The sequence below is a fragment of the Pseudophryne corroboree genome, unplaced genomic scaffold (assembly GCF_028390025.1).
Source record: "Pseudophryne corroboree isolate aPseCor3 unplaced genomic scaffold, aPseCor3.hap2 scaffold_149, whole genome shotgun sequence".
Lineage (NCBI taxonomy): Eukaryota > Metazoa > Chordata > Amphibia > Anura > Myobatrachidae > Pseudophryne > Pseudophryne corroboree.
The window spans coordinates 1,269,730-1,406,075 of NW_026968120.1; the positions used below are offsets into that span (position 1 = coordinate 1,269,730).

At 43.1% G+C, this 136,346-nt stretch overlaps 60 non-coding genes and 8 pseudogenes across 60 annotated transcripts; 23 read left to right on the forward strand and 45 right to left on the reverse strand.

Moving 5' to 3' along the window:
- The first annotated feature begins 7,663 nt into the window (after positions 1-7,663).
- On the forward strand, positions 7,664-7,827 carry LOC134998823 (U1 spliceosomal RNA). The gene has a single exon (XR_010200991.1). It is a non-coding gene; the product is annotated as a U1 spliceosomal RNA (small nuclear RNA).
- Positions 7,828-7,979: 152 nt separating this feature from the next.
- On the forward strand, positions 7,980-8,142 carry LOC134999155 (U1 spliceosomal RNA). The gene has a single exon (XR_010201316.1). It is a non-coding gene; the product is annotated as a U1 spliceosomal RNA (small nuclear RNA).
- Positions 8,143-8,816: 674 nt separating this feature from the next.
- On the forward strand, positions 8,817-8,980 carry LOC134998925 (U1 spliceosomal RNA). Its single transcript, XR_010201088.1, has one exon. It is a non-coding gene; the product is annotated as a U1 spliceosomal RNA (small nuclear RNA).
- A 152-nt stretch (positions 8,981-9,132) lies between these two features.
- On the forward strand, positions 9,133-9,295 carry LOC134999177 (U1 spliceosomal RNA). The gene has a single exon (XR_010201338.1). It is a non-coding gene; the product is annotated as a U1 spliceosomal RNA (small nuclear RNA).
- A 674-nt stretch (positions 9,296-9,969) lies between these two features.
- On the forward strand, positions 9,970-10,133 carry LOC134998590 (U1 spliceosomal RNA). The gene has a single exon (XR_010200784.1). It is a non-coding gene; the product is annotated as a U1 spliceosomal RNA (small nuclear RNA).
- A 152-nt stretch (positions 10,134-10,285) lies between these two features.
- Positions 10,286-10,421, forward strand: LOC134998553 (U1 spliceosomal RNA; annotated as a pseudogene).
- Positions 10,422-11,256: 835 nt separating this feature from the next.
- LOC134998431 (U1 spliceosomal RNA) lies at positions 11,257-11,420 on the forward strand. The gene has a single exon (XR_010200694.1). It is a non-coding gene; the product is annotated as a U1 spliceosomal RNA (small nuclear RNA).
- A 670-nt stretch (positions 11,421-12,090) lies between these two features.
- Positions 12,091-12,254, forward strand: LOC134999167 (U1 spliceosomal RNA). Its single transcript, XR_010201328.1, has one exon. It is a non-coding gene; the product is annotated as a U1 spliceosomal RNA (small nuclear RNA).
- Positions 12,255-12,406: 152 nt separating this feature from the next.
- Positions 12,407-12,570, forward strand: LOC134998560 (U1 spliceosomal RNA). The gene has a single exon (XR_010200763.1). It is a non-coding gene; the product is annotated as a U1 spliceosomal RNA (small nuclear RNA).
- Positions 12,571-14,994: 2,424 nt separating this feature from the next.
- LOC134998601 (U1 spliceosomal RNA) lies at positions 14,995-15,158 on the forward strand. The gene has a single exon (XR_010200788.1). It is a non-coding gene; the product is annotated as a U1 spliceosomal RNA (small nuclear RNA).
- A 152-nt stretch (positions 15,159-15,310) lies between these two features.
- On the forward strand, positions 15,311-15,473 carry LOC134999157 (U1 spliceosomal RNA). Its single transcript, XR_010201318.1, has one exon. It is a non-coding gene; the product is annotated as a U1 spliceosomal RNA (small nuclear RNA).
- A 674-nt stretch (positions 15,474-16,147) lies between these two features.
- Positions 16,148-16,311, forward strand: LOC134998854 (U1 spliceosomal RNA). Its single transcript, XR_010201020.1, has one exon. It is a non-coding gene; the product is annotated as a U1 spliceosomal RNA (small nuclear RNA).
- Positions 16,312-16,463: 152 nt separating this feature from the next.
- Positions 16,464-16,626, forward strand: LOC134999158 (U1 spliceosomal RNA). The gene has a single exon (XR_010201319.1). It is a non-coding gene; the product is annotated as a U1 spliceosomal RNA (small nuclear RNA).
- A 674-nt stretch (positions 16,627-17,300) lies between these two features.
- LOC134998915 (U1 spliceosomal RNA) lies at positions 17,301-17,464 on the forward strand. The gene has a single exon (XR_010201078.1). It is a non-coding gene; the product is annotated as a U1 spliceosomal RNA (small nuclear RNA).
- A 152-nt stretch (positions 17,465-17,616) lies between these two features.
- On the forward strand, positions 17,617-17,752 carry LOC134998476 (U1 spliceosomal RNA; annotated as a pseudogene).
- An 855-nt stretch (positions 17,753-18,607) lies between these two features.
- On the reverse strand, positions 18,608-18,770 carry LOC134999080 (U1 spliceosomal RNA). The gene has a single exon (XR_010201244.1). It is a non-coding gene; the product is annotated as a U1 spliceosomal RNA (small nuclear RNA).
- Positions 18,771-19,238: 468 nt separating this feature from the next.
- Positions 19,239-19,401, forward strand: LOC134998310 (U1 spliceosomal RNA). The gene has a single exon (XR_010200594.1). It is a non-coding gene; the product is annotated as a U1 spliceosomal RNA (small nuclear RNA).
- An 828-nt stretch (positions 19,402-20,229) lies between these two features.
- On the reverse strand, positions 20,230-20,392 carry LOC134999200 (U1 spliceosomal RNA). Its single transcript, XR_010201360.1, has one exon. It is a non-coding gene; the product is annotated as a U1 spliceosomal RNA (small nuclear RNA).
- Positions 20,393-20,544: 152 nt separating this feature from the next.
- On the reverse strand, positions 20,545-20,708 carry LOC134998927 (U1 spliceosomal RNA). Its single transcript, XR_010201089.1, has one exon. It is a non-coding gene; the product is annotated as a U1 spliceosomal RNA (small nuclear RNA).
- A 674-nt stretch (positions 20,709-21,382) lies between these two features.
- On the reverse strand, positions 21,383-21,545 carry LOC134999159 (U1 spliceosomal RNA). The gene has a single exon (XR_010201320.1). It is a non-coding gene; the product is annotated as a U1 spliceosomal RNA (small nuclear RNA).
- A 142-nt stretch (positions 21,546-21,687) lies between these two features.
- Positions 21,688-21,851, reverse strand: LOC134998985 (U1 spliceosomal RNA). The gene has a single exon (XR_010201146.1). It is a non-coding gene; the product is annotated as a U1 spliceosomal RNA (small nuclear RNA).
- Positions 21,852-22,525: 674 nt separating this feature from the next.
- LOC134998327 (U1 spliceosomal RNA) lies at positions 22,526-22,688 on the reverse strand. The gene has a single exon (XR_010200612.1). It is a non-coding gene; the product is annotated as a U1 spliceosomal RNA (small nuclear RNA).
- A 152-nt stretch (positions 22,689-22,840) lies between these two features.
- LOC134999039 (U1 spliceosomal RNA) lies at positions 22,841-23,004 on the reverse strand. The gene has a single exon (XR_010201198.1). It is a non-coding gene; the product is annotated as a U1 spliceosomal RNA (small nuclear RNA).
- Positions 23,005-23,678: 674 nt separating this feature from the next.
- LOC134999160 (U1 spliceosomal RNA) lies at positions 23,679-23,841 on the reverse strand. Its single transcript, XR_010201321.1, has one exon. It is a non-coding gene; the product is annotated as a U1 spliceosomal RNA (small nuclear RNA).
- Positions 23,842-23,993: 152 nt separating this feature from the next.
- Positions 23,994-24,157, reverse strand: LOC134998997 (U1 spliceosomal RNA). Its single transcript, XR_010201158.1, has one exon. It is a non-coding gene; the product is annotated as a U1 spliceosomal RNA (small nuclear RNA).
- Positions 24,158-24,855: 698 nt separating this feature from the next.
- LOC134998550 (U1 spliceosomal RNA) lies at positions 24,856-24,991 on the reverse strand (annotated as a pseudogene).
- Positions 24,992-25,143: 152 nt separating this feature from the next.
- LOC134999040 (U1 spliceosomal RNA) lies at positions 25,144-25,307 on the reverse strand. The gene has a single exon (XR_010201199.1). It is a non-coding gene; the product is annotated as a U1 spliceosomal RNA (small nuclear RNA).
- Positions 25,308-25,981: 674 nt separating this feature from the next.
- Positions 25,982-26,144, reverse strand: LOC134998415 (U1 spliceosomal RNA). The gene has a single exon (XR_010200679.1). It is a non-coding gene; the product is annotated as a U1 spliceosomal RNA (small nuclear RNA).
- A 152-nt stretch (positions 26,145-26,296) lies between these two features.
- Positions 26,297-26,460, reverse strand: LOC134998760 (U1 spliceosomal RNA). The gene has a single exon (XR_010200929.1). It is a non-coding gene; the product is annotated as a U1 spliceosomal RNA (small nuclear RNA).
- A 674-nt stretch (positions 26,461-27,134) lies between these two features.
- LOC134999217 (U1 spliceosomal RNA) lies at positions 27,135-27,297 on the reverse strand. The gene has a single exon (XR_010201376.1). It is a non-coding gene; the product is annotated as a U1 spliceosomal RNA (small nuclear RNA).
- Positions 27,298-27,449: 152 nt separating this feature from the next.
- On the reverse strand, positions 27,450-27,613 carry LOC134998901 (U1 spliceosomal RNA). The gene has a single exon (XR_010201065.1). It is a non-coding gene; the product is annotated as a U1 spliceosomal RNA (small nuclear RNA).
- A 698-nt stretch (positions 27,614-28,311) lies between these two features.
- LOC134998458 (U1 spliceosomal RNA) lies at positions 28,312-28,447 on the reverse strand (annotated as a pseudogene).
- Positions 28,448-28,599: 152 nt separating this feature from the next.
- On the reverse strand, positions 28,600-28,763 carry LOC134998864 (U1 spliceosomal RNA). The gene has a single exon (XR_010201029.1). It is a non-coding gene; the product is annotated as a U1 spliceosomal RNA (small nuclear RNA).
- Positions 28,764-32,002: 3,239 nt separating this feature from the next.
- Positions 32,003-32,166, reverse strand: LOC134998775 (U1 spliceosomal RNA). The gene has a single exon (XR_010200944.1). It is a non-coding gene; the product is annotated as a U1 spliceosomal RNA (small nuclear RNA).
- Positions 32,167-32,836: 670 nt separating this feature from the next.
- On the reverse strand, positions 32,837-32,999 carry LOC134999161 (U1 spliceosomal RNA). Its single transcript, XR_010201322.1, has one exon. It is a non-coding gene; the product is annotated as a U1 spliceosomal RNA (small nuclear RNA).
- A 142-nt stretch (positions 33,000-33,141) lies between these two features.
- On the reverse strand, positions 33,142-33,305 carry LOC134998986 (U1 spliceosomal RNA). The gene has a single exon (XR_010201147.1). It is a non-coding gene; the product is annotated as a U1 spliceosomal RNA (small nuclear RNA).
- Positions 33,306-33,979: 674 nt separating this feature from the next.
- On the reverse strand, positions 33,980-34,142 carry LOC134998328 (U1 spliceosomal RNA). The gene has a single exon (XR_010200613.1). It is a non-coding gene; the product is annotated as a U1 spliceosomal RNA (small nuclear RNA).
- A 152-nt stretch (positions 34,143-34,294) lies between these two features.
- LOC134999042 (U1 spliceosomal RNA) lies at positions 34,295-34,458 on the reverse strand. Its single transcript, XR_010201201.1, has one exon. It is a non-coding gene; the product is annotated as a U1 spliceosomal RNA (small nuclear RNA).
- Positions 34,459-35,132: 674 nt separating this feature from the next.
- Positions 35,133-35,295, reverse strand: LOC134998358 (U1 spliceosomal RNA). The gene has a single exon (XR_010200640.1). It is a non-coding gene; the product is annotated as a U1 spliceosomal RNA (small nuclear RNA).
- A 152-nt stretch (positions 35,296-35,447) lies between these two features.
- On the reverse strand, positions 35,448-35,611 carry LOC134999063 (U1 spliceosomal RNA). The gene has a single exon (XR_010201223.1). It is a non-coding gene; the product is annotated as a U1 spliceosomal RNA (small nuclear RNA).
- A 698-nt stretch (positions 35,612-36,309) lies between these two features.
- LOC134998515 (U1 spliceosomal RNA) lies at positions 36,310-36,446 on the reverse strand (annotated as a pseudogene).
- Positions 36,447-36,598: 152 nt separating this feature from the next.
- Positions 36,599-36,762, reverse strand: LOC134999043 (U1 spliceosomal RNA). Its single transcript, XR_010201202.1, has one exon. It is a non-coding gene; the product is annotated as a U1 spliceosomal RNA (small nuclear RNA).
- A 674-nt stretch (positions 36,763-37,436) lies between these two features.
- Positions 37,437-37,599, reverse strand: LOC134998416 (U1 spliceosomal RNA). Its single transcript, XR_010200680.1, has one exon. It is a non-coding gene; the product is annotated as a U1 spliceosomal RNA (small nuclear RNA).
- A 152-nt stretch (positions 37,600-37,751) lies between these two features.
- LOC134998813 (U1 spliceosomal RNA) lies at positions 37,752-37,915 on the reverse strand. The gene has a single exon (XR_010200981.1). It is a non-coding gene; the product is annotated as a U1 spliceosomal RNA (small nuclear RNA).
- A 674-nt stretch (positions 37,916-38,589) lies between these two features.
- On the reverse strand, positions 38,590-38,752 carry LOC134999218 (U1 spliceosomal RNA). Its single transcript, XR_010201377.1, has one exon. It is a non-coding gene; the product is annotated as a U1 spliceosomal RNA (small nuclear RNA).
- Positions 38,753-38,904: 152 nt separating this feature from the next.
- On the reverse strand, positions 38,905-39,068 carry LOC134998902 (U1 spliceosomal RNA). The gene has a single exon (XR_010201066.1). It is a non-coding gene; the product is annotated as a U1 spliceosomal RNA (small nuclear RNA).
- Positions 39,069-39,767: 699 nt separating this feature from the next.
- On the reverse strand, positions 39,768-39,902 carry LOC134998522 (U1 spliceosomal RNA; annotated as a pseudogene).
- A 152-nt stretch (positions 39,903-40,054) lies between these two features.
- Positions 40,055-40,218, reverse strand: LOC134998612 (U1 spliceosomal RNA). Its single transcript, XR_010200793.1, has one exon. It is a non-coding gene; the product is annotated as a U1 spliceosomal RNA (small nuclear RNA).
- Positions 40,219-43,458: 3,240 nt separating this feature from the next.
- LOC134998786 (U1 spliceosomal RNA) lies at positions 43,459-43,622 on the reverse strand. Its single transcript, XR_010200955.1, has one exon. It is a non-coding gene; the product is annotated as a U1 spliceosomal RNA (small nuclear RNA).
- Positions 43,623-44,293: 671 nt separating this feature from the next.
- Positions 44,294-44,456, reverse strand: LOC134998537 (U1 spliceosomal RNA). The gene has a single exon (XR_010200751.1). It is a non-coding gene; the product is annotated as a U1 spliceosomal RNA (small nuclear RNA).
- A 152-nt stretch (positions 44,457-44,608) lies between these two features.
- On the reverse strand, positions 44,609-44,772 carry LOC134998804 (U1 spliceosomal RNA). Its single transcript, XR_010200973.1, has one exon. It is a non-coding gene; the product is annotated as a U1 spliceosomal RNA (small nuclear RNA).
- A 671-nt stretch (positions 44,773-45,443) lies between these two features.
- LOC134998505 (U1 spliceosomal RNA) lies at positions 45,444-45,606 on the reverse strand. Its single transcript, XR_010200737.1, has one exon. It is a non-coding gene; the product is annotated as a U1 spliceosomal RNA (small nuclear RNA).
- Positions 45,607-45,758: 152 nt separating this feature from the next.
- LOC134998904 (U1 spliceosomal RNA) lies at positions 45,759-45,922 on the reverse strand. Its single transcript, XR_010201068.1, has one exon. It is a non-coding gene; the product is annotated as a U1 spliceosomal RNA (small nuclear RNA).
- Positions 45,923-46,593: 671 nt separating this feature from the next.
- Positions 46,594-46,756, reverse strand: LOC134998348 (U1 spliceosomal RNA). The gene has a single exon (XR_010200631.1). It is a non-coding gene; the product is annotated as a U1 spliceosomal RNA (small nuclear RNA).
- A 144-nt stretch (positions 46,757-46,900) lies between these two features.
- On the forward strand, positions 46,901-47,016 carry LOC134998667 (U5 spliceosomal RNA). The gene has a single exon (XR_010200837.1). It is a non-coding gene; the product is annotated as a U5 spliceosomal RNA (small nuclear RNA).
- Positions 47,017-47,286: 270 nt separating this feature from the next.
- Positions 47,287-47,402, forward strand: LOC134998679 (U5 spliceosomal RNA). The gene has a single exon (XR_010200849.1). It is a non-coding gene; the product is annotated as a U5 spliceosomal RNA (small nuclear RNA).
- A 286-nt stretch (positions 47,403-47,688) lies between these two features.
- Positions 47,689-47,804, forward strand: LOC134998687 (U5 spliceosomal RNA). The gene has a single exon (XR_010200857.1). It is a non-coding gene; the product is annotated as a U5 spliceosomal RNA (small nuclear RNA).
- Positions 47,805-48,078: 274 nt separating this feature from the next.
- Positions 48,079-48,194, forward strand: LOC134998709 (U5 spliceosomal RNA). Its single transcript, XR_010200880.1, has one exon. It is a non-coding gene; the product is annotated as a U5 spliceosomal RNA (small nuclear RNA).
- A 275-nt stretch (positions 48,195-48,469) lies between these two features.
- On the forward strand, positions 48,470-48,585 carry LOC134998735 (U5 spliceosomal RNA). Its single transcript, XR_010200906.1, has one exon. It is a non-coding gene; the product is annotated as a U5 spliceosomal RNA (small nuclear RNA).
- A 4,977-nt stretch (positions 48,586-53,562) lies between these two features.
- Positions 53,563-53,726, reverse strand: LOC134998540 (U1 spliceosomal RNA). The gene has a single exon (XR_010200754.1). It is a non-coding gene; the product is annotated as a U1 spliceosomal RNA (small nuclear RNA).
- Positions 53,727-53,877: 151 nt separating this feature from the next.
- LOC134999179 (U1 spliceosomal RNA) lies at positions 53,878-54,041 on the reverse strand. The gene has a single exon (XR_010201340.1). It is a non-coding gene; the product is annotated as a U1 spliceosomal RNA (small nuclear RNA).
- Positions 54,042-54,705: 664 nt separating this feature from the next.
- LOC134998406 (U1 spliceosomal RNA) lies at positions 54,706-54,869 on the reverse strand. The gene has a single exon (XR_010200670.1). It is a non-coding gene; the product is annotated as a U1 spliceosomal RNA (small nuclear RNA).
- Positions 54,870-55,021: 152 nt separating this feature from the next.
- LOC134998961 (U1 spliceosomal RNA) lies at positions 55,022-55,185 on the reverse strand. Its single transcript, XR_010201122.1, has one exon. It is a non-coding gene; the product is annotated as a U1 spliceosomal RNA (small nuclear RNA).
- A 671-nt stretch (positions 55,186-55,856) lies between these two features.
- LOC134998366 (U1 spliceosomal RNA) lies at positions 55,857-56,019 on the reverse strand. The gene has a single exon (XR_010200647.1). It is a non-coding gene; the product is annotated as a U1 spliceosomal RNA (small nuclear RNA).
- Positions 56,020-56,171: 152 nt separating this feature from the next.
- Positions 56,172-56,335, reverse strand: LOC134998930 (U1 spliceosomal RNA). The gene has a single exon (XR_010201092.1). It is a non-coding gene; the product is annotated as a U1 spliceosomal RNA (small nuclear RNA).
- Positions 56,336-60,096: 3,761 nt separating this feature from the next.
- On the forward strand, positions 60,097-60,275 carry LOC134998602 (U1 spliceosomal RNA; annotated as a pseudogene).
- A 10,566-nt stretch (positions 60,276-70,841) lies between these two features.
- LOC134999201 (U1 spliceosomal RNA) lies at positions 70,842-71,004 on the forward strand. The gene has a single exon (XR_010201361.1). It is a non-coding gene; the product is annotated as a U1 spliceosomal RNA (small nuclear RNA).
- Positions 71,005-73,087: 2,083 nt separating this feature from the next.
- Positions 73,088-73,266, reverse strand: LOC134998589 (U1 spliceosomal RNA; annotated as a pseudogene).
- Positions 73,267-136,346: the final 63,080 nt, after the last annotated feature.

A 136,346-nucleotide genomic window follows, 5' to 3' on the forward strand; every position in this document is an offset into this window, starting at 1 on the left:
TTCTCCCAAACGAAAGACACTAAAATGAAAATTTTAAAGCCTCCTGTTAGTGCTTCATCTACACGTTATAGCCCTGAATTTTCCAATGCCTATCTCTTTGCAAAAGAGAGATATCGGCAAGGAAAAGCTGTATTGTACCTTTGCATTTTTCTCCCAAACGAAAGATACTAGAATGAAAATTTTAAATCCTACTGTTAGTGCTTCATCTGCACGTTATAGCCCTGAATTTTCCAATGCCTAGCTCTTTGCAAAAGAGAGATATCGGCAAGGAAAAGCTGTATTGTACCTTTGCATTTTTCTCCCAAACGAAAGACACTAGAATGAAAATTTTAAAGCCTACTGTTAGTGCTTCATCTACACGTTATAGCCCTGAATTTTCCAATGCCTAGCTCTTTGCAAAAGAGAGATATCGGCAAGGAAAAGCTGTATTGTACCTTTGCATTTTTCTCCCAAACGAAAGACACTAGAATGAAAATTTTAAAGCCTCCTGTTAGTGCTTCATCTACACGTTATAGCCCTGAATTTTCCAATGCCTATCTCTTTTCAAAAGAGAGATATCGGCAAGGAAAAGATGTATTGTACCTTTGCATTTTTCTCCCAAACGAAGGATACTAGAATGAAAATGTTAAAGCCTCCTATTAGTGCTTCATCTACACGTTATAGCCCTGAATTTTCCAATGCCTATCTCTTTGCAAAAGAGAGATATCGGCAAGGAAAAGTGTATTGTACTTTTGCATTTTTCTCCCAAACGAAAGACACTAGAATGATAATTTTAAAGCCTCCTGTTAGTGCTTCATCTACACGTTATAGCCCTGCATTTTCCAATGCCTATCTCTTTGCAAAAGAGAGATATCGGCAAGGAAAAGCTGCATTGTACTTTTGCATTTTTCTCCCAAACGAAAGACACTAGAATGAAAATTTTAAAGCCTCCTGTTAGTGCTTCATCTACACGTTATAGCCCTGAATTTTCCAATGCCTATCTCTTTGCAAAAGAGAGATATCGGCAAGGAAAAGCTGTATTGTGCCTTTGCATTTTTCTCCCAAACGAAAGACACTAGAATGAAAATGTTAAAGCCTACTGTTAGTGCTTCATCTACACGTTATAGCCCTGAATTTTCCAATGCCTAGCTCTTTGCAAAAGAGAGATATCGGCAAGGAAAAGCTGTATTGTACCTTTGCATTTTTCTCCCAAACGAAAGACACTAGAATGAAAATTTTAAAGCCTCCTGTTAGTGCTTCATCTACACGTTATAGCCCTGAATTTTCCAATGCCTATCTCTTTGCAAAAGAGAGATATCGGCAAGGAAAAGCTGTATTGTACCTTTGCATTTTTCTCCCAAACGAAGGACACTAGAATGAAAATGTTAAAGCCTCCTATTAGTGCTTCATCTACACGTTATAGCCCTGAATTTTCCAATGCCTATCTCTTTGCAAAAGAGAGATATCGGCAAGGAAAAACTGTATTGTACCTTTGCATTTTTCTCCCAAACGAAAGACACTAGAATGAAAATTTTAAAGCCTCCTGTTAGTGCTTCATCTACACGTTATAGCCCTGAATTTTCCAATGCCTATCTCTTTGCAAAAGAGAGATATCGGCAAGGAAAAGCTGTATTGTACCTTTGCATTTTTCTCCCAAACGAAAGACACTAGAATGAAAATTTTAAATCCTACTGTTAGTGCTTCATCTACACGTTATAGCCCTGAATTTTCCAATGCCTAGCTCTTTGCAAAAGAGAGATATCGACAAGGAAAAGCTGTATTGTACCTTTGCATTTTTCTCCCAAACGAAAGACACTAGAATGAAAATTTTAAAGCCTCCTGTTAGTGCTTCATCTACACGTTATAGCCCTGAATTTTCCAATGCCTATCTCTTTGCAAAAGAGAGATATCGGCAAGGAAAAGCTGTATTGTACCTTTGCATTTTTCTCCCAAACGAAGGACACTAGAATGAAAATTTTAAAGCCTCCTGTTAGTGCTTCATCTACACGTAATAGCCCTGAATTTTCCAATGCCTATCTCTTTGCAAAAGAGAGATATCGGCAAGGAAATGCTGTATTGTACCTTTGCATTTTTCTCCCAAACGAAAGACACTAGAATGAAAATTTTAAAGCCTCCTGTTAGTGCTTCATCTACACGTTATAGCCCTGCATTTTCCAATGCCTATCTCTTTGCAAAAGAGAGATATCGGCAAGGAAAAGTTGCATTGTACTTTTGCATTTTTCTCCCAAACGAAAGACACTAGAATGAAAATTGTAAAGCCTCCTGTTAGTGCTTCATCTACACGTTATAGCCCTGCATTTTCCAATGCCTATCTCTTTGCAAAAGAGAGATATCGGCAAGGAAAAGCTGTATTGTACCTTTGCATTTTTCTCCCAAACGAAAGACACTAGAATGAAAATGTTAAAGCCTACTGTTAGTGCTTCATCTACACGTTATAGCCCTGAATTTTCCAATGCCTATCTCTTTGCAAAAGAGAGATATCGGCAAGGAAAAGCTGTATTGTACCTTTGCATTTTTCTCCCAAACGAAAGACACTAGAATGAAAATTTTAAAGCCTCCTGTTAGTGCTTCATCTACACGTTATAGCCCTGAATTTTCCAATGCCTAGCTCTTTGCAAAAGAGAGATATCGGCAAGGAAAAGCTGTATTGTACCTTTGCATTTTTCTCCCAAACGAAAGACACTAGAATGAAAATTTTAAAGCCTCCTGTTAGTGCTTCATCTACACGTTATAGCCCTGAATTTTCCAATGCCTATCTCTTTGCAAAAGAGAGATATCGGCACGGAAAAGCTGTATTGTACCTTTGCATTTTTCTCCCAAACGAAGGACACTAGAATGAAAATTTTAAAGCCTCCTATTAGTGCTTCATCTACACGTTATAGCCCTGAATTTTCCAATGCCTATCTCTTTGCAAAAGAGAGATATCGGCAAGGAAAAGCTGTATTGTACCTTTGCATTTTTCTCCCAAACGAAGTACACTAGAATGAAAATTTTAAAGCCTCCTGTTAGTGCTTCATCTACACGTTATAGCCCTGAATTTTCCAATGCCTATCTCTTTGCAAAAGAGAGATATCGGCAAGGAAATGCTGTATTGTACCTTTGCATTTTTCTCCCAAACGAAAGACACTAGAATGAAAATTTTAAAGCCTCCTGTTAGTGCTTCATCTACACGTTATAGCCCTGCATTTTCCAATGCCTATCTCTTTGCAAAAGAGAGATATCGGCAAGGAAAAGCTGCATTGTACTTTTGCATTTTTCTCCCAAACGAAAGACACTAGAATGAAAATTTTAAAGCCTCCTGTTAGTGCTTCATCTACACGTTATAGCCCTGAATTTTCCAATGCCTAGCTCTTTGCAAAAGAGAGATATTGGCAAGGAAAAGCTGTATTGTACCTTTGCATTTTTCTCCCAAACGAAAGACACTAGAATGAAAATTTTAAAGCCTCCTGTTAGTGCTTCATCTACACGATATAGCCCTGAATTTTCCAATGCCTATCTCTTTGCAAAAGAGAGATATCGGCAAGGAAAAGCTGTATTGTACCTTTGCATTTTTCTCCCAAACGAAGGACACTAGAATGAAAATTTTAAAGCCTCCTGTTAGTGCTTCATCTACACGTTATAGCCCTGAATTTTCCAATGCCTATTTCTTTGCAAAAGAGAGATATCGGCAAGGAAAAGCTGTATTGTACCTTTGCATTTTTCTCCCAAACGAAAGACACTAGAATGAAAATTTTAAAGCCTACTGTTAGTGCTTCATCTACACGTTATAGCCCTGAATTTTCCAATGCCTAGCTCTTTGCAAAAGAGAGATATCGGCAAGGAAAAGCTGTATTGTACCTTTGCATTTTTCTCCCAAACGAAAGACACTAGAATGAAAATTTTAAAGCCTCCTGTTAGTGCTTCATCTACACGTTATAGCCCTGAATTTTCCAATGCCTATCTCTTTGCAAAAGAGAGATATCGGCAAGGAAAAGCTGTATTGTACCTTTGCTTTTTTCTCCCAAACGAAAGACACTAGAATGAAAATTTTAAAGCCTCCTATTAGTGCTTCATCTACACGTTATAGCCCTGAATTTTCCAATGCCTATCTCTTTGCAAAAGAGAGATATCGGCAAGGAAAAGCTGCATTGTACTTTTGCATTTTTCTCCCAAACGAAAGACACTAGAATGAAAATTTTAAAGCCTCCTGTTAGTGCTTCATCTACACGTTATAGCCCTGAATTTTCCAATGCCTAGCTCTTTGCAAAAGAGAGATATTGGCAAGGAAAAGCTGTATTGTACCTTTGCATTTTTCTCCCAAACGAAAGACACTAGAATGAAAATTTAAAAGCCTCCTGTTAGTGCTTCATGTACGCGGTATAGCCCTGAATTTTCCAATGCCTAGCTCTTTGCAAAAGAGAGATATCGGCAAGGAAAAGCTGTATTGTACCTTTGCATTTTTCTCCCAAACGAAAGACACTAGAATGAAAATTTTAAAGCCTCCTGTTAGTGCTTCATCTACACGTTATAGCCCTGAATTTTCCAATGCCTATCTCTTTGCAAAAGAGAGATATCGGCAAGGAAATGCTGTATTGTACCTTTGCATTTTTCTCCCAAACGAAAGACACTAGAATGAAAATTTTAAAGCCTCCTGTTAGTGCTTCATCTACACGTTATAGCCCTGCATTTTCCAATGCCTATCTCTTTGCAAAAGAGAGATATCGGCAAGGAAAAGCTGCATTGTACTTTTGCATTTTTCTCCCAAACGAAAGACACTAGAATGAAAATTTTAAAGCCTCCTGTTAGTGCTTCATCTACACGTTATTGCCCTGAATTTTCCAATGCCTAGCTCTTTGCAAAAGAGAGATATTGGCAAGGAAAAGCTGTATTGTACCTTTGCATTTTTCTCCCAAACGAAAGACACTAGAATGAAAATTTTAAAGCCTCCTGTTAGTGCTTCATCTACACGTTATAGCCCTGAATTTTCCAATGCCTATCTCTTTGCAAAAGAGAGATATCGGCACGGAAAAGCTGTATTGTACCTTTGCATTTTTCTCCCAAACGAAGGACACTAGAATGAAAATTTTAAAGCCTCCTATTAGTGCTTCATCTACACGTTATAGCCCTGAATTTTCCAATGCCTATCTCTTTGCAAAAGAGAGATATCGGCAAGGAAAAGCTGTATTGTACCTTTGCATTTTTCTCCCAAACGAAGTACACTAGAATGAAAATTTTAAAGCCTCCTGTTAGTGCTTCATCTACACGTTATAGCCCTGAATTTTCCAATGCCTATCTCTTTGCAAAAGAGAGATATCGGCAAGGAAATGCTGTATTGTACCTTTGCATTTTTCTCCCAAACGAAAGACACTAGAATGAAAATTTTAAAGCCTCCTGTTAGTGCTTCATCTACACGTTATAGCCCTGAATTTTCCAATGCCTATCTCTTTGCAAAAGAGAGATATCGGCAAGGAAAAACTGTATTGTACCTTTGCATTTTTCTCCCAAACGAAAGACACTAGAATGAAAATTTTAAAGCCTCCTGTTAGTGCTTCATCTACACGTTATAGCCCTGAATTTTCCAATGCCTATCTCTTTGCAAAAGAGAGATATCGGCAAGGAAAAGCTGTATTGTACCTTTGCATTTTTCTCCCAAACGAAGGACACTAGAATGAAAATTTTAAAGCCTCCTATTAGTGCTTCATCTACACGTTATAGCCCTGAATTTTCCAATGCCTATCTCTTTGCAAAAGAGAGATATCGGCAAGGAAAAGCTGTATTGTACCTTTGCATTTTTCTCCCAAACGAAGTACACTAGAATGAAAATGTTAAAGCCTCCTGTTAGTGCTTCATCTACACGTTATAGCCCTGAATTTTCCAATGCCTATCTCTTTGCAAAAGAGAGATATCGGCAAGGAAAAGCTGTATTGTACCTTTGCATTTTTCTCCCAAACGAAAGACACTAGAATGAAAATTTTAAAGCCTCCTGTTAGTGCTTCATCTACACGTTATAGCCCTGAATTTTCCAATGCCTATCTCTTTGCAAAAGAGAGATATCGGCAAGGAAATGCTGTATTGTACCTTTGCATTTTTCTCCCAAACGAAAGACACTAGAATGAAAATTTTAAAGCCTCCTGTTAGTGCTTCATCTACACGTTATAGCCCTGCATTTTCCAATGCCTATCTCTTTGCAAAAGAGAGATATCGGCAAGGAAAAGCTGCATTGTACTTTTGCATTTTTCTCCCAAACGAAAGACACTAGAACGAAAATTTTAAAGCCTCCTGTTAGTGCTTCATCTACACGTTATAGCCCTGAATTTTCCAATGCCTAGCTCTTTGCAAAAGAGAGATATTGGCAAGGAAAAGCTGTATTGTACCTTTGCATTTCTCTCCCAAACGAAATACACTAGAATGAAAATTTTAAAGCCTACTGTTAGTGCTTCATCTACACGTTATAGCCCTGAATTTTCCAATGCCTAGCTCTTTGCAAAAGAGAGATATCGGCAAGGAAAAGCTGTATTGTACCTTTGCATTTTTCTTCCAAACGAAAGACACTAGAATGAAAATTTTAAAGCCTCCTGTTAGTGCTTCATCTACACGTTATAGCCCTGAATTTTCCAATGCCTATCTCTTTGCAAAAGAGAGATATCGGCAAGGAAAAGCTGTATTGTACCTTTGCTTTTTTCTCCCAAACGAAAGACACTAGAATGAAAATTTTAAAGCCTCCTATTAGTGCTTCATCTACACGTTATAGCCCTGAATTTTCCAATGCCTATCTCTTTGCAAAAGAGAGATATCGGCAAGGAAAAGCTGCATTGTACTTTTGCATTTTTCTCCCAAACGAAAGACACTAGAATGAAAATTTTAAAGCCTCCTGTTAGTGCTTCATCTACACGTTATAGCCCTGAATTTTCCAATGCCTAGCTCTTTGCAAAAGAGAGATATTGGCAAGGAAAAGCTGTATTGTACCTTTGCATTTTTCTCCCAAACGAAAGACACTAGAATGAAAATTTAAAAGCCTCCTGTTAGTGCTTCATCTACACGGTATAGCCCTGAATTTTCCAATGCCTAGCTCTTTGCAAAAGAGAGATATCGGCAAGGAAAAGCTGTATTGTACCTTTGCATTTTTCTCCCAAACGAAAGACACTAGAATGCAAACTACAGGTAGTGCTGCAGGGCCCACACCCTTTTACTTGCCTTACAGAGCAGCTCTGGAGCTGTTACATTGCCCAGCTGCTGCAAGAAATCAGCTTGAATGCTTCAGGGGATGGGGCATGGCCAACATGAGCCCCACACCAAAGGAGGGGGGAGGTGTTTAATGCGAACTAGGGGTCATCCAAGCACTGCAAAAGGCCGCCATGCCCTGCATGCCCCTTTTCTCTTTTCATATGCAGATGAGGGTTCCAGTCAACTTTGGCCCACTGCTTGGATAACATCACCGTATGCAAATCCGTCTGCTGCAGACCTTCCCCCAGGAGTGCTTGTACTAGTTGTTGCATATGGTTTGATATTTGATGGTGCTTCAGTATTAGGCAGCCTTCCGCCCTCCCATGTTCATCTGAAAAGATGTGGTCTCCCTGCAGTTGTTGTCCCCAGATGAGAGTTCACTTGTGCTGCCTCAGTTGAATCTCCTTTACTTGACAGAGATGTGCCTGAGCAGCTGCCCTCACCAGCCCTATCCCAAATCATACTTATTTTGCATAGGAGATACCATGGTCATGAAGATTGTTCTCCAAGGGTGAGGTTCATTCATTGCATTCTGGGTATGCTGACCCCTGTGATTTTCCCAAATGTGGGAAACTCGACTGCATTATTTGTGGTAGTGGGGGACTGTGTTTGTGCTTTCCTCTGGTCAGCTCTGGTAAAAGTCAGATTTCTTTGTCTCAGATCTTCCTCTAGCCTTGTTCTTCTTTCGAGAGTTCCCTTGTGCTGCCTCAGTTGGATCTCTTTCACTTGACAGGGGGGTGCCCGAACAGCGACCCTCCCCAGCTCTAGCCCAACTCCTACTTACCTGCCAGGTGAGATACTATGATCATGAAGGTGCTTCTCCCAGGGCAAGGCTCACCCATTGCACTCTGGGTGTGCTGCCCCTGCGATTTCCCCAAATGTGGGAAACTTGACTGCATAATTTGTGTTTCCCCTGGTCGGCTCTCGTATAATTCAGATCTCTTTGTCTCAGGTCTCTCTCCAGCCTAGTTTGCTGTCTGTTTCCACTTCTCTTTTCTTCAACCGCTCCCTTCTATACCCTTGTGCACTATCCTGACTTCTCCTCCCGTCTGCTTACTTTGTGCCTTCCAATGCACAATGCAAACTACAGGTAGTGCTGCAGGGCCCACACCCTTTTACTTGCCTTACAGAGCAGCTCTGGAGCTGTTACAGTGCCCAGCTGCTGCAAGAAATCAGCTTGAATGCTTCAGGGGATGGGGCATGGCCAACATGAGCCCCACACCAAAGGAGGGTGGAGGTGTTTAATGCGAACTAGGGGTCATCCAAGCACCGCAAAAGGCCGCCATGCCCTGCACGCCCCTTTTCTCTTTTCATATGCAGATGAGGGTTGAAGCCAACTTTGACCCACTGCTTGGATGACATCACCGTATGCAAATCCGTCTTCTGCAGAACTTCCCCCAGGAATGCTTGCACTAGTTGTTGCATTTGGTTTGTTGTTTGGGGGTGCTTCAGTATTAGGCAGCCTTCTGCCCTCCCATGTTCATCTGAAAATATGTGTTCTCCCTGCAGTTGTTGTCCCCAGATGAGAGTTCCCTTGTGCTGCCTCAGTTGAATCTCCTTTACTTGACAGAGATGTGCATGAGCAGCGGCCCTCCCCAGCCCTATTCCAAATCATACTTATTTTGCATAGGATATACCATGGTCATGAAGATTGTTCTCCCAGGGTGAGGTTCATTCATTGCATTTTGGGTATGCTGACCCCTGTGATTTCCCCAAATGTGGGAAACTTGACTGCATTATTTGTGGTAGTGGGGGACTGTGTTTGTGCTTTCCTCTGGTCAGCTCTGGTAAAAGTCAGATTTCTTTGTCTCAGATTTTCCTCTAGCCTTGTTCTTCTTTCGAGAGTTCCATTGTGCTGCCTCAGTTGGATCTCCTTCACTTGACAGGGGGGTACCCGAGCAGCGACCCTCCCCAGCTCTAGCCCAACTCCTACTTACCTGCCAGGTGAGATACTATGATCATGAAGGTGCTTCTCCCAGGGCAAGGCTCACCCATTGCACTCTGGGTGTGCTGCCCCTGCGATTTCCCCAAATGTGGGAAACTTGACTGCATAATTTGTGTTTCCCCTGGTCGGCTCTCGTATAATTCAGATCTATTTGTCTCAGGTCTCTCTCCAGCCTAGTTAGCTGTCTGTTTCCACTTCTCTTTTCTTCAGCCGCTCCCTTCTATACCCTTGTGCACTATCCTGACTTCTCCTCCCGTCTGCTTACTTTGTGCCTTCCAATGCACAATGCAAACTACAGGTAGTGCTGCAGGGCCCACACCCTTTTACTTGCCTTACAGAGCAGCTCTGGAGCTGTTACAGTGCCCAGCTGCTGCAAGAAATCAGCTTGAATGCTTCAGGGGATGGGGCATGGCCAACATGAGCCCCACACCAAAGGAGGGGGGAGGTGTTTAATGCGAACTAGGGGTCATCCAAGCACTGCAAAAGGCCGCCATGCCCTGCATGCCCCTTTTCTCTTTTCATATGCAGATGAGGGTTCCAGTCAACTTTGGCCCACTGCTTGGATAACATCACCGTATGCAAATCCGTCTGCTGCAGACCTTCCCCCAGGAGTGCTTGTACTAGTTGTTGCATATGGTTTGATATTTGATGGTGCTTCAGTATTAGGCAGCCTTCCGCCCTCCCATGTTCATCTGAAAAGATGTGGTCTCCCTGCAGTTGTTGTCCCCAGATGAGAGTTCACTTGTGCTGCCTCAGTTGAATCTCCTTTACTTGACAGAGATGTGCCTGAGCAGCTGCCCTCACCAGCCCTATCCCAAATCATACTTATTTTGCATAGGAGATACCATGGTCATGAAGATTGTTCTCCCAGGGTGAGGTTCATTCATTGCATTCTGGGTATGCTGACCCCTGTGATTTTCCCAAATGTGGGAAACTCGACTGCATTATTTGTGGTAGTGGGGGACTGTGTTTGTGCTTTCCTCTGGTCAGCTCTGGTAAAAGTCAGATTTCTTTGTCTCAGATCTTCCTCTAGCCTTGTTCTTCTTTCGAGAGTTCCCTGGTGCTGCCTCAGTTGGATCTCCTTCACTTCACAGGGGGGAACCCGAGCAGCGACCCTCCCCAGCTCTAGCCCAACTCCTACTTACCTGCCAGGTGAGATACTATGATCATGAAGGTGCTTCTCCCAGGGCAAGGCTCAACCATTGCACTCTGGGTGTGCTGCTCCTGCGATTTCACCAAATGTGGGAAACTTGACTGCATAATTTGTGTTTCCCCTCGTCGGCTCTCGTATAATTCAGATCTCTTTGTCTCAGGTCTCTCTCCAGCCTAGTTTGCTGTCTGTTTCCACTTCTCTTTTCTTCAGCCGCTCCCTTCTATACCCTTGTGCACTATCCTGACTTCTCCTCCCGTCTGCTTACTTTGTGCCTTCCAATGCACAATGCAAACTACAGGTAGTGCTGCAGGGCCCACACCCTTTTACTTGCCTTACAGAGCAGCTCTGGAGCTGTTACAGTGCCCAGCTGCTGCAAGAAATCAGCTTGAATGCTTCAGGGGCTGGGGCATAGCCAACATGAGCCCCACACCAAAGGAGGGTGGAGGTGTTTAATGCAAACTAGGGGTCAGCCAAGCGCCGCAAAAGGCCACCATGCCCTGCACGCCCCTTTTCTCTTTTCATATGCAGACGAGGGTTGAAGCCAACTTTGACCCACTGCTTGGATGACATCACCATATGCAAATCCATCTGCGGCAGGCCTTCCCCCAGGAATGCTTGCACTAGTTGTTGCATTTGGTTTGTTGTTTGGGGGTGCTTCAGTATTAGGCAGCCTTCTGCCCTCCCATGTTCATCTTCAGGGGATGGGGCATGGCCAACATGAGCCCCACACCAAAGGAGGGTGGAGGTGTTTAATGCGAACTAGGGGTCATCCAAGCACCGCAAAAGGCCGCCATGCCCTGCACGCCCCTTTTCTCTTTTCATATGCAGATGAGGGTTGAAGCCAACTTTGACCCACTGCTTGGATGACATCACCGTATGCAAATCCGTCTTCTGCAGAACTTCACTTGACAGGGGGGTGCCCGAGCAGCGACCCTCCCCATCTCTAGCCCAACTCCTACTTACCTGCCAGGTGAGATACTATGATCAGGAAGGTGCTTCTCCCAGGGCAAGGCTCACCCATTGCACTCTGGGTGTGCTGCTCCTACGATTTCCCCAAATGTGGGACACTTGACTGCATAATTTGTGTTTCCTCTAGTCGGCTACTCGTATAATTCAGATCTCTTTGTCTCAGGTCTCTCTCCAGCCTAGTTTGCTGTCTGTTTCCACTTCTCTTTTCTTGAGCCGCTGCCTTCTATGCCCTTGTGCACTCTCCTGACTTCTCCTGTCTGCTTACTTTGTGCCTTCCAACGCACAATGCAAACTACAGGTAGTGCTGCAGGGCCCACACCCTTTTACTTGCCTTTCAGAGCAGCTCTGGAGCTGTTACAGTGCCCAGCTGCTGCAAGAAATCAGCTTGAATGCTTCAGGGGCTGGGGCATAGCCAACATGAGCCCCACACCGACGGAGGGTGGAGGTGTTTAATGCGAACTAAGGGTCATCCAAGCGCCGCAAAAGGCCGCCATGCCCTGCATACCCCTTTTCTCTTTTCATATGCAGATGAGGGTTCCAGCCAACTTTGGCCCACTGCTTGGATGACATCACCGTATGCAAATCCGTCTTCTGCAGACCTTCCCCCAGGAATGCTTGTACTAGTTGTTGCATTTGGTTTGTTGTTTGGGGTGCTTCAGTATTAGGCAGCCTTCAGCTCTCCCATGTTCATCTGAAAATATGTGTTCTCCCTGCAGTTGTTGTCCCCAGATGAGAGTTCCCTTGTGCTGCCTCAGTTGAATCTCCTTTACTTGAAAGAGATGTGCCTGAGCAGCGGCCCTCCCCAGCCCTATCCCAAATCATACTTATTTTGCATAGGAGATACCATGGTCATGAAGATTGTTCTCCCAGGGTGAGGTTCATTCATTGCATTCTGGGTATGCTGACCCCTGTGATTTCCCCAAATGTGGGAAACTCGACTGCATTATTTGTGGTAGTGGGGGACTGTGTTTGTGCTTTCCTCTGGTCAGCTCTGGTAAAAGTCAGATTTCTTTGTCTCAGATCTTCCTCTAGCCTTGTTCTTTTTTTGAGAGTTTCCTTGTGCTGCCTCAGTTGGATCTCCTTCACTTGACAGGGGGGTGCCCGAGCAGCGACCCTCCCCAGCTCAAGCCCAACTCCTACTTACCTGCCAAGTGAGATACTATGATCAGGAAGGTGCTTCTACCAGGGCAAGGCTCACCCATTGCACTCTGGGTGTGCTGCTCCTACGATTTCCCCAAATGTGGGACACTTGACTGCATAATTTGTGTTTCCTCTGGTCGGCTACTCGTATAATTCAGATCTCTTTGTCTCAGGTCTCTCTCCAGCCTAGTTTGCTGTCTGTTTCCACTTCTCTTTTCTTGAGCCCCTGCCTTCTATGCCCTTGTGCACTCTCCTGACTTCTCCTGTCTGCTTACTTTGTGCCTTCCAACGCACAATGCAAACTACAGGTAGTGCTGCAGGGCCAACACCCTTTTACTTGCCTTACAGAGCAGCTCTGGAGCTGTTACAGTGCCCAGCTGCTGCAAGAAATCAGCTTGAATGCTTCAGGGGCTGGGGCATAGCCAACATGAGCAGCAAGATGCAGCACTGGACTATTAGTAATGTACTGTTGTATGCTGAGCACCACAATGCAGCACAAGACAATGAGCAGTGATACTGAGCACTGATGAGGATACTACTGAGAACTGACACTGAGCAGGAGAGACACACTACTAGTATTACTGAGCAGCAATAAGTAACCACTGATACTGGGCACTGATATTGAGATTTCCACTGAGAGAACATAGCCACGTCCTCTCCGCTCTCTCTTCAATGCACGAGTAAAAATGGCGGCAACGCGCAGCTCTTTATATGGAATCCGAATCTCGCGAGAATCCGACAGCGGGATGATGACATTTTCCCTTGTTCAGGTTTTCCGAGTCAGGCGGGAACAACCGAGCCTGCCACGGACCAGTGTAAACCACGTGGAGTTCGTCGGGAATTCGGTTCTCGGAGAACCGAACCCGCTCCTCTATATATACTATATTACTATGTTACTGTGGTATACAGAACACCACAATGCAATGAGCAGTGATAGTGAGCACTGATGAGGATACTAGAACTGACACTGAGCAGCAAGATGCAGCACTGGACTATTAGTAATGTACTGTAGTATGCTGAGCACCACAATGCAGCACAAGACAATGAGCAGTGATACTGAGCACTGATGAGGATACTACTGAGAACATACACTGAGCAGGAGAGACACACTACTAGTATTACTGAGCAGCAATAAGTAACCACTGATACTGAGCACTGATATTGAGATTTCCACTGAGAGAACATAGCCACGTCCTCTCCGCTCTCTCTTCAATGCACGAGTAAAAATGGCAGCAACGCGCAGCTCTTTATATGGAATCCGAATCTCGCAAGAATCCGACAGCGGGATGATGACATTTTCCCTTGTTCAGGTTTTCCGAGTCAGGCGGGAACAACCGAGCCTGCCTCGGACCAGTGTAAACCACGTGGAGTTCGTGGGGAATTCGGTTCTCGGAGAACCGAACCCGCTCCTCTCTACCTTATACCCATCAATTTTTTTATTTTCAATCTAAGCCCCTGCAGTTTTCTGTAAGCATCTGCTTCGCTATGATGATCAACAAGTCACAAGGGCAAACACTCAGGGCTTGAGGCGTAGATCTTAGGACCAGCTGCTACAAGCATGGCAGAGGTGTCACTATCACTGGTGACACCCAGAAAGGTGGCGAGGGAGATTGTAATGCAGTGCGCGCAGATAAACAGCGCAATGGTAAAAAGGAGGCATGGTTTCATAGGTAGGGGCGTGGCCTGGTGGCCTGAATCTACATTTTGTTGCTCCGGGTGTCCCGGGGGTTGGGGGCTGCACCCGGGGACTAGTGTGTGAGCTGTGCTGGCTCCTGCACAGTGACAGGGCATGGCCACCCAGCATGACGCCTCCCTTCTTGACCATGCTGTAATTGCAGTCGCACTGCAGTTCAGCGTGATCATAAAAAATGGTGTAGGCTCCTGCTGGTGCAGGCTGTAGAGAAAAGCTGCTGTGACCACGCCCCCTGTGTCTCCTCCGTTGCAGACCCCATTTTGAAGCCTTGCCCCCGGACTAAGAGAAAAGTATGCCCTTGCGCACTATCCTGACTTCTCCTCCCGTCTGCTTAATTTGTGCCTTCCAACGCACAATGCGAACAACAGGTGGTGCTGCAGGGCCCACACCCTTTTACTTGCCTTACAGAACAGCTCTGGAGCTGTTACAGTGCCCAGCTGCTGCAAGAAATCAGCTTGAATGCTTCAGGGGATGGGGCATGGCCAACATGAGCCCCACACCAAAGGAGGGTGGAGGTGTTTAATGCGAACTAGGGGTCATCCAAGCACTGCAAAAGGCCGCCATGCCCTGCATGCCCCTTTTCTCTTTTCATATGCAGATGAGGGTTCCAGTCAACTTTGGCCCACTGCTTGGATAACATCACCGTATGCAAATCCGTCTGCTGCAGACCTTCCCCAAGGAGTGCTTGTACTAGTTGTTGCATATGGTTTGATATTTGATGGTGCTTCAGTATTAGGCAGCCTTCCGCCCTCCCATGTTCATCTGAAAAGATGTGGTCTCCCTGCAGTTGTTGTCCCCAGATGAGAGTTCCCTTGTGCTGCCTCAGTTGAATCTCCTTTACTTGACAGAGATGTGCCTGAGCAGCGGCCCTCACCAGCCCTATCCCAAATCATACTTATTTTGCATAGGAGATACCATGGTCATGAAGATTGTTCTCCCAGGGTGAGGTTCATTCATTGCATTCTGGGTATGCTGACCCCTGTGATTTTCCCAAATGTGGGAAACTCGACTGCATTATTTGTGGTAGTGGGGGACTGTGTTTGTGCTTTCCTCTGGTCAGCTCTGGTAAAAGTCAGATTTCTTTGTCTCAGATCTTCCTCTAGCCTTGTTCTTCTTTCGAGAGTTCCCTTGTGCTGCCTCAGTTAGATCTCTTTCACTTGACAGGGGGGTGCCCGAACAGCGACCCTCCCCAGCTCTAGCCCAACTCCTACTTACCTGCCAGGTGAGATACTATGATCATGAAGGTGCTTCTCCCAGGGCAAGGCTCACCCATTGCACTCTGGGTGTGCTGCCCCTGCGATTTCCCCAAATGTGGGAAACTTGACTGCATAATTTGTGTTTCCCCTGGTCGGCTCTCGTATAATTCAGATCTCTTTGTCTCAGGTCTCTCTCCAGCCTAGTTTGCTGTCTGTTTCCACTTCTCTTTTCTTCAACCGCTCCCTTCTATACCCTTGTGCACTATCCTGACTTCTCCTCCCGTCTGCTTACTTTGTGCCTTCCAATGCACAATGCAAACTACAGGTAGTGCTGCAGGGCCCACACCCTTTTACTTGCCTTACAGAGCAGCTCTGGAGCTGTTACAGTGCCCAGCTGCTGCAAGAAATCAGCTTGAATGCTTCAGGGGATGGGGCATGGCCAACATGAGCCCCACACCAAAGGAGGGTGGAGGTGTTTAATGCGAACTAGGGGTCATCCAAGCACCGCAAAAGGCCGCCATGCCCTGCACGCCCCTTTTCTCTTTTCATATGCAGATGAGGGTTGAAGCCAACTTTGACCCACTGCTTGGATGACATCACCGTATGCAAATCCGTCTTCTGCAGAACTTCCCCCAGGAATGCTTGCACTAGTTGTTGCATTTGGTTTGTTGTTTGGGGGTGCTTCAGTATTAGGCAGCCTTCTGCCCTCCCATGTTCATCTGAAAATATGTGTTCTCCCTGCAGTTGTTGTCCCCAGATGAGAGTTCCCTTGTGCTGCCTCAGTTGAATCTCCTTTACTTGACAGAGATGTGCATGAGCAGCGGCCCTCCCCAGCCCTATTCCAAATCATACTTATTTTGCATAGGAGATACCATGGTCATGAAGATTGTTCTCCCAGGGTGAGGTTCATTCATTGCATTTTGGGTATGCTGACCCCTGTGATTTCCCCAAATGTGGGAAACTTGACTGCATTATTTGTGGTAGTGGGGGACTGTGTTTGTGCTTTCCTCTGGTCAGCTCTGGTAAAAGTCAGATTTCTTTGTCTCAGATTTTCCTCTAGCCTTGTTCTTCTTTCGAGAGTTCCATTGTGCTGCCTCAGTTGGATCTCCTTCACTTGACAGGGGGGTACCCGAGCAGCGACCCTCCCCAGCTCTAGCCCAACTCCTACTTACCTGCCAGGTGAGATACTATGATCATGAAGGTGCTTCTCCCAGGGCAAGGCTCACCCATTGCACTCTGGGTGTGCTGCCCCTGCGATTTCCCCAAATGTGGGAAACTTGACTGCATAATTTGTGTTTCCCCTGGTCGGCTCTCGTATAATTCAGATCTCTTTGTCTCAGGTCTCTCTCCAGCCTAGTTTGCTGTCTGTTTCCACTTCTCTTTTCTTCAGCCGCTCCCTTCTATACCCTTGTGCACTATCCTGACTTCTCCTCCCGTCTGCTTACTTTGTGCCTTCCAATGCACAATGCAAACTACAGGTAGTGCTGCAGGGCCCACACCCTTTTACTTGCCTTACAGAGCAGCTCTGGAGCTGTTACAGTGCCCAGCTGCTGCAAGAAATCAGCTTGAATGCTTCAGGGGATGGGGCATGGCCAACATGAGCCCCACACCAAAGGAGGGGGGAGGTGTTTAATGCGAACTAGGGGTCATCCAAGCACTGCAAAAGGCCGCCATGCCCTGCATGCCCCTTTTCTCTTTTCATATGCAGATGAGGGTTCCAGTCAACTTTGGCCCACTGCTTGGATAACATCACCGTATGCAAATCCGTCTGCTGCAGACCTTCCCCCAGGAGTGCTTGTACTAGTTGTTGCATATGGTTTGATATTTGATGGTGCTTCAGTATTAGGCAGCCTTCCGCCCTCCCATGTTCATCTGAAAATATATGTTCTCCCTGCAGTTGTTGTCCCCAGATGAGAGTTCACTTGTGCTGCCTCAGTTGAATCTCCTTTACTTGACAGAGATGTGCCTGAGCAGCTGCCCTCACCAGCCCTATCCCAAATCATACTTATTTTGCATAGGAGATACCATGGTCATGAAGATTGTTCTCCCAGGGTGAGGTTCATTCATTGCATTTTGGGTATGCTGACCCCTGTGATTTCCCCAAATGTGGGAAACTCAACTGCATTATTTGTGGTAGTGGGGGACTGTGTTTGTGCTTTCCTCTGGTCAGCTCTAGTAAAAGTCAGATTTCTTTGTCTCACATTTTCCTCTAGCCTTGTTCTTCTTTCGAGAGTTCCCTTGTGCTGCCTTTGTTGGATCTCCTTCACTTTACAGGGGGGTACCCGAGCAGCGACCCTCCCCAGCTCTAGCCCAACTCCTACTTACCTGCCAGGTGAGATACTATGATCATTAAGGTGCTTCTCCCAGGGCAAGGCTCACCCATTGTACTCTGGGTGTGCTGCTCCTGCGATTTCCCCAAATGTGGGAAACTTGACTGCATAATTTGTGTTTCCCCTCGTCGGCTCTCGTATAATTCAGATCTCTTTGTCTCAGGTCTCTCTCCAGCCTAGTTTGCTGTCTGTTTCCACTTCTCTTTTCTTCAGCCGCTCCCTTCTATACCCTTGTGCACTATCCTGACTTCTCCTCCCGTCTGCTTACTTTGTGCCTTCCAATGCACAATGCAAACTACAGGCAGTGCTGCAGGGCCCACACCCTTTTACTTGCCTTACAGAGCAGCTCTGGAGCTGTTACAGTGCCCAGCTGCTGCAAGAAATCAGCTTGAATGCTTCAGGGGCTGGGGCATAGCCAACATCAGCCCCACACCGAAGGAGGGTGGAGGTGTTTAATGCAAACTAGGGGTCAGTCAAGCGCTGCAAAAGGCCACCATGCCCTGCACGCCCCTTTTCTGTTTTCATATGCAGATGAGGGTTGAAGCCAACTTTGACCCACTGCTTGGATGACATCACCATATGCAAATCCATCTGCGGCAGGCCTTCCCCCAGGAATGCTTGCACTAGTTGTTGCATTTGGTTTGTTGTTTGGGGGTGCTTCAGTATTAGGCAGCCTTCTGCTGCACCCTGCTTTGGTGTGGGGCTCATGTTGGCCATGCCCCATCCCCTGAAGCTTTCAAGCAGATTTCTTGCAGCAGCTGGGCACTGTAACAGCTCAAGAGCTGCTCTGTAAGGCAAGTAAAAGGGTGTGGGCCCTGCAGCACTACCTGTAGTTTGCATTGTGCATTGGAAGGCACAAAGTAAGCAGACGGGAGGAGAAGTCTGGATAGTGCACAAGGGTATAGAAGGGAGCGGCTGAAGAAAAGAGAAGTGGAAACAGACAGCAAACTAGGCTGGAGAGAGATCTGAGACAAAGAGATCTGAATTATACGATAGCCGACCAGGGGAAACACAAATTATGCAGTCAAGTTTCCCACATTTGGGGAAATCGCAGGGGCAGCACACCCAGAGTGCAATGGGTGAGCCTTGCCCTGGGAGAAGCACCTTCATGATCATAGTATCTCACCTGGCAGGTAAGTATGAGTTGGGCTAGAGCTGGGGAGGGTCGCTGCTCGGGCACCCCCCTGTTAAGTGAAGGAGATCCAACTGAGGCAGCACAAGGGAACTCTCAAAAGAAGAACAAGGCTAGAGGAAGATCTGAAACAAAGAAATCTGACTTTTACCAGAGCTGACCAGAAGAAAACACAAACACAGTCCCCCACTACCACAAATAAAGCAGTCGAGGTGAGGTTCATTCATTGCATTTTGGGTATGCTGACCCCTGTGATTTCCCCAAATGTGGGAAACTCGACTGCTTTATTTGTGGTAGTGGGGGACTGTGTTTGTGTTTTCTTCTGGTCAGCTCTGGTAAAAGTCAGATTTCTTTGTTTCAGATCTTCCTCTAGCCTTGTTCTTCTTTTGAGAGTTCCCTTGTGCTGCCTCAGTTGGATCTCCTTCACTTAACAGGGGGGTGCCCGAGCAGCGACCCTCCCCAGCTCTAGCCCAACTCCTACTTACCTGCCAGGTGAGATACTATGATCATGAAGGTGCTTCTCCCAGGGCAAGGCTCACCCATTGCACTCTGGGTGTGCAGCCCCTGCGATTTCCCCAAATGTGGGAAACTTGACTGCATAATTTGTGTTTCCCCTGGTCGGCTCTCGTATAATTCAGATCTCTTTGTCTCAGATCTCTCTCCAGCCTAGTTTGCTGTCTGTTTCCACTTCTCTTTTCTTCAGCCGCTCCCTTCTATACCCTTGTGCACTATCCTGACTTCTCCTCCCGTCTGCTTACTTTGTGCCTTCCAATGCACAATGCAAACTACAGGTAGTGCTGCAGGGCCCACACCCTTTTACTTGCCTTACAGAGCAGCTCTGGAGCTGTTACAGTGCCCAGCTGCTGCAAGAAATCTGCTTGAATGCTTCAGGGGATGGGACATGGCCAACATGAGCCCCACACCAAAGGAGGGTGGAGCAGAAGGCTGACTAATACTGAAGCACCCCCAAACAACAAACCAAATGCAACAACTAGTGCAAGCATTCCTGGGGGAAGGCCTGCCGCAGATGGATTTGCATATGGTGATGTCATCCAAGCAGTGGGTCAAAGTTGGCTTCAACCCTCGTCTGCATATGAAAACAGAAAAGGGGCGTGCAGGGCATGGTGGCCTTTTGCGGCGCTTGACCGACCCCTAGTTTGCATTAAACACCTCCACCCTCCTTCGGTGTGGGGCTCATGTTGGCTATGCCCCAGCCCCTGAAGCATTCAAGCTGATTTCTTGCAGCAGCTGGGCACTTTAACAGCTCCAGAGCTGCTCTGTAAGGCAAGTAAAAGGGTGTGGGCCCTGCAGCACTACCTGTAGTTTGCATTGTGCATTGGAAGGCACAAAGTAAGCAGACGGGAGGAGAAGTCAGGATAGTGCACAAGGGTATAGAAGGGAGCGGCTGAAGAAACGAGAAGTGGAAACAGACAGCAAACTAGGCTGGAGAGAGACCTGAGACAAAGAGATCTGAATTATACGAGAGCCGACCAGGGGAAACACAAATTATGCAGTCAAGTTTCCCACATTTGGGGAAATCGCAGGAGCAGCACACCCAGAGTGCAATGGGTGAGCCTTGCCCTGGGAGAAGCACCTTCATGATCATAGTATCTCACCTGGCAGGTAAGTAGGAGTTGGGCTAGAGCTGGGGAGGGTCGCTGCTCGGGTACCCCCCTGTCAAGTGAAGGAGATCCAACTGAGGCAGCACAAGGGAACTCTCGAAAGAAGAACAAGGCAAGAGGAAAATCTGAGACAAAGAAATCTGACTTTTACCAGAGCTGACCAGAGGAAAGCACAAACACAGTCCCCCACTACCACAAATAATGCAGTTGAGTTTCCCACATTTGGGGAAATCACAGGGGTCAGCATACCCAAAATGCAATGAATGAACCTCACCCTGGGAGAACAATCTTCATGACCATGGTATCTCCTATGCAAAATAAGTATGATTTGGAATAGGGCTGGGGAGGGCCGCTGCTCATGCACATCTCTGTCAAGTAAAGGAGATTCAACTGAGGCAGCACAAGGGAACTCTCATCTGGGGACAACAACTGCAGGGAGAACACATATTTTCAGATGAACATGGGAGGGCAGAAGGCTGCCTAATACTAAAGCACCCCCAAACAACAAACCAAATGCAACAACTAGTGCAAGCATTCCTGGGGGAAGTTCTGCAGAAGACGGATTTGCATACGGTGATGTCATACAAGCAGTGGGTCAAAGTTGGCTTCAACCCTCATCTGCATATGAAAAGAGAAAAGGGGCGTGCAGGGCATGGCGGCCTTTTGCGGTGCTTGGATGACCCCTAGTTCGCATTAAACACCTCCACCCTCCTTTGGTGTGGGGCTCATGTTGGCCATGCCCCATCCCCTGAAGCATTCAAGCAGATTTCTTGCAGCAGCTGGGCACTGTAACAGCTCCAGAGCTGCTCTGTAAGGCAAGTAAAAGGGTGTGGGCCCTGCAGCACTACCTGTAGTTTGCATTGTGCATTGGAAGGCACAAAGTAAGCAGACGGGAGGAGAAGTCAGGATAGTGCACAAGGGTATAGAAGGGAGCGGCTGAAGAAAAGAGAAGTGGAAACAGACAGCAAACTAGGCTGGAGAGAGACCTGAGACAAAGAGATCTGAATTATACGAGAGCCGACCAGGGGAAACACAAATTATGCAGTCAAGTTTCCCACATTTGGGGAAATCGCAGGGGCAGCACACCCAGAGTGCAATGGGTGAGCCTTGCCCTGGGAGAAGCACCTTCATGATCATAGTATCTCACCTGGCAGGTAAGTAGGAGTTGGGCTAGAGCTGGGGAGGGTCTCTGCTCGGGCACCCCCCTGTCAAGTGAAGGAGATCCAACTGAGGCAGCACAAGGGAACTCTCAAAAGAAGAACAAGGCTCTGAAACAAAGAAATCTGACTTTTACCAGAGCTGACCAGAGGAAAACACAAACACAGTCCCCCACTACCACAAATAAAGCAGTCGAGTTTCCCACATTTGGGGAAATCACAGGGGTCAGCATACCCAGAATGCAATGAATGAACCTCACCCTGGGAGAATAATCTTCATGACCATGGTATCTCCTATGCAAAATAAGTATGATTTGGGATAGAGCTGGGGAGGGCCGCTGCTCAGGCACATCTCTGTCAAGTTAAGGAGATTCAACTGAGGCAGCACAAGGGAACTCTCATCTAGGGACAACAACTGCAGGGAGAACACATATTTTCAGATGAACATGGGAGGGCAGACGGCTGCCTAATACTGAAGCACCCCCAAACAACAAACCAAATGCAACAACTAGTGCAAGCATTCCTGGGGGAAGGCCTGCCGCAGATGGATTTGCATATGGTGATGTCATCCAAGCAGTGGGTCAAAGTTGGCTTCAACCCTCGTCTGCATATGAAAACAGAAAAGGGGCGTGCAGGGCATGGTGGCCTTTTGCTGCGCTTGTCTGACCCCTAGTTTGCATTAAACACCTCCACCCTTCTTCGGTGTGGGGCTCATGTTGGCTATTCCCCAGCCCCTGAAGCATTCAAGCTGATTTCTTGCAGCAGCTTGGCACTGCAACAGCTCCAGAGCTGCTCTGTAAGGCAAGTAAAAGGGTGTGGGCCCTGCAGCACTACCTGTAGTTTGCATTGTGCATTGGAAGGCACAAAGTAAGCAGACGGGAGGAGAAGTCAGGATAGTGCACAAGGGTATAGAAGGGAGCGGCTGAAGAAAAGAGAAGTGGAAACAGACAGCAAACTAGGCTGGAGAGAGACCTGAGACAAAGAGATCTGAATTATACGAGAGCCGACCAGGGGAAACACAAATTATGCAGTCAAGTTTCCCACATTTGGGGAAATCGCAGGAGCAGCACACCCAGAGTACAATGGGTGAGCCTTGCCCTGGGAGAAGCACCTTCATGATCATAGTATCTCACCTGGCAGGTAAGTAGGAGTTGGGCTAGAGCTGGGGAGGGTCGCTGCTCGGGTACCCCCCTGTAAAGTGAAGGAGATCCAACTGAGGCAGCACAAGGGAACTCTCGAAAGAAGAACAAGGCTAAAGGAAAATCTGAGACAAAGAAATCTGACTTTTACCAGAGCTGACCAGAGGAAAGCACAAACACAGTCTCCCACTACCACAAATAATGCAGTCAAGTTTCCCACATTTGGGGAAATCACAGGGGTCAGCATACCCAAAATGCAATGAATGAACCTCACCCTGGGAGAAAAATCTTCATGACCATGGTATCTCCTATGCAAAATAAGTATGATTTGGAATAGGGCTGGGGAGGGCCGCTGCTCATGCACATCTCTGTCAAGTAAAGGAGATTCAACTGAGGCAGCACAAGGGAACTCTCATCTTGGGACAACAACTGCAGGGAGAACATATATTTTCAGATGAACATGGGAGGGCAGAAGGCTGCCTAATACTGAAGCACCCCCAAACAACAAACCAAATGCAACAACTAGTGCAAGCATTCCTGGGGGAAGGCCTGCCGCAGATGGATTTGCATATGGTGATGTCATCCAAGCAGTGGGTCAAAGTTGGCTTCAACCCTCGTCTGCATATGAAAAGAGAAAAGGGGCGTGCAGGGCATGGTGGCCTTTTGCGGCGCTTGGCTGACCCCTAGTTTGCATTAAACACCTCCACCCTCCTTTGGTGTGGGGCTCATGTTGGCTATGCCCCAGCCCCTGAAGCATTCAAGCTGATTTCTTGCAGCAGCTGGGCACTGTAACAGCTCCAGAGCTGCTCTGTAAGGCAAGTAAAAGGGTCTGGGCCCTGCAGCACTACCTGTAGATCGCATTGTGCGTTGGAAGGCACAAAGTAAGCAGACAGGAGGAGAAGTCAGGATAGTGCGCAAGGGCATAGAAGGGAGCGGCTCAAGAAAAGAGAAGTGGAAACAGACAGCAAACTAGGCTGGAGAGAGACCTGAGACAAAGAGATCTGAATTATACGAGAGCCGACCAGGGGAAACACAAATTATGCAGTCAAGTTTCCCACATTTGGGGAAATCGCAGGGGCAGCACACCCAGAGTGCAATGGGTGAGCCTTGCCCTGGGAGAAGCACCTTCATGATCATAGTATCTCACCTGGCAGGTAAGTAGGAGTTGGGCTAGAGCTGGGGAGGGTCGCTGTTCGGGCACCCCCCTGTCAAGTGAAAGAGATCCAACTGAGGCAGCACAAGGGAACTCTCGAAAGAAGAACAAGGCTAGAGGAAGATCTGAGACAAAGAAATCTGACTTTTTCCAGAGCTGACCAGAGGAAAGCACAAACACAGTCCCCCACTACCACAAATAATGCAGTCGAGTTTCCCACATTTGGGGAAATCACAGGGGTCAGCATACCCAGAATGCAATGAATGAACCTCACCTTGGGAGAACAATCTTCATGACCATGGTATCGCCTATGCAAAATAAGTATGATTTGGGATAGGGCTGGGGAGGGCCGCTGCTCAGGCACATCTCTGTCAAGTAAAGGAGATTCAACTGAGGCAGCACAAGGGAACTCTCATCTGGGGACAACAACTGCAGGGAGAACACATATTTTCAGATGAACATGTGAGGGCAGAAGGCTGCCTAATACTGAAGCACCCCCAAACAACAAACCAAATGCAACAACTAGTGCAAGCATTCCTGGGGGAAGGCCTGCAGCAGATGGATTTGCATATGGTGATGTCATCCAAGCAGTGGGTCAAAGTTGGCTTCAACCCTCGTCTGCATATGAAAAGAGAAAAGGGGCGTGCAGGGCATGGCGGCCTTTTGCAGCGCTTGGATGACCCCTAGTTCGCATTACACACCTCCACCCTCCTTCGGTGTGGGGCTCATGTTGGCTATGCCCCAGCCCCTGAAGCATTCAAGCTGATTTCTTGCAGCAGCTGGGCACTGTAACTGCTCCAGAGCTACTCTGTAAGGCAAGTAAAAGGGTGTGGGCCCTGCAGCACTACCTGTAGTTCGCATTGTGCGTTGGAAGGCACGAAGTAAGCAGACGGGAGAAGTCAGGATAGTGCGCAAGGGCATAGAAGGGAGCGGCTCAAGAAAAGAGAAGTGGAAACAGACAGCAAACTAGGCTGGAGAGAGACCTGAGACAAAGAGATCTGAATTATACGAGAGCCGACGAGGGGAAACACAAATTATGCAGTCACGTTTCCCACATTTGGGGAAATCGCAGGAGCAGCACACCCAGAGTGCAATGGTTGAGCCTTGCCCTGGGAGAAGCACCTTCATGATCATAGTATCTCACCTGGCAGGTAAGTAGGAGTTGGGCTAGAGCTGGGGAGGGTCGCTGCTCGGGTTCCCCCCTGTGAAGTGAAGGAGATCCAACTGAGGCAGCACCAGGGAACTCTCGAAAGAAGAACAAGGCTAGAGGAAGATCTGAGACAAAGAAATCTGACTTTTACCAGAGCTGACCAGAGGAAAGCACAAACACAGTCTCCCACTACCACAAATAATGCAGTCAAGTTTCCCACATTTGGGGAAATCACAGGGGTCAGCATACCCAAAATGCAATGAATGAACCTCACCCTGGGAGAAAAATCTTCATGACCATGGTATCTCCTATGCAAAATAAGTATGATTTGGAATAGGGCTGGGGAGGGCCGCTGCTCATGCACATCTCTGTCAAGTAAAGGAGATTCAACTGAGGCAGCACAAGGGAACTCTCATCTTGGGACAACAACTGCAGGGAGAACATATATTTTCAGATGAACATGGGAGGGCAGAGGACTGCCTAATACTGAAGCACCCCCAAACAACAAACCAAATGCAACAACTAGTGCAAGCATTCCTGGGGGAAGGCCTGCCGCAGATGGATTTGCATATGGTGATGTCATCCAAGCAGTGGGTCAAAGTTGGCTTCAACCCTCGTCTGCATATGAAAAGAGAAAAGGGGCGTGCAGGGCATGGTGGCCTTTTGCGGCGCTTGGCTGACCCCTAGTTTGCATTAAACACCTCCACCCTCCTTTGGTGTGGGGCTCATGTTGGCTATGCCCCAGCCCCTGAAGCATTCAAGCTGATTTCTTGCAGCAGCTGGGCACTGTAACAGCTCCAGAGCTGCTCTGTAAGGCAAGTAAAAGGGTGTGGTCCCTGCAGCACTACCTGTAGTTCGCATTGTGCGTTGGAAGGCACAAAGTAAGCAGACAGGAGGAGAAGTCAGGATAGTGCGCAAGGGCATAGAAGTAAGCGGCTCAAGAAAAGAGAAGAGGAAACAGACAGCAAACTAGGCTGGAGAGAGACCTGAGACAAAGAGATCTGAATTATACGAGAGCCGACCAGGGGAAACACAAATTATACAGTCAAGTTTCCCACATTTGGGGAAATCGCAGGAGCAGCACACCCAGAGTGCAATGGGTTAGCCTTGCCCTGGGAGAAGCACCTTCATGATCATAGTATCTCACCTGGCAGGTAAGTAGGAGTTGGGCTAGAGCTGGGGAGGGTCGCTGCTAGGGTACCCCCCTGTAAAGTGAAGGAGATCCAATTAAGGCAGCACAAGGGAACTCTCGAAAGAAGAACAAGGCTAGAGGAAAATCTGAGACAAAGAAATCTGACTTTTACCAGAGCTGACCAGAGGAAAGCACAAACACAGTCCCCCACTACCACAAATAATGCAGTTGAGTTTCCCACATTTGGGGAAATCACAGGGGTCAGCATACCCAAAATGCAATGAATGAACCTCACCCTGGGAGAAAAATCTTCATGACCATGGTATCTCCTATGCAAAATAAGTATGATTTGGAATAGGGCTGGGGAGGGCCGCTGCTCATGCACATCTCTGTCAAGTAAAGGAGATTTAACTGAGGCAGCACAAGGGAACTCTCATCTGGGGACAACAACTGCAGGGAGAACACATATTTTCAGATGAACATGGGAGGGCAGAAGGCTGCCTAATACTGAAGCACCCCCAAACAACAAACCAAATGCAACAACTAGTGCAAGCATTCCTGGGGGAAGTTCTGCAGAAGACGGATTTGCATACGGTGATGTCATCCAAGCAGTGGGTCAAAGTTGGCTTCAACCCTCATCTGCATATGAAAAGAGAAAAGGGGCGTGCAGGGCATGGCGGCCTTTTGCGGTGCTTGGATGACCCCTAGTTCGCATTAAACACCTCCACCCTCCTTTGGTGTGGGGCTCATGTTGGCCATGCCCCATCCCCTGGAGCATTCAAGCTGATTTCTTGCAGCAGCTGGGCACTGTAACAGCTCCAGAGCTGCTCTGTAAGGCAAGTAAAAGGGTGTGGGCCCTGCAGCACTACCTGTAGTTTGCATTGTGCATTGGAAGGCACAAAGTAAGCAGACGGGAGGAGAAGTCAGGATAGTGCACAAGGGTATAGAAGGGAGCGGCTGAAGAAAAGAGAAGTGGAAACAGACAGCAAACTAGGCTGGAGAGAGACCTGAGACAAAGAGATCTGAATTATACGAGAGCCGACCAAGGGAAACACAAATTATGCAGTCAAGTTTCCCACATTTGGGGAAATCGCAGGGGCAGCACACCCAGAGTGCAATGGGTGAGCCTTGCCCTGGGAGAAGCACCTTCATGATCATAGTATCTCACCTGGCAGGTAAGTAGGAGTTGGGCTAGAGCTGGGGAGGGTCGCTGTTCGGGCACCCCCCTGTCAAGTGAAAGAGATCCAACTGAGGCAGCACAAGGGAACTCTCGAAAGAAGAACAAGGCTAGAGGAAGATCTGAGACAAAGAAATCTGACTTTTTCCAGAGCTGGCCAGAGGAAAGCACAAACACAGTCCCCCACTACCACAAATAATGCAGTCGAGTTTCCCACATTTGGGGAAATCACAGGGGTCAGCATACCCAGAATGCAATGAATGAACCTCACCCTGGGAGAACAATCTTCATGACCATGGTATCGCCTATGCAAAATAAGTATGATTTGGGATAGGGCTGGGGAGGGCCGCTGCTCAGGCACATCTCTGTCAAGTAAAGGAGATTCAACTGAGGCAGCACAAGGGAACTCTCATCTGGGGACAACAACTGCAGGGAGAACACATATTTTCAGATGAACATGTGAGGGCAGAAGGCTGCCTAATACTGAAGCACCCCCAAACAACAAACCAAATGCAACAACTAGTGCAAGCATTCCTGGGGGAAGGCCTGCAGCAGATGGATTTGCATATGGTGATGTCATCCAAGCAGTGGGTCAAAGTTGGCTTCAACCCTCGTCTGCATATGAAAAGAGAAAAGGGGCGTGCAGGGCATGGCGGCCTTTTGCAGCGCTTGGATGACCCCTAGTTTGCATTACACACCTCCTCCCTCCTTCGGTGTGGGGCTCATGTTGGCTATGCCCCAGCCCCTGAAGCATTAAAGCTGATTTCTTGCAGCAGCTGGGCACTGTAACTGCTCCAGAGCTACTCTGTAAGGCAAGTAAAAGGGTGTGGGCCCTGCAGCACTACCTGTAGTTCGCATTGTGCGTTGGAAGGCACGAAGTAAGCAGACGGGAGAAGTCAGGATAGTGCGCAAGGGCATAGAAGGGAGCGGCTCAAGAAAAGAGAAGTGGAAACAGACAGCAAACTAGGCTGGAGAGAGACCTGAGACAAAGAGATCTGAATTATACGAGAGCCGACGAGGGGAAACACAAATTATGCAGTCAAGTTTCCCACATTTGGGGAAATCGCAGGAGCAGCACACCCAGAGTGCAATGGTTGAGCCTTGCCCTGGGAGAAGCACCTTCATGATCATAGTATCTCACCTGGCAGGTAAGTAGGAGTTGGGCTAGAGCTGGGGAGGGTCGCTGCTCGGGTTCCCCCCTGTGAAGTGAAGGAGATCCAACTGAAGCAGCACCAGGGAACTCTCGAAAGAAGAACAAGGCTAGAGGAAGATCTGAGACAAAGAAATCTGACTTTTACCAGAGCTGACCAGAGGAAAGCACAAACACAGTCCCCCACTACCACAAATAATGCAGTCGAGTTTCCCACATTTGGGAAAATCACAGGGGTCAGCATACCCAGAATGCAATGAATGAACCTAACCCTGGGAGAACAATCTTCATGACCATGGTATCTCCTATGCAAAATAAGTATGATTTGGGATAGGGCTGGTGAGGGCCGCTGCTCAGGCACATCTCTGTCAAGTAAAGGAGATTCAACTGAGGCAGCACAAGGGAACTCTCATCTGGGGACAACAACTGCAGGGAGACCACATCTTTTCAGATGAACATGGGAGGGCGGAAGGCTGCCTAATACTGAAGCACCATCAAATATCAAACCATGGCCCTCATTCCGAGTTGATCGCTCGCAAGGCGATTTTAGCAGAGTTACACACGCTAAGCCGCCGCCTACTGGGAGTGAATCTTAGCTTCTTAAAATTGCGACCGATGTATTCGCAATATTGCGATTACAAACTACTTAGCAGTTTCAGAGTAGCTTCAGACTTACTCTGCATCTGCGATCAGTTCAGTGCTTGTCGTTCCTGGTTTGACGTCACAAACACTCCCAGAGTTCGCCCAGACACTCCCCCGTTTCTCCGGCCACTCCTGCGTTTTTTCCGGAAACTGTAGCGTTTTTTCCCACACGCCCATAAAACGGCCTGTTTCCGCCCAGTAACACCCATTTCCTGTCAATCACATTACGATCGCCGGAGCGAAGAAAAATCCGTGAGTAAAAATACTTTCTTCATTGTAAAATTACTTGGCGCAGTCGCAGTGCGAATATTGCGCATGCGTACTAAGCAGAATTTCACTGCGATGCGATGAAATTTACAGAGCGAACGACTCGGAATGAGGGCCCATATGCAACAACTAGTACAAGCACTCCTGGGGGAAGGTCTGCAGCAGACGGATTTGCATACGGTGATGTAAATCCAAGCAGTGGGCCAAAGTTGACTGGAACCCTCATCTGCATATGAAAAGAGAAAAGGGGCATGCAGGGCATGGCGGCCTTTTGCAGTGCTTGGATGACCCCTAGTTCGCATTAAACACCCCCACCCTCCTTTGGTGTGGGGCTCATGTTGGCCATGCCCCATCCCCTGATGCATTCAAGCTGATTTCTTGCAGCAGCTGGGCACTGTAACAGCTCCAGAGCTGTTCTGTAAGGCAAGTAAAAGTGTGTGGGCCCTGCAGCACCACCTGTTGTTCGCATTGTGCGTTGGAAGGCACAAATTAAGCAGACGGGAGGAGAAGTCAGGATAGTGCGCAAGGGCATTCTTTTCTCTTAGTCCGGGGGCAAGGCTTCAAAATGGGGTCTGCAACGGAGGAGACACAGGGGGCGTGGTCACAGCAGCTTTTCTCTACAGTCTGCACCAGCAGGAGCCTACACCATTTTTTATGATCACGCTGAACTGCAGTGCGACTGCAATTACAGCATGGTCAAGAAGGGAGGCGTCATGCTGGGTGGCCATGCCCTGTCACTGTGCAGGAGCCAGCACCGCTCACACACTAGTCCCCGGGTGCAGCCCCAACCCCCGGGACACCCGGAGCAACAAAATGTAGATTCAGGCCACCAGGCCACGCCCCTACCTATGAAACCATGCCTCCTTTTTACCATTGCGCTGTTTATCTGCGCGCACTGCATTACAATCTCCCTCGCCACCTCTCTGGGTGTCACCAGTGATAGTGACACCTCTGCCATGCTTGTAGCAGCTGGTCCTAAGATCTACGCCTCAAGCCCTGAGTGTTTGCCCTTGTGACTTGTTGATCATCATAGCGAAGCAGATGCTTACAGAAAACTGCAGGGGCTTAGATTGAAAATAAAAACAATTGATGGGTATAAGGTAGAGAGGAGTGGGTTCGGTTCTCCGAGAACCGAATTCCCCACGAACTCCACGTGGTTTACATTGGTCCGAGGCAGGCTCGGTTGTTCCTGCCTGACTCGGAAAACCTGAACAAGGGAAAATGTCATCATCCCGCTGTCAGATTCTCGTGAGATTCGGATTCCATATAAAGAGCTGCGCGTTGCTGCCATTTTTACTCGTGCATTGAAGAGAGAGCGGAGAGGACGTGGCTATGTTCTCTCAGTGGAAATCTCAATATCAGTGCTCAGTATCAGTGGTTACTTATTGCTGCTCAGTAATACTAGTAGTGTGTCTCTCCTGCTCAGTGTCAGTTCTCAGTAGTATCCTCATCAGTGCTCAGTATCACTGCTCATTGTCTTGTGCTGCATTGTGGTGCTCAGCATACTACAGTACATTACTAATAGTCCAGTGCTGCATCTTGCTGCTCAGTGTCAGTTCTAGTATCCTCATCAGTGCTCACTATCACTGCTCATTGCATTGTGGTGTTCTGTATACTACAGTAACATAGTAATATAGTATATATAGAGGAGCGGGTTCGGTTCTCCGAGAACCGAATTCCCGACGAACTCCACGTGGTTTACACTGGTCCGAGGCAGGCTCGGTTGTTCCTGCCTGACTCGGAAAACCTGAACAAGGGAAAATGTCATCATCCCGCTGTCGGATTCTCGCGAGATTCGGATTCCATATAAAGAGCTGCGCGTTGCCGCCATTTTTACTCGTGCATTGAAGAGAGAGCGGAGAGGACGTGGCTATGTTCTCTCAGTGGAAATCTCAATATCAGTGCTCAGTATCAGTGGTTACTTATTGCTGCTCAGTAATACTAGTAGTGTGTCTCTCCTGCTCAGTGTCAGTTCTCAGTAGTATCCTCATCAGTGCTCAGTATCACTGCTCATTGTCTTGTGCTGCATTGTGGTGCTCAGCATACTACAGTACATTACTAATAGTCCAGTGCTGCATCTTGCTGCTCAGTGTCAGTTCTAGTATCCTCATCAGTGCTCACTATCACTGCTCATTACATTGTGGTGTTCTGTATACTACAGTAACATAGTAATATAGTAACATATGGTAACATAGTTTTTGAGGTTGAATAGAGGCAAATTGCCCATCGTGTTCAACCTGTTTTAAGTTGTGATGATTCTACATACTTGCTGAATAATGTTTTATGACTAGTTAGCTACTATAACTCATGTTACCCCCGGATTAACCATGTTGATATTTTAAGTATTATAACCTTGGATAGCTTTTTCATTCAGAAATGTATCCATTCCTTTTTTAAATCCAATTACAGAGTCCGCCATTACCACCTTCCCTGGCAGGGAATTCCACATCCTGATTGCCCTAACAGTGAAGATCATAGTATCTCACCTGGCAGGTAAGTAGGAGTTGGGCTAGAGCTGTGGAGGATTGCTGCTCGGGCACCCCCTGTCAAGTGAAGGAGATCCAACTGAGGCAGCACAAGGGAACTCTCGAAAGAAGAACAAGGCTAGAGGAAGATCTGAGACAAAGAAATCTGACTTTTACCAGAGCTGACCAGAGGAAAGCACAAACACAGTCCCCCACTACCACAAATAATGCAGTCGAGTTTCCCACATTTGGGGAAATCACAGGGGTCAGCATACCCAGAGTGCAATGAATGAACCTCACCCTGGGAGAACAATCTTCATGACCATGGTATCTCCTATGCAAAATAAGTATGATTTGGGATAGGGCTGGGGAGGGCCGCTGCTCAGGCACATCTCTGTCAAGTAAAGGAGATTCAACTGAGGCAGCACAAGGGAACTCTCATCTGGGGACAACAACTGCAGGGAGAACACATATTTTCAGATGAACATGGGAGGGCAGAAGGCTGCCTAATACTGAAGCACCCCCAAACAACAAACCAAATGCAACTACTAGTGCAAGCATTCCTGGGGGAAGGCCTGCAGCAGACGGATTTGCATATGGTGATGTCATCCAAGCAGTGGGTCAAAGTTGGCTTCAACCCTCGTCTGCATATGAAAATAAAAAAGGGGTGTGCAGGGCATGGCTGCCTTTTGCGGCGCTTGGATGACCCCTAGTTCGCATTAAACACCTCCACCCTCCTTCGGTGTGGGGCTCATGTTGGCTATGCCCCAGCCCCTGAAGCATTCAAGCTGATTTCTTGCAGCAGCTGGGCACTGTAACAGCTCCAGAGCTGCTCTGTAAAGCAAGTAAAAGGGTGTGGGCCCTGCAGCACTACCTGTAGTTTGCATTGTGCATTGGAAGGCACAAAGTAAGCAGACGGGGAAGTCAGGATAGTGCACAAGGGCATAGAAGGGAGCGGCTGAAGAAAAGAGAAGTGGAAACAGACAGCAAACTAGGCTGGAGAGAGACCTGAGACAAAGAGATCTGAATTATACGAGAGCCGACCAGGGGAAACACAAATTATGCAGTCAAGTTTCCCACATTTGGGGAAATCGCAGGGGCAGCACACCCAGAGTGCAATGGGTGAGCCTTGCCCTGGGAGAAGCACCTTCATGATCATAGTATCTCACCTGGCAGGTAAGTAGGAGTTGGGCTAGAGCTGGGGAGGGTCTCTGCTCGGGCACCCCCCTGTCAAGTGAAGGAGATCCAACTGAGGCAGCACAAGGGAACTCTCAAAAGAAGAACAAGGCTCTGAAACAAAGAAATCTGACCTTTACCAGAGCTGACCAGAGGAAAACACAAACACAGTCCCCCACTACCACAAATAAAGCAGTCGAGTTTCCCACATTTGGGGAAATCACAGGGGTCAGCATACCCAGAATGCAATGAATGAACCTCACCCTGGGAGAATAATCTTCATGACCATGGTATCTCCTATGCAAAATAAGTATGATTTGGGATAGAGCTGGGGAGGGCCGCTGCTCAGGCACATCTCTGTCAAGTTAAGGAGATTCAACTGAGGCAGCACAAGGGAACTCTCATCTAGGGACAACAACTGCAGGGAGAACACATATTTTCAGATGAACATGGGAGGGCAGAAGGCTGCCTAATACTGAAGCACCCCCAAACAACAAACCAAATGCAACAACTAGTGCAAGCATTCCTGGGGGAAGGCCTGCCGCAGATGGATTTGCATATGGTGATGTCATCCAAGCAGTGGGTCAAAGTTGGCTTCAACCCTCGTCTGCATATGAAAACAGAAAAGGGGCGCGCAGGGCATGGTGGCCTTTTGCTGCGCTTGTCTGACCCCTAGTTTGCATTAAACACCTCCACCCTCCTTCGGTGTGGGGCTCATGTTGGCTATGCCCCAGCCCCTGAAGCATTCAAGCTGATTTCTTGCAGCAGCTTGGCACTGCAACAGCTCCAGAGCTGCTCTGTAAGGCAAGTAAAAGGGTGTGGGCCCTGCAGCACTACCTGTAGTTTGCATTGTGCATTGGAAGGCACAAAGTAAGCAGACGGGAGGAGAAGTCAGGATAGTGCACAAGGGTATAGAAGGGAGCGGCTGAAGAAAAGAGAAGTGGAAACAGACAGCAAACTAGGCTGGAGAGAGACCTGAGACAAAGAGATCTGAATTATACGAGAGCCGACCAGGGGAAACACAAATTATGCAGTCAAGTTTCCCACATTTGGGGAAATCGCAGGAGCAGCACACCCAGAGTACAATGGGTGAGCCTTGCCCTGGGAGAAGCACCTTCATGATCATAGTATCTCACCTGGCAGGTAAGTAGGAGTTGGGCTAGAGCTGGGGAGGGTCGCTGCTCGGGCACCCCCCTGTAAAGTGAAGGAGATCCAACTGAGGCAGCACAAGGGAACTCTCGAAAGAAGAACAAGGCTAAAGGAAAATCTGAGACAAAGAAATCTGACTTTTACCAGAGCTGACCAGAGGAAAGCACAAACACAGTCTCCCACTACCACAAATAATGCAGTCAAGTTTCCCACATTTGGGGAAATCACAGGGGTCAGCATACCCAAAATGCAATGAATGAACCTCACCCTGGGAGAAAAATCTTCATGACCATGGTATCTCCTATGCAAAATAAGTATGATTTGGAATAGGGCTGGGGAGGGCCGCTGCTCATGCACATCTCTGTCAAGTAAAGGAGATTCAACTGAGGCAGCACAAGGGAACTCTCATCTTGGGACAACAACTGCAGGGAGAACATATATTTTCAGATGAACATGGGAGGGCAGAAGGCTGCCTAATACTGAAGCACCCCCAAACAACAAACCAAATGCAACAACTAGTGCAAGCATTCCTGGGGGAAGGCCTGCCGCAGAGGGATTTGCATATGGTGATGTCATCCAAGCAGTGGGTCAAAGTTGGCTTCAACCCTCGTCTGCATATGAAAAGAGAAAAGGGGCGTGCAGGGCATGGTGGCCTTTTGCGGCGCTTGGCTGACCCCTAGTTTGCATTAAACACCTCCACCCTCCTTTGGTGTGGGGCTCATGTTGGCTATGCCCCAGCCCCTGAAGCATTCAAGCTGATTTCTTGCAGCAGCTGGGCACTGTAACAGCTCCAGAGCTGCTCTGTAAGGCAAGTAAAAGGGTCTGGGCCCTGCAGCACTACCTGTAGATCGCATTGTGCGTTGGAAGGCACAAAGTAAGCAGACAGGAGGAGAAGTCAGGATAGTGCGCAAGGGCATAGAAGGGAGCGGCTCAAGAAAAGAGAAGTGGAAACAGACAGCAAACTAGGCTGGAGAGAGACCTGAGACAAAGAGATCTGAATTATACGAGAGCCGACCAGGGGAAACACAAATTATGCAGTCAAGTTTCCCACATTTGGGGAAATCGCAGGGGCAGCACACCCAGAGTGCAATGGGTGAGCCTTGCCCTGGGAGAAGCACCTTCATAATCATAGTATCTCACCTGGCAGGTAAGTAGGAGTTGGGCTAGAGCTGGGGAGGGTCGCTGTTCGGGCACCCCCCTGTCAAGTGAAAGAGATCCAACTGAGGTAGCACAAGGGAACTCTCGAAAGAAGAACAAGGCTAGAGGAAGATCTGAGACAAAGAAATCTGACTTTTTCCAGAGCTGACCAGAGGAAAGCACAAACACAGTCCCCCACTACCACAAATAATGCTGTCGAGTTTCCCACATTTGGGGAAATCACAGGGGTCAGCATACCCAGAATGCAATGAATGAACCTCACCTTGGGAGAACAATCTTCATGACCATGGTATCGCCTATGCAAAATAAGTATGATTTGGGATAGGGCTGGGGAGGGCCGCTGCTCAGGCACATCTCTGTCAAGTAAAGGAGATTCAACTGAGGCAGCACAAGGGAACTCTCATCTGGGGACAACAACTGCAGGGAGAACACATATTTTCTGATGAACATGTGAGGGCAGAAGGCTGCCTAATACTGATGCACCCCCAAACAACAAACCAAATGCAACAACTAGTGCAAGCATTCCTGGGGGAAGGCCTGCAGCAGATGGATTTGCATATGGTGATGTCATCCAAGCAGTGGGTCAAAGTTGGCTTCAACCCTCGTCTGCATATGAAAAGAGAAAAGGGGCGTGCAGGGCATGGCGGCCTTTTGCAGCGCTTGGATGACCCCTAGTTCGCATTACACACCTCCACCCTCCTTCGGTGTGGGGCTCATGTTGGCTATGCCCCAGCCCCTGAAGCATTCAAGCTGATTTCTTGCAGCAGCTGGGCACTGTAACTGCTCCAGAGCTACTCTGTAAGGCAAGTAAAAGGGTGTGGACCCTGCAGCACTACCTGTAGTTCGCATTGTGCGTTGGAAGGCACGAAGTAAGCAGACGGGAGAAGTCAGGATAGTGCGCAAGGGCATAGAAGGGAGCGGCTCAAGAAAAGAGAAGTGGAAACAGACAGCAAACTAGGCTGGAGAGAGACCTGAGACAAAGAGATCTGAATTATACGAGAGCCGACGAGGGGAAACACAAATTATGCAGTCAAGTTTCCCACATTTTGGGGAAATCGCAGGAGCAGCACACCCAGAGTGCAATGGTTGAGCCTTGCCCTGGGAGAAGCACCTTCATGATCATAGTATCTCACCTGGCAGGTAAGTAGGAGTTGGGCTAGAGCTGGGGAGGGTCGCTGCTCGGGTTCCCCCCTGTGAAGTGAAGGAGATCCAACTGAGGCAGCACCAGGGAACTCTTGAAAGAAGAACAAGGCTAGAGGAAGATCTGAGACAAAGAAATCTGACTTTTACCAGAGCTGACCAGAGGAAAGCACAAACACAGTCTCCCACTACCACAAATAATGCAGTCAAGTTTCCCACATTTGGGGAAATCACAGGGGTCAGCATACCCAAAATGCAATGAATGAACCTCACCCTGGGAGAATAATCTTCATGACCATGGTATCTCCTATGCAAAATAAGTATGATTTGGAATAGGGCTGGGGAGGGCCGCTGCTCATGCACATCTCTGTCAAGTAAAGGAGATTCAACTGAGGCAGCACAAGGGAACTCTCATCTTGGGACAACAACTGCAGGGAGAACATATATTTTCAGATGAACATGGGAGGGCAGAAGACTGCCTAATACTGAAGCACCCCCAAACAACAAACCAAATGCAACAACTAGTGCAAGCATTCCTGGGGGAAGGCCTGCCGCAGATGGATTTGCATATGGTGATGTCATCCAAGCAGTGGGTCAAAGTTGGCTTCAACCCTCGTCTGCATATGAAAAGAGAAAAGGGGCGTGCAGGGCATGGTGGCCTTTTGCGGCGCTTGGCTGACCCCTAGTTTGCATTAAACACCTCCACCCTCCTTTGGTGTGGGGCTCATGTTGGCTATGCCCCAGCCCCTGAAGCATTCAAGCTGATTTCTTGCAGCAGCTGGGCACTGTAACAGCTCCAGAGCTGCTCTGTAAGGCAAGTAAAAGGGTGTGGGCCCTGCAGCACTACCTGTAGTTCGCATTGTGCGTTGGAAGGCACAAAGTAAGCAGACAGGAGGAGAAGTCAGGATAGTGCGCAAGGGCATAGAAGGGAGCGGCTCAAGAAAAGAGAAGTGGAAACAGACAGCAAACTAGGCTGGAGAGAGACCTGAGACAAAGAGATCTGAATTATACGAGAGCCGACCAGGGGAAACACAAATTATACAGTCAAGTTTCCCACATTTGGGGAAATCGCAGGAGCAGCACACCCAGAGTGCAATGGGTTAGCCTTGCCCTGGGAGAAGCACCTTCATGATCATAGTATCTCACCTGGCAGGTAAGTAGGAGTTGGGCTAGAGCTGGGGAGGGTCGCTGCTCGGGTACCCCCCTGTAAAGTGAAGGAGATCCAACTAAGGCAGCACAAGGGAACTCTCGAAAGAAGAACAAGGCTAGAGGAAAATCTGAGACAAAGAAATCTGACTTTTACCAGAGCTGACCAGAGGAAAGCACAAACACAGTCCCCCACTACCACAAATAATGCAGCTGAGTTTCCCACATTTGGGGAAATCACAGGGGTCAGCATACCCAAAATGCAATGAATGAACCTCACCCTGGGAGAAAAATCTTCATGACCATGGTATCTCCTATGCAAAATAAGTATGATTTGGAATAGGGCTGGGGAGGGCCGCTGCTCATGCACATCTCTGTCAAGTAAAGGAGATTTAACTGAGGCAGCACAAGGGAACTCTCATCTGGGGACAACAACTGCAGGGAGAACACATATTTTCAGATGAACATGGGAGGGCAGAAGGCTGCCTAATACTGAAGCACCCCCAAACAACAAACCAAATGCAACAACTAGTGCAAGCATTCCTGGGGGAAGTTCTGCAGAAGACGGATTTGCATACGGTGATGTCATCCAAGCAGTGGGTCAAAGTTGGCTTCAACCCTCATCTGCATATGAAAAGAGAAAAGGGGCGTGCAGGGCATGGCGGCCTTTTGCGGTGCTTGGATGACCCCTAGTTCGCATTAAACACCTCCACCCTCCTTTGGTGTGGGGCTCATGTTGGCCATGCCCCATCCCCTGAAGCATTCAAGCTGATTTCTTGCAGCAGCTGGGCACTGTAACAGCTCCAGAGCTGCTCTGTAAGGCAAGTAAAAGGGTGTGGGCCCTGCAGCACTACCTGTAGTTTGCATTGTGCATTGGAAGGCACAAAGTAAGCAGACGGGAGGAGAAGTCAGGATAGTGCACAAGGGTATAGAAGGGAGCGGCTGAAGAAAAGAGAAGTGGAAACAGACAGCAAACTAGGCTGGAGAGAGACCTGAGACAAAGAGATCTGAATTATACGAGAGCCGACCAAGGGAAACACAAATTATGCAGTCAAGTTTCCCACATTTGGGGAAATCGCAGGGGCAGCACACCCAGAGTGCAATGGGTGAGCCTTGCCCTGGGAGAAGCACCTTCATGATCATAGTATCTCACCTGGCAGGTAAGTAGGAGTTGGGCTAGAGCTGGGGAGGGTCGCTGTTCGGGCACCCCCCTGTCAAGTGAAAGAGATCCAACTGAGGCAGCACAAGGGAACTCTCGAAAGAAGAACAAGGCTAGAGGAAGATCTGAGACAAAGAAATCTGACTTTTTCCAGAGCTGGCCAGAGGAAAGCACAAACACAGTCCCCCACTACCACAAATAATGCAGTCGAGTTTCCCACATTTGGGGAAATCACAGGGGTCAGCATACCCAGAATGCAATGAATGAACCTCACCCTGGGAGAACAATCTTCATGACCATGGTATCGCCTATGCAAAATAAGTATGATTTGGGATAGGGCTGGGGAGGGCCGCTTCTCAGGCACATCTCTGTCAAGTAAAGGAGATTCAACTGAGGCAGCACAAGGGAACTCTCATCTGGGGACAACAACTGCAGGGAGAACACATATTTTCAGATGAACATGTGAGGGCAGAAGGCTGCCTAATACTGAAGCACCCCCAAACAACAAACCAAATGCAACAACTAGTGCAAGCATTCCTGGGGGAAGGCCTGCAGCAGATGGATTTGCATATGGTGATGTCATCCAAGCAGTGGGTCAAAGTTGGCTTCAACCCTCGTCTGCATATGAAAAGAGAAAAGGGGCGTGCAGGGCATGGCGGCCTTTTGCAGCGCTTGGATGACCCCTAGTTTGCATTACACACCTCCTCCCTCCTTCGGTGTGGGGCTCATGTTGGCTATGCCCCAGCCCCTGAAGCATTCAAGCTGATTTCTTGCAGCAGCTGGGCACTGTAACTGCTCCAGAGCTACTCTGTAAGGCAAGTAAAAGGGTGTGGGCCCTGCAGCACTACCTGTAGTTCGCATTGTGCGTTGGAAGGCACGAAGTAAGCAGACGGGAGAAGTCAGGATAGTGCGCAAGGGCATAGAAGGGAGCGGCTCAAGAAAAGAGAAGTGGAAACAGACAGCAAACTAGGCTGGAGAGAGACCTGAGACAAAGAGATCTGAATTATACGAGAGCCGATGAGGGGAAACACAAATTATGCAGTCAAGTTTCCCACATTTGGGGAAATCGCAAGAGCAGCACACCCAGAGTGCAATGGTTGAGCCTTGCCCTGGGAGAAGCACCTTCATGATCATAGTATCTCACCTGGCAGGTAAGTAGGAGTTGGGCTAGAGCTGGGGAGGGTCGCTGCTCGGGTTCCCCCCTGTGAAGTGAAGGAGATCCAACTGAAGCAGCACCAGGGAACTCTCGAAAGAAGAACAAGGCTAGAGGAAGATCTGAGACAAAGAAATCTGACTTTTACCAGAGCTGACCAGAGGAAAGCACAAACACAGTCCCCCACTACCACAAATAATGCAGTCGAGTTTCCCACATTTGGGAAAATCACAGGGGTCAGCATACCCAGAATGCAATGAATGAACCTCACCCTGGGAGAACAATCTTCATGACCATGGTATCTCCTATGCAAAATAAGTATGATTTGGGATAGGGCTGGTGAGGGCCGCTGCTCAGGCACATCTCTGTCAAGTAAAGGAGATTCAACTGAGGCAGCACAAGGGAACTCTCATCTTGGGACAACAACTGCAGGGAGACCACATCTTTTCAGATGAACATGGGAGGGCGGAAGGCAGCCTAATACTGAAGCACCATCAAATATCAAACCATGGCCCTCATTCCGAGTTGATCGCTCGCAAGGCGATTTTAGCAGAGTTACACACGCTAAGCCGCCGCCTACTGGGAGTGAATCTTAGCTTCTTAAAATTGCGACCGATGTATTCGCAATATTGCGATTACAAACTACTTAGCAGTTTCAGAGTAGCTTCAGACTTACTCGGCATCTGCGATCAGTTCAGTGCTTGTCGTTCCTGGTTTGACGTCACAAACACTCCCAGAGTTCGCCCAGACACTCCCCCGTTTCTCCGGCCACTCCTGCGTTTTTTCCGGAAACTGTAGCGTTTTTTCCCACACGCCCATAAAACGGCCTGTTTCCGCCCAGTAACACCCATTTCCTGTCAATCACATTACGATCGCCGGAGCGAAGAAAAAGCCGTGAGTAAAAATACTTTCTTCATTGTAAAATTACTTGGCGCAGTCGCAGTGCGAATATTGCGCATGCGTACTAAGCAGAATTTCACTGCGATGCGATGAAATTTACAGAGCGAACGACTCGGAATGAGGGCCCATATGCAACAACTAGTACAAGCACTCCTGGGGGAAGGTCTGCAGCAGACGGATTTGCATACGGTGATGTAAATCCAAGCAGTGGGCCAAAGTTGACTGGAACCCTCATCTGCATATGAAAAGAGAAAAGGGGCATGCAGGGCATGGCGGCCTTTTGCAGTGCTTGGATGACCCCTAGTTCGCATTAAACACCTCCACCCTCCTTTGGTGTGGGGCTCATGTTGGCCATGCCCCATCCCCTGATGCATTCAAGCTGATTTCTTGCAGCAGCTGGGCACTGTAACAGCTCCAGAGCTGTTCTGTAAGGCAAGTAAAAGGGTGTGGGCCCTGCAGCACCACCTCTTGTTCGCATTGTGCGTTGGAAGGCACAAATTAAGCAGACGGGAGGAGAAGTCAGGATAGTGCGCAAGGGCATTCTTTTCTCTTAGTCCGGGGGCAAGGCTTCAAAATGGGGTCTGCAACGGAGGAGACACAGGGGGCGTGGTCACAGCAGCTTTTCTCTACAGTCTGCACCAGCAGGAGCCTACACCATTTTTTATGATCACGCTGAACTGCAGTGCGACTGCAATTACAGCATGGTCAAGAAGGGAGGCGTCATGCTGGGTGGCCATGCCCTGTCACTGTGCAGGAGCCAGCACCGCTCACACACTAGTCCCCGGGTGCAGCCCCCAACCCCCGGGACACCCGGAGCAACAAAATGTAGATTCAGGCCACCAGGCCACGCCCCTACCTATGAAACCATGCCTCCTTTTTACCATTGCGCTGTTTATCTGCGCGCACTGCATTACAATCTCCCTCGCCACCTCTCTGGGTGTCACCAGTGATAGTGACACCTCTGCCATGCTTGTAGCAGCTGGTCCTAAGATCTACGCCTCAAGCCCTGAGTGTTTGCCCTTGTGACTTGTTGATCATCATAGCGAAGCAGATGCTTACAGAAAACTGCAGGGGCTTAGATTGAAAATAAAAACAATTGATGGGTATAAGGTAGAGAGGAGCGGGTTCGGTTCTCCGAGAACCGAATTCCCCACGAACTCCACGTGGTTTACATTGGTCCGAGGCAGGCTCGGTTGTTCCTGCCTGACTCGGAAAACCTGAACAAGGGAAAATGTCATCATCCCGCTGTCAGATTCTCGTGAGATTCGGATTCCATATAAAGAGCTGCGCGTTGCTGCCATTTTTACTCGTGCATTGAAGAGAGAGCGGAGAGGACGTGGCTATGTTCTCTCAGTGGAAATCTCAATATCAGTGCTCAGTATCAGTGGTTACTTATTGCTGCTCAGTAATACTAGTAGTGTGTCTCTCCTGCTCAGTGTCAGTTCTCAGTAGTATCCTCATCAGTGCTCAGTATCACTGCTCATTGTCTTGTGCTGCATTGTGGTGCTCAGCATACTACAGTACATTACTAATAGTCCAGTGCTGCATCTTGCTGCTCAGTGTCAGTTCTAGTATCCTCATCAGTGCTCACTATCACTGCTCATTGCATTGTGGTGTTCTGTATACTACAGTAACATAGTAATATAGTATATATAGAGGAGCGGGTTCGGTTCTCCGAGAACCGAATTCCCGACGAACTCCACGTGGTTTACACTGGTCCGAGGCAGGCTCGGTTGTTCCCGCCTGACTCGGAAAACCTGAACAAGGGAAAATGTCATCATCCCGCTGTCGGATTCTCGCGAGATTCGGATTCCATATAAAGAGCTGCGCGTTGCCGCCATTTTTACTCGTGCATTGAAGAGAGAGCGGAGAGGACGTGGCTATGTTCTCTCAGTGGAAATCTCAATATCAGTGCTCAGTATCAGTGGTTACTTATTGCTGCTCAGTAATACTAGTAGTGTGTCTCTCCTGCTCAGTGTCAGTTCTCAGTAGTATCCTCATCAGTGCTCAGTATCACTGCTCATTGTCTTGTGCTGCATTGTGGTGCTCAGCATACTACAGTACATTACTAATAGTCCAGTGCTGCATCTTGCTGCTCAGTGTCAGTTCTAGTATCCTCATCAGTGCTCACTATCACTGCTCATTACATTGTGGTGTTCTGTATACTACAGTAACATAGTAATATAGTAACATATGGTAACATAGTTTTTGAGGTTGAATAGAGGCAAATTGCCCATCGTGTTCAACCTGTTTTAAGTTGTGATGATTCTACATACTTGCTGAATAATGTTTTATGACTAGTTAGCTACTATAACTCATGTTACCCCCGGATTAACCATGTTGATATTTTAAGTATTATAACCTTGGATAGCTTTTTCATTCAGAAATGTATCCATTCCTTTTTTAAATCCAATTACAGAGTCCGCCATTACCACCTTCCCTGGCAGGGAATTCCACATCCTGATTGCCCTAACAGTGAAGATCATAGTATCTCACCTGGCAGGTAAGTAGGAGTTGGGCTAGAGCTGTGGAGGATTGCTGCTCGGGCACCCCCTGTCAAGTGAAGGAGATCCAACTGAGGCAGCACAAGGGAACTCTCGAAAGAAGAACAAGGCTAGAGGAAGATCTGAGACAAAGAAATCTGACTTTTACCAGAGCTGACCAGAGGAAAGCACAAACACAGTCCCCCACTACCACAAATAATGCAGTCGAGTTTCCCACATTTGGGGAAATCACAGGGGTCAGCATACCCAGAGTGCAATGAATGAACCTCACCCTGGGAGAACAATCTTCATGACCATGGTATCTCCTATGCAAAATAAGTATGATTTGGGATAGGGCTGGGGAGGGCCGCTGCTCAGGCACATCTCTGTCAAGTAAAGGAGATTCAACTGAGGCAGCACAAGGGAACTCTCATCTGGGGACAACAACTGCAGGGAGAACACATATTTTCAGATGAACATGGGAGGGCAGAAGGCTGCCTAATACTGAAGCACCCCCAAACAACAAACCAAATGCAACTACTAGTGCAAGCATTCCTGGGGGAAGGCCTGCAGCAGACGGATTTGCATATGGTGATGTCATCCAAGCAGTGGGTCAAAGTTGGATTCAACCCTCGTCTGCATATGAAAATAAAAAAGGGGTGTGCAGGGCATGGCTGCCTTTTGCGGCGCTTGGATGACCCCTAGTTCGCATTAAACACCTCCACCCTCCTTCGGTGTGGGGCTCATGTTGGCTATGCCCCAGCCCCTGAAGCATTCAAGCTGATTTCTTGCAGCAGCTGGGCACTGTAACAGCTCCAGAGCTGCTCTGTAAAGCAAGTAAAAGGGTGTGGGCCCTGCAGCACTACCTGTAGTTTGCATTGTGCATTGGAAGGCACAAAGTAAGCAGACGGGAGAAGTAAGGATAGTGCGCAAGGCCATAGAATGGAGCGGCTTAAGAAAAGAGAAGTGGAAACAGACAGCAAACTAGGCTGGAGAGAGACCTGAGACAAAGAGATCTGAATTATACGAGAGCCGACCAGGGGAAACACAAATTATGCAGTCAAGTTTCCCACATTTGGGGAAATCGCAGGGGCAGCAAATCCAGAGTGCAATGGGTGAGCCTTGCCCTGGGAGAAGCACCTTCATGATTATAGTATCTCACCTGGCAGGTAAGTAGAAGTTGGGCTAGAGCTGGGGAGGGTCGCTGCTCGGGCACCCCCCTGTCAAGTGAAGGAGATCCAACTGAGGCAGCACAAGGGAACTCTCGAAAGAAGAACAAGGCTAGAGGAAGAACTGAAACAAAGAAATCTGACTTTTACCAGAGCTGACCAGAGGAAAGCACAAACACAGTCCCCCACTACCACAAATAATGCAGTTGAGTTTCCCACATTTGGGGAAATCACAGGGGTCAGCATACCCAGAATGCAATGAATGAACCTCACCCTGGGAGAACAATCTTCAAGACCATGGTCTCTCCTATGCAAAATAAGTATGATTTGGGATAGGGCTGGGGAGGGCCGCTGCTCAGGCACATCTCTGTCAAGTAAAGGAGATTCAACTGAGGCAGCACAAGGGAACTCTCATCTGGGGACAACAACTGCAGGGAGAACACATATTTTCAGATGAACATGGGAGGGCAGAAGGCTGCCTAATACTGAAGCACCCCCAAACAACAAACCAAATGCTACAACTAGTGCAAGCATTCCTGGGGGAAGGCCTGCAGCAGATGGATTTGCATATGGTGATGCCATCCAAGCAGTGGGTCAAAGTTGGCTTCAACCCTCGTCTGCATATGAAAAGAGAAAAGGGGCGTGCAGGGCATGGCGGCCTTTTGCGGCGCTTGGATGACCCCTAGTTAGCATTACACACCTCCACCCTCCTTCGGTGTGGGGCTCATGTTGGCTATGCCCCAGCCCCTGAAGCATTCAAGCTGATTTCTTGCAGCAGCTGGGCACTGTAACTGCTCCAGAGCTGCTCTGTAAGGCAAGTAAAAGGGTGTGGGCCCTGCAGCACTACCTGTAGTTTGCATTGTGCGTTGGAAGGCACGAAGTAAGCAGACGGGAGAAGTCAGGATAGTGCGCAAGGGCATAGAAGGGAGCGGCTCAAGAAAAGAGAAGTGGAAACAGACAGCAAACTAGGCTGGAGATAGACCTGAGACAAAGAGATCTGAATTATACGAGAGCCGACCAAGGGAAACACAAATTATGCAGTCAAGTTTCCCACATTTGGGGAAATCACAGGGGCAGCACAACCAGAGTGCAATGGGTGAGCCTTGCCCTGGGAGAAGCACCTTCATGATCATAGTATCTCACCTGGCAGGTAAGTAGGAGTTGGGCTAGAGCTGGGGAGGGTCGCTGCTCGGGCACCCCCCTGTCAAGTGAAAGAGATCCAACTGAGGCAGCACAAGGGAACTCTCGAAAGAAGAACAAGGCTAGAGGAAGATCTGAGATAAAGAAATCTGATTTTTACCAGAGCTGACCAGAGGAAAGCACAAACACAGTCCCCCACTACCACAAATAATGCAGTCGAGTTTCCCACATTTGGGGAAATCACAGGGGTCAGCATACCCAGAATGCAATGAATGAACCTCACCCTGGGAGAACAATCTTCATGACCATGGTATCGCCTATGCAAAATAAGTATGATTTGGGATAGGGCTGGGGAGGGCCGCTGCTCAGGCACATCTCTGTCAAGTAAAGGAGATTCAACTGAGGCAGCACAAGGGAACTCTCATCTGGGGACAACAACTGCAGGGAGAACATATATTTTCAGATGAACATGGGAGGGCAGAAGGCTGCCTAATACTGAAGCACCCCCAAACAACAAACCAAATGCAACAACTAGTGCAAGCATTCCTGGGGGAAGGCCTGCAGCAGATGGATTTGCATATGGTGATGTCATCCAAACAGTGGGTCAAAGTTGGCTTCAACCCTCGTCTGCATATGAAAAGAGACAAGGGGCGTGCAGGGCATGGCGGCCTTTTGCGGCGCTTGGATGACCCCTAGTTCGCATTACACACCTCCACCCTCCTTCGGTGTGGGGCTCATGTTGGCTATTCCCCAGCCCCTGAAGCATTCAAGCTGATTTCTTGCAGCAGCTGGGCACTGTAACTGCTCCAGAGACGCTCTGTAAGGCAAGTAAAAGGGTGTGGGTCCTGCAGCACTACCTGTAGTTTGCATTGTGCGTTGGAAGGCACAAAGTAAGCAGACGGGAGAAGTCAGGATAGTGCGCAAGGGCATAGAAGGGAGCAGCTCAAGAAAAGAGAAGTAGAAACAGACAGCAAACTAGGCTGGAGAGAGACCTGAGACAAAGAGATCTGAATTATACGAGAGCCGACCAGGGGAAACACAAATTATGCAGTCAAGTTTCCCACATTTGGGGAAATCGCAGAAGCAGCACACCCAGAGTGCAATGGGTGAGCCTTGCCCTGGGAGAAGCACCTTCATGATCATAGTATCTCACCTGGCAGGTAAGTAGGAGTTGGGCTAGAGCTGGGGAGGGTCGCTGCTCGAGCATCCCCCTGTCAAGTAAAGGAGATTCAACTGAGGCAGCACAAGGGAACTCTCATCTGGGGACAACAACTGCAGGGAGAACACATATTTTCAGATAAAAATCTTGGTCATGCTCTGGTTTCTCTTCAGAACGAACAAATCTTTCGCCTTTTACTAAAGATTTCCGTGGAGAGGAGCAAAACCGAGTTTTATCTCAATTTTTGCATGCCCCATCTTTTTGGGGTTTCTTTTATCGGTTTAAAGATAGAATGAGTGTGCTTTAATGTAAGCTCATTTGCATAGAAATGACAGTAAATGTTTGTTTCTTTTCAAACAGAACTTTCTTGACCATGCTACTTGCTTGAAAGATCTGGGAGCACATGGAATACAGTACAAACCATGCTTATAGCAAGGAGAAGACAGGTGAGAAATCTGCTTTCTTTCAAATTGGGCGCTCACTTTGATCTGAATGAGGACTGCTGGCACGGCACTCAGGCGACAGGTGGAATCTTGGTCATGCTCTGGTTTCTCTTCAGAACGAACAAATCTTTCGCCTTTTACTAAAGATTTCCGTGGAGAGGAGCAAAACTGAGTTTTATCTCAATTTTTGCATGTCCCATATTATTGGGGTTTCTTTTATCGGATTAAAGACAGAACGAGTGTGCTTTCTTGTTAGCTTTAATGTAAGTATATTTGCATAACAATGACAATAAATGTCTGTTTCTTTTCAAGCAGAACTTTCTTGACCATACTAATTGCTTGAAAGATCTGGGAGCACATGGAAAAGAGTACAAACCATGCTTATAGCAAGGGGAAGCCTGGTGAGAAATCTGCTTTCTTTCTTTCAAATTGGGTGCTCACTTTGAGCTGAATGAGGACTGCTGGCATGGCACTCAGGCGACAGGTGGAATCTTGGTCATGCTCTGGTTTCTCTTCAGAACGAACAAATCTTTCGCCTTTTACTAAAGATTTCCGTGGAGAGGCGCAAAACTGAGTTTTATCTCAATTTTTGCATGCCCCGTCTTATTGGGGTTTCTTTTATCAGTTTAAAGATAGAACGAGTGTGCTTTAATGTAAGCTCATTTGCGTAGAAATGACAGTAAATGTTTGTTTCTTTTCAAACAGAACTTTCTTGACTATACTAATTGCTTGAAAGATCTGGGAGCACATGGAAAAGAGTACAAACCATGTTTATAGCAAGGGGAAGCCTGGTGAGAAATCTGCTTTCTTTCTTTCAAATTGGGTGCTCACTTTGAGCTGAATGAGGACTGCTGGCATGGCACTCAGGCGACAGGTAGAATCTTGGTCATGCTGTGGTTTCTCTTCAGAATGAACAAATCTTTCGCCTTTTACTAAAGATTTCCGTGGAGAGGAGCAAAACTGAGTTTTATCTCAATTTTTGCATGCCCCATCTTATTGGGGTTTTATTTTATTGGTTTAAAGATAGAACGAGTGTGCTTTAATGTAAGCTCATTTGCATAGAAATTACAGTAAATGTTTGTTTCTTTTCAAACAGAACTTTCTTGACCACACTAATTGTTTGAAAGATCTGGGAGCACATGGAAAAGAGTACAAACCATGTTTATAGCAAGGGGAAGCCTGGTGAGAAATCTGCTTTCTTTCATTCAAATTGGGTGCTCACTTTGAGCTGAATGAGAACTGCTGGCATGGCACTCAGGCGACAGGTGGAATCTTGGTCATGCTCTGGTTTCTCTTCAGAACTAACAAATATTTCGCCTTTTATTAAAGATTTCCGTGGAGAGGAGCAAAACTGAGTTTTATCTCAATTTTTGCATGCCCCATATTATTGGGGTTTCTTTTATCAGTTTAAAGACAGAACGAGTGTGCTTTCTTGTTAGCTTTAATGTAAGTTTATTTGCATAACAATGACAGTAAATGTTTGTTTCTTTTCAAACAGAACTTTCTTGACCATGCTACTTGCTTGAAAGATCTGGGAGCACATGGAAAACAGTACAAACCATGCAGTATCACAAGAGCCTTTATTTGATCTTTCATGAAGATAGAGCAGAATTGAGGACACGTCAACAATTTCTGCCGAAGGTGGTTCATCTTTCCACATGGTGCCTTTGGCCACTGACACCTTCGTTGAGTCAAAGTCTCTGGCTGTGGTCAGAACTTTGAAAATTTATGTCACCAGAACGGTTCAGATTAGGAAAACAGAGGCTCTGTTTGTCCTGTATGCTCCCAACATGATTGGGTGTCCTGCTTCCATGCAGACCATTATGCGCTGGATCTGTGGTAAGATTCAGCATGCTCATTCCACGGCAGGATTGCCGTTACTGAATTAGGTGAAGACCCATTCTACTAGAAAGGTGGGTTCATCCTGGGCAGCTGGTCGGGGAGTCTCGGCATTGCAACTTTGCCGAGCAGCTATTTAGTAAACACTTTTGCTAAGTTTTACAAGTTTGATACCTTGGCTGATGATAACCTCAAGTTGGGTCATTCGGTGCTGCAGAGTCGTACGCACTCTCCCACCCGTTCAAGAGCTTTGGTATAACCCCATGGTTCTTAATGTGACCCCAGCATCCTCTAGGTCGTATGAGAAAATAGGATTTTAATACCTACCGGTAAATCCTTTTCTCTTAGTACGTAGAGGATGCTGGGCACCCGTCCCAGTCCATACTGTGTCTGCAGTTATTACTTGTGGTTATACACATGTTGTGTTACGGTTCTGGTCAGCTTTTTGCTGCAATTGTTCATGCCGTTGGCTTGTGTTCTGTTGAATGCCACGTTCTGCGGCATGCTTAAGGTGTGAGCTGGTAAGATGCTCACCTTAGTTTAACTATAAATCCTTTCCTCGAAATGTCCGTCTCCCTGGGCACAGTTCCTATAACTGGAGTCTGGAGGAGGGGCATAGAGGGAGGAGCCAGTTCACACCCTTTGAAAGTCTTAAAGTGCCCATGTCTCTTGCGGATCCCGTCTATACCCCATGGTTCTTAATGTGACCCCAGCATCCTCTACGGACTAAGAGAAAAGGATGTCCTTGTGTACTATCCTGACTTCTCCTCCCGTCTGCTTACTTTGTGCCTTCTAACGCACAATGCGAACTACAGGTGGTGCTGCAGGGCCCACACCCTTTTACTTGCCTTACAGAGCAGCTCTGGAGCTGTTACAGTGCCCAGCTGCTGCAAGAAATCAGCTTGAATGCTTCAGGGGATGGGGCATGGCCAACATGAGCCCCACACCAAAGGAGGGTGGGGGTGTTTAATGCGAACAAGGGGTCATCCAAGCACTGCAAAAGGCCGCCATGCCCTGCATGCCCCTTTTCTCTATGGAATCCGAATCTCGCAAGAATCCGACAGCGGGATGATGACATTTTCCCTTGTTCAGGTTTTCCGAGTCAGGCGGGAACAACTGAGCCTGCCTCGGACCAGTGTAAACCACGTGGAGTTCGTGGGGAATTCGGTTCTCGGAGAACCGAACCCGCTCCTCTCTACCTTATACCCATCAATTTTTTTTATTTTCAATCTAAGCCCCTGCAGTTTTCTGTAAGCATCTGCTTCGCTATGATGATCAACAAGTCACAAGGGCAAACACTCAGGGTGTGAGGCGTAGATCTTAGGACCAGCTGCTACAAGCATGGCAGAGGTGTCACTATCACTGGTGACACCCAGAGAGGTGGCGAGGGAGATTGTAATGCAGTGCGCGCAGATAAGCAGCGCAATGGTAAAAAGGAGGCATGGTTTCATAGGTAGGGGCGTGGCCTGGTGGCCTGAATCTACATTTTGTTGCTCCGGGTGTCCCGGGGGTTGGGGGCTGCACCCGGGGACTAGTGTGTGAGCGGTGCTGGCTCCTGCATAGTGACAGGGCATGGCCACCCAGCATGACGCCTCCCTTCTTGACCATGCTGTAATTGCAGTCGCACTGCAGTTTAGCGTGATCATAAAAAATGGTGTAGGCTCCTGCTGGTGCAGACTGTATGTGCGCGCAGGAAGCCGCCACCATTTTTGTGATCACAGCGGCTGAATGTGATGTCATACAGCCGCTGTGACCACGCCCCCTGTGTCTCCTCCGTTGCAGACCCCATTTTGAAGCCTTGCCCCCGCACCGCTCCATCCCTGACTTGGAAATGGAGTGTTGCTGACCCACCTCTCCCCCCCTTCCCCGCCCCGATTGACAGGCAGAGGCGATCACATTCTCTGCGGGGTGCCGCAGAAAATGCAGGCACATGCGTATGCTCTTAGCAATTTTTGCAGTTGGATCGCTTATTGTGATTGCAATCCAACCTGAATCAGGCCCTATTACCTATCACAATGCGCTGCGGGCAGTACAAAATTGGGTTAATATAGGAGAAAAACCCCCAGACCTGTGCTCCTTAACTGTACCTGGTGGCTAGTGGAGCGGCTGCCCAGTAATCAGTGTCCACCGCAGTGCGCACACGGCCCACCCCCTACGGCCTCGCTCCCCTTCATCAGCGGCCTCGTGATCCGGAAGGGTGGTGTGTGTGTGACTGACCTTAGGATGAAACCGGAGCCTCCGCTGCAGTGACCCAGCAACCAGGGCACGGGAGTATACAGCGCCGCTGGGAGTGATGAAGCTGCAGTAAAGATGTCTATTAGACCTAGCCTGCTGCAGCCCTTGTAGATTCTCATAAAACAAGTTCTTCTTTTCTTGTCAAAATTAATAGCTAAGAATAGGCTGCCTGAGGCAGGCCCCTGTTAATTGGCCTGCTACTGAAGGCACCAACTACAAACTGAGCTCCCTGTTCATGGAAGCGGGGTTATAGAGGAGAATGCACTGAGCTTCTTGGGAACAGTCAAAAGCTTTGAGCCGGTTGGTGCCTCAGATCAAGATCCTACTCTACACCCCAATGTGAATCCTTGTGGAGTCCAGTGTACCCCACAGAAGAAATGAATGTGTCACACCCATTGGCAGCAACCTTAGAATAGCTGCTGACGGGCACAATTGAGAAAGGAAGGGGGGGGGACATTTGAATCCAGCACATAGATGCAATTCAAATATGTAATTTGTACCTTCCTATTTTAAAATATAATGGATGAACCTCACCCTGTGAGAACAATCTTCATGATCAAGAGATCTAATATGTAAAATAAGTATGAGTTGGGATAGGGCTGGGGAGGGTGGCAGCTCGGGCAGCCCCTCCCCCGTCAAGTTAAGGAGATTCAACTGAGGAAGCACAAGGGAACTCTCGTCTGGGGACAACAACTGCAGGGAGACCACATCTTTTCAGATGAACATGGGAGGGCGGAAGGCTGCCTAATACTGAAGCACCATCAAATATCAAACCATATCCAACAACTAGTACAAGCATTCCTGGGGGAAGGTCTGCAGCAGAAGGATTTGCATACGGTGATGTCATCCAAGCAGTGGGCCAAAGTTGGCTGGAACCCTCATCTGCATATAAAAAGAGAAAAGGGGCATGCAGGGCATGGCGGCCTTTTGCAGTGCTTGGATGACCCCTAGTTCGCATTAAACACCCCCACCCTCCTTTGGTGTGGGGCTCATGTTGGCCATGCCCCATCCCCTGAAGCATTCATGCTGATTCGGATTCCATAGAGAAAAGGGGCATGCAGGGCATGGCGGCCTTTTGCAGTGCTTGGATGACCCCTAGTTTGCATTAAACACCCCCACCCTCCTTTGGTGTGGGGCTCATGTTGGCCATGCCCCATCCCCTGAAGCATTCAAGCTGATTTCTTGCAGCAGCTGGGCACTGTAACATATAAAGAGCTGCGCGTTGCTGCCATTTTTACTCGTGCATTGAAGAGAGAGCGGAGAGGACGTGGCTATGTTCTCTCAGTGGAAATCTCAATATCAGTGCTCAGTATCAGTGGTTACTTATTGCTGCTCAGTAATACTAGTAGTGTGTCTCTCCTGCTCAGTGTCAGTTCTCAGTAGTATCCTCATCAGTGCTCAGTATCACTGCTCATTGTCTTGTGCTGCATTGTGGTGCTCAGCATACTACAGTACATTACTAATAGTCCAGTGCTGCATCTTGCTGCTCAGTGTCAGTTCTAGTATCCTCATCAGTGCTCACTATCACTGCTCATTGCATTGTGGTGTTCTGTATACTACAGTAACATAGTAATATAGTATATATAGAGGAGCGGGTTCGGTTCTCCGAGAACCGAATTCCCGACGAACTCCACGTGGTTTACACTGGTCCGAGGCAGGCTCGGTTGTTCCCGCCTGACTCGGAAAACCTGAACAAGGGAAAATGTCTTCATCCCGCTGTCGGATTCTCGCGAGATTCGGATTCCATATAAAGAGCTGCGCGTTGCCGCCATTTTTACTCGTGCATTGAAGAGAGAGCGGAGAGGACGTGGCTATGTTCTCTCAGTGGAAATCTCAATATCAGTGCCCAGTATCAGTGGTTACTTATTGCTGCTCAGTAATACTAGTAGTGTGTCTCTCCTGCTCAGTGTCAGTTCTCTGTAGTATCCTCATCAGTGCTCAGTATCACTGCTCATTGTCTTGTGCTGCATTGTGGTGCTCAGCATACAACAGTACATTACTAATAGTCCAGTGCTGCATCTTGCTGCTCATGTTGGCTATGCCCCAGCCCCTGAAGCATTCAAGCTGATTTCTTGCAGCAGCTGGGCACTGTAACAGCTCCAGAGCTGCTCTGTAAGGCAAGTAAAAGGGTGTTGGCCCTGCAGCACTACCTGTAGTTTGCATTGTGCGTTGGAAGGCACAAAGTAAGCAGACAGGAGAAGTCAGGAGAGTGCACAAGGGCATAGAAGGCAGGGGCTCAAGAAAAGAGAAGTGGAAACAGACAGCAAACTAGGCTGGAGAGAGACCTGAGACAAAGAGATCTGAATTATACGAGTAGCCGATCAGAGGAAACACAAATTATGCAGTCAAGTGTCCCACATTTGGGGAAATCGTAGGAGCAGCACACCCAGAGTGCAATGGGTGAGCCTTGCCCTGGTAGAAGCACCTTCCTGATCATAGTATCTCACTTGGCAGGTAAGTAGGAGTTGGGCTTGAGCTGGGGAGGGTCGCTGCTCGGATACCCCCCTGTCAAGTGAAGGAGATCCAACTGAGGCAGCACAAGGAAACTCTCGAAAAAAAACAAGGCTAGAGGAAGATCTGAGACAAAGAAATCTGACTTTTACCAGAGCTGACCAGAGGAAAGCACAAACACAGTCCCCCACTACCACAAATAATGCAGTCGAGTTTCCCACATTTGGGGAAATCACAGGGGTCAGCATACCCAGAATGCAATGAATGAACCTCACCCTGGGAGAACAATCTTCATGACCATGGTATCTCCTATGCAAAATAAGTATGATTTGGGATAGGGCTGGGGAGGGCCGCTGCTCAGGCACATCTCTGTCAAGTAAAGGAGATTCAACTGAGGCAGCACAAGGGAACTCTCATCTGGGGACAACAACTGCAGGGAGAACACATATTTTCAGATGAACATGGGAGAGCAGAAGGCTGCCTAATGCACCCCAAACAACAAACCAAATGCAACAACTAGTACAAGCATTCCTGGGGGAAGGTCTGCAGAAGACGGATTTGCATACGGTGATGTCATCCAAGCAGTGGGCCAAAGTTGGCTGGAACCCTCATCTGCATATGAAAAGAGAAAAGGGGTATGCAGGGCATGGCGGCCTTTTGCGGCGCTTGGATGACCCTTAGTTCGCATTAAACACCTCCACCCTCCGTCGGTGTGGGGCTCATGTTGGCTATGCCCCAGCCCCTGAAGCATTCAAGCTGATTTCTTGCAGCAGCTGGGCACTGTAACAGCTCCAGAGCTGCTCTGAAAGGCAAGTAAAAGGGTGTGGGCCCTGCAGCACTACCTGTAGTTTGCATTGTGCGTTGGAAGGCACAAAGTAAGCAGACAGGAGAAGTCAGGAGAGTGCACAAGGGCATAGAAGGCAGCGGCTCAAGAAAAGAGAAGTGGAAACAGAGAGCAAACTAGGCTGGAGAGAGACCTGAGACAAAGAGATCTGAATTATACGAGTAGCCGACTAGAGGAAACACAAATTATGCAGTCAAGTGTCCCACATTTGGGGAAATCGTAGGAGCAGCACACCCAGAGTGCAATGGGTGAGCCTTGCCCTGGGAGAAGCACCTTCATGATCATAGTATCTCACCTGGCAGGTAAGTAGGAGTTGGGCTAGAGATGGGGAGGGTCGCTGCTCGGGCACCCCCCTGTCAAGTGAAGGAGATCCAACTGAGGCAGCACAAGGAAACTCTCGAAAAAAGAACAAGGCTAGAGGAAGATCTGAGACAAAGAAATCTGTCTTTTACCAGAGCTGACCAGAGGAAAGCACAAACACAGTCCCCCACTACCACAATTAATGCAGTCGAGTTTCCCACATTTGGGGAAATCACAGGGGTCAGCATACCCAGAATGCAATGAATGAACCTCACCCTGGGAGAACAATCTTCATGACCATGGAAACTCCTATGCAAAATAAGTATGATTTGGGATAGGGCTGGGGAGGGCCGCTGCTCAGGCACATCTCTGTCAAGTAAAGGAGATTCAACTGAGGCAGCACAAGGGAACTCTCATCTGGGGACAACAACTGCAGGGAGAACACATATTTTCAGATGAACATGGGAGGGCAGAAGGCTGCCTAATACTGAAGCACCCCCAAACAACAAACCAAATGTAACAACTAGTAAAAGCATTCCTGGGAGAAGGTCTGCAGAAGACGGATTTGCATACGGTGATGTCATCCAAGCAGTGGGCCAAAGTTGGCTGGAACCCTCATCTGCATATGAAAAGAGAAAAGGGTTATGCAGGGCATGGCGGCCTTTTGCGGTGCTTGGATGACCCCTAGTTCGCATTAAATACCTCCACCCTCCTTCGGTGTGGGGCTCATGTTGGCTATGCCCCAGCCCCTGAAGCATTCAAGCTGATTTCTTGCAGCAGCTGGGCACTGTAACAGCTCCAGAGCTGCTCTGTACGGCAAGTAAAAGGGTGTGGGCCCTGCAGCACTACCTGTAGTTCGCATTGTGCGTTGGAAGGCACAAAGTAAGCAGACGGGAGAAGTCAGGATAGTGCGCAAGGGCATAGAAGGGAGCGGCTCAAGAAAACAGAAGTGGAAACAGACAGCAAACTAGGCTGGAGAGAGACCTGAGACAAAGAGATCTGAATTATACGAGAGCCGACCAGGGGAAACACAAATTATGCAGTCAAGTTTCCCACATTTGGGGAAATCGCAGGAGCAGCACACCCAGAGTGCAATGGGTGAGCCTTGCCCTGGGAGAAGCACCTTCATGATCATAGTATCTCACCTGGCAGGTATGTAGGAGTTGGGCTAGAGCTGGGGAGGGTCGCTGCTCGGGTACCCCCCTGTCAAGTGAAGGAGATCAAACTGAGGCAGCACAATGGAACTCTCGAAAGAAGAACAAGGCTAGAGGAAGATCTGAGACAAAGAAATCTGACTTTTACCAGAGCTGACAAGAGGAAAACACAAACACAGTGCCCCACTACCACAAATAATGCAGTTGAGTTTCCCACATTTGGGGAAATCACAGGGGTCAGCATACCCAGAATGCAATGAATGAACCTCACCCTGGGAGAACAATCTTTATGACCATGGTATCTCCTATGCAAAATAAGTATGATTTGAGATAGGGCTGGGGAGGGCCGCTGCTCAGGCACATCTCTGTCAAGTAAAGGAGATTCAACTGAGGCAGCACAAGGGAACTCTCATCTGGGGACAACAACTGCCGGGAGAACACATATTTTCAGATGAACATGGGAGGGCAGAAGGCTGCCTAATACTGAAGCACGCCCAAACAACAAACCAAATGCAACAACTAGTACAAGCATTCCTGGGAGAAGGTCTGCAGAAGACGGATTTACATACGGTGATGTCATCCAAGCAGTGGGCCAAAGTTGGCTGGAACCCTCATCTGCATATGTTGAAGATACAATTTGTGAATTGCATTTAATACTATCTCCCTTTCCTGGGGAGAAGATGGTAGGGCCGATTTGAAAAACCGGCGAGGAGGCACCTCTTCGAATTTCAGCTTGTAACCCTGAGAAACAATTTCTATTGCCTAGGGATCCACCTGCGAATGAACCCAGATGTGGCTGAAAACTCGAAGACGTGCCCTCAACTGGGCGGACTCCTTTAGCGGAGCCCCAGCGTCATGCGGTGGATTTTGTAGAGGCCGGGGAGGACTTCTGTTCCTGGGAACTAGCTGTGTTGTGCAGCTTCTTCCCTCTGCCCTTACCTCTGGCAAGAAAGGACGCACCTCGTACTTTCTTGTTTCTCTGTGATCGAAAGGACTGCATTTGATAATGTGGTGCTTTCTTAGGCTGTGAGGGAATATAAGGCAAAAAATTTGATTTACCAGCTGTAGCTGTGGAGACTAGGTCCGAGAGACCTTTCCCAAACAATTCCTCACCCCTGTAAGGTAAAACCTCCATATGCCTTTTTGAGTCGGCATCACCTGTCCATTGCCGGGTCCATAGGACTCGTCTAGCAGAAATCGACATAGCGTTTATTCTAGAACCCAGTAGACTAATGTCACTTTGAGCATCTCTCATATATAGGACAGCATCTTTTATATGCCCTATGGTCAATAACATAGCATCCTTATCTAGGGTCTCAATCTCTGCTGATAAGGTATCTGTCCATGCTGCCACCGCGCTACAACCCCGGCCGACGCAATTGCCGGTCTGAGTAAGGTACCAGAATGTGTGTAAATGGACTTTAGGGTAACCTCCTGCTTGCGGTCAGCAGGGTCCCTGATGGTAGCCGTATCCTGGGATGGCAGCGCTACCTTTTTGGATAAGCGTGTCAATGCTTTATCCACCCTAGGGGAGGATTCCCACCGTATCCTGTCCATTGGCGGGAAAGGATACGCCATAAGAATCCTTTTGGGAATCTGCAGCTTTTTGTCTGGAGATTCCCAAGCTTTTTCACATAATTCGTTCAACTCATGTGAGGGGGGAAAGGTTATCTCAGGTTTCTTTCCCTTATACATGTGTACCCTCGTGTCAGGGACAGGGGACTCTGTGATGTGCAAAACATCTTTTATTGCAATAATCATATATCGAATACATTTAGCCAATTTTGGCTGTAACTTTGCATCATCGTAGTCGACACTGGAGTCAGAATCTGTGTCGGTATCTGTGTCAACTATTTGGGATAGTGGGCGCTTTTGAGACCCCGAAGGTCCCTGCGACATAGGGACAGGCATGGGTTGACTCCCTGACTGTTCCCTAGCTTCAGCTTTGTCTAATCTCTTGTGTAATAAGTTTACATTAGCACTTAAAACATTCCACATATCCATCCAGTCAGGTGTCGGCGTTGTCGATGGAGACACCACATTAATTTGCTCCTGCTCCTCTCTAGGAGAGCCTTCTACCTCAGACATGTCGACACACGTGTACCGACACACCATACACTCAGGGAATCCTCTTATCTGAGGACAGTTCCCCAACAAGGCCCTTTGGAGAGACAGAGAGAGAGAGTATGCCAGCACACACCCCAGCGCTATATGACCCAGGAAAAAAACACAATAATTTTATGTTTACCCAGTAGCGCTGTATTTCCATATATATATGCGCCTAATTATGTGCCCCCCTCTTCTTTAAGACCCTCTTTCTACCGTGGTATAAGCAGGGGAGAGTCCGTGGAGCTTCCCCTCAGCGGTGCTGTGGAGAAAATGGCGCTGGTGAGTGCTGAGGGAGAAGCCCCACCCCCTCAGCGACGGGCTTCTGTCCCGCTCAAATATAGTAAAAAAATGGCGGGGGCTCTTATATATATATACAGTGCCTAGCTGCATATATATTTATTTTGCCAAAGAGAGGTCTATATTGCTGCCCAGGGCGTCCCCCCTGCGCCCTTCACCCTTACACTGACTGCCGTGTGTGAGGTGTATTGGAGCAATGGAGCACAGCTTTACTGCTGTGCGTTACCTCAGTGAAGATCATGAAGTCTTCCGCCGCCTCTGAAGTCTTCTTTTCTTCTCATACTCACCCGGCTTCTATCTTCCGGCTCTGCGAGGGGGACGGCGGCGCGGCTCTGGGACGGACGGCGAGGGTGAGACCTGCGTACCGATCCCTCTGGAGCTAATGCTGTACAGTAGCCTAAGAAGCAGAGCCTATCAACTCACAGAAGTAGGTGTGCATCTCTCCCCTCCGCCCCTCGATGCAGGGAGTCTGTTGCCAGCAGGCTCCCTGAAAATAAAAAAATCTAACAAATATACTTTCTGTCAGGAAACTCAGGAGAGCTCCCTGAAAAGCACCCAGTCTCCTCTGGGCACAGTAGTAAACTGAGGTCTGGAGGAGGGGCATAGAGGGAGGAGCCAGTGCACACCCAGATCTAAAGTCTTTCTTAAAGTGCCCATGTCTCCTGCGGAGCCCGTCTATCCTTACGGAGTCCCCAGCATCCTCTAGGACGTAAGAGAAAAATTATGCTGGCAGAAAAATCCAATTGAGTGATTAAACAGCTCCAGAGCTGCTCTGTAAGGCAAGTAAAAGGGTGTGGGCCCTGCAGCACTACCTGTAGTTTGCATTGTGCATTGGAAGCCTAGTTTGCTGTCTGTTTCCACTTCTTTTTTCTTGAGCCCCTCCCGTCTATACCCTTGTGCACTATCCTGACTTCTCCTCCCGTCTGCTTACTTTGTGCCTTCCAATGCACAATGCAAACTACAGGTAGTGCTGCAGGGCCCACACCCTTTTACTTGCCTTATAGAGCAGCTCTTGAGCTGTTACAGTGCCCAGCTGCTGCAAGAAATCAGCGTGAATGCTTCAGGGGCTGGGGCATGGCCAACATGAGCCCCACACCGAAGGAGGGTGGGGGTGTTTAATGCGAACTAGGGGTCTCGCACAATGCGAACTACAGGTAGTGCTGCAGGGCCCACACCCTTTTACTTGCCTTACAGAGCAGCTCTGGAGCTGTTACAGTGCCCAGCTGCTGCAAGAAATCAGCTTGAATCCTTCAGGGGCTGGGGCATAGCCAACATGAGCCCCACACCGACGGAGGGTGGAGGTGTTTAATGCGAACTAGGGGTCATCCAAGTGCCGCAAAAGGCCGCCATGCCCTGCACGCCCCTTTTCTCTTTTCATATGCAGACGAGGGTTGAAGCCAACTTTGACCCACTGCTTGGATGACATCGCCATATGCAAATCCATCTGCTGCAGGCCTTCCCCCAGGAATGCTTGCACTAGTTGTTGCATTTGGTTTGTTGTTTGGGGGTGCTTCAGTATTAGGCAGCCTTCTGCCCTCCCATGTTCATCTGAAAATATGTGTTCTCCCTGCAGTTGTTGTCCCCAGATGAGAGTTCCCTTGTGCTGCCTCAGTTGAATCTCCTTTACTTGACAGAGATGTGCCTGAGCAGCGGCCCTCCCCAGCCCTATCCCAAATCATACTTATTTTGCATAGGAGATACCATGGTCATGAAGACTGTTCTCCCAGGGTGCGGTTCATTCATTGCATTCTGGGTATGCTCACCCCTGTGATTTCCCCAAATGTGGGAAACTCGACTGCATTATTTAATGCGAACTAGGGGTCATCCAAGCACCGCAAAAGGCCGCCATGCCCTGCATACCCCTTTTCTCTTTTCATAAGCAGACGAGGTTTGAAGCCAACTTTGACCCACTGCTTGGATGACATCACTTGCTGCCTTTCCAATGAAGCAAGTTTAATTTAATAATAGGTGAAAAACCATCCCTACAAAGGTGTTAATCAGATACTTGGCTTTGTGGACACTTTTCAGAGCACAAATTTGTTAGCATAAAAATAAAGCCAGAAAATGAAGAGCTGTTTAATCACTCAATTGGATTTTTCTGCCAGCATATTTCTTTTTCTCTGCAACCCACTGCTAAATTGTGCTTCCTAGCTGTTTTTATAAAATCACTGAATCAAATCTAACTCTGATTACATCAGAGAAGGCCAGGTACCCTACACCATAACAGGGGGTTTGAAATTTTGACTTGTCTACTTAAAGATCACCAAAATCTGATAACAAGGTCAATTACGTCCCTGGGTGGGATTGAACCACCAACCTTTTGATTAATAGCTGAACACACTAACCGATTGCGCCACAGAGACACTTTGCGAAAAGTCCATACTGACAAAGACTAATAAGCATTCATCTAGAACGTTTCCTAGAAAAACTTTAAAAAGTCAATAATCTGGAGAGTTTTTGTAAGATGTTTCTTCCAGCAACCAATGAAGAAACACATTGGTACTTTCGCATGATGAGTGAGTGCTTCAGGATCTCTTGCACTTACATGTGCAGCAGAGTACTGCAATGGAAGCATGCTGGGCACATAACCCAGAGGTAGGCAGATTGAAACTATCCTTTGCTATATGCATTTTTTTTTTTGTTCATTAAAGTAATCCAAAACTGGGATTGATATTTTAGCTTTTATTTTTACTTAAAGTACAATAACTTTTACCATTTTAATTTGTTTTAATAGTATATTGACAGTATTGTTTTCTTTCAAAAATCCAATTAATTTTCTTTACCCGATTATTAAAATGGTAATTGACAAAAACAAACTACATTGTCACCAGAAGAGCAATACAAAATGTACAAGGGATATATTAAAATCATCTTTCCAGCTTGAATTTCAATGATGCATTGGGGCAACGATTTTGTGAGAAACATCTTCACCCTTAAATAAAGATTTTCTTAATTCCTTACCTGTGTGCTAATTAGATATCACCTTGTTTTCACATTAAACAGACTTCCACATGAGAAAGCAGCAAGGATGCAGTGGCGTTAATGTTTCCTGGTGTCAACCTGTATTATTTCAGTAGATATTGAAATGAGGATGCATCTTGCTGCCTTTCCAATGAAGCAAGTTTAATTTAGTAATAGGTGAAAAACCATCCCTACAAATATGTTAATCAGATACTTGGCTTTGTGGACACTTTTCAGAGAACAAATTCGTTAGCATAAAAATAAAGCCAGAAAATGAAGAGCTGTTTAATCACTCAATTGGATTTTTCTGCCAGCATATTTCTTTTTCTCTGCAACCCACTGCTAAATTGTGCTTCCTAGCTGTTTTTTTTATAAAATCACTTATTCAAATCTAACTCTGATTACATCAGAGTAGGCCAGGTACCCTACACCATAAGAAGGGGGTTTGAAATTTTGACTTGTCTACTTAAAGATCACCAAAATCTGATAACAAGGTCAATTACATCCCTGTGTGGGATTGAACCACCAACCCTTTGATTAATAACCAAACACACTAACAGATTGCGCCACAGAGACACTTTACAAACGTACATACTGACAAAGGCTAATAAGCATTCATCTAGAACGTTTCCTAGAAAAACTTTAAAAAGTCAATAATCTGGAGAGTTTTTGTAAGATGTTTCTTCCATCAACCAACGAAGAAACACATTGGTACTTTCCCATGATGAGTGAGTGCTTCAGGAGCTCTTGCACTTACATGTGCAGCAGAGTACTGCAATGGAAAAATGCTGGGCCCATAACCCAGAGGTAGGCAGATTGAAACTATCCTCTGCTATATGCATTTTTTTTTGTTAATTAAAGTAATCCAAAACTGGGATTGATATTTTTGCTCTTTTATTTTTACTTAAAGTACAATAACTTTTACCATTTTAATTTGTTTTAATAGTATATTGACAGTATTGTTTTCTTTCAAAAATCCACTTAATTTTCTTTACCCTATTATTAAAATGGTAATTGACAAAAACAAACTACATTGTCACCAGAAGAGCAATACAAAATGTACAAGTGATATATTAAAATCATCTTTCCAGCTTGAATTTCAATGATGCATTGGGGCAACGATTTTGTGAGAAACACCTTCACCCTTAAATAAAGATTTTCTTAATTCCTTACCTGTGTGCTAATTAGATATCACCTTGTTTTCACATTAAACAGACTTTCACATGCGAAAACAGCAAATATGCAGTGGCGTTAATGTTTCCTGGTGTCAACCTGTATTATTTCCGTAGATATTGAAAAGAGGATGCATCTTGCTGCCTTTCCAATGAAGCAAGTTTAATTTAGTAATAGGTGAAAAACCATCCCTACAAAGATGTTAATCAGATACTTGGCTTTGTGGACACTTTTCAGAGAACAAATTTGTAATCATAAAAATAAAGCCAGAAAATGAAGAGCTGTTTAATCACTCAATTGGATTTTTCTGCCAGCATTTTTCTTTTTCTCTGCAACCCACTGCTAAATTGTGCTTCCTAGCTGTTTTTTTATAAAATCACTTAATCAAATCTAACTCTGATTACATCAGAGAAGGCCAGGTACCCTATACCATAAGAGGGGGTTTGCAATTTTGACTTGTCTACTTTAATATCACCAAAATCTGATCACAAGGTCAATTACGTCCCTGGGTGGGATTGAACCACCAACCTTTTGATAAATAGCTGAACACACTAACCGATTGCGCCACAGAGACACTTTGCAAAAAGCACATACTGACAAAGACTAATAAGCATTCATCTAGAACGTTTCCTAGAAAAACTTTAAAAAGTCAATAATCTGGAGAGTTTTTGTAAGATGTTTCTTCCAGCAACCAATGAAGAAACACATTGGTACTTTCGCATGATGAGTGAGTGCTTCAGGATCTCTTGCACTTACATGTGCAGCAGAGTACTGCAATGGAAGCATGCTGGGCCCATAACCCAGAGGTAGGCAGATTGAAACTATCCTTTGCTATATGAATTTTTTTTTTGTTCATTAAAGTAATCCAAAACTGGGATTGATATTTTAGCTTTTATTTTTACTTAAAGTACAATAACTTTTACCATTTTAATTTGTTTTAATAGTATATTGACAGTATTGTTTTCTTTCAAAAATCCACTTAATTTTCTTTACCTATTATTAAAATGGTAATTGACAAAAACAAACTACATTGTCACCATAAGAGCAATACAAAATGTACAAGTGATATATTAAAATCATCTTTCCAGCTTGAATTTCAATGATGCATTGGGGCAACGATTTTGTGAGAAACATCTTCACCCTTAAATAAAGATTTTCTTAATTCCTTACCTGTGTGCTAATTAGATATCACCTTGTTTTCACATTAAACAGACTTCCACATGCGAAAGCAGCAAGGATGCAGTGGCGTTAATGTTTCCTGGTGTCAACCTGTATTATTTCAGTAGATATTGAAATGAGGATGCATCTTGCTGCCTTTCCAATGAAGCAAGTTTAATTTAGTAATAGGTGAAAAACCATCCCTACAAATATGTTAATCAGATACTTGGCTTTGTGGACACTTTTCAGAGAACAAATTAGTTAGCATAAAAATAAAGCCAGAAAATGAAGAGCTGTTTAATCACTCAATTGGATTTTTCTGCCAGCATATTTCTTTTTCTCTGCAACCCACTGCCAAATTGTGCTTCCTAGCTGTTTTTATAAAATCACTGAATCAAATCTAACTCTGATTACATCAGAGAAGGCCAGGTACCCTACACCATAACAGGGGGTTTGAAATTTTGACTTGTCTACTTAAAGATCACCAAAATCTGATAACAAGGTCAATTAAGTCCCTGGGTGGGATTGAATAACCAACCTTTTGGTTAATAGCCTTACACACTAACTGATTGCGCCACAGCTACACTTTGCAAAAGTACATACTGACAAAGGCTAATAAGCATTCATCTAGAACGATTCCTAGAAACATTTTAAAAAGTCAATAATGTGGAGAGTTTTTGTAAGATGTTTCTTCCATCAACCAATGAAGAAACACATTGGTACTTTCCCATGATAAGTGAGTGCTTCAGGACCTCTTGCACTTACATGTGCAGCAGAGTACTGTAATGGAAGCATGCTGGGTCCATAACCCAGAGGTAGGCAGATTGAAACTATCCTCTGCTATATGCATTTTTTTTTTGTTAATTAAAGTAATCCAAAACTGGGATTGATATTTTTGCTCTTTTATTTTTACTTAAAGTACAATAACTTTTACCATTTTAATTTGTTTTAATAGTATATTGACAGTATTGTTTTCTTTCAAAAATCCACTTAATTTTCTTTACCCGATTATTAAAATGGTAATTGACAAAAACAAACTACATTGTCACCAGAAGAGCAATACAAAATGTACAAGTGATATATTAAAATCATCTTTCCAGCTTGAATTTCAATGATGCATTGGGGCAACGATTTTGTGAGAAACATCTTCACCCTTAAATAAAGATTTTCTTAATTCCTTACCTGTGTGCTAATTAGATATCACCTTGTTTTCATATTAAACAGACTTCCACATGCGAAAGCAGCAAGGATGCAGTGGCGTTAATGTTTCCTGGTGTCAACCTGTATTATTTCAGTAGACATTGAAATGAAGATGCATCTTGCTGCCTTTCCAATGAAGCAAGTTTAATTTAGTAATAGGTGAAAAACCATCCCTACAAAGGTGTTAATCAGAGACTTGGCTTTGTGGACACTTTTCAGAGAACAAATTTGTTAGTATAAAAATAAAGCCAGAAAATGAAGAGCTGTTTAATCACTCAATTGGATTTTTCTGCCAGCATATTTCTTTTTCTCTGCAACCCACTGCTAAATTGTTCTTCCTAGCTGTTTTTATAAAATCACTGAATCAAATCTAACTCTGATTACATTAGAGAAGGCCAGGTACCCTACACCATAATAGGGGGTTTGAAATTTTGACTTGTCTACTTAAAGATCACCAAAATCTGATAACAAGGTCAATTAAGTCCCTTGGTGGGATTGAATCACCAACCTTTTGGTTAATAGCCTTACACACTAACTGATTGCGCCACAGCGACACTTTGCAAAAGAACATACTGACAAAGGCTAATAAGCATTCATCTAGAACGATTCCTAGAAACATTTTAAAAAGTCAATAATGTGGAGAGTTTTTGTAAGATGTTTCTTCCATCAACCAATGAAGAAACACATTGGTACTTTCCCATGATGAGTGAGTGCTTCAGGATCTCTTGCACTTACATGTGCAGCAGAGTACTGTAATGGAAGCATGCTGGGTCCATAACCCAGAGGTAGGCAGATTGAAACTATCCTCTGCTATATGCATTTTTTTTGTTAATTAAAGTAATCCAAAACTGGGATTGATATTTTTGCTCTTTTATTTTTACTTAAAGTACAATAACTTTTACCATTTTAATTTGTTTTAATAGTATATTGACAGTATTGTTTTCTTTCAAAAATCCTATTAATTTTCTTTACCCGATTATTAAAATGGTAATTGACAAAAACAAACTACATTGTCACCAGAAGAGCAATACAAAATGTACAAGTGATATATTAAAATCATCTTTCCAGCTTGAATTTCAATGATGCATTGGGGCAACGATTTTGTGAGAAACATCTTCACCCTTAAATAAAGATGTTCTTAATTCCTTACCTGTGTGCTAATTAGATATCACCTTGTTTTCACATTAAACAGACTTCCACATGAGAAAACAGCAAAGATGCAGTGGCGTTAATGTTTCCTGGTGTCAACCTGTATTATTTCCGTAGATATTGAAATGAGGATGCATCTTGCTGCCTTTCCAATGAAGCAAGTTTAATTTAGTAATAGGTGAAAAACCATCCCTACAAAGATGTTAATCAGATACTTGGCTTTGTGGACACTTTTCAGAGAACAAATTTGTTATCATAAAAATAAAGCCAGAAAATGAAGAGCTGTTTAATCACTCAATTGGATTTTTCTGCCAGCATTTTTCTTTTTCTCTGCAACCCACTGCTAAATTGTGCTTCCTAGCTGTTTTTTTATAAAATCACTTAATGAAATCTAACTCTGATTACATCAGAGAAGGCCAGGTACCCTACACCATAAGAGGGGGTTTGCAATTTTGACTTGTCTACTTAAATATTACCAAAATCTGATCACAAGGTCAATTACGTCCCTGGATGGGATTGAACCACCAACCTTTTGATTAATAGCTGAACACACTAACCAATTGCGCCACAGAGACACTTTGCGAAAAGTACATACTGACAAAGACTAATAAGCATTCATCTAGAACGTTTCCTAGAAAAACTTTAAAAAGTCAATAATCTGGAGAGTTTTTGTAAGATGTTTCTTCCAGCAACCAATGAAGAAACACATTGGTACTTTCGCATGATGAGTGAGTGCTTCAGGATCTCTTGCACTTACATGTGCAGCAGAGTACTGCAATGGAAGCATGCTGGGCCCATAACCCAGAGGTAGGCAGATTGATACTATCCTTTGCTATATGCATTTTTTTTTTGTTCATTAAAGTAATCCAAAACTGGGATTGATATTTTAGCTTTTATTTTTACTTAAAGTACAATAACTTTTACCATTTTAATTTGTTTTAATAGTATATTGACAGTATTGTTTTCTTTCAAAAATCCAATTAATTTTCTTTACCCGATTATTAAAATGGTAATTGACAAAAACAAACTACATTGTCACCAGAAGAGCAATACAAAATGTACAAGTGATATATTAAAATCATCTTTCCAGCTTGAATTTCAATGATGCATTGGGGCAACGATTTTGTGAGAAACATCTTCACCCTTAAATAAAGATTTTCTTAATTCCTTACCTGTGTGCTAATTAGATATCACCTTGTTTTCACATTAAACAGACTTCCACATGAGAAAGCAGCAATGATGCAGTGGCGTTAATGTTTCCTGGTGTCAACCTGTATTATTTCAGTAGATATTGAAATGAGGATGCATCTTGCTGCCTTTCCAATGAAGCAAGTTTAATTTAGTAATAGGTGAAAAACCATCCCTACAAATATGTTAATCAGATACTTGGCTTTGTGGACACTTTTCAGAGAACAAATTCGTTAGCATAAAAATAAAGCCAGAAAACGAAGAGCTGTTTAATCACTCAATTGGATTTTTCTGCCAGCATATTTCTTTTTCTCTGCAACCCACTGCTAAATTGTGCTTCCTAGCTGTTTTTTTTATAAAATCACTTATTCAAATCTAACTCTGATTACATCAGAGTAGGCCAGGTACCCTACACCATAAGAAGGGGGTTTGAAATTTTGACTTGTCTACTTAAAGATCACCAAAATCTGATAACAAGGTCAATTACATCCCTGGGTGGGATTGAACCACCAACCCTTTGATTAATAACCAAACACACTAACAGATTGCGCCACAGAGACACTTTACAAACGTACATACTGACAAAGGCTAATAAGCATTCATCTAGAACGTTTCCTAGAAAAACTTTAAAAAGTCAATAATCTGGAGAGTTTTTGTAAGATGTTTCTTCCATCAACCAACGAAGAAACACATTGGTACTTTCCCATGATGAGTGAGTGCTTCAGGATCTCTTGCACTTACATGTGCAGCAGAGTACTGCAATGGAAAAATGCTGGGCCCATAACCCAGAGGTAGGCAGATTGAAACTATCCTCTGCTATATGCATTTTTTTTTGTTAATTAAAGTAATCCAAAACTGGGATTGATATTTTTGCTCTTTTATTTTTACTTAAAGTACAATAACTTTTACCATTTTAATTTGTTTTAATAGTATATTGACAGTATTGTTTTCTTTCAAAAATCCACTTAATTTTCTTTACCCTATTATTAAAATGGTAATTGACAAAAACAAACGACATTGTCACCAGAAGAGCAATACAAAATGTACAAGTGACATATTAAAATCATCTTTCCAGCTTGAATTTCAATGATGCATTGGGGCAACGATTTTGTGAGAAACACCTTCACCCTTAAATAAAGATTTTCTTAATTCCTTACCTGTGTGCTAATTAGATATCACCTTGTTTTCACATTAAACAGACTTCCACATGCGAAAGCAGCAAGGATGCAGTGGCGTTAATGTTTCCTGGTGTCAACCTGTATTATTTCAGTAGACATTGAAATGAGGATGCATCTTGCTGCCTTTCCAATGAAGCAAGTTTAATTTAGTAATAGGTGAAAAACCATCCCTACAAAGGTGTTAATCAGAGACTTGGCTTTGTGGACACTTTTCAGAGAACAAATTTGTTAGCATAAAAATAAAGCCAGAAAATGAAGAGCTGTTTAATCACTCAATTGGATTTTTTTGCCAGCATATTTCTTTTTCTCTGCAACCCACTGCTAAATTGTGCTTCCTAGCTGTTTTTATAAAATCACTGAATCAAATCTAACTCTGATTACATCAGAGAAGGCCAGGTACCCTACACCATAACAGGGGGTTTGAAATTTTGACTTGTCTACTTAAAGATCACCAAAATCTGATAACAAGGTCAATTACGTCCCTGGGTGGGATTGAACCACCAACCTTTTGTTTAATAACCATACACACTAACTGATTGCGCCACAGCGACACTTTGCAAAAGTACATACTGACAAAGGCTAATAAGCATATATCTAGAACGTTTCCTAGAAACATTTTAAAAAGTCAATAATGTGGAGAGTTTTTGTAAGATGTTTCTTCCATCAACCAATGAAGAAACACATTGGTACTTTCCCATGATAAGTGAGTGCTTCAGGACCTCTTGCACTTACATGTGCAGCAGAGTACTGTAATGGAAGCATGCTGGGTCCATAACCCAGAGGTAGGCAGATTGAAACTATCCTTTGCTATATGCATTTTTTTTTGTTAATTAAAGTAATCCAAAACTGGGATTGATATTTTTGCTCTTTTATTTTTACTTAAAGTACAATAACTTTTACCATTTTAATTTGTTTTAATAGTATATTGACAGTATTGTTTTCTTTCAAAAATCCAATTAATTTTCTTTACCCTATTATTAAAATGGTAATTGACAAAAACAAACTACATTGTCACCAGAAGAGCAATACAAAATGTACAAGTGATATATTAAAATCATCGTTCCAGCTTGAATTTCAATGATGCATTGGGGCAACGATTTTGTGAGAAACATCTTCACCCTTAAATAAAGATTTTCTTAATTCCTTACCTGTGTGCTAATTAGATATCACCTTGTTTTCACATTAAACAGACTTCCACATGAGAAAGCAGCAAGGATGCAGTGGCGTTAATGTTTCCTGGTGTCAACCTGTATTATTTCTGTAGATATTGAAATGAGGATGCATCTTGCTGCCTTTCCAATGAAGCAAGTTTAATTTAGTAATAGGTGAAAAACCATCCCTACAAAGGTGTTAATCAGAGACTTGGCTTTGTGGACACTTTTCAGAGAACAAATTTGTTAGCATAAAAATAAAGCCAGAAAATGAAGAGCTGTTTAATCACTCAATTGGATTTTTTTGCCAGCATATTTCTTTTTCTCTGCAACCCACTGCTAAATTGTGCTTCCTAGCTGTTTTTATAAAATCACTGAATCAAATCTAACTCTGATTACATCAGAGAAGGCCAGGTACCCTACACCATAAGAGGGGGTTTGAAATTTTGACTTGTCTACATAAAGATCACCAAAATCTGATAACAAGGTCAATTACGCCCCTGGGTGGGATTGAACCACCAACCTTTTGGTTAATAGCCTTACACACTAACTGATTGCGCCACAGCGACACTTTGCAAAAGCATATACTGAAAAAGGCTAATAAGCATTCATCTAGAACGTTTCCTAGAAACATTTTAAAAAGTCAATAATGTGGAGAGTTTTTGTAAGATGTTTCTTCCATCAACCAATGAAGAAACACATTGGTACTTTCCCATGATGAGTGAGTGCTTCAGGATCTCTTGCACATACATGTGCAGCAGAGTACTGTAATGGAAGCATGCTGGGTCCATAACCCAGAGGTAGGCAGATTGAAACTATCCTCTGCTATATGCATTTTTTTTGTTAATTAAAGTAATCCAAAACTGGGATTGACATTTTTGCTCTTTTATTTTTACTTAAAGTACAATAACTTTTACCATTTTAATTTGTTTTAATAGTATATTGACAGTATTGTTTTCTTTCAAAAATTCACTTAATTTTCTTTTCTGTGTGCTAATTAGATATCACCTTGTTTTCACATTAAATAGACTACCACATGAGAAAGCAGCAAGGATGCAGTGGCGTTAATGTTTCCTGGTGGTAGTGGGGGACTGTGTTTGTGCTTTCCTCTGGTCAGCTCTGGTAAAAGTCAGATTTCTTTGTCTCAGATCTTCCTCTAGCCTTGTTCTTCTTTCGAGAGTTCCCTTGTGCTGCCTCAGTTGGATCTCCTTCACTTGACAGGGGCGTACCCGAGCAGCGACCCTCCCCAGCACTAGCCCAACTCCTACTTACCTGCCAGGTGAGATACTATGATCATGAAGGTGCTTCTCCCAGGGCAAGGCTCACCCATTGCACTCTGGGTGTGCTGCTCCTGCGATTTCCCCAAATGTGGGAAACTTGACTGCATAATTTGTGTTTCCCCTGGTCGGCTCTCGTATAATTCAGATCTCTTTGTCTCAGGTCTCTCTCCAGCCTAGTTTGCTGTCTGTTTCCACTTCTCTTTTCTTAAACCGCTCCCTTCTATGCCCTTGCGCACCTTAATTAAATCTAACTCTGATTACGTCAGAGAAGGCCAGGTACCCTACACCATAAGAGGGGGTTTGAAATTTTGACTTGTCTACTTAAAGATCACCAAAATCTGATCACAAGGTCAATTACATCACTGGGTGGGAACCTTTTGGTTAATAGCCCATGTAAGTGCAAGAGATCCTGAAGCACTCACTCATCATGGGAAAGTACCAATGTGTTTCTTACAAAAATTCTCCAGATTATTGACTTTTTAAAGTTTTTCTAGGAAACGTTCTAGATGAATGCTTATTAGCCTTTGTCAGTATGTACTTTCGCAAAGTGTCGCTATGGCGCAATCAGTTAGTGTGTATGGCTATTAACCTAAAGGTTGGTGATTCAATCCCACCCAGGGACGTAATTGACCTTGTTATCAGATTTTGGTGATCTTTAAGTAGACAAGTCAAAATTTCAAACCCCCTCTTATGGTGTAGGGTACCCGGCCTTCTCTGATGTAATCAGAGTTAGATTTGATTAAGTGATTTTATAAAAAACAGCTAGGAAGCACAATTTAGCAGTGGGTTGCAGAGAAAAAAAATTATGCTGGCAGAAAAGTCCAATTGAGTGATTAAACAGCTCTTCATTTTCTGATTTTATGTTTATGCTAACAAATTTGCTCTCTGAAAAGTGTCCACAAAGCCAAGTCTCTGATTAACACCTTTAGTAGGAATGGTTTTTCACCTATTACTGAATTAAACTTGCTTCATTGGAAAGGCAGCAAGATGCATCCTCATTTCAATGTCTACTGAAATAATACAGGTTGACACCAGGAAACATAAACGTCACTGCATCCTTGCTGCTTCCTCAAGGGGAAGTCTGTTTAATGTGAAAACAAGGTGATATCTAATCAGCACACAGGTAAGGAATTAAGAAAATCTTTCTTTATGGGTGAAGATGTTTCTCACAAAATTGTTGCACCAAGGCATCATTGAAATTAAAGCTGGAAAGATGATTTTAATATATCACTTGTATATTTTGTACTGCTCTTCTGGTGACAATGTAGTTTGTTTTTGTCAATTACCATTTTAATAATAGGGTAAAGAAAATTAAGTGGATTTTTGAAAGAAAACAATACTGTCAATATACTATTAAAACAAATTAAAATGGTAAAAGTTATTGTACTTTAAGTAAAAATAAAAGAGCAAAAATATCAATCCCAGTTTTGGATTACTTTAATTAACAAAAAACAATGCATATAGCAGAGGATAGTTTCAATCTGCCTACCTCTGGGTTATGGACCCAGCATGCTTCCATTACAGTACTCTGCTGCACATGTAAGTGCAAGAGATCCTGAAGCACTCACTCATCATGGGAAAGTACCAATGTGTTTCTTCATTGGTTGATGGAAGAAACATCTTACAAAAACTCTCCAGATTATTGACTTTTTAAAGTTTTTCTAGGAAACGTTCTAGATGAATGCTTATTAGCCTTTGTCAGTATGTACTTTCGCAAAGTGTCTCTGAGGCACAAACAGTTAGCGTGTTCAGTTGTTAACCAAAAGGTTGGTGGTTCAATCCCACCTAGGGACGTAATTGACCTTGTTATCAGATTTTGGTGATCTTTAAGTAGACAAGTAAAAATTTCAAACCACCTCTTATGGTGTAGGGTACCTGGCCTTCTCTGATGTAATCAGAGTTAGATTTGATTAAGTGATTTTATAAAAAAAACAGCCACAAAGCACAATTTAGCAGTGGGTTGCAGAGAAAAAGAAATATGCTGGCAGAAAAATCCAATTGAGTGATTAAACAGCTCTTCATTTTCTGGCTTTATTTTTATGCTAACAAATTTGTGCTCTGAAAAGTGTCCACAAAGCCAAGTATCTGATTATCACCTTTGTAGGGATGGTTTTTCACCTATTATTAAATTAAACTTGCTTCATTGGAAAGGCAGCAAGTGATGTCATCCAAGCAGTGGGTCAAGGTTGGCTTCAAACCTCGTCTGCTTATGAAAAGAGAAAAGGGGTATGCAGGGCATGGCGGCCTTTTGCGGTGCTTGGATGACCCCTAGTTCGCATTAAATAATGCAGTCGAGTTTCCCACATTTGGGGAAATCACAGGGGTCAGCATACCCAGAATGCAATGAATGAACCGCACCCTGGGAGAACAGTCTTCATGACCATGGTATCTCCTATGCAAAATAAGTATGATTTGGGATAGGGCTGGGGAGGGCCGCTGCTCAGGCACATCTCTGTCAAGTAAAGGAGATTCAACTGAGGCAGCACAAGGGAACTCTCATCTGGGGACAACAACTGCAGGGAGAACACATATTTTCAGATGAACATGGGAGGGCAGAAGGCTGCCTAATACTGAAGCACCCCCAAACAACAAACCAAATGCAACAACTAGTGCAAGCATTCCTGGGGGAAGGCCTGCAGCAGATGGATTTGCATATGGCGATGTCATCCAAGCAGTGGGTCAAAGTTGGCTTCAACCCTCGTCTGCATATGAAAAGAGAAAAGGGGCGTGCAGGGCATGGCGGCCTTTTGCGGCACTTGGATGACCCCTAGTTCGCATTAAACACCTCCACCCTCCGTCGGTGTGGGGCTCATGTTGGCTATGCCCCAGCCCCTGAAGGATTCAAGCTGATTTCTTGCAGCAGCTGGGCACTGTAACAGCTCCAGAGCTGCTCTGTAATGCAAGTAAAAGGGTGTGGGCCCTGCAGCACTACCTGTAGTTCGCATTGTGCGAGACCCCTAGTTCGCATTAAACACCCCCACCCTCCTTCGGTGTGGGGCTCATGTTGGCCATGCCCCAGCCCCTGAAGCATTCACGCTGATTTCTTGCAGCAGCTGGGCACTGTAACAGCTCAAGAGCTGCTCTGTAAGGCAAGTAAAAGGGTGTGGGCCCTGCAGCACTACCTGTAGTTTGCATTGTGCATTGGAAGGCACAAAGTAAGCAGACGGGAGGAGAAGTCAGGATAGTGCACAAGGGTATAGACGGGAGGGGCTCAAGAAAAAAGAAGTGGAAACAGACAGCAAACTAGGCTTCCAATGCACAATGCAAACTACAGGTAGTGCTGCAGGGCCCACACCCTTTTACTTGCCTTACAGAGCAGCTCTGGAGCTGTTTAATCACTCAATTGGATTTTTCTGCCAGCATAATTTTTCTCTTACGTCCTAGAGGATGCTGGGGACTCCGTAAGGACCATGGGGGATAGACGGGCTCCGCAGGAGACATGGGCACTTTAAGAAAGACTTTAGATCTGGGTGTGCACTGGCTCCTCCCTCTATGCCCCTCCTCCAGACCTCAGTTTACTACTGTGCCCAGAGGAGACTGGGTGCTTTTCAGGAAGCTCTCCTGAGTTTCCTGACAGAAAGTATATTTGTTAGATTTTTTTATTTTCAGGGAGCCTGCTGGCAACAGACTCCCTGCATCGAGGGGCGGAGGGGAGAGATGCACACCTACTTCTGTGAGTTGATAGGCTCTGCTTCTTAGGCTACTGTACAGCATTAGCTCCAGAGGGATCGGTACGCAGGTCTCACCCTCGCCGTCCGTCCCAGAGCCGTGCCGCCGTCCCCCTCGCAGAGCCGGAAGATAGAAGCCGGGTGAGTATGAGAAGAAAAGAAGACTTCAGAGGCGGCGGAAGACTTCATGATCTTCACTGAGGTAACGCACAGCAGTAAAGCTGTGCTCCATTGCTCCCATACACCTCACACACGGCAGTCAGTGTAAGGGTGAAGGGCGCAGGGGGGACGCCCTGGGCAGCAATATAGACCTCTCTTTGGCAAAATAAATATATATGCAGCTAGGCACTGTATATATATATAAGAGCCCCCGCCATTTTTTTACTATATTTGAGCGGGACAGAAGCCCGTCGCTGAGGGGGTGGGGCTTCTCCCTCAGCACTCACCAGCGCCATTTTCTCCACAGCACCGCTGAGGGGAAGCTCCATGGACTCTCCCCTGCTTATACCACGGTAGAAAGAGGGTCTTAAAGAAGAGAGGGCACATAATTAGGCGCATATATATATGGAAATACAGCGCTACTGGGTAAACATAAAATGATTGTGTTTTTTTCCTGGGTCATATAGCGCTGGGGTGTGTGCTGGCATACTTTCTCTCTCTGTCTCTCCAAAGGGCCTTGTTGGGGAACTGTCCTCAGATAAGAGGATTCCCTGAGTGTATGGTGTGTCGGTACACGTGTGTCGACATGTCTGAGGTAGAAGGCTCTCCTAGAGAGGAGCAGGAGCAAATTAATGTGGTGTCTCCATCGACAACGCCGACACCTGACTGGATGGATATGTGGAATGTTTTAAGTGCTAATGTAAACTTATTACACAAGAGATTAGACAAAGCTGAAGCTAGGGAACAGTCAGGGAGTCAACCCATGCCTGTCCCTATGTCGCAGGGACCTTCGGGGTCTCAAAAGCGCCCACTATCCCAAATAGTTGACACAGATACCGACACGGATTCTGACTCCAGTGTCGACTACGATGATGCAAAGTTACAACCAAAATTGGCTAAATGTATTCGATATATGATTATTGCAATAAAAGATGTTTTGCACATCACAGAGTCCCCTGTCCCTGACACGAGGGTACACATGTATAAGGGAAAGAAACCTGAGATAACCTTTCCCCCCTCACATGAGTTGAACGAATTATGTGAAAAAGCTTGGGAATCTCCAGACAAAAAGCTGCAGATTCCCAAAAGGATTCTTATGGCGTATCCTTTCCCGCCAATGGACAGGATACGGTGGGAATCCTCCCCTAGGGTGGATAAAGCATTGACACGCTTATCCAAAAAGGTAGCGCTGCCATCCCAGGATACGGCTACCATCAGGGACCCTGCTGACCGCAAGCAGGAGGTTACCCTAAAGTCCATTTACACACATTCTGGTACCTTACTCAGACCGGCAATTGCGTCGGCCGAGGTTGTAGCGCGGTGGCAGCATGGACAGATACCTTATCAGCAGAGATTGAGACCCTAGATAAGGATGCTATGTTATTGACCATAGGGCATATAAAAGATGCTGTCCTATATATGAGAGATGCTCAAAGTGACATTAGTCTACTGGGTTCTAGAATAAACGCTATGTCGATTTCTGCTAGACGAGTCCTATGGACCCGGCAATGGACAGGTGATGCCGACTCAAAAAGGCATATGGAGGTTTTACCTTACAGGGGTGAGGAATTGTTTGGGGAAGGTCTCTCGGACCTTGTCTCCACAGCTACAGCTGGTAAATCAAATTTTTTGCCTTATATTCCCTCACAGCCTAAGAAAGCACCACATTATCAAATGCAGTCCTTTCGATCACAGAGAAACAAGAAAGTACGAGGTGCGTCCTTTCTTGCCAGAGGTAAGGGCAGAGGGAAGAAGCTGCACAACACAGCTAGTTCCCAGGAACAGAAGTCCTCCCCGGCCTCTACAAAATCCACCGCATGACGCTGGGGCTCCGCTAAAGGAGTCCGCCCAGTTGGGGGCACGTCTTCGAGTTTTCAGCCACATCTGGGTTCATTCGCAGGTGGATCCCTAGGCAATAGAAATTGTTTCTCAGGGTTGCAAGCTGAAATTCGAAGAGGTGCCTCCTCGCCGGTTTTTCAAATCGGCCCTACCATCTTCTCCCCAGGAAAGGGAGATAGTGTTAAATGCAATTCACAAATTGTATCTTCAACAGGTGGTGGTCAAGGTTCCCCTGCTTCAACAAGGAAAGGGAAATTATTCGACCCTGTTTGTAGTCCCAAAACCGGACGGTTTGGTCAGACCCATATTAAATTTAAAATCCCTGAACCTATACTTGAAAAGGTTCAAGTTCAAGATGGAATCGCTAAGAGCGGTCATCGCCAGCCTAGAAGGGGGGGATTTTATGATATCTCTGGACATAAAGGATGCATACCTTCATGTACTCATTTATCCACCTCATCAGGCGTACCTAAGATTTGCGGTACAGTATTGTCATTACCAATTTCAGACGTTGCCGTTTGGTCTCTCCAGAATTTTCTCCGAGAATTTTCACCAAGGTAATGACAGAAATTATGGTGCTCCTGCGAAAGCAAGGTGTCACAATTATCCCGTACTTGAACGATCTCCTCATAAAAGCGAGATCAAGAGAGCAGTTGCTGAACAGCGTATAACTTTCATTGAAGGTGTTACAGCAAAACGGCTGGATTCTCAATATCCCGAAGTCGCAGTTGGTTCCTACGACTCGTCTGACTTTGCTTGGGCATTATTCTGGATACGGACCAGAAAAGGGTTTATCTTCCGATAGAAAAGGCCCAGGAACTCATGACTCTGGTCAGGAACCTATTGAAACCAAAACAGGTGTCAGTGCATCACTGCACTCGAGTCCTGGGAATGATGGTGGCATCATACGAGGCCATTCCCTTCGGCAGGTTCCATGCGAGGATCTTGCAATGGGACCTACTGGACAAGTGGTCCGGGTCACATCTACAGATTCATCAGTTGATCACCCTGTCCCCCAGGGCCAGGGTATCTCTCCTGTGGTGGCTGCAGAGTGCTCACCTTCTAGAGGGCCGCAGGTTCGGCATTCAGGACTGGATCCTGGTGACCACGAACGCGAGCCTCCGAGGTTGGGGAGCAGCCACACAGGGAAGAAATTTCCAAGGTCTTTGGTCAAGTCAGGAGACTTGTCTTCACATCAACATCCTGGAGCTAAGGGCCATATACAACGCCCTATGTCAAGCGGAGACCTTACTTCGCGACCAACCAGTTCTGATCCAGTCAGACAACGTCACCGCAGTAGTTCATGTAAACCGCCAAGGCGGCACAAGGAGCAGAGTGGCGATGGCGGAAGCCACCAGAATTCTTCGCTGGGTGGAGAATCATGTAAGCGCACTGTCAGCAGTGTTCATTCCGGGAGTGGACAACTGGGAAGCAGACTTCCTCAGCAGACACGACCTACATCCAGGAGAGTGGGGACTCCATCAGGAAGTCTTCGCACAGATTGCAAGTCGGTGGGGACTGTTCCAGATAGACATGATGGCGTCCCGCCTCAACAAAAAGCTACAGAGGTATTGCACCAGGTCAAGAGACCCTCAGGCAGTAGCTGTTTAAACAGCTCTTCATTTTCTGATTTTATGTTTATGCTAACAAATTTGCTCTCTGAAAAGTGTCCACAAAGCCAAGTCTCTGATTAACACCTTTGTAGGAATGGTTTTTCACCTATTACTGAATTAAACTTGCTTCATTGGAAAGGCAGCAAGATGCATCCTCATTTCAATGTCTACTGAAATAATACAGGTTGACACCAGGAAACATTAACGCCACTGCATCCTTGCTGCTTTCGCATGTGGAAGTCTGTTTAATGTGAAAACAAGGTGATATCTAATTAGCACACAGGTAAGGAATTAAGAAAATCTTTATTTAAGGGTGAAGGTGTTTCTCACAAAATCGTTGCCCCAATGCATCATTGAAATTCAAGCTGGAAAGATGATTTTAATATATCACTTGTACATTTTGTATTGCTCTTCTGGTGACAATGTAGTTTGTTTTTGTCAATTACCATTTTAATAATAGGGTAAAGAAAATTAAGTGGATTTTTGAAAGAAAACAATACTGTCAATATACTATTAAAACAAATTAAAATGGTAAAAGTTATTGTACTTTAAGTAAAAATAAAAGAGCAAAAATATCAATCCCAGTTTTGGATTACTTTAATTAACAAAAAAAAATGCATATAGCAGAGGATAGTTTCAATCTGCCTACCTCTGGGTTATGGGCCCAGCATGTTTCCATTGCAGTACTCTGCTGCACATGTAAGTGCAAGAGATCCTGAAGCACTCACTCATCATGGGAAAGTACCAATGTGTTTCTTCGTTGGTTGATGGAAGAAACATCTTACAAAAACTCTCCAGATTATTGACTTTTTAAAGTTTTTCTAGGAAACGTTCTAGATGAATGCTTATTAGCCTTTGTCAGTATGTATGTTTGTAAAGTGTCTCTGTGGCGCAATCGGTTAGTGTGTTTGGTTATTAATCAAAGGGTTGGTGGTTCAATCCCACCCAGCGATGTAATTGACCTTGTTATCAGATTTTGGTGATCTTTAAGTAGACAAGTCAAAATTTCAAACCCCCTTCTTATGGTGTAGGGTACCTGGCCTACTCTGATGTAATCAGAGTTAGATTTGAATCAGTGATTTTATAAAAAAAACAGCTAGGAAGCACAATTTAGCAGTGGGTTGCAGAGAAAAAGAAATATGCTGGCAGAAAAATCCAATTGAGTGATTAAACAGCTCTTCATTTTCTGGCTTTATTTTTATGCTAACTAATTTGTTCTCTGAAAAGTGTCCACAAAGCCAAGTATCTGATTAACATATTTGTAGGGATGGTTTTTCACCTATTACTAAATTAAACTTGCTTCATTGGAAAGGCAAGATGCATCCTCATTTCAATATCTACTGAAATAATACAGGTTGACACCAGGAAACATTAACGCCACTGCATCCTTGCTGCTTTCTCATGTGGAAGTCTGTTTAATGTGAAAACAAGGTGATATCTAATTAGCACACAGGTAAGGAATTAAGAAAATCTTTATTTAAGGGTGAAGATGTTTCTCACAAAATCGTTGCCCCAATGCATCATTGAAATTCAAGCTGGAAAGATGATTTTAATATATCACTTGTACATTTTGTATTGCTCTTCTGGTGACAATGTAGTTTGTTTTTGTCACTTACCATTTTAATAATCGGGTAAAGAAAATTAATTGGATTTTTGAAAGAAAACAACACTGTCAATATACTATTAAAACAAATTAAAATGGTAAAAGTTATTGTACTTTAAGTAAAAATAAAAGCTAAAATATCAATCCCAGTTTTGGATTACTTTAATGAACAAAAAAAATGCATATAGCAAAGGATAGTATCAATCTGCCTACCTCTGGGTTATGGGCCCAGCATGCTTCCATTGCAGTACTCTGCTGCACATGTAAGTGCAAGAGATCCTGAAGCACTCACTCATCATGGGAAAGTACCAATGTGTTTCTTCATTGGTTGCTGGAAGAAACATCTTACAAAAACTCTCCAGGTTATTGACTTTTTAAAGTTTTTCTAGGAAACGTTCTAGATGAATGCTTATTAGTCTTTGTCAGTATGTACTTTTTGCAAAGTGTCTCTGTGGCGCAATCGGTTAGTGTGTTCAGCTATTAATCAAAAGGTTGGTGGTTCAATCCCATCCAGGGACGTAATTGACCTTGTGATCAAATTTTGGTAATATTTAAGTAGACAAGTCATATAGCAGAGGATAGTTTCAATCTGCCTACCTCTGGGTTATGGACCCAGCATGCTTCCATTACAGTACTCTGCTGCACATGTAAGTGCAAGAGATCCTGAAGCACTCACTCATCATGGGAAAGTACCAATGTGTTTCTTCATTGGTTGATGGAAGAAACATCTTACAAAAACTCTCCAGATTATTGACTATTTAAAGTTTTTATAGGAAACGTTCTAGATGAATGCTTATTAGCCTTTGTCAGTATGTACTTTTGCAAAGTTTCGCTGTGGCGCAATCAGTTAGTGTATACGGCTATTAACCAAAAGGTTGGTGGTTCAATCCCACCCAGGGATGTAATTGAACTTATTATCAGATTTTGTTGATCTTTAAGTAGACAAGTCAAAATTTCGAAAACCCCTGCTATGGTGTAGGGTACCTGGCCTTCTCTGATGTAATCAGAGTTAGATTTGATTCATACTGTTAACTGGGTAGTATATCACAAGTTATACGGTGTGATTGGTGTGGCTGGTATGAATCTTGACCTTGGATTAACAAAAATCCTTTCCTCGTACTGTCCGTCTCCTCTGGGCACAGTTTCTCTAACTGAGGTATGGAGGAGGGGCATAGAGGGAGGAGCCAGTGCACACCCAGATCTAAAGTCTTTCTTAAAGTGCCCATGTCTGCTGCGGAGCCCGTCTATCCCCCATGGTCCTTACGGAGTCCCCATCATCCTCTACGGACTACGAGAAAAAAAAATTACCGGTAGGTTTAAAATGTTATTTTTTTCTCTGCAACCCACTGCTAAATTGTGCTTCCTAGCTGTTTTTTATAAAATCACTTAATTAAATCTAACTCTGATTACGTCAGAGAAGGCCAGGTACCCTACACCATAAGAGGGGGTTTGAAATTTTGACTTGTCTACTTAAAGATCACCAAAATCTGATGACAAGGTCAATTACATCCCTGGGTGGGATTGAACCACCAACCTTTTGGTTAATAGCCCATGTAAGTGCAAGAAATCCTGAAGCACTCACTCATCATGGGAAAGTACCAATGTGTTTCTTACAAAAATTCTCCAGATTATTGACTTTTTAAAGTTTTTCTAGGAAACGTTCTAGATGAATGATTATTAGCCTTTGTCAGTATTGACTTTTGTGGCAAAACTTGGTTTACCCTGCACCAGACTGGTTATAATTGAATGACTAAATCTCAAACAACCAACTAAACAGAAAAAATATATCAAGCCCAAGTGGGCAACTATTCTGACGTTGGAGGTGCTCCCAGGAATAGTGTACCAGATACAGAATGATTTGGTGGGTGTGGAAGAGCCCACATCTTACCAAATAGAAGAAATTCCTATATTTGGAGCACTCTTTTGATGATTAATGATGTGAAAAAGATGAAAACTGTCTATAATTAAAACTTAGCTTTTATTTATCCAATACTCAACTAAAATAAAATAACAGGGGTATATTAGACGTATCAATTACTTATTCCCCTTTTAAACAGTGGTAAAAATATGAATAATTCAAAAAAGAGCAAATATCATCATCTTAAAATTATTTGTATATTTTGCTCAACAATGGATGATAAGAAAAATGATAGTAATCTATCAAACTTATCCAATGAACAGCAGTAATCACAGAAATTAATGACAAAAAATGATAGTAATCTATCAAAAATATCCTGTGAGCAGCAGAGATGATATTGGTGATATAATTAATTACACCTTGCAGAAAAATACTGCTGTGTATATGAGATCAGCTTCTCCCCATATTTCACAGAGTAAATCTGTGTTTTAACATCTCTTCCATGTTAAAGAGAAAATAATATCCATGTCTGTTAGAGAATACATAGTTACAATTGGGTTTTACTGCAACATTCTGTCTCCAAAATGATTCATTTGTATCTTGAATGAAAAACTGACACATTAGTGTTGTTTGTCAGGTATGTAACAAATGCAAATAAAGAAAAAACAAGATTATGCTGGCATGGATAGTAGAAAATTAGATAGTGACACTCTAGTCTGCTAGTCCCATCTGCTGTCTAACCTCATTCATGAGCGGAGGAAAGATGAGAGTAGGACCGTCGACTGTGTCACAGAAAAAAGATAGAACTGGCACACTGGCTAGAGACCCCAACGTGGTGTTAGATGGGCCCTGATGCTTATGAGCCTTGCAGGGTCCTAAATGCGCCACTTGGGTCTGAGCCAGAGTCCGAAAATGAAATAAAAAGGCCCACAGTAATAGACTAAATCACAATTGTGTTAATAACACTGCATCATTTAACAACATTTATTGTGCAATGAGATTGCACAAAACAGACCTGCTCCTAATAAAAAACATTGCTGTTGCTAGGTAACAATTGATATTATCTTAATAGGCACAAGTTAAAACAAAATCACAGGTGTTTATATCCCCAATAATTGCGCCTTGTTTATTGCCATGTTTTTGTATGCGTTGGTACTTGTTATTTTATCAAAATTACCTGCAGGTAACTGGTCAAGTGTGAGACTGTAACTCTGAGGGCAAAGGATAGTCGGCACTCCAGTTCACTGATCCCATCTGCTGTCTGACCTCATCATTGGAGCGGAGGACAGATGAGAGTGGGATCGTGGGTTGTGCCGTGGAAAGAAAGGCAGCGGACGGCAGCCTGAGAAGCCGTATGTGGTGTTAGGCGGACCCTGTTGCCACTTGCCTTGCAGGGTCCGGATGCGCCACCGGAGACCGGGTGTCTGTCCGTGAAAGTGAAAGTTGACAGGAAGAGAGAGAGTGTGTGGGGAGTGTCGGGTGAGTGAGTCTGACCCGTAGGTTATTGTACATTACCACTCGCGATCTCCCCGAACTCGATGGATCATTGCCGCTCAGCCGTTCTGAATGACTGCTGTTGGTCACGGCTCCTCCTGCAGTGAGGAGTCCGTGCGTGAGGCCGTTAGTTGGACGTACGTTTCACCACCTGGGCTTGCTCACCTGGCAGCCTATGGTGGTGTTCAGATGGTGCATTTAAAAAGGGGATCATCAACCAATCCCTTTCCTGAGTTCTTAATTGCCTAATTATGGCATAGGTTTGTTCAGCGCTTCCATCCACCTGGCTGTGCTTATTCTATTGAAGCTCCATAAGTAATAGTTAATATACGTAGACCACTAATTATGGCATAATTTTTGTTAAACAATTCTATCCACCAGGCAGTGCTTATTCTATTAAACCTCCATAAATGAAAGTTAATATATGTGGATCACAATGGAATCAATTAAAGTAATGTTCAAAGCGTATGGTGTGTTAGATCAAAAATATCGAATAACGGTTTAATTAATAAACAGAATTTTTTTATGGAGGATAATGGTTAATCAAATCACAGTTATATAAGCTGAAAATCCAACAGAAAAATAAGATTAAAGACAATGTGCGTTTTCTAAACATACATTTAACATAATTAGAATCGACAATATGTTTCAGGAGATTTAAGCTATGACATTCTTAATGCAGAAATTAATTGATTAGTAAGAGGAAATATCTCCTGTGATAATACTAATAATAATAGTGATATCAAAATAAAAGTAATAATCATAATAGGGATAATAGGAAATAATAATAAAAAATAATGAAAATAGATATAAACATGACCGACCTGTTAATCAAAATATGCCAGTGACAGAGGTTGGTGACCCAATCGTCGTAAGTAAGATAAAAGTGACTGTAATTTACTAATTAATAGACGGTTATGATAAATAATAAATAAATAAAACTCTATTTAGAGGAACAAATCTTGTTCTGGAGATGGAAATATTGTGCATTATCCTCGCCGAATATTCATCTTTGATAATATAACCTTAAAGTTTAGGCTTTCCCGCCAAAGTCCGTATAGAGTAAAATTATGCACTGATGAATACGAAGTTGAAATTTGGGGAAATACGGAGGAGAGAAAAATGCAAAATAAATAAAAGTAATAATGATAATAATAAAAAATAATAAATAAGAATAAAAATGAGTATAAATTTGAAAATAATAGTAATAATAATGATAAATGTAAATGGGTATGAGATAGGTATAGATAAGACAATAAATATAACTGTAAAATAAAAATAAATATAAAGAATGTAAAAATAAGAATAAATATAAATATAAAATTAGAAATTAAAAATGAAACATGAAAATTAAGGATTAGAGATTATAAAGATAAATATAAATATAATTTTTTTTTTTTTTTATAAAAGGGGGGTGGGGGGGCGGGGGTTTGGGAGGGGGGGGGGGGGAAATGGGTATGGAGGGACCAGGGGGAAAAAAGCGGGGGAGGGGGGGGGGGAGGAAAAGGGAGGGGGGGGGAGGGGGGAAAAAGAGGGGGGAAAGGGGGAGGGGGGGGGGGGAGGGAAGTGAAAACAAAAGGGGGAGGAGAAAAGGGGGGTGTAATTGAGGGAAGGGAAAATTGGAAGGGGAGGGGGAAGGGATGACAGAATGGGGAAAAAAAGGGTTAAATAATGGGAAATGGGTGACTACAGTGCAGGGGAGGCTTGTTTGGTTGTTGTGTATCATTAGTGTTGGTGCTCTGTATTGTGAATGTTATGAAACCTGATTGTGTAGAAATTGACTGCAGGTGATTAATTTAGGTTCTATGTGTAGGTCTGCTCGAAAAATCATCGAGCAGATGTAATTGTGACCTGATGGTTGTGGTATCAGAGATGAAAAATATGTGAATAAAAGTGACAAAATTGAAAAAAGTGACATTAAACACAAAATTAAAAGTGCACATGTGAGAAAACACAAAACAAATGTTTGTGGGTGATAAAGATGTTACCTTGATAGGTAATGTCAAAAAGTGTACCTAGTTGTTGTTCAAAACGGTCTAAAGAGTGTGTATATTCAAATAATAAGAATACTAGTGAGTACAGAATGTGTAAGAATTATAGAAATAAAAATAATGATAATAATAGAACTGGTGAAAAGTGGGGAGGAAAGGGAAAGGACGGTGAGTCAAGGAGGACACCAAGGGGGGAGTAGGTTAAAAATTGGGGTAATAGTTGTATATTGTTGAAATATACTGGTGATTTAATTTGCTATTGCAATTATTATGTTGATACATCTAATGAAAAGTGGCCTGATACACAGCATGTAATGAAAATAGGTCTTGCAGGCCGGGGTAGCACGAATTTGTTGGAGCCTAAGGAAAGGTTGAGTTAAGAAAGGGGAAAGAGAGAAAGAGAGAGAGCGCATACATTGGCGCCATCGAGATCTAAATGGCGTGTCTCAATATCACATGTAAATAATCATCATAGGAACACCGTATAGTTTATGTGTTCGTTGAGACCTGATGGAGCTAAACTTCCCAATAGGTAGGTCCACTGGCTCTCCTTTTTGAGTAGTTCCTGCATTACATCGCCCCCTCTGATTCCAAGTTTGACCTTTTCCAGGCCAAAAGCTTGCATTCGATGGGTGTTGTCATTATGGTGGAGATGAAAATGTCTGGCCACCGTGGTTATTTGTCGGAAGTTCTGCATATCCCTATCCACGTTTCGGATTGTTCCTGCATGTTCCAAAATCCGTTGTTTAAACATCCGTGTGGTTATTCCCACATATCTTTTGCCACACAGGCACTGTAGGCAATACACCACATTGGTTGTTTTGCAGTTGAAGTAATCGGAGATCCTGTGTTGGTTACCAAATTTGTCTGTGATTTCTTGTGTTGGCTTCATATAGTCACAGGCCCTGCAGGTCCCACAAGGGTATGTGCCTCTTACTGAAGGAGAGACGGAAGGGAGTCGTTGGTAATGACTTTGTACCCAATAGTCCTTTAGGTTGGGTGACCTTCTCCAGCTCATCGAGACCTTGTCTCCCAGGCTAGTTGCTAGGTCTGAGTCAGACAACAGAACATGCCAGTGTTTTTGTATACCTTCTTTAAGTTGTCTCCACTCCTGACAGAAGTCTCCCACAAATCTCAGGTCATCTTGATCCTTCACTTTCTTTTCTTGGAAGATGAGGGAATTCCTAGTTGTTTTCAAAAGGGAGTTCCGTGCCTTTTTAATGGATCTATTGCTGTAGCCTCGTTCCTTGAGACGGGCCGCTACCTCCTCACTTTTGTGTCGGTAGGTTGCCTCATCCGAACAGTTCCTCTTTAATCTTAGGAACTCCCCTTTGGGGATGTTCGCCTCCTGTTAGTGCTTCATCTACACGTTATAGCCCTGAATTTTCCAATGCCTAGCTCTTTGCAAAAGAGAGATATTGGCAAGGAAAAGCTGTATTGTACCTTTGCATTTTTCTCCCAAACGAAAGACACTAGAATGAAAATTTTAAAGCCTCCTGTTAGTGCTTCATCTACACGTTATAGCCCTGAATTTTCCAATGCCTATCTCTTTGCAAAAGAGAGATATCGGCAAGGAAAAGCTGTAATGTACCTTTGCATTTTTCTCCCAAACGAAGGACACTAGAATGAAAATTTTAAAGCCTCCTGTTAGTGCTTCATCTACACGTTATAGCCCTGAATTTTCAAATGCCTATCTCTTTGCAAAAGAGAGATATCGGCAAGGAAAAGCTGTATTGTACCTTTGCATTTTTCTCCCAAACGAAAGACACTAGAATGAAAATTTTAAAGCCTCCTGTTAGTGCTTCATCTAAACGTTATAGCCCTGAATTTTCCAATGCCTATCTCTTTGCAAAAGAGAGATATCGGCAAGGAAAAACTGTATTGTACCTTTGCATTTTTCTCCCAAACGAAAGACACTAGAATGAAAATTTTAAAGCCTCCTGTTAGTGCTTCATCTACACGTTATAGCCCTGAATTTTCCAATGCCTAGCTCTTTGCAAAAGAGAGATATTGGCAAGGAAAAGCTGTATTGTACCTTTGCATTTTTCTCCCAAACGAAAGACACTAGAATGAAAATTTTAAAGTCTACTGTTAGTGCTTCATCTACACGTTATAGCCCTGAATTTTCCAATGCCTAGCTCTTTGCAAAAGAGAGATATCGGCAAGGAAAAGCTGTATTGTACCTTTGCATTTTTCTCCCAAACGAAAGACACTAGAATGAAAATTTTAAAGCCTCCTGTTAGTGCTTCATCTACACGTTATAGCCCTGAATTTTCCAATGCCTATCTCTTTGCAAAAGAGAGATATCGGCAAGGAAAAGCTGTATTGTACCTTTGCATTTTTCTCCCAAACGAAGGACACTAGAATGAAAATTTTAAAGCCTCCTTTCTCTATCGTCCTAGTGGATGCTGGGGTTCCTGAAAGGACCATGGGGAATAGCGGCTCCGCAGGAGACAGGGCACAAAAAGTAAAGCTTTTCCGATCAGGTGGTGTGCACTGGCTCCTCCCCCTATGACCCTCCTCCAGACTCCAGTTAGATTTTTGTGCCCGGCCGAGAAGGGTGCAATCTAGGTGGCTCTCCTAAAGAGCTGCTTAGAGAAAGTTTAGCTAGGTTTTTTATGTTACAGTGATTCCTGCTGGCAACAGGATCACTGCAGCGAGGGACTGAGGGGAGAAGGAGTCAACTCACCTGCGTGCAGGATGGATTGGCTTCTTGGCTACTGGACATCAAGCTCCAGAGGGACGATCACAGGTACAGCCTGGATGGTCACCGGAGCCGCGCCGCCGGCCCCCTTGCAGATGCTGAAGACAGAAGAGGTCCAGAATCGGCGGCTGAAGACTCCTGCAGTCTTCTAAAGGTAGCGCACAGCACTGCAGCTGTGCGCCATTTTCCTCTCAGCACACTTCACACGGCAGTCACTGAGGGTGCAGGGCGCTGGGAGGGGGGCGCCCTGGGAGGCAAAATGAGTACCTATAAAGGCTAAAAATACCTCACATATAGCCCTAGAGGCTATATGGAGATATTTAACCCCTGCCTGATTTCTCAAAATAGCGGGAGACGAGCCCGCCGGAAAAGGGGCGGGGCCTATCTCCTCAGCACACGGCGCCATTTCCTCTCACAGCTCCGCTGGTCAGGACGGCTCCCAGGTCTCTCCCCTGCACTGCACTACAGAAACAGGGTAAAACAGAGAGGGGGGGCAAATTTATGGCGATATTTTTATATAACAAAGCAGCTATAGGGGAGCACTTATTATAAGGCTATCCCTGATATATATATAGCGCTTTTGGTGTGTGCTGGCAAACTCTCCCTCTGTCTCCCCAAAGGGCTAGTGGGTCCTGTCTTCATTAGGAGCATTCCCTGTGTGTCTGCTGTGTGTCGGTACGTGTGTGTCGACATGTATGAGGACGATATTGGTGTGGAGGCGGAGCAATTGCCAAATATGGGGATGTCACCTCCTAGGGGGTCGACACCAGAATGGATGCCTTTATTTATGGAACTACGGGATAGTGTCAACACGCTAAAGCAGTCGTTTGACGACATGAGACGGCCGGACAATCAATTAGTGCCTGTCCAGGCGACTCAAACACCGTCAGGGGCTGTGAAACGCCCTTTGCCTCAGTCGGTCGACACAGACCCAGACACAGGCGATGACTCCAGTGGTGACGGTGACAAATCAACCGTATTTTCCAGTAGGGCCACACGTTATATGATTTTGGCAATGAAGGAGGCGTTACATTTAGCTGATACTACAGGTACCACTAAACAGGGTATTATGTGGGGTATGAAAAAACTACCTATAGTTTTTCCTGAATCAGAAGAACTAAATGACGTGTGTAATGAAGCGTGGGTTGCCCCTGATAAAAAGCTGATAATTTCAAAGAAATTATTGGCATTATACCCTTTCCCGCCAGAGGTTAGGGAGCGCTGGGAAACACCTCCTAGGGTGGACAAGGCGCTAACACGCTTATCTAAACAAGTGGCGTTACCCTCTCCTGAGACGGCCGCACTTAAAGATCCATCAGATAGGAGGATGGAAAATATCCAAAAAAGTATATACACACATGCAGGTGTTATACTACGACCAGCTGTAGCAACTGCCTGGATGGGCAGTGCGGGGGTAGTTTGGTCAGAATCCCTGATTGAAAATATTGATACCCTGGACAGGGACAATATTTTACTGTCGTTAGAACAAATAAAGGATGCATTTCTTTATATGCGTGATGCACAGAGGGATATATGCACACTGGCATCACGGGTAAGTGCTATGTCCATTTCGGCCAGAAGAGCTTTATGGACGCGACAGTGGACAGGCGATGCGGATTCAAAACGGCATATGGAAGTTTTGCCGTATAAGGGGGAGGAGTTATTTGGAGTCGGTCTATCAGATTTGGTGGCCACGGCTACAGCCGGGAAATCCACCTTTCTACCTCAAGTCACTCCCCAACAGAAAAAGGCACCGACTTTTCAACCGCAGCCCTTTCGTTCCTTTAAAAATAAGAGAGCAAAGGGCTATTCATATTTGCCACGAGGCAAAGGTCGAGGGAAGAGACAGCAACACGCAGCTCCTTCCCAGGATCAGAAGCCCTCCCCGGCTTCTACAAAAGCCTCAGCATGACGCTGGGGCTTCTCAAGCGGACTCGGGGACGGTGGGCGGTCGTCTCAAAAATTACAGCGCGCAGTGGGCTCACTCGCAAGTAGATCCCTGGATCCTGCAGATAATATCTCAGGGATACAGGTTGGAATTAGAGACAGATCCACCTCGCCGTTTCCTGAGGTCTGCTTTACCAACGTCCCCCTCCGAAAGGGAGACGGTGTTGGAAGCCATTCACAAGCTGTACTCTCAGCAGGTGATAGTCAAGGTACCTCTTCTGCAACAAGGGAAGGGGTATTATTCCACTCTTTTTGTGGTACCGAAGCCGGATGGCTCGGTAAGGCCTATTCTAAATCTGAAGTCCTTGAACCTGTACATAAAGAAGTTCAAGTTCAAAATGGAGTCACTCAGAGCAGTGATAGCGAACCTGGAAGAGGGGGACTTTATGGTATCCTTGGACATCAAGGATGCGTATCTCCACGTTCCAATTTACCCCTCACACCAGGGGTACCTCAGGTTCGTTGTACAAAACTGTCACTATCAGTTTCAGACGCTGCCGTTCGGATTGTCCACGGCACCTCGGATCTTTACAAAGGTAATGGCCGAGATGATGATTCTTCTTCGAAGAAAAGGCGTATTAATTATCCCATACTTGGACGATCTCCTAATAAGGGCGAGGTCCAGAGAACAGCTAGAGAGGGGATTAGCACTGTCTCAAGAAGTGCTAAAACAGCACGGGTGGATTCTGAATATTCCAAAATCCCAGTTAATGCCGACAACTCGTCTGCTGTTCCTAGGGATGATTCTGGACACGGTTCAGAAAAAGGTTTTTCTCCCGGAGGAAAAAGCCAAGGAGTTATCCGAGCTTGTCAGGAACCTCCTAAAACCAGGAAAGGTGTCTGTACATCAATGCACAAGAGTCCTGGGAAAAATGGTGGCTTCTTACGAAGCGATTCCATTCGGCAGATTCCACGCAAGAATTTTCCAAAGGGATCTGTTGGACAAATGGTCAGGGTCGCATCTTCAGATGCACCTACGGATAACCCTGTCTCCAAGGACAAGGGTGTCTCTTCTGTGGTGGTTGCAGAGTGCTCATCTATTGGAGGGCCGCAGATTCGGCATACAGGATTGGATCCTGGTGACCACGGACGCCAGCCTGAGAGGCTGGGGAGCAGTCACACAAGGAAGAAACTTCCAGGGAGTATGGACGAGCCTGGAAACGTCTCTTCACATAAACATTCTGGAACTAAGAGCAATATACAATGCTCTAAACCAGGCAGAACCTCTGCTTCAGGGAAAACCGGTATTGATCCAGTCGGACAACATCACGGCAGTCGCCCATGTGAACAGACAGGGCGGCACAAGAAGCAGGAGGGCAATGGCAGAAGCTGCAAGGATTCTTCGCTGGGCAGAGAATCATGTGATAGCACTGTCAGCAGTGTTCATCCCGGGAGTGGACAACTGGGAAGCAGACTTCCTCAGCAGACACGATCTTCACCCGGGAGAGTGGGGACTTCATCCAGAAGTCTTCCACATGCTGATAACCCGTTGGGAAAGACCAATGGTGGATATGATGGCGTCTCGCCTCAACAAAAAACTGGACAGGTATTGCGCCAGGTCAAGAGATCCGCAGGCAATAGCTGTGGACGCGCTGGTAACGCCTTGGGTGTACCAGTCGGTGTATGTGTTTCCTCCTCTGCCTCTCATACCAAAAGTATTGAGAATTATACGGCAAAGAGGCGTAAGAACGATACTAGTGGTTCCGGATTGGCCAAGGAGGACTTGGTACCCGGAACTTCAAGAGATGATCACGGAGGATCCGTGGCCTCTACCTCTAAGGAGGGACTTGCTTCAGCAGGGTCCCTGTCTGTTTCAAGACTTACCGCGGCTGCGTTTGACGGCATGGCGGTTGAACGCCGGATCCTAAAGGAAAGAGGCATGCCGGAAGAAGTCATTCCTACTTTGATTAAAGCAAGGAAGGAAGTAACCGTGCAACATTATCACCGAATTTGGCGAAAATATGTTGCGTGGTGCGAAGATCGGAGTGCTCCGACGGAGGAATTTCAACTGGGTCGATTCCTACATTTCCTGCAATCAGGATTGTCAATGGGTCTCAAATTGGGATCTATTAAGGTTCAAATTTCGGTCCTGTCGATTTTATTTCAAAAAGAATTGGCTTCAGTCCCTGAAGTCCAGACCTTTGTTAAGGGAGTGCTGCATATACAGCCTCCTGTGGTGCCTCCAGTGGCACCGTGGGATCTAAATGTGGTTTTGGACTTCCAAAAATCTCATTGGTTTGAACCACTAAAAAAGGTGGATTTGAAATATCTCACATGGAAAGTGACCATGCTTCTAGCCCTGGCTTCTGCCAGGAGAGTGTCAGAATTGGCAGCTTTATCTTACAAAAGCCCATATCTGATTTTCCATTCGGACAGGGCAGAACTGCGGACTCGTCCGCATTTTCTCCCTAAGGTGGTGTCAGCATTTCATCTGAACCAGCCTATTGTAGTGCCTGCGGCTACAAGTGACTTGGAGGACTCCAAGTTACTGGACGTTGTCAGAGCATTAAAAATATATATTGCAAGGACAGCTGGAGTCAGAAAATCTGACTCGTTGTTTATATTGTATGCACCCAACAAGATGGGTGCTCCTGCGTCTAAGCAGACGATTGCTCGTTGGATCTGTAGCACAATCCAACTTGCACATTCTGTGGCAGGCTTGCCACAGCCTAAATCTGTAAAGGCCCACTCCACAAGGAAGGTGGGCTCATCTTGGGCGGCTGCCCGAGGGGTCTCGGCATTACAACTTTGCCGAGCAGCTACGTGGTCAGGGGAGAACACGTTTGTAAAATTTTACAAATTTGATACTCTGGCTAAGGAGGACCTGGAGTTCTCTCATTCGGTGCTGCAGAGTCATCCGCACTCTCCCGCCCGTTTGGGAGCTTTGGTATAATCCCCATGGTCCTTTCAGGAACCCCAGCATCCACTAGGACGATAGAGAAAATAAGATTTTACTTACCGATAAATCTATTTCTCGGAGTCCGTAGTGGATGCTGGGCGCCCATCCCAAGTGCGGATTATCTGCATAAGTTGTACATAGTTATTGTTAACTAATTCGGGTTATTGTTGAAGGAAGCCATCTTTCAGAGGCTCCGCTGTTATCATACTGTTAACTGGGTTTAGATCACAAGTTGTACGGTGTGATTGGTGTGGCTGGTATGAGTCTTACCCGGGATTCAAAATCCTCCCTTATTGTGTACGCTCGTCCGGGCACAGTACCTAACTGGAGTCTGGAGGAGGGTCATAGGGGGAGGAGCCAGTGCACACCACCTGATCGGAAAAGCTTTACTTTTTGTGCCCTGTCTCCTGCGGAGCCGCTATTCCCCATGGTCCTTTCAGGAACCCCAGCATCCACTACGGACTCCGAGAAATAGATTTATCGGTAAGTAAAATCTTATTATTAGTGCTTCATCTACACGTTATAGCCCTGAATTTTCCAATGCCTATCTCTTTGCAAAAGAGAGATATCGGCAAGGAAAAGCTGTATTGTACCTTTGCATTTTTCTCCCAAACGAAGGACACTAGAATGAAAATTTTAAAGCCTCCTGTTAGTGCTTCATCTACACGTTATAGCCCTGAATTTTCCAATGCCTATCTCTTAGCAAAAGAGAGATATCGGCAAGGAAAAGCTGTATTGTACCTTTGCATTTTTCTCCCAAACGAAAGACACTAGAATGAAAATTTTAAAGCCTCCTGTTAGTGCTTCATATACACGTTATAGCCCTGAATTTTCTCATGCCTATCTCTTTGCAAAAGAGAGATATCGGCAAGGAAAAGCTGCATTGTACTTTTACATTTTTCTCCCAAACGAAAGACACTAGAATGAAAATTTTAAAGCCTCCTGTTAGTGCTTCATCTACACGTTATAGCCCTGAATTTTCCAATGCCTATCTCTTTGCAAAAGAGAGATATCGGCAAGGAAAAGCTGCATTGTACTTTTACATTTTTCTCCCAAACGAAAGACACTAGAATGAAAATTTTAAAGCCTCCTTTTAGTGCTTCATCTACACGTAATAGCCCTGAATTTTCCAATGCCTATCTCTTTGCAAAAGAGAGATATCGGCAAGGAAATGCTGTATTGTACCTTTGCATTTTTCTCCCAAACGAAAGACACTAGAATGAAAATTTTAAAGCCTCCTGTTAGTGCTTCATCTACACGTTATAGCCCTGAATTTTCCAATGCCTAGCTCTTTGCAAAAGAGAGATATTGGCAAGGAAAAGCTGTATTGTACCTTTGCATTTTTCTCCCAAACGAAGGACACTAGAATGAAAATTTTAAAGCCTCCTGTTAGTGCTTCATCTACACGTAATAGCCCTGAATTTTCCAATGCCTATCTCTTTGCAAAAGAGAGATATCGGCAAGGAAAAGCAGCATTGTACTTTTGCATTTTTCTCCCAAACGAAAGACACTAGAATGAAAATTTTAAAGCCTCCTATTAGTGCTTCATCTACACGTTATAGCCCTGTATTTTCCAATGCCTAGCTCTTTGCAAAAGAGAGATATCGGCAAGGAAAAGCTGTATTGTACCTTCGCATTTTTCTCCCAAACGAAAGACACTAGAATGAAAATGTTAAAGCCTCCTGTTAGTGCTTCATCTACACGTTATAGCCCTGAATTTTCCAATGCCTATCTCTTTGCAAAAGAGAGATATCGGCAAGGAAAAGCTGTATTGTACCTTTGCATGTTTCTCCCAAACGAAGGACACTAGAATGAAAATTTTAAAGCCTCCTATTAGTGCTTCATCTACACGTTATAGCCCTGAATTTTCCAATGCCTATCTCTTTGCAAAAGAGAGATATCGGCAAGGAAAAGCTGTATTGTACCTTTGCATTTTTCTCCCAAACGAAGGACACTAGAATGAAAATTTTAAAGCCTTCTGTTAGTGCTTCATCTACACGTTATAGCCCTGAATTTTCAAATGCCTATCTCTTTGCAAAAGAGAGATATCGGCAAGGAAAAGCTGTATTGTACCTTTGCATTTTTCTCCCAAACGAAAGACACTAGAATGAAAATTTTAAAGCCTCCTGTTAGTGCTTCATCTACACGTTATAGCCCTGAATTTTCCAATGCCTATCTCTTTGCAAAAGAGAGATATCGGCAAGGAAAACTGTATTGTACCTTTGCATTTTTCTCCCAAACGAAAGACACTAGAATGAAAATTTTAAAGCCTCCTGTTAGTGCTTCATCTACACGTTATAGCCCTGAATTTTCCAATGCCTAGCTCTTTGCAAAAGAGAGATATTGGCAAGGAAAAGCTGTATTGTACCTTTGCATTTTTCTCCCAAACGAAAGACACTAGAATGAAAATTTTAAAGTCTACTGTTAGTGCTTCATCTACACGTTATAGCCCTGAATTTTCCAATGCCTAGCTCTTTGCAAAAGAGAGATATCGGCAAGGAAAAGCTGTATTGTACCTTTGCATTTTTCTCCCAAACGAAAGACACTAGAATGAAAATTTTAAAGCCTCCTGTTAGTGCTTCATCTACACGTTATAGCCCTGAATTTTCCAATGCCTATCTCTTTGCAAAAGAGAGATATCGGCAAGGAAAAGCTGTATTGTACCTTTGCATTTTTCTCCCAAACGAAGGACACTAGAATGAAAATTTTAAAGCCTCCTATTAGTGCTTCATCTACACGTTATAGCCCTGAATTTTCCAATGCCTATCTCTTTGCAAAAGAGAGATATCGGCAAGGAAAAGCTGTATTGTACCTTTGCATTTTTCTCCCAAACGAAGGACACTAGAATGAAAATTTTAAAGCCTCCTTTTAGTGCTTCATCTACACGTTATAGCCCTGAATTTTCCAATGCCTATCTCTTAGCAAAAGAGAGATATCGGCAAGGAAAAGCTGTATTGTACCTTTGCATTTTTCTCCCAAACGAAAGACACTAGAATGAAAATTTTAAAGCCTCCTGTTAGTGCTTCATATACACGTTATAGCCCTGAATTTTCCAATGCCTATCTCTTTGCAAAAGAGAGATATCGGCAAGGAAAAGCTGCATTGTACTTTCACATTTTTCTCCCAAACGAAAGACACTAGAATGAAAATTTTAAAGCCTCCTGTTAGTGCTTCATCTACACGTTATAGCCCTGAATTTTCCAATGCCTATCTCTTTGCAAAAGAGAGATATCGGCAAGGAAAAGCTGCATTGTACTTTTACATTTTTCTCCCAAACGAAAGACACTAGAATGAAAATTTTAAAGCCTCCTTTTAGTGCTTCATCTACACGTAATAGCCCTGAATTTTCCAATGCCTATCTCTTTGCAAAAGAGAGATATCGGCAAGGAAAAGCTGTATTGTACCTTTGCATTTTTCTCCCAAACGAAGGACACTAGAATGAAAATTTTAAAGCCTCCTTTTAGTGCTTCATCTACACGTTATAGCCCTGAATTTTCCAATGCCTATCTCTTAGCAAAAGAGAGATATCGGCAAGGAAAAGCTGTATTGTACCTTTGCATTTTTCTCCCAAACGAAAGACACTAGAATGAAAATTTTAAAGTCTACTGTTAGTGCTTCATCTACACGTTATAGCCCTGAATTTTCAAATGCCTAGCTCTTTGCAAAAGAGAGATATCGGCAAGGAAAAGCTGTATTGTACCTTTGCATTTTTCTCCCAAACGAAAGACACTAGAATGAAAATTTTAAAGCCTCCTGTTAGTGCTTCATCTACACGTTATAGCCCTGAATTTTCCAATGCCTATCTCTTTGCAAAAGAGAGATATCGGCAAGGAAAAGCTGTATTGTACCTTTGCATTTTTCTCCCAAACGAAAGACACTAGAATGAAAATTTTAAAGCCTCCTGTTAGTGCTTCATATACACGTTATAGCCCTGAATTTTCCAATGCCTATCTCTTTGCAAAAGAGAGATATCGGCAAGGAAAAGCTGCATTGTACTTTTACATTTTTCTCCCAAACGAAAGACACTAGAATGAAAATTTTAAAGCCTCCTGTTAGTGCTTCATCTACACGTTATAGCCCTGAATTTTCCAATGCCTATCTCTTTGCAAAAGAGAGATATCGGCAAGGAAAAGCTGCATTGTACTTTTACATTTTTCTCCCAAACGAAAGACACTAGAATGAAAATTTTAAAGCCTCCTTTTAGTGCTTCATCTACACGTAATAGCCCTGAATTTTCCAATGCCTATCTCTTTGCAAAAGAGAGATATCGGCAAGGAAATGCTGTATTGTACCTTTGCATTTTTCTCCCAAACGAAAGACACTAGAATGAAAATTTTAAAGCCTCCTTTTAGTGCTTCATCTACACGTTATAGCCCTGAATTTTCAAATGCCTATCTCTTTGCAAAAGAGAGATATCGGCAAGGAAAAGCTGTATTGTACCTTTGCATTTTTCTCCCAAACGAAGGACACTAGAATGAAAATTTTAAAGCCTCCTTTTAGTGCTTCATCTACACGTTATAGCCCTGAATTTTCCAATGCCTATCTCTTAGCAAAAGAGAGATATCGGCAAGGAAAAGCTGTATTGTACCTTTGCATTTTTCTCCCAAACGAAAGACACTAGAATGAAAATTTTAAAGCCTCCTGTTAGTGCTTCATATACACGTTATAGCCCTGAATTTTCCAATGCCTATCTCTTTGCAAAAGAGAGATATCGGCAAGGAAAAGCTGCATTGTACTTTCACATTTTTCTCCCAAACGAAAGACACTAGAATGAAAATTTTAAAGCCTCCTGTTAGTGCTTCATCTACACGTTATAGCCCTGAATTTTCCAATGCCTATCTCTTTGCAAAAGAGAGATATCGGCAAGGAAAAGCTGCATTGTACTTTTACATTTTTCTCCCAAACGAAAGACACTAGAATGAAAATTTTAAAGCCTCCTTTTAGTGCTTCATCTACACGTAATAGCCCTGAATTTTCCAATGCCTATCTCTTTGCAAAAGAGAGATATCGGCAAGGAAAAGCTGTATTGTACCTTTGCATTTTTCTCCCAAACGAAGGACACTAGAATGAAAATTTTAAAGCCTCCTTTTAGTGCTTCATCTACACGTTATAGCCCTGAATTTTCCAATGCCTATCTCTTAGCAAAAGAGAGATATCGGCAAGGAAAAGCTGTATTGTACCTTTGCATTTTTCTCCCAAACGAAAGACACTAGAATGAAAATTTTAAAGTCTACTGTTAGTGCTTCATCTACACGTTATAGCCCTGAATTTTCAAATGCCTAGCTCTTTGCAAAAGAGAGATATCGGCAAGGAAAAGCTGTATTGTACCTTTGCATTTTTCTCCCAAACGAAAGACACTAGAATGAAAATTTTAAAGCCTCCTGTTAGTGCTTCATCTACACGTTATAGCCCTGAATTTTCCAATGCCTATCTCTTTGCAAAAGAGAGATATCGGCAAGGAAAAGCTGTATTGTACCTTTGCATTTTTCTCCCAAACGAAAGACACTAGAATGAAAATTTTAAAGCCTCCTGTTAGTGCTTCATATACACGTTATAGCCCTGAATTTTCCAATGCCTATCTCTTTGCAAAAGAGAGATATCGGCAAGGAAAAGCTGCATTGTACTTTTACATTTTTCTCCCAAACGAAAGACACTAGAATGAAAATTTTAAAGCCTCCTGTTAGTGCTTCATCTACACGTTATAGCCCTGAATTTTCCAATGCCTATCTCTTTGCAAAAGAGAGATATCGGCAAGGAAAAGCTGCATTGTACTTTTACATTTTTCTCCCAAACGAAAGACACTAGAATGAAAATTTTAAAGCCTCCTTTTAGTGCTTCATCTACACGTAATAGCCCTGAATTTTCCAATGCCTATCTCTTTGCAAAAGAGAGATATCGGCAAGGAAATGCTGTATTGTACCTTTGCATTTTTCTCCCAAACGAAAGACACTAGAATGAAAATTTTAAAGCCTCCTGTTAGTGCTTCATCTACACGTTATAGCCCTGAATTTTCCAATGCCTAGCTCTTTGCAAAAGAGAGATATTGGCAAGGAAAAGCTGTATTGTACCTTTGCATTTTTCTCCCAAACGAAGGACACTAGAATGAAAATTTTAAAGCCTCCTGTTAGTGCTTCATCTACACGTTATAGCCCTGAATTTTCCAATGCCTATCTCTTTGCAAAAGAGAGATATCGGCAAGGAAAAACTGTATTGTACCTTTGCATTTTTCTCCCAAACGAAAGACACTAGAATGAAAATTTTAAAGCCTCCTGTTAGTGCTTCATCTACACGTTATAGCCCTGAATTTTCCAATGCCTAGCTCTTTGCAAAAGAGAGATATCGGCAAGGAAAAGCTGTATTGTACCTTTGCATTTTTCTCCCAAACGAAAGACACTAGAATGAAAATTTTAAAGCCTCCTGTTAGTGCTTCATCTACACGTTATAGCCCTGAATTTTCCAATGCCTATCTCTTTGCAAAAGAGAGATATCGGCAAGGAAAAGCTGTATTGTACCTTTGCATTTTTCTCCCAAACGAAGGACACTAGAATGAAAATTTTAAAGCCTCCTATTAGTGCTTCATCTACACGTTATAGCCCTGAATTTTCCAATGCCTATCTCTTTGCAAAAGAGAGATATCGGCAAGGAAAAGCTGTATTGTACCTTTGCATTTTTCTCCCAAACGAAGGACACTAGAATGAAAATTTTAAAGCCTCCTGTTAGTGCTTCATCTACACGTTATAGCCCTGAATTTTCCAATGCCTATCTCTTAGCAAAAGAGAGATATCGGCAAGGAAAAGCTGTATTGTACCTTTGCATTTTTCTCCCAAACGAAAGACACTAGAATGAAAATTTTAAAGCCTCCTGTTAGTGCTTCATATACACTTTATAGCCCTGAATTTTCTCATGCCTATCTCTTTGCAAAAGAGAGATATCGGCAAGGAAAAGCTGCATTGTACTTTTACATTTTTCTCCCAAACGAAAGACACTAGAATGAAAATTTTAAAGCCTCCTTTTAGTGCTTCATCTACACGTAATAGCCCTGAATTTTCCAATGCCTATCTCTTTGCAAAAGAGAGATATCGGCAAGGAAATGCTGTATTGTACCTTTGCATTTTTCTCCCAAACGAAAGACACTAGAATGAAAATTTTAAAGCCTCCTGTTGGTGCTTCATCTACACGTTATAGCCCTGAATTTTTCAATGCCTAGCTCTTTGCAAAAGAGAGATATTGGCAAGGAAAAGCTGTAATGTACCTTTGCATTTTTCTCCCAAACGAAGGACACTAGAATGAAAATTTTAAAGCCTCCTGTTAGTGCTTCATCTACACGTTATGGCCCTGAATTTTCCAATGCCTATCTCTTTGCAAAAGAGAGATATCGGCAAGGAAAAGTAGCATTGTTCTTTTGCATTTTTCTCCCAAACGAAAGACACTAGAATGAAAATTTTAAAGCCTCCTATTAGTGCTTCATCTACACGTTATAGCCCTGAATTTTCCAATGCCTAGCTCTTTGCAAAAGAGAGATATCGGCAAGGAAAAGCTGTATTGTACCTTTGCATTTTTCTCCCAAACGAAAGACACTAGAATGAAAATTTTAAAGCCTCCTGTTAGTGCTTCATCTACACGTTATAGCCCTGAATTTTCCAATGCCTATCTCTTTGCAAAAGAGAGATATCGGCAAGGAAAAGCTGTATTGTACCTTTGCATGTTTCTCCCAAACGAAGGACACTAGAATGAAAATTTTAAAGCCTCCTATTAGTGCTTCATCTACACGTTATAGCCCTGAATTTTCCAATGCCTATCTCTTTGCAAAAGAGAGATATCGGCAAGGAAAAGCTGTATTGTACCTTTGCATTTTTCTCCTAAACGAAGGACACTAGAATGAAAATTTTAAAGCCTCCTGTTAGTGCTTCATCTACACGTTATAGCCCTGAATTTTCAAATGCCTATCTCTTTGCAAAAGAGAGATATCGGCAAGGAAAAGCTGTATTGTACCTTTGCATTTTTCTCCCAAACGAAAGACACTAGAATGAAAATTTTAAAGCCTCCTGTTAGTGCTTCATCTACACGTTATAGCCCTGAATTTTCCAATGCCTATCTCTTTGCAAAAGAGAGATATCGGCAAGGAAAAACTGTATTGTACCTTTGCATTTTTCTCCCAAACGAAGGACACTAGAATGAAAATTTTAAAGCCTCCTATTAGTGCTTCATCTACACGTTATAGCCCTGAATTTTCCAATGCCTATCTCTTTGCAAAAGAGAGATATCGGCAAGGAAAAGCTGCATTGTACTTTTACATTTTTCTCCCAAACGAAAGACACTAGAATGAAAATTTTAAAGCCTCCTTTTAGTGCTTCATCTACACGTAATAGCCCTGAATTTTCCAATGCCTATCTCTTTGCAAAAGAGAGATATCGGCAAGGAAATGCTGTATTGTACCTTTGCATTTTTCTCCCAAACGAGAGACACTAGAATGAAAATTTTAAAGCCTCCTGTTAGTGCTTCATCTACACGTTATAGCCCTGAATTTTCCAATGCCTAGCTCTTTGCAAAAGAGAGATATCGGCAAGGAAAAGCTGTATTGTACCTTTGCATTTTTCTCCCAAACGAAAGACACTAGAATGAAAATTTTAAAGCCTCCTGTTAGTGCTTCATCTACACGTTATAGCCCTGAATTTTCCAATGCCTATCTCTTTGCAAAAGAGAGATATCGGCAAGGAAAAGCTGTATTGTACCTTTGCATTTTTCTCCCAAACGAAGGACACTAGAATGAAAATTTTAAAGCCTCCTATTAGTGCTTCATCTACACGTTATAGCCCTGAATTTTCCAATGCCTATCTCTTTGCAAAAGAGAGATATCGGCAAGGAAAAGCTGTATTGTACCTTTGCATTTTTCTCCCAAACGAAGGACACTAGAATGAAAATTTTAAAGCCTCCTTTTAGTGCTTCATCTACACGTTATAGCCCTGAATTTTCCAATGCCTATCTCTTAGCAAAAGAGAGATATCGGCAAGGAAAAGCTGTATTGTACCTTTGCATTTTTCTCCCAAACGAAAGACACTAGAATGAAAATTTTAAAGCCTCCTGTTAGTGCTTCATATACACGTTATAGCCCTGAATTTTCCAATGCCTATCTCTTTGCAAAAGAGAGATATCGGCAAGGAAAAGCTGCATTGTACTTTTACATTTTTCTCCCAAACGAAAGACACTAGAATGAAAATTTTAAAGCCTCCTGTTAGTGCTTCATCTACACGTTATAGCCCTGAATTTTCCAATGCCTATCTCTTTGCAAAAGAGAGATATCGGCAAGGAAAAGCTGCATTGTACTTTTACATTTTTCTCCCAAACGAAAGACACTAGAATGAAAATTTTAAAGCCTCCTTTTAGTGCTTCATCTACACGTAATAGCCCTGAATTTTCCAATGCCTATCTCTTTGCAAAAGAGAGATATCGGCAAGGAAATGCTGTATTGTACCTTTGCATTTTTCTCCCAAACGAAAGACACTAGAATGAAAATTTTAAAGCCTCCTGTTAGTGCTTCATCTACACGTTATAGCCCTGCATTTTCCAATGCCTAGCTCTTTGCAAAAGAGAGATATTGGCAAGGAAAAGCTGTATTGTACCTTTGCATTTTTCTCCCAAACGAAGGACACTAGAATGAAAATTTTAAAGCCTCCTGTTAGTGCTTCATCTACACGTTATAGCCCTGAATTTTCCAATGCCTATCTCTTTGCAAAAGAGAGATATCGGCAAGGAAAAACTGTATTGTACCTTTGCATTTTTCTCCCGAACGAAAGACACTAGAATGAAAATTTTAAAGCCTCCTGTTAGTGCTTCATCTACACGTTATAGCCCTGAATTTTCCAATGCCTAGCTCTTTGCAAAAGAGAGATATTGGCAAGGAAAAGCTTTATTGTACCTTTGCATTTTTCTCCCAAACGAAAGACACTAGAATGAAAATTTTAAAGTCTACTGTTAGTGCTTCATCTACACGTTATAGCCCTGAATTTTCCAATGCCTATCTCTTTGCAAAAGAGAGATATCGGCAAGGAAAAGCTGTATTGTACCTTTGCATTTTTCTCCCAAACGAAAGACACTAGAATGAAAATTTTAAAGCCTCCTGTTAGTGCTTCATATACACGTTATAGCCCTGAATTTTCCAATGCCTATCTCTTTGCAAAAGAGAGATATCGGCAAGGAAAAGCTGTATTGTACCTTTGCATTTTTCTCCCAAACGAAAGACACTAGAATGAAAATTTTAAAGCCTCCTGTTAGTGCTTCATCTACACGTTATAGCCCTGAATTTTCCAATGCCTAGCTCTTTGCAAAAGAGAGATATCGGCAAGGAAAAGCTGTATTGTACCTTTGCATTTTTCTCCCAAACGAAAGACACTAGAATGAAAATTTTAAAGCCTCCTGTTAGTGCTTCATCTACACGTTATAGCCCTGAATTTTCCAATGCCTATCTCTTTGCAAAAGAGAGATATCGGCAAGGAAAAGCTGTATTGTACCTTTGCATTTTTCTCCCAAACGAAGGACACTAGAATGAAAATTTTATAACCTCCTATTAGTGCTTCATCTACACGTTATAGCCCTGAATTTTCCAATGCCTATCTCTTTGCAAAAGAGAGATATCGGCAAGGAAAAGCTGTATTGTACCTTTGCATTTTTCTCCCAAACGAAGTACACTAGAATGAAAATGTTAAAGCCTCCTGTTAGTGCTTCATCTACACGTTATAGCCCTGCATTTTCCAATGCCTATCTCTTTGCAAAAGAGAGATATCGGCAAGGAAAAGCTGCATTGTACTTTTGCATTTTTCTCCCAAACGAAAGACACTAGAATGAAAATTTTAAAGCCTCCTGTTAGTGCTTCATCTACACGTTATAGCCCTGAATTTTCCAATGCCTATCTCTTTGCAAAAGAGAGATATCGGCAAGGAAAAGCTGTATTGTACCTTTGCATTTTTCTCCCAAACGAAGGACACTAGAATGAAAAATTTAAAGCCTCCTGTTAGTGCTTCATCTACACGTTATAGCCCTGAATTTTCCAATGCCTATCTCTTTGCAAAAGAGAGATATCGGCAAGGAAAAGCTGTATTGTACCTTTGCATTTTTCTCCCAAACGAAAGACACTAGAATGAAAATTTTAAAGCCTCCTTTTAGTGCTTCATCTACACGTAATAGCCCTGAATTTTCCAATGCCTATCTCTTTGCAAAAGAGAGATATCGGCAAGGAAATGCTGTATTGTACCTTTGCATTTTTCTCCCAAACGAGAGACACTAGAATGAAAATTTTAAAGCCTCCTGTTAGTGCTTCATCTACACGTTATAGCCCTGAATTTTCCAATGCCTAGCTCTTTGCAAAAGAGAGATATCGGCAAGGAAAAGCTGTATTGTACCTTTGCATTTTTCTCCCAAACGAAAGACACTAGAATGAAAATTTTAAAGCCTCCTGTTAGTGCTTCATCTACACGTTATAGCCCTGAATTTTCCAATGCCTATCTCTTTGCAAAAGAGAGATATCGGCAAGGAAAAGCTGTATTGTACCTTTGCATTTTTCTCCCAAACGAAGGACACTAGAATGAAAATTTTAAAGCCTCCTATTAGTGCTTCATCTACACGTTATAGCCCTGAATTTTCCAATGCCTATCTCTTTGCAAAAGAGAGATATCGGCAAGGAAAAGCTGTATTGTACCTTTGCATTTTTCTCCCAAACGAAGGACACTAGAATGAAAATTTTAAAGCCTCCTTTTAGTGCTTCATCTACACGTTATAGCCCTGAATTTTCCAATGCCTATCTCTTAGCAAAAGAGAGATATCGGCAAGGAAAAGCTGTATTGTACCTTTGCATTTTTCTCCCAAACGAAAGACACTAGAATGAAAATTTTAAAGCCTCCTGTTAGTGCTTCATATACACGTTATAGCCCTGAATTTTCCAATGCCTATCTCTTTGCAAAAGAGAGATATCGGCAAGGAAAAGCTGCATTGTACTTTTACATTTTTCTCCCAAACGAAAGACACTAGAATGAAAATTTTAAAGCCTCCTGTTAGTGCTTCATCTACACGTTATAGCCCTGAATTTTCCAATGCCTATCTCTTTGCAAAAGAGAGATATCGGCAAGGAAAAGCTGCATTGTACTTTTACATTTTTCTCCCAAACGAAAGACACTAGAATGAAAATTTTAAAGCCTCCTTTTAGTGCTTCATCTACACGTAATAGCCCTGAATTTTCCAATGCCTATCTCTTTGCAAAAGAGAGATATCGGCAAGGAAATGCTGTATTGTACCTTTGCATTTTTCTCCCAAACGAAAGACACTAGAATGAAAATTTTAAAGCCTCCTGTTAGTGCTTCATCTACACGTTATAGCCCTGAATTTTCCAATGCCTAGCTCTTTGCAAAAGAGAGATATTGGCAAGGAAAAGCTGTATTGTACCTTTGCATTTTTCTCCCAAACGAAGGACACTAGAATGAAAATTTTAAAGCCTCCTGTTAGTGCTTCATCTACACGTTATAGCCCTGAATTTTCCAATGCCTATCTCTTTGCAAAAGAGAGATATCGGCAAGGAAAAACTGTATTGTACCTTTGCATTTTTCTCCCGAACGAAAGACACTAGAATGAAAATTTTAAAGCCTCCTGTTAGTGCTTCATCTACACGTTATAGCCCTGAATTTTCCAATGCCTAGCTCTTTGCAAAAGAGAGATATTGGCAAGGAAAAGCTGTATTGTACCTTTGCATTTTTCTCCCAAACGAAAGACACTAGAATGAAAATTTTAAAGTCTACTGTTAGTGCTTCATCTACACGTTATAGCCCTGAATTTTCCAATGCCTATCTCTTTGCAAAAGAGAGATATCGGCAAGGAAAAGCTGTATTGTACCTTTGCATTTTTCTCCCAAACGAAAGACACTAGAATGAAAATTTTAAAGCCTCCTGTTAGTGCTTCATATACACGTTATAGCCCTGAATTTTCCAATGCCTATCTCTTTGCAAAAGAGAGATATCGGCAAGGAAAAGCTGTATTGTACCTTTGCATTTTTCTCCCAAACGAAAGACACTAGAATGAAAATTTTAAAGCCTCCTGTTAGTGCTTCATCTACACGTTATAGCCCTGAATTTTCCAATGCCTAGCTCTTTGCAAAAGAGAGATATCGGCAAGGAAAAGCTGTATTGTACCTTTGCATTTTTCTCCCAAACGAAAGACACTAGAATGAAAATTTTAAAGCCTCCTGTTAGTGCTTCATCTACACGTAATAGCCCTGAATTTTCCAATGCCTATCTCTTTGCAAAAGAGAGATATCGGCAAGGAAAAGCTGTATTGTACCTTTGCATTTTTCTACCAAACGAAGGACACTAGAATGAAAATTTTATAACCTCCTATTAGTGCTTCATCTACACGTTATAGCCCTGAATTTTCCAATGCCTATCTCTTTGCAAAAGAGAGATATCGGCAAGGAAAAGCTGTATTGTACCTTTGCATTTTTCTCCCAAACGAAGTACACTAGAATGAAAATGTTAAAGCCTCCTGTTAGTGCTTCATCTACACGTTATAGCCCTGCATTTTCCAATGCCTATCTCTTTGCAAAAGAGAGATATCGGCAAGGAAAAGCTGCATTGTACTTTTGCATTTTTCTCCCAAACGAAAGACACTAGAATGAAAATTTTAAAGCCTCCTGTTAGTGCTTCATCTACACGTTATAGCCCTGAATTTTCCAATGCCTATCTCTTTGCAAAAGAGAGATATCGGCAAGGAAAAGCTGTATTGTACCTTTGCATTTTTCTCCCAAACGAAGGACACTAGAATGAAAAATTTAAAGCCTCCTGTTAGTGCTTCATCTACACGTTATAGCCCTGAATTTTCCAATGCCTATCTCTTTGCAAAAGAGAGATATCGGCAAGGAAAAGCTGTATTGTACCTTTGCATTTTTTCTCCCAAACGAAAGACACTAGAATGAAAATTTTAAAGCCTCCTGTTAGTGCTTCATCTACACGTTATAGCCCTGAATTTTCCAATGCCTATCTCTTTGCAAAAGAGAGATATCGGCAAGGAAAAGCTGTATTGTACCTTTGCATTTTTCTCCCAAACGAAGGACACTAGAATGAAAATTTTAAAGCCTCCTATTAGTGCTTCATCTACACGTTATAGCCCTGAATTTTCCAATGCCTATCTCTTTGCAAAAGAGAGATATCGGCAAGGAAAAGCTGTATTGTACCTTTGCATTTTTCTCCCAAACGAAGGACACTAGAATGAAAATTTTAAAGCCTCCTTTTAGTGCTTCATCTACACGTTATAGCCCTGAATTTTCCAATGCCTATCTCTTAGCAAAAGAGAGATATCGGCAAGGAAAAGCTGTATTGTACCTTTGCATTTTTCTCCCAAACGAAAGACACTAGAATGAAAATTTTAAAGCCTCCTGTTAGTGCTTCATATACACGTTATAGCCCTGAATTTTCCAATGCCTATCTCTTTGCAAAAGAGAGATATCGGCAAGGAAAAGCTGCATTGTACTTTTACATTTTTCTCCCAAACGAAAGACACTAGAATGAAAATTTTAAAGCCTCCTGTTAGTGCTTCATCTACACGTTATAGCCCTGAATTTTCCAATGCCTATCTCTTTGCAAAAGAGAGATATCGGCAAGGAAAAGCTGCATTGTACTTTTACATTTTTCTCCCAAACGAAAGACACTAGAATGAAAATTTTAAAGCCTCCTTTTAGTGCTTCATCTACACGTAATAGCCCTGAATTTTCCAATGCCTATCTCTTTGCAAAAGAGAGATATCGGCAAGGAAATGCTGTATTGTACCTTTGCATTTTTCTCCCAAACGAAAGACACTAGAATGAAAATTTTAAAGCCTCCTGTTAGTGCTTCATCTACACGTTATAGCCCTGAATTTTCCAATGCCTAGCTCTTTGCAAAAGAGAGATATTGGCAAGGAAAAGCTGTATTGTACCTTTGCATTTTTCTCCCAAACGAAGGACACTAGAATGAAAATTTTAAAGCCTCCTGTTAGTGCTTCATCTACACGTTATAGCCCTGAATTTTCCAATGCCTATCTCTTTGCAAAAGAGAGATATCGGCAAGGAAAAACTGTATTGTACCTTTGCATTTTTCTCCCGAACGAAAGACACTAGAATGAAAATTTTAAAGCCTCCTGTTAGTGCTTCATCTACACGTTATAGCCCTGAATTTTCCAATGCCTAGCTCTTTGCAAAAGAGAGATATTGGCAAGGAAAAGCTGTATTGTACCTTTGCATTTTTCTCCCAAACGAAAGACACTAGAATGAAAATTTTAAAGTCTACTGTTAGTGCTTCATCTACACGTTATAGCCCTGAATTTTCCAATGCCTATCTCTTTGCAAAAGAGAGATATCGGCAAGGAAAAGCTGTATTGTACCTTTGCATTTTTCTCCCAAACGAAAGACACTAGAATGAAAATTTTAAAGCCTCCTGTTAGTGCTTCATATACACGTTATAGCCCTGAATTTTCCAATGCCTATCTCTTTGCAAAAGAGAGATATCGGCAAGGAAAAGCTGTATTGTACCTTTGCATTTTTCTCCCAAACGAAAGACACTAGAATGAAAATTTTAAAGCCTCCTGTTAGTGCTTCATCTACACGTTATAGCCCTGAATTTTCCAATGCCTAGCTCTTTGCAAAAGAGAGATATCGGCAAGGAAAAGCTGTATTGTACCTTTGCATTTTTCTCCCAAACGAAAGACACTAGAATGAAAATTTTAAAGCCTCCTGTTAGTGCTTCATCTACACGTAATAGCCCTGAATTTTCCAATGCCTATCTCTTTGCAAAAGAGAGATATCGGCAAGGAAAAGCTGTATTGTACCTTTGCATTTTTCTCCCAAACGAAGTACACTAGAATGAAAATGTTAAAGCCTCCTGTTAGTGCTTCATCTACACGTTATAGCCCTGCATTTTCCAATGCCTATCTCTTTGCAAAAGAGAGATATCGGCAAGGAAAAGCTGCATTGTACTTTTGCATTTTTCTCCCAAACGAAAGACACTAGAATGAAAATTTTAAAGCCTCCTGTTAGTGCTTCATCTACACGTTATAGCCCTGAATTTTCCAATGCCTATCTCTTTGCAAAAGAGAGATATCGGCAAGGAAAAGCTGTATTGTACCTTTGCATTTTTCTCCCAAACGAAGGACACTAGAATGAAAAATTTAAAGCCTCCTGTTAGTGCTTCATCTACACGTTATAGCCCTGAATTTTCCAATGCCTATCTCTTTGCAAAAGAGAGATATCGGCAAGGAAAAGCTGTATTGTACCTTTGCATTTTTCTCCCAAACGAAAGACACTAGAATGAAAATTTTAAAGCCTCCTGTTAGTGCTTCATCTACACGTTATAGCCCTGAATTTTCCAATGCCTATCTCTTTGCAAAAGAGAGATATCGGCAAGGAAAAGCTGTATTGTACCTTTGCATTTTTCTCCCAAACGAAGGACACTAGAATGAAAAATTTAAAGCCTCCTGTTAGTGCTTCATCTACACGTTATAGCCCTGAATTTTCCAATGCCTAGCTCTTTGCAAAAGAGAGATATCGGCAAGGAAAAGCTGTATTGTACCTTTGCATTTTTCTCCCAAACGAAAGACACTAGAATGAAAATTTTAAAGCCTCCTGTTAGTGCTTCATCTACACGTTATAGCCCTGAATTTTCCAATGCCTATCTCTTTGCAAAAGAGAGATATCGGCAAGGAAAAGCTGTATTGTACCTTTGCATTTTTCTCCCAAACGAAGGACACTAGAATGAAAATTTTAAAGCCTCCTATTAGTGCTTCATCTACACGTTATAGCCCTGAATTTTCCAATGCCTAGCTCTTTGCAAAAGAGAGATATCGGCAAGGAAAAGCTGTATTGTACCTTTGCATTTTTCTCCCAAACGAAAGACACTAGAATGAAAATTTTAAAGCCTCCTGTTAGTGCTTCATCTACACGTTATAGCCCTGAATTTTCCAATGCCCATCTCTTTGCAAAAGAGAGATATCGGCAAGGAAAAGCTGTATTGTACCTTTGCATGTTTCTCCCAAACGAAGGACACTAGAATGAAAATTTTAAAGCCTCCTATTAGTGCTTCATCTACACGTTATAGCCCTGAATTTTCCAATGCCTATCTCTTTGCAAAAGAGAGATATCGGCAAGGAAAAGCTGTATTGTACCTTTGCATTTTTCTCCCAAACGAAGGACACTAGAATGAAAATTTTAAAGCCTCCTGTTAGTGCTTCATCTACACGTTATAGCCCTGAATTTTCAAATGCCTATCTCTTTGCAAAAGAGAGATATCGGCAAGGAAAAGCTGTATTGTACCTTTGCATTTTTCTCCCAAACGAAAGACACTAGAATGAAAATTTTAAAGCCTCCTGTTAGTGCTTCATCTACACGTTATAGCCCTGAATTTTCCAATGCCTATCTCTTTGCAAAAGAGAGATATCGGCAAGGAAAAACTGTATTGTACCTTTGCATTTTTCTCCCAAACGAAGGACACTAGAATGAAAATTTTAAAGCCTCCTATTAGTGCTTCATCTACACGTTATAGCCCTGAATTTTCCAATGCCTATCTCTTTGCAAAAGAGAGATATCGGCAAGGAAAAGCTGCATTGTACTTTTACATTTTTCTCCCAAACGAAAGACACTAGAATGAAAATTTTAAAGCCTCCTTTTAGTGCTTCATCTAACACGTAATAGCCCTGAATTTTCCAATGCCTATCTCTTTGCAAAAGAGAGATATCGGCAAGGAAATGCTGTATTGTACCTTTGCATTTTTCTCCCAAACGAGAGACACTAGAATGAAAATTTTAAAGCCTCCTGTTAGTGCTTCATCTACACGTTATAGCCCTGAATTTTCCAATGCCTAGCTCTTTGCAAAAGAGAGATATCGGCAAGGAAAAGCTGTATTGTACCTTTGCATTTTTCTCCCAAACGAAAGACACTAGAATGAAAATTTTAAAGCCTCCTGTTAGTGCTTCATCTACACGTTATAGCCCTGAATTTTCCAATGCCTATCTCTTTGCAAAAGAGAGATATCGGCAAGGAAAAGCTGTATTGTACCTTTGCATTTTTCTCCCAAACGAAGGACATTAGAATGAAAATTTTAAAGCCTCCTATTAGTGCTTCATCTACACGTTATAGCCCTGAATTTTCCAATGCCTATCTCTTTGCAAAAGAGAGATATCGGCAAGGAAAAGCTGTATTGTACCTTTGCATTTTTCTCCCAAACGAAAGACACTAGAATGAAAATTTTAAAGCCTCCTGTTAGTGCTTCATCTACACGTTATAGCCCTGAATTTTCCAATGCCTAGCTCTTTGCAAAAGAGAGATATCGGCAAGGAAAAGCTGTATTGTACCTTTGCATTTTTCTCCCAAACGAAAGACACTAGAATGAAAATTTTAAAGCCTCCTGTTAGTGCTTCATCTACACGTAATAGCCCTGAATTTTCCAATGCCTATCTCTTTGCAAAAGAGAGATATCGGCAAGGAAAAGCTGTATTGTACCTTTGCATTTTTCTCCCAAACGAAGTACACTAGAATGAAAATGTTAAAGCCTCCTGTTAGTGCTTCATCTACACGTTATAGCCCTGCATTTTCCAATGCCTATCTCTTTGCAAAAGAGAGATATCGGCAAGGAAAAGCTGCATTGTACTTTTGCATTTTTCTCCCAAACGAAAGACACTAGAATGAAAATTTTAAAGCCTCCTGTTAGTGCTTCATCTACACGTTATAGCCCTGAATTTTCCAATGCCTATCTCTTTGCAAAAGAGAGATATCGGCAAGGAAAAGCTGTATTGTACCTTTGCATTTTTCTCCCAAACGAAGGACACTAGAATGAAAAATTTAAAGCCTCCTGTTAGTGCTTCATCTACACGTTATAGCCCTGAATTTTCCAATGCCTATCTCTTTGCAAAAGAGAGATATCGGCAAGGAAAAGCTGTATTGTACCTTTGCATTTTTCTCCCAAACGAAAGACACTAGAATGAAAATTTTAAAGCCTCCTGTTAGTGCTTCATCTACACGTTATAGCCCTGAATTTTCCAATGCCTATCTCTTTGCAAAAGAGAGATATCGGCAAGGAAAAGCTGTATTGTACCTTTGCATTTTTCTCCCAAACGAAGGACACTAGAATGAAAAATTTAAAGCCTCCTGTTAGTGCTTCATCTACACGTTATAGCCCTGAATTTTCCAATGCCTAGCTCTTTGCAAAAGAGAGATATCGGCAAGGAAAAGCTGTATTGTACCTTTGCATTTTTCTCCCAAACGAAAGACACTAGAATGAAAATTTTAAAGCCTCCTGTTAGTGCTTCATCTACACGTTATAGCCCTGAATTTTCCAATGCCTATCTCTTTGCAAAAGAGAGATATCGGCAAGGAAAAGCTGTATTGTACCTTTGCATTTTTCTCCCAAACGAAGGACACTAGAATGAAAATTTTAAAGCCTCCTATTAGTGCTTCATCTACACGTTATAGCCCTGAATTTTCCAATGCCTAGCTCTTTGCAAAAGAGAGATATCGGCAAGGAAAAGCTGTATTGTACCTTTGCATTTTTCTCCCAAACGAAAGACACTAGAATGAAAATTTTAAAGCCTCCTGTTAGTGCTTCATCTACACGTTATAGCCCTGAATTTTCCAATGCCCATCTCTTTGCAAAAGAGAGATATCGGCAAGGAAAAGCTGTATTGTACCTTTGCATGTTTCTCCCAAACGAAGGACACTAGAATGAAAATTTTAAAGCCTCCTATTAGTGCTTCATCTACACGTTATAGCCCTGAATTTTCCAATGCCTATCTCTTTGCAAAAGAGAGATATCGGCAAGGAAAAGCTGTATTGTACCTTTGCATTTTTCTCCCAAACGAAGGACACTAGAATGAAAATTTTAAAGCCTCCTGTTAGTGCTTCATCTACACGTTATAGCCCTGAATTTTCAAATGCCTATCTCTTTGCAAAAGAGAGATATCGGCAAGGAAAAGCTGTATTGTACCTTTGCATTTTTCTCCCAAACGAAAGACACTAGAATGAAAATTTTAAAGCCTCCTGTTAGTGCTTCATCTACACGTTATAGCCCTGCATTTTCCAATGCCTATCTCTTTGCAAAAGAGAGATATCGGCAAGGAAAAGCTGCATTGTACTTTTGCATTTTTCTCCCAAACGAAAGACACTAGAATGAAAATTTTAAAGCCTCCTGTTAGTGCTTCATCTACACGTTATAGCCCTGAATTTTCCAATGCCTATCTCTTTGCAAAAGAGAGATATCGGCAAGGAAAAGCTGTATTGTACCTTTGCATTTTTCTCCCAAACGAAGGACACTAGAATGAAAAATTTAAAGCCTCCTGTTAGTGCTTCATCTACACGTTATAGCCCTGAATTTTCCAATGCCTATCTCTTTGCAAAAGAGAGATATCGGCAAGGAAAAGCTGTATTGTACCTTTGCATTTTTCTCCCAAACGAAAGACACTAGAATGAAAATTTTAAAGCCTCCTGTTAGTGCTTCATCTACACGTTATAGCCCTGAATTTTCCAATGCCTATCTCTTTGCAAAAGAGAGATATCGGCAAGGAAAAGCTGTATTGTACCTTTGCATTTTTCTCCCAAACGAAGGACACTAGAATGAAAAATTTAAAGCCTCCTGTTAGTGCTTCATCTACACGTTATAGCCCTGAATTTTCCAATGCCTATCTCTTTGCAAAAGAGAGATATCGGCAAGGAAAAGCTGTATTGTACCTTTGCATTTTTCTCCCAAACGAAAGACACTAGAATGAAAATTTTAAAGCCTCCTGTTAGTGCTTCATCTACACGTTATAGCCCTGAATTTTCCAATGCCTATCTCTTTGCAAAAGAGAGATATCGGCAAGGAAAAGCTGTATTGTACCTTTGCATTTTTCTCCCAAACGAAGGACACTAGAATGAAAATTTTAAAGCCTCCTGTTAGTGCTTCATCTACACGTTATAGCCCTGAATTTTCAAATGCCTATCTCTTTGCAAAAGAGAGATATCGGCAAGGAAAAGCTGTATTGTACCTTTGCATTTTTCTCCCAAACGAAAGACACTAGAATGAAAATTTTAAAGCCTCCTGTTAGTGCTTCATCTACACGTTATAGCCCTGAATTTTCCAATGCCTATCTCTTTGCAAAAGAGAGATATCGGCAAGGAAAAACTGTATTGTACCTTTGCATTTTTCTCCCAAACGAAGGACACTAGAATGAAAATTTTAAAGCCTCCTATTAGTGCTTCATCTACACGTTATAGCCCTGAATTTTCCAATGCCTATCTCTTTGCAAAAGAGAGATATCGGCAAGGAAAAGCTGCATTGTACTTTTACATTTTTCTCCCAAACGAAAGACACTAGAATGAAAATTTTAAAGCCTCCTTTTAGTGCTTCATCTAACACGTAATAGCCCTGAATTTTCCAATGCCTATCTCTTTGCAAAAGAGAGATATCGGCAAGGAAATGCTGTATTGTACCTTTGCATTTTTCTCCCAAACGAGAGACACTAGAATGAAAATTTTAAAGCCTCCTGTTAGTGCTTCATCTACACGTTATAGCCCTGAATTTTCCAATGCCTAGCTCTTTGCAAAAGAGAGATATCGGCAAGGAAAAGCTGTATTGTACCTTTGCATTTTTCTCCCAAACGAAAGACACTAGAATGAAAATTTTAAAGCCTCCTGTTAGTGCTTCATCTACACGTTATAGCCCTGAATTTTCCAATGCCTATCTCTTTGCAAAAGAGAGATATCGGCAAGGAAAAGCTGTATTGTACCTTTGCATTTTTCTCCCAAACGAAGGACATTAGAATGAAAATTTTAAAGCCTCCTATTAGTGCTTCATCTACACGTTATAGCCCTGAATTTTCCAATGCCTATCTCTTTGCAAAAGAGAGATATCGGCAAGGAAAAGCTGTATTGTACCTTTGCATTTTTCTCCCAAACGAAGGACACTAGAATGAAAATTTTAAAGCCTCCTTTTAGTGCTTCATCTACACGTTATAGCCCTGAATTTTCCAATGCCTATCTCTTAGCAAAAGAGAGATATCGGCAAGGAAAAGCTGTATTGTACCTTTGCATTTTTCTCCCAAACGAAAGACACTAGAATGAAAATTTTAAAGCCTCCTGTTAGTGCTTCATATACACGTTATAGCCCTGAATTTTCCAATGCCTATCTCTTTGCAAAAGAGAGATATCGGCAAGGAAAAGCTGCATTGTACTTTTACATTTTTCTCCCAAACGAAAGACACTAGAATAAAAATTTTAAAGCCTCCTGTTAGTGCTTCATCTACACGTTATAGCCCTGAATTTTCCAATGCCTATCTCTTTGCAAAAGAGAGATATCGGCAAGGAAAAGCTGCATTGTACTTTTACATTTTTCTCCCAAACGAAAGACACTAGAATGAAAATTTTAAAGCCTCCTTTTAGTGCTTCATCTACACGTAATAGCCCTGAATTTTCCAATGCCTATCTCTTTGCAAAAGAGAGATATCGGCAAGGAAATGCTGTATTGTACCTTTGCATTTTTCTCCCAAACGAAAGACACTAGAATGAAAATTTTAAAGCCTCCTGTTAGTGCTTCATCTACACGTTATAGCCCTGAATTTTCCAATGCCTAGCTCTTTGCAAAAGAGAGATATTGGCAAGGAAATGCTGTATTGTACCTTTGCATTTTTCTCCCAAACGAAGGACACTAGAATGAAAATTTTAAAGCCTCCTGTTAGTGCTTCATCTACACGTTATAGCCCTGAATTTTCCAATGCCTATCTCTTTGCAAAAGAGAGATATCGGCAAGGAAAAACTGTATTGTACCTTTGCATTTTTCTCCCGAACGAAAGACACTAGAATGAAAATTTTAAAGCCTCCTGTTAGTGCTTCATCTACACGTTATAGCCCTGAATTTTCCAATGCCTAGCTCTTTGCAAAAGAGAGATATTGGCAAGGAAAAGCTGTATTGTACCTTTGCATTTTTCTCCCAAACGAAAGACACTAGAATGAAAATTTTAAAGTCTACTGTTAGTGCTTCATCTACACGTTATAGCCCTGAATTTTCCAATGCCTATCTCTTTGCAAAAGAGAGATATCGGCAAGGAAAAGCTGTATTGTACCTTTGCATTTTTCTCCCAAACGAAAGACACTAGAATGAAAATTTTAAAGCCTCCTGTTAGTGCTTCATATACACGTTATAGCCCTGAATTTTCCAATGCCTATCTCTTTGCAAAAGAGAGATATCGGCAAGGAAAAGCTGTATTGTACCTTTGCATTTTTCTCCCAAACGAAAGACACTAGAATGAAAATTTTAAAGCCTCCTGTTAGTGCTTCATCTACACGTTATAGCCCTGAATTTTCCAATGCCTAGCTCTTTGCAAAAGAGAGATATCGGCAAGGAAAAGCTGTATTGTACCTTTGCATTTTTCTCCCAAACGAAAGACACTAGAATGAAAATTTTAAAGCCTCCTGTTAGTGCTTCATCTACACGTTATAGCCCTGAATTTTCCAATGCCTATCTCTTTGCAAAAGAGAGATATCGGCAAGGAAAAGCTGTATTGTACCTTTGCATTTTTCTCCCAAACGAAGGACACTAGAATGAAAATTTTATAACCTCCTATTAGTGCTTCATCTACACGTTATAGCCCTGAATTTTCCAATGCCTATCTCTTTGCAAAAGAGAGATATCGGCAAGGAAAAGCTGTATTGTACCTTTGCATTTTTCTCCCAAACGAAGTACACTAGAATGAAAATGTTAAAGCCTCCTGTTAGTGCTTCATCTACACGTTATAGCCCTGCATTTTCCAATGCCTATCTCTTTGCAAAAGAGAGATATCGGCAAGGAAAAGCTGCATTGTACTTTTGCATTTTTCTCCCAAACGAAAGACACTAGAATGAAAATTTTAAAGCCTCCTGTTAGTGCTTCATCTACACGTTATAGCCCTGAATTTTCCAATGCCTATCTCTTTGCAAAAGAGAGATATCGGCAAGGAAAAGCTGTATTGTACCTTTGCATTTTTCTCCCAAACGAAGGACACTAGAATGAAAAATTTAAAGCCTCCTGTTAGTGCTTCATCTACACGTTATAGCCCTGAATTTTCCAATGCCTATCTCTTTGCAAAAGAGAGATATCGGCAAGGAAAAGCTGTATTGTACCTTTGCATTTTTCTCCCAAACGAAAGACACTAGAATGAAAATTTTAAAGCCTCCTGTTAGTGCTTCATCTACACGTTATAGCCCTGAATTTTCCAATGCCTATCTCTTTGCAAAAGAGAGATATCGGCAAGGAAAAGCTGTATTGTACCTTTGCATTTTTCTCCCAAACGAAGGACACTAGAATGAAAAATTTAAAGCCTCCTGTTAGTGCTTCATCTACACGTTATAGCCCTGAATTTTCCAATGCCTAGCTCTTTGCAAAAGAGAGATATCGGCAAGGAAAAGCTGTATTGTACCTTTGCATTTTTCTCCCAAACGAAAGACACTAGAATGAAAATGTTAAAGCCTCCTGTTAGTGCTTCATCTACACGTTATAGCCCTGAATTTTCCAATGCCTATCTCTTTGCAAAAGAGAGATATCGGCAAGGAAAAGCTGTATTGTACCTTTGCATTTTTCTCCCAAACGAAGGACACTAGAATGAAAATTTTAAAGCCTCCTATTAGTGCTTCATCTACACGTTATAGCCCTGAATTTTCCAATGCCTATCTCTTTGCAAAAGAGAGATATCGGCAAGGAAAAACTGTATTGTACCTTTGCATTTTTCTCCCAAACGAAAGACACTAGAATGAAAATTTTAAAGCCTCCTGTTAGTGCTTCATCTACACGTTATAGCCCTGAATTTTCCAATGCCTAGCTCTTTGCAAAAGAGAGATATTGGCAAGGAAAAGCTGTATTGTACCTTTGCATTTTTCTCCCAAACGAAAGACACTAGAATGAAAATTTTAAAGCCTCCTGTTAGTGCTTCATCTACACGTTATAGCCCTGAATTTTCCAATGCCTAGCTCTTTGCAAAAGAGAGATATTGGCAAGGAAAAGCTGTATTGTACCTTTGCATTTTTCTCCCAAACGAAAGACACTAGAATGAAAATTTTAAAGCCTCCTGTTAGTGCTTCATCTACACGTTATAGCCCTGAATTTTCCAATGCCTAGCTCTTTGCAAAAGAGAGATATCGGCAAGGAAAAGCTGTATTGTACCTTTGCATTTTTCTCCCAAACGAAAGACACTAGAATGAAAATTTTAAAGCCTCCTGTTAGTGCTTCATCTACACGTTATAGCCCTGAATTGTCCAATGCCTAGCTCTTTGCAAAAGAGAGATATTGGCAAGGAAAAGCTGTATTGTACCTTTGCATTTTTCTCCCAAACGAAGGACACTAGAATGAAAATTTTAAAGCCTCCTGTTAGTGCTTCATCTACACGTTATAGCCCTGAATTTTCCAATGCCTATCTCTTTGCAAAAGAGAGATATCGGCAAGGAAAAGCTGTATTGTACCTTTGCATTTTTCTCCCAAACGAAGGACACTAGAATGAAAATTTTAAAGCCTCCTATTAGTGCTTCATCTACACGTTATAGCCCTGAATTTTCCAATGCCTATCTCTTTGCAAAAGAGAGATATCGGCAAGGAAAAACTGTATTGTACCTTTGCATTTTTCTCCCAAACGAAAGACACTAGAATGAAAATTTTAAAGCCTCCTGTTAGTGCTTCATCTACACGTTATAGCCCTGAATTTTCCAATGCCTAGCTCTTTGCAAAAGAGAGATATTGGCAAGGAAAAGCTGTATTGTACCTTTGCATTTTTCTCCCAAACGAAAGACACTAGAATGAAAATTTTAAAGCCTCCTGTTAGTGCTTCATCTACACGTTATAGCCCTGAATTTTCCAATGCCTAGCTCTTTGCAAAAGAGAGATATTGGCAAGGAAAAGCTGTATTGTACCTTTGCATTTTTCTCCCAAACGAAAGACACTAGAATGAAAATTTTAAAGCCTCCTGTTAGTGCTTCATCTACACGTTATAGCCCTGAATTTTCCAATGCCTAGCTCTTTGCAAAAGAGAGATATCGGCAAGGAAAAGCTGTATTGTACCTTTGCATTTTTCTCCCAAACGAAAGACACTAGAATGAAAATTTTAAAGCCTCCTGTTAGTGCTTCATCTACACGTTATAGCCCTGAATTGTCCAATGCCTAGCTCTTTGCAAAAGAGAGATATTGGCAAGGAAAAGCTGTATTGTACCTTTGCATTTTTCTCCCAAACGAAGGACACTAGAATGAAAATTTTAAAGCCTCCTGTTAGTGCTTCATCTACACGTTATAGCCCTGAATTTTCCAATGCCTATCTCTTTGCAAAAGAGAGATATCGGCAAGGAAAAACTGTATTGTACCTTTGCATTTTTCTCCCAAACGAAAGACACTAGAATGAAAATTTTAAAGCCTCCTGTTAGTGCTTCATCTACACGTTATAGCCCTGAATTTTCCAATGCCTAGCTCTTTGCAAAAGAGAGATATCCGCAAGGAAAAACTGTATTGTACCTTTGCATTTTTCTCCCAAACGAAAGACACTAGAATGAAAATTTTAAAGCCTCCTGTTAGTGCTTCATCTACACGTTATAGCCCTGAATTTTCCAATGCCTAGCTCTTTGCAAAAGAGAGATATTGGCAAGGAAAAGCTGTATTGTACCTTTGCATTTTTCTCCCAAACGAAAGACACTAGAATGAAAATTTTAAAGCCTCCTGTTAGTGCTTCATCTACACGTTATAGCCCTGAATTTTCCAATGCCTAGCTCTTTGCAAAAGAGAGATATTGGCAAGGAAAAGCTGTATTGTACCTTTGCATTTTTCTCCCAAACGAAAGACACTAGAATGAAAATTTTAAAGCCTCCTGTTAGTGCTTCATCTACACGTTATAGCCCTGAATTTTCCAATGCCTAGCTCTTTGCAAAAGAGAGATATCGGCAAGGAAAAGCTGTATTGTACCTTTGCATTTTTCTCCCAAACGAAAGACACTAGAATGAAAATTTTAAAGCCTCCTGTTAGTGCTTCATCTACACGTTATAGCCCTGAATTGTCCAATGCCTATCTCTTTGCAAAAGAGAGATATCGGCAAGGAAAAGCTGTATTGTACCTTTGCATTTTTCTCCCAAACGAAGGACACTAGAATGAAAATTTTAAAGCCTCCTGTTAGTGCTTCATCTACACGTTATAGCCCTGAATTTTCCAATGCCTATCTCTTTGCAAAAGAGAGATATCGGCAAGGAAAAGCTGTATTGTACCTTTGCATTTTTCTCCCAAACGAAAGACACTAGAATGAAAATTTTAAAGCCTCCTGTTAGTGCTTCATCTACACGTTATAGCCCTGAATTTTCCAATGCCTAGCTCTTTGCAAAAGAGAGATATTGGCAAGGAAAAGCTGTAATGTACCTTTGCATTTTTCTCCCAAACGAAGGACACTAGAATGAAAATTTTAAAGCCTCCTGTTAGTGCTTCATCTACACGTTATAGCCCTGAATTTGCCAATGCCTATCTCTTTGCAAAAGAGAGATATCGGCAAGGAAAAGCAGCATTGTACTTTTGCATTTTTCTCCCAAACGAAAGACACTAGAATGAAAATTTTAAAGCCTCCAATTAGTGCTTCATCTACACGTTATAGCCCTGAATTTTCCAATGCCTAGCTCTTTGCAAAAGAGAGATATCGGCAAGGAAAAGCTGTATTGTACCTTTGCATTTTTCTCCCAAACGAAAGACACTAGAATGAAAATTTTAAAGCCTCCTGTTAGTGCTTCATCTACACGTTATAGCCCTGAATTTTCCAATGCCTATCTCTTTGCAAAAGAGAGATATCGGCAAGGAAAAGCTGTATTGTACCTTTGCATGTTTCTCCCAAACGAAGGACACTAGAATGAAAATTTTAAAGCCTCCTATTAGTGCTTCATCTACACGTTATAGCCCTGAATTTTCCAATGCCTATCTCTTTGCAAAAGAGAGATATCGGCAAGGAAAAGCTGTATTGTACCTTTGCATTTTTCTCCCAAACGAAGGACACTAGAATGAAAATTTTAAAGCCTCCTGTTAGTGCTTCATCTACACGTTATAGCCCTGAATTTTCAAATGCCTATCTCTTTGCAAAAGAGAGATATCGGCAAGGAAAAGCTGTATTGTACCTTTGCATTTTTCTCCCAAACGAAAGACACTAGAATGAAAATTTTAAAGCCTCCTGTTAGTGCTTCATCTACACATTATAGCCCTGAATTTTCCAATGCCTATCTCTTTGCAAAAGAGAGATATCGGCAAGGAAAAGCTGTATTGTACCTTTGCATTTTTCTCCCAAACGAAGGACACTAGAATGAAAATTTTAAAGCCTCCTATTAGTGCTTCATCTACACGTTATAGCCCTGAATTTTCCAATGCCTATCTCTTTGCAAAAGAGAGATATCGGCAAGGAAAAGCTGTATTGTACCTTTGCATTTTTCTCCCAAACGAAGGACACTAGAATGAAAATTTTAAAGCCTCCTTTTAGTGCTTCATCTACACGTTATAGCCCTGAATTTTCCAATGCCTATCTCTTAGCAAAAGAGAGATATCGGCAAAGAAAAGCTGTATTGTACCTTTGCATTTTTCTCCCAAACGAAAGACACTAGAATGAAAATTTTAAAGCCTCCTGTTAGTGCTTCATATACACGTTATAGCCCTGAATTTTCCAATGCCTATCTCTTTGCAAAAGAGAGATATCGGCAAGGAAAAGCTGCATTGTACTTTTACATTTTTCTCCCAAACGAAAGACACTAGAATGAAAATTTTAAAGCCTCCTGTTAGTGCTTCATCTACACGTTATAGCCCTGAATTTTCCAATGCCTATCTCTTTGCAAAAGAGAGATATCGGCAAGGAAAAGCTGCATTGTACTTTTACATTTTTCTCCCAAACGAAAGACACTAGAATGAAAATTTTAAATCCTCCTTTTAGTGCTTCATCTACACGTAATAGCCCTGAATTTTCCAATGCCTATCTCTTTGCAAAAGAGAGATATCGGCAAGGAAATGCTGTATTGTACCTTTGCATTTTTCTCCCAAACGAAAGACACTAGAATGAAAATTTTAAAGCCTCCTGTTAGTGCTTCATCTACACGTTATAGCCCTGAATTTTCCAATGCCTAGCTCTTTGCAAAAGAGAGATATTGGCAAGGAAAAGCTGTATTGTACCTTTGCATTTTTCTCCCAAACGAAGGACACTAGAATGAAAATTTTAAAGCCTCCTGTTAGTGCTTCATCTACACGTTATAGCCCTGAATTTTCCAATGCCTATCTCTTTGCAAAAGAGAGATATCGGCAAGGAAAAACTGTATTGTACCTTTGCATTTTTCTCCCGAACGAAAGACACTAGAATGAAAATTTTAAAGCCTCCTGTTAGTGCTTCATCTACACGTTATAGCCCTGAATTTTCCAATGCCTAGCTCTTTGCAAAAGAGAGATATTGGCAAGGAAAAGCTGTATTGTACCTTTGCATTTTTCTCCCAAACGAAAGACACTAGAATGAAAATTTTAAAGTCTACTGTTAGTGCTTCATCTACACGTTATAGCCCTGAATTTTCCAATGCCTATCTCTTTGCAAAAGAGAGATATCGGCAAGGAAAAGCTGTATTGTACCTTTGCATTTTTCTCCCAAACGAAAGACACTAGAATGAAAATTTTAAAGCCTCCTGTTAGTGCTTCATATACACGTTATAGCCCTGAATTTTCCAATGCCTATCTCTTTGCAAAAGAGAGATATCGGCAAGGAAAAGCTGTATTGTACCTTTGCATTTTTCTCCCAAACGAAAGACACTAGAATGAAAATTTTAAAGCCTCCTGTTAGTGCTTCATCTACACGTTATAGCCCTGAATTTTCCAATGCCTAGCTCTTTGCAAAAGAGAGATATCGGCAAGGAAAAGCTGTATTGTACCTTTGCATTTTTCTCCCAAACGAAAGACACTAGAATGAAAATTTTAAAGCCTCCTGTTAGTGCTTCATCTACACGTTATAGCCCTGAATTTTCCAATGCCTATCTCTTTGCAAAAGAGAGATATCGGCAAGGAAAAGCTGTATTGTACCTTTGCATTTTTCTCCCAAACGAAGGACACTAGAATGAAAATTTTATAACCTCCTATTAGTGCTTCATCTACACGTTATAGCCATGAATTTTCCAATGCCTATCTCTTTGCAAAAGAGAGATATCGGCAAGGAAAAGCTGTATTGTACCTTTGCATTTTTCTCCCAAACGAAGTACACTAGAATGAAAATGTTAAAGCCTCCTGTTAGTGCTTCATCTACACGTTATAGCCCTGCATTTTCCAATGCCTATCTCTTTGCAAAAGAGAGATATCGGCAAGGAAAAGCTGCATTGCACTTTTGCATTTTTCTCCCAAACGAAAGACACTAGAATGAAAATTTTAAAGCCTCCTGTTAGTGCTTCATCTACACGTTATAGCCCTGAATTTTCCAATGCCTAGCTCTTTGCAAAAGAGAGATATCGGCAAGGAAAAGCTGTATTGTACCTTTGCATTTTTCTCCCAAACGAAAGACACTAGAATGAAAATTTTAAAGCCTCCTGTTAGTGCTTCATCTACACGTTATAGCCCTGAATTTTCCAATGCCTATCTCTTTGCAAAAGAGAGATATCGGCAAGGAAAAGCTGTATTGTACCTTTGCATTTTTCTCCCAAACGAAGGACACTAGAATGAAAAATTTAAAGCCTCCTGTTAGTGCTTCATCTACACGTTATAGCCCTGAATTTTCCAATGCCTATCTCTTTGCAAAAGAGAGATATCGGCAAGGAAAAGCTGTATTGTACCTTTGCATTTTTCTCCCAAACGAAAGACACTAGAATGAAAATTTTAAAGCCTACTGTTAGTGCTTCATCTACACGTTATAGCCCTGAATTTTCCAATGCCTAGCTCTTTGCAAAAGAGAGATATCGGCAAGGAAATGCTGTATTGTACCTTTGCATTTTTCTCCCAAACGAAAGACACTAGAATGAAAATGTTAAAGCCTACTGTTAGTGCTTCATCTACACGTTATAGCCCTGAATTTTCCAATGCCTAGCTCTTTGCAAAAGAGAGATATCGGCAAGGAAAAGCTGCATTGTACCTTTGCATTTTTCTCCCAAACGAAAGACACTAGAATGAAAATTTTAAAGCCTCCTGTTAGTGCTTCATCTACACGTTATAGCCCTGAATTTTCCAATGCCTATCTCTTTGCAAAAGAGAGATATCAGCAAGGAAAAGCTGTATTGTACCTTTGCATTTTTCTCCCAAACGAAGGACACTAGAATGAAAATTTTAAAGCCTCCTATTAGTGCTTCATCTACACGTTATAGCCCTGAATTTTCCAATGCCTATCTCTTTGCAAAAGAGAGATATCGGCAAGGAAAAACTGTATTGTAACTTTGCATTTTTCTCCCAAACGAAAGACACTAAAATGAAAATTTTAAAGCCTCCTGTTAGTGCTTCATCTACACGTTATAGCCCTGAATTTTCCAATGCCTATCTCTTTGCAAAAGAGAGATATCGGCAAGGAAAAGCTGTATTGTACCTTTGCATTTTTCTCCCAAACGAAAGATACTAGAATGAAAATTTTAAATCCTACTGTTAGTGCTTCATCTGCACGTTATAGCCCTGAATTTTCCAATGCCTAGCTCTTTGCAAAAGAGAGATATCGGCAAGGAAAAGCTGTATTGTACCTTTGCATTTTTCTCCCAAACGAAAGACACTAGAATGAAAATTTTAAAGCCTACTGTTAGTGCTTCATCTACACGTTATAGCCCTGAATTTTCCAATGCCTAGCTCTTTGCAAAAGAGAGATATCGGCAAGGAAATGCTGTATTGTACCTTTGCATTTTTCTCCCAAACGAAAGACACTAGAATGAAAATGTTAAAGCCTACTGTTAGTGCTTCATCTACACGTTATAGCCCTGAATTTTCCAATGCCTAGCTCTTTGCAAAAGAGAGATATCGGCAAGGAAAAGCTGCATTGTACCTTTGCATTTTTCTCCCAAACGAAAGACACTAGAATGAAAATTTTAAAGCCTCCTGTTAGTGCTTCATCTACACGTTATAGCCCTGAATTTTCCAATGCCTATCTCTTTGCAAAAGAGAGATATCAGCAAGGAAAAGCTGTATTGTACCTTTGCATTTTTCTCCCAAACGAAGGACACTAGAATGAAAATTTTAAAGCCTCCTATTAGTGCTTCATCTACACGTTATAGCCCTGAATTTTCCAATGCCTATCTCTTTGCAAAAGAGAGATATCGGCAAGGAAAAACTGTATTGTAACTTTGCATTTTTCTCCCAAACGAAAGACACTAAAATGAAAATTTTAAAGCCTCCTGTTAGTGCTTCATCTACACGTTATAGCCCTGAATTTTCCAATGCCTATCTCTTTGCAAAAGAGAGATATCGGCAAGGAAAAGCTGTATTGTACCTTTGCATTTTTCTCCCAAACGAAAGATACTAGAATGAAATTTTAAATCCTACTGTTAGTGCTTCATCTGCACGTTATAGCCCTGAATTTTCAATGCCTAGCTCTTTGCAAAAGAGAGATATCGGCAAGGAAAAGCTGTATTGTACCTTTGCATTTTTCTCCCAAACGAAAGACACTAGAATGAAAATTTTAAAGCCTACTGTTAGTGCTTCATCTACACGTTATAGCCCTGAATTTTCCAATGCCTAGCTCTTTGCAAAAGAGAGATATCGGCAAGGAAAAGCTGTATTGTACCTTTGCATTTTTCTCCCAAACGAAAGACACTAGAATGAAAATTTTAAAGCCTCCTGTTAGTGCTTCATCTACAGGTTATAGCCCTGAATTTTCCAATGCCTATCTCTTTGCAAAAGAGAGATATCGGCAAGGAAAAGCTGCATTGTACTTTTGCATTTTTCTCCCAAACGAAAGACACTAGAATGAAAATTTTAAAGCCTCCTGTTAGTGCTTCATCTACACGTTATAGCCCTGAATTTTCCAATGCCTATCTCTTTGCAAAAGAGAGATATCGGCAAGGAAAAGCTGTATTGTGCCTTTGCATTTTTCTCCCAAACGAAAGACACTAGAATGAAAATGTTAAAGCCTACTGTTAGTGCTTCATCTACACGTTATAGCCCTGAATTTTCCAATGCCTAGCTCTTTGCAAAAGAGAGATATCGGCAAGGAAAAGCTGTATTGTACCTTTGCATTTTTCTCCCAAACGAAAGACACTAGAATGAAAATTTTAAAGCCTCCTGTTAGTGCTTCATCTACACGTTATAGCCCTGAATTTTCCAATGCCTATCTCTTTGCAAAAGAGAGATATCGGCAAGGAAAAGCTGTATTGTACCTTTGCATTTTTCTCCCAAACGAAGGACACTAGAATGAAAATTTTAAAGCCTCCTATTAGTGCTTCATCTACACGTTATAGCCCTGAATTTTCCAATGCCTATCTCTTTGCAAAAGAGAGATATCGGCAAGGAAAAACTGTATTGTACCTTTGCATTTTTCTCCCAAACGAAAGACACTAGAATGAAAATTTTAAAGCCTCCTGTTAGTGCTTCATCTACACGTTATAGCCCTGAATTTTCCAATGCCTATCTCTTTGCAAAAGAGAGATATCGGCAAGGAAAAGCTGTATTGTACCTTTGCATTTTTCTCCCAAACGAAAGACACTAGAATGAAAATTTTAAATCCTACTGTTAGTGCTTCATCTACACGTTATAGCCCTGAATTTTCCAATGCCTAGCTCTTTGCAAAAGAGAGATATCGACAAGGAAAAGCTGTATTGTACCTTTGCATTTTTCTCCCAAACGAAAGACACTAGAATGAAAATTTTAAAGCCTCCTGTTAGTGCTTCATCTACACGTTATAGCCCTGAATTTTCCAATGCCTATCTCTTTGCAAAAGAGAGATATCGGCAAGGAAAAGCTGTATTGTACCTTTGCATTTTTCTCCCAAACGAAGGACACTAGAATGAAAATTTTAAAGCCTCCTGTTAGTGCTTCATCTACACGTAATAGCCCTGAATTTTCCAATGCCTATCTCTTTGCAAAAGAGAGATATCGGCAAGGAAATGCTGTATTGTACCTTTGCATTTTTCTCCCAAACGAAAGACACTAGAATGAAAATGTTAAAGCCTCCTGTTAGTGCTTCATCTACACGTTATAGCCCTGCATTTTCCAATGCCTATCTCTTTGCAAAAGAGAGATATCGGCAAGGAAAAGTTGCATTGTACTTTTGCATTTTTCTCCCAAACGAAAGACACTAGAATGAAAATTGTAAAGCCTCCTGTTAGTGCTTCATCTACACGTTATAGCCCTGCATTTTCCAATGCCTATCTCTTTGCAAAAGAGAGATATCGGCAAGGAAAAGCTGTATTGTACCTTTGCATTTTTCTCCCAAACGAAAGACACTAGAATGAAAATGTTAAAGCCTACTGTTAGTGCTTCATCTACACGTTATAGCCCTGAATTTTCCAATGCCTATCTCTTTGCAAAAGAGAGATATCGGCAAGGAAAAGCTGTATTGTACCTTTGCATTTTTCTCCCAAACGAAAGACACTAGAATGAAAATTTTAAAGCCTCCTGTTAGTGCTTCATCTACACGTTATAGCCCTGAATTTTCCAATGCCTAGCTCTTTGCAAAAGAGAGATATCGACAAGGAAAAGCTGTATTGTACCTTTGCATTTTTCTCCCAAACGAAAGACACTAGAATGAAAATTTTAAAGCCTCCTGTTAGTGCTTCATCTACACGTTATAGCCCTGAATTTTCCAATGCCTATCTCTTTGCAAAAGAGAGATATCGGCAAGGAAAAGCTGTATTGTACCTTTGCATTTTTCTCCCAACGAAGGACACTAGAATGAAAATTTTAAAGCCTCCTGTTAGTGCTTCATCTACACGTAATAGCCCTGAATTTTCCAATGCCTATCTCTTTGCAAAAGAGAGATATCGGCAAGGAAATGCTGTATTGTACCTTTGCATTTTTCTCCCAAACGAAAGACACTAGAATGAAAATTTTAAAGCCTCCTGTTAGTGCTTCATCTACACGTTATAGCCCTGCATTTTCCAATGCCTATCTCTTTGCAAAAGAGAGATATCGGCAAGGAAAAGTTGCATTGTACTTTTGCATTTTTCTCCCAAACGAAAGACACTAGAATGAAAATTGTAAAGCCTCCTGTTAGTGCTTCATCTACACGTTATAGCCCTGCATTTTCCAATGCCTATCTCTTTGCAAAAGAGAGATATCGGCAAGGAAAAGCTGTATTGTACCTTTGCATTTTTCTCCCAAACGAAAGACACTAGAATGAAAATGTTAAAGCCTACTGTTAGTGCTTCATCTACACGTTATAGCCCTGAATTTTCCAATGCCTATCTCTTTGCAAAAGAGAGATATCGGCAAGGAAAAGCTGTATTGTACCTTTGCATTTTTCTCCCAAACGAAAGACACTAGAATGAAAATTTTAAAGCCTCCTGTTAGTGCTTCATCTACACGTTATAGCCCTGAATTTTCCAATGCCTAGCTCTTTGCAAAAGAGAGATATCGGCAAGGAAAAGCTGTATTGTACCTTTGCATTTTTCTCCCAAACGAAAGACACTAGAATGAAAATTTTAAAGCCTCCTGTTAGTGCTTCATCTACACGTTATAGCCCTGAATTTTCCAATGCCTATCTCTTTGCAAAAGAGAGATATCGGCAAGGAAAAGCTGTATTGTACCTTTGCATTTTTCTCCCAAACGAAGGACACTAGAATGAAAATTTTAAAGCCTCCTATTAGTGCTTCATCTACACGTTATAGCCCTGAATTTTCCAATGCCTATCTCTTTGCAAAAGAGAGATATCGGCAAGGAAAAGCTGTATTGTACCTTTGCATTTTTCTCCCAAACGAAGTACACTAGAATGAAAATTTTAAAGCCTCCTGTTAGTGCTTCATCTACACGTTATAGCCCTGAATTTTCCAATGCCTATCTCTTTGCAAAAGAGAGATATCGGCAAGGAAATGCTGTATTGTACCTTTGCATTTTTCTCCCAAACGAAAGACACTAGAATGAAAATTTTAAAGCCTCCTGTTAGTGCTTCATCTACACGTTATAGCCCTGCATTTTCCAATGCCTATCTCTTTGCAAAAGAGAGATATCGGCAAGGAAAAGCTGCATTGTACTTTTGCATTTTTCTCCCAAACGAAAGACACTAGAATGAAAATTTTAAAGCCTCCTGTTAGTGCTTCATCTACACGTTATAGCCCTGAATTTTCCAATGCCTATCTCTTTGCAAAAGAGAGATATCGGCAAGGAAAAGCTGTATTGTACCTTTGCATTTTTCTCCCAAACGAAGGACACTAGAATGAAAATTTTAAAGCCTCCTGTTAGTGCTTCATCTACACGTTATAGCCCTGAATTTTCCAATGCCTATTTCTTTGCAAAAGAGAGATATCGGCAAGGAAAAGCTGTATTGTACCTTTGCATTTTTCTCCCAAACGAAAGACACTAGAATGAAAATTTTAAAGCCTACTGTTAGTGCTTCATCTACACGTTATAGCCCTGAATTTTCCAATGCCTAGCTCTTTGCAAAAGAGAGATATCGGCAAGGAAAAGCTGTATTGTACCTTTGCATTTTTCTCCCAAACGAAAGACACTAGAATGAAAATTTTAAAGCCTCCTGTTAGTGCTTCATCTACACGTTATAGCCCTGAATTTTCCAATGCCTATCTCTTTGCAAAAGAGAGATATCGGCAAGGAAAAGCTGTATTGTACCTTTGTTTTTTTCTCCCAAACGAAAGACACTAGAATGAAAATTTTAAAGCCTCCTATTAGTGCTTCATCTACACGTTATAGCCCTGAATTTTCCAATGCCTATCTCTTTGCAAAAGAGAGATATCGGCAAGGAAAAGCTGCATTGTACTTTTGCATTTTTCTCCCAAACGAAAGACACTAGAATGAAAATTTTAAAGCCTCCTGTTAGTGCTTCATCTACACGTTATAGCCCTGAATTTTCCAATGCCTAGCTCTTTGCAAAAGAGAGATATTGGCAAGGAAAAGCTGTATTGTACCTTTGCATTTTTCTCCCAAACGAAAGACACTAGAATGAAAATTTAAAAGACTCCTGTTAGTGCTTCATGTACGCGGTATAGCCCTGAATTTTCCAATGCCTAGCTCTTTGCAAAAGAGAGATATCGGCAAGGAAAAGCTGTATTGTACCTTTGCATTTTTCTCCCAAACGAAAGACACTAGAATGAAAATTTTAAAGCCTCCTGTTAGTGCTTCATCTACACGTTATAGCCCTGAATTTTCCAATGCCTATCTCTTTGCAAAAGAGAGATATCGGCAAGGAAATGCTGTATTGTACCTTTGCATTTTTCTCCCAAACGAAAGACACTAGAATGAAAATTTTAAAGCCTCCTGTTAGTGCTTCATCTACACGTTATAGCCCTGCATTTTCCAATGCCTATCTCTTTGCAAAAGAGAGATATCGGCAAGGAAAAGCTGCATTGTACTTTTGCATTTTTCTCCCAAACGAAAGACACTAGAATGAAAATTTTAAAGCCTCCTGTTAGTGCTTCATCTACACGTTATTGCCCTGAATTTTCCAATGCCTAGCTCTTTGCAAAAGAGAGATATTGGCAAGGAAAAGCTGTATTGTACCTTTGCATTTTTCTCCCAAACGAAAGGCACTAGAATGAAAATTTTAAAGCCTCCTGTTAGTGCTTCATCTACACGTTATAGCCCTGAATTTTCCAATGCCTATCTCTTTGCAAAAGAGAGATATCGGCAAGGAAAAACTGTATTGTACCTTTGCATTTTTCTCCCAAACGAAAGACACTAGAATGAAAATTTTAAAGCCTCCTGTTAGTGCTTCATCTACACGTTATAGCCCTGAATTTTCCAATGCCTATCTCTTTGCAAAAGAGAGATATCGGCAAGGAAAAGCTGTATTGTACCTTTGCATTTTTCTCCCAAACGAAGTACACTAGAATGAAAAATGTTAAAGCCTCCTGTTAGTGCTTCATCTACACGTTATAGCCCTGAATTTTCCAATGCCTATCTCTTTGCAAAAGAGAGATATCGGCAAGGAAAAGCTGTATTGTACCTTTGCATTTTTCTCCCAAACGAAAGACACTAGAATGAAAATTTTAAAGCCTCCTGTTAGTGCTTCATCTACACGTTATAGCCCTGAATTTTCCAATGCCTATCTCTTTGCAAAAGAGAGATATCGGCAAGGAAATGCTGTATTGTACCTTTGCATTTTTCTCCCAAACGAAAGACACTAGAATGAAAATTTTAAAGCCTCCTGTTAGTGCTTCATCTACACGTTATAGCCCTGCATTTTCCAATGCCTATCTCTTTGCAAAAGAGAGATATCGGCAAGGAAAAGCTGTATTGTACCTTTGCTTTTTTCTCCCAAACGAAAGACACTAGAATGAAAATTTTAAAGCCTCCTATTAGTGCTTCATCTACACGTTATAGCCCTGAATTTTCCAATGCCTATCTCTTTGCAAAAGAGAGATATCGGCAAGGAAAAGCTGCATTGTACTTTTGCATTTTTCTCCCAAACGAAAGACACTAGAATGAAAATTTTAAAGCCTCCTGTTAGTGCTTCATCTACACGTTATAGCCCTGAATTTTCCAATGCCTAGCTCTTTGCAAAAGAGAGATATCGGCAAGGAAAAGCTGTATTGTACCTTTGCATTTTTCTCCCAAACGAAAGACACTAGAATGAAAATTTTAAAGCCTCCTGTTAGTGCTTCATCTACACGTTATAGCCCTGAATTTTCCAATGCCTATCTCTTTGCAAAAGAGAGATATCGGCAAGGAAAAGCTGTATTGTACCTTTGCATTTTTCTCCCAAACGAAGGACACTAGAATGAAAATTTTAAAGCCTCCTATTAGTGCTTCATCTACACGTTATAGCCCTGAATTTTCCAATGCCTATCTCTTTGCAAAAGAGAGATATCGGCAAGGAAAAGCTGTATTGTACCTTTGCATTTTTCTCCCAAACGAAGTACACTAGAATGAAAATTTTAAAGCCTCCTGTTAGTGCTTCATCTACACGTTATAGCCCTGAATTTTCCAATGCCTATCTCTTTGCAAAAGAGAGATATCGGCAAGGAAATGCTGTATTGTACCTTTGCATTTTTCTCCCAAACGAAAGACACTAGAATGAAAATTTTAAAGCCTCCTGTTAGTGCTTCATCTACACGTTATAGCCCTGCATTTTCCAATGCCTATCTCTTTGCAAAAGAGAGATATCGGCAAGGAAAAGCTGCATTGTACTTTTGCATTTTTCTCCCAAACGAAAGACACTAGAATGAAAATTTTAAAGCCTCCTGTTAGTGCTTCATCTACACGTTATAGCCCTGAATTTTCCAATGCCTAGCTCTTTGCAAAAGAGAGATATTGGCAAGGAAAAGCTGTATTGTACCTTTGCATTTTTCTCCCAAACGAAAGACACTAGAATGAAAATTTTAAAGCCTCCTGTTAGTGCTTCATCTACACGATATAGCCCTGAATTTTCCAATGCCTATCTCTTTGCAAAAGAGAGATATCGGCAAGGAAAAGCTGTATTGTACCTTTGCATTTTTCTCCCAAACGAAGGACACTAGAATGAAAATTTTAAAGCCTCCTGTTAGTGCTTCATCTACACGTTATAGCCCTGAATTTTCCAATGCCTATTTCTTTGCAAAAGAGAGATATCGGCAAGGAAAAGCTGTATTGTACCTTTGCATTTTTCTCCCAAACGAAAGACACTAGAATGAAAATTTTAAAGCCTACTGTTAGTGCTTCATCTACACGTTATAGCCCTGAATTTTCCAATGCCTAGCTCTTTGCAAAAGAGAGATATCGGCAAGGAAAAGCTGTATTGTACCTTTGCATTTTTCTCCCAAACGAAAGACACTAGAATGAAAATTTTAAAGCCTCCTGTTAGTGCTTCATCTACACGTTATAGCCCTGAATTTTCCAATGCCTATCTCTTTGCAAAAGAGAGATATCGGCAAGGAAAAGCTGTATTGTACCTTTGTTTTTTTCTCCCAAACGAAAGACACTAGAATGAAAATTTTAAAGCCTCCTATTAATTGCTTCATCTACACGTTATAGCCCTGAATTTTCCAATGCCTATCTCTTTGCAAAAGAGAGATATCGGCAAGGAAAAGCTGCATTGTACTTTTGCATTTTTCTCTCAAACGAAAGACACTAGAATGAAAATTTTAAAGCCTCCTGTTAGTGCTTCATCTACACGTTATAGCCCTGAATTTTCCAATGCCTAGCTCTTTGCAAAAGAGAGATATTGGCAAGGAAAAGCTGTATTGTACCTTTGCATTTTTCTCCCAAACGAAGGACACTAGAATGAAAATTTTAAAGCCTCCTATTAGTGCTTCATCTACACGTTATAGCCCTGAATTTTCCAATGCCTATCTCTTTGCAAAAGAGAGATATCGGCAAGGAAAAGCTGTATTGTACCTTTGCATTTTTCTCCCAAACGAAGGACACTAGAATGAAAATTTTAAAGCCTCCTGTTAGTGCTTCATCTACACGTAATAGCCCTGAATTTTCCAATGCCTATCTCTTTGCAAAAGAGAGATATCGGCAAGGAAATGCTGTATTGTACCTTTGCATTTTTCTCCCAAACGAAAGACACTAGAATGAAAATTTTAAAGCCTCCTGTTAGTGCTTCATCTACACGTTATAGCCCTGCATTTTCCAATGCCTATCTCTTTGCAAAAGAGAGATATCGGCAAGGAAAAGTTGCATTGTACTTTTGCATTTTTCTCCCAAACGAAAGACACTAGAATGAAAATTGTAAAGCCTCCTGTTAGTGCTTCATCTACACGTTATAGCCCTGCATTTTCCAATGCCTATCTCTTTGCAAAAGAGAGATATCGGCAAGGAAAAGCTGTATTGTACCTTTGCATTTTTCTCCCAAACGAAAGACACTAGAATGAAAATGTTAAAGCCTACTGTTAGTGCTTCATCTACACGTTATAGCCCTGAATTTTCCAATGCCTATCTCTTTGCAAAAGAGAGATATCGGCAAGGAAAAGCTGTATTGTACCTTTGCATTTTTCTCCCAAACGAAAGACACTAGAATGAAAATTTTAAAGCCTCCTGTTAGTGCTTCATCTACACGTTATAGCCCTGAATTTTCCAATGCCTAGCTCTTTGCAAAAGAGAGATATCGACAAGGAAAAGCTGTATTGTACCTTTGCATTTTTCTCCCAAACGAAAGACACTAGAATGAAAATTTTAAAGCCTCCTGTTAGTGCTTCATCTACACGTTATAGCCCTGAATTTTCCAATGCCTATCTCTTTGCAAAAGAGAGATATCGGCAAGGAAAAGCTGTATTGTACCTTTGCATTTTTCTCCCAAACGAAGGACACTAGAATGAAAATTTTAAAGCCTCCTGTTAGTGCTTCATCTACACGTAATAGCCCTGAATTTTCCAATGCCTATCTCTTTGCAAAAGAGAGATATCGGCAAGGAAATGCTGTATTGTACCTTTGCATTTTTCTCCCAAACGAAAGACACTAGAATGAAAATTTTAAAGCCTCCTGTTAGTGCTTCATCTACACGTTATAGCCCTGCATTTTCCAATGCCTATCTCTTTGCAAAAGAGAGATATCGGCAAGGAAAAGTTGCATTGTACTTTTGCATTTTTCTCCCAAACGAAAGACACTAGAATGAAAATTGTAAAGCCTCCTGTTAGTGCTTCATCTACACGTTATAGCCCTGCATTTTCCAATGCCTATCTCTTTGCAAAAGAGAGATATCGGCAAGGAAAAGCTGTATTGTACCTTTGCATTTTTCTCCCAAACGAAAGACACTAGAATGAAAATGTTAAAGCCTACTGTTAGTGCTTCATCTACACGTTATAGCCCTGAATTTTCCAATGCCTATCTCTTTGCAAAAGAGAGATATCGGCAAGGAAAAGCTGTATTGTACCTTTGCATTTTTCTCCCAAACGAAAGACACTAGAATGAAAATTTTAAAGCCTCCTGTTAGTGCTTCATCTACACGTTATAGCCCTGAATTTTCCAATGCCTAGCTCTTTGCAAAAGAGAGATATCGGCAAGGAAAAGCTGTATTGTACCTTTGCATTTTTCTCCCAAACGAAAGACACTAGAATGAAAATTTTAAAGCCTCCTGTTAGTGCTTCATCTACACGTTATAGCCCTGAATTTTCCAATGCCTATCTCTTTGCAAAAGAGAGATATCGGCAAGGAAAAGCTGTATTGTACCTTTGCATTTTTCTCCCAAACGAAGGACACTAGAATGAAAATTTTAAAGCCTCCTATTAGTGCTTCATCTACACGTTATAGCCCTGAATTTTCCAATGCCTAGCTCTTTGCAAAAGAGAGATATTGGCAAGGAAAAGCTGTATTGTACCTTTGCATTTTTCTCCCAAACGAAAGACACTAGAATGAAAATTTTAAAGCCTCCTGTTAGTGCTTCATCTACACGTTATAGCCCTGAATTTTCCAATGCCTATCTCTTTGCAAAAGAGAGATATCGGCAAGGAAAAGTGTATTGTACTTTTGCATTTTTCTCCCAAACGAAAGACACTAGAATGAAAATTTTAAAGCCTCCTGTTAGTGCTTCATCTACACGTTATAGCCCTGCATTTTCCAATGCCTATCTCTTTGCAAAAGAGAGATATCGGCAAGGAAAAGCTGCATTGTACTTTTGCATTTTTCTCCCAAACGAAAGACACTAGAATGAAAATTTTAAAGCCTCCTGTTAGTGCTTCATCTACACGTTATAGCCCTGAATTTTCCAATGCCTATCTCTTTGCAAAAGAGAGATATCGGCAAGGAAAAGCTGTATTGTGCCTTTGCATTTTTCTCCCAAACGAAAGACACTAGAATGAAAATGTTAAAGCCTACTGTTAGTGCTTCATCTACACGTTATAGCCCTGAATTTTCCAATGCCTAGCTCTTTGCAAAAGAGAGATATCGGCAAGGAAAAGCTGTATTGTACCTTTGCATTTTTCTCCCAAACGAAAGACACTAGAATGAAAATTTTAAAGCCTCCTGTTAGTGCTTCATCTACACGTTATAGCCCTGAATTTTCCAATGCCTATCTCTTTGCAAAAGAGAGATATCGGCAAGGAAAAGCTGTATTGTACCTTTGCATTTTTCTCCCAAACGAAGGACACTAGAATGAAAATTTTAAAGCCTCCTATTAGTGCTTCATCTACACGTTATAGCCCTGAATTTTCCAATGCCTATCTCTTTGCAAAAGAGAGATATCGGCAAGGAAAAACTGTATTGTACCTTTGCATTTTTCTCCCAAACGAAAGACACTAGAATGAAAATTTTAAAGCCTCCTGTTAGTGCTTCATCTACACGTTATAGCCCTGAATTTTCCAATGCCTATCTCTTTGCAAAAGAGAGATATCGGCAAGGAAAAGCTGTATTGTACCTTTGCATTTTTCTCCCAAACGAAAGACACTAGAATGAAAATTTTAAATCCTACTGTTAGTGCTTCATCTACACGTTATAGCCCTGAATTTTCCAATGCCTAGCTCTTTGCAAAAGAGAGATATCGACAAGGAAAAGCTGTATTGTACCTTTGCATTTTTCTCCCAAACGAAAGACACTAGAATGAAAATTTTAAAGCCTCCTGTTAGTGCTTCATCTACACGTTATAGCCCTGAATTTTCCAATGCCTATCTCTTTGCAAAAGAGAGATATCGGCAAGGAAAAGCTGTATTGTACATTTGCATTTTTCTCCCAAACGAAGGACACTAGAATGAAAATTTTAAAGCCTC